Genomic DNA, 144,179 nt, shown 5'->3' on the forward strand with positions numbered 1-144,179 from the left:
GTGAAATTCTGTCATTATCTCATTTTTGTTCAGTTTCTTGGGGCAGTTTGGCAGATTTCTGTGAAACCATTGACTGTGCTCAGAGAGCAAAGCACAGGGTTCCCCAGGAGGCTGCTGGGGTGACCCCTGTAGGTTATTTTTGATCCCTGTGGAAGTATTTGGAAACACCTCCCTGTGGTGGCATTTCCTCTGCTAAATTGGTCAGTATTGTGGTGTTATCAGGATGGTGTCAGATGGATAATTTTTGTGAGAAACTGAGAGGAAAAGGCTCAAAGAGCAGAGCTGCAGGAAGGCTCTGTGCCACATTCATGCTGGGTGGTCTCTGGAGGGTGGGTGGTGCATCAATCCTGATATTTTTGAAGGTTAAGGATGTTGATCTGGAGTGTGGGGTTATTTTTAGGCATTATTGAGAGGTGTGGACATGCAAGACTCAGCTGTTGGTTGCCTTAAAAAGAACAGATACTAACAGAGGGCAGAGCAAAAAATATTCACAACCAAGTCCTATGTCCTATCCTGAATCTTTAATGTCCATTTACTTTTCCTAATGTCTTTATTTTTCCACTAGAATTTTCTAAATCTCTCAAGAATACCCTATATATTCTGTGAATCCTGAAGAGATATTTCAGGTTAGCCAAGGAGTGACTCTCTCTGTTCTTGGGAATTCCAGCAAATGGAGGAATATCCTGCCCATGGCATGTGGCACAGCAATTTGGCTTGGCCTTGGAGCACGGTGCCAGGGAGGGAGGTTCTCTGCCCTGATCAGGTTTTGCAGTAGGGCGTGAATGATTCCAAGCAGGAATTCCTGAATTGTGATAAATCACTTTTGGAATGGGAAAGACTTCATTTGTGCTGCTGCCTCTGGTGGCACTGCCGTCCCTGCTGGTGGTGGTGGCACCCAGCACCATTCCTGAGGAGGGACTCCTGTGACAATTAATCTAAGACCCAAACAACCAACCAAAAAAAAAAGCTGAAGAAAGGTTTGGGACTTTTTGTCTTACAGGGACCTTATCTGAATTTAATGACATTCCCCAAATGTTACAGTGGCATTAATATACTGCTTATGGGGGTTATATGCATTCTTTTTCTTGCTTTCCTTTGCTTTTCTAGAGACAGTAGGTGGATTACACCTTAAAGAATTACAGGAATGTATTTTTTGGTCATTTTTTCAGGCTATACTTGTTTAAGCCTAAGTCAGTCCCAACAGTAACTGTCCTAAACTGAGTTTTATAGAAAGATACATAAACCTTTGGGTTTGTACTTGGTCTCCAAATTATTTTACGTGTTTAAATATATATATAAAATGTCCATTATCTGAATAACCCTTGAACCAAAGTCCATCTTTGAACCTTGGAGGCTTTTGCTTTGCAAATCAAAGTTAATTAATGTTTTGGGTTTGTGCAGGTTTTTTTGACCTGCAATTGTTCAGTTTGATTTTATCACTGCTATGACCAGAGAGAGAGAGAGGGAAACATTGCAGTGTGAAAATTCCCATGATAGGACTTTAATTCTTGTGCTTCTTTTCCTTGGAGAGTGAGGGATCTCTGCTCCAAAGAGCATAGGAATTGGCACTCAGAGCTGAAACGTCTTCACTCTGCTGTGTCCTGGGAGTGCCAGCACGGTCTGACTCAAAGGGAGATGCCAGAAATCCCCATTTGTGAGATTTCAGGGTTGGATGGGACCAGCCAAGCTGCTCCACCTGAGAAATCCATTCCTTGGGGTCCTGCACCACTGGAGCCACCAGCCCCGTGTGTGCTGGGAGCTCTGAGAAAATTCATGTTGTGGTGCTTTGGTGAAAAATGAGCTTTACAAAAATTAGGCCTTGGTTATGGATGCTGGTCAGTTAAGCTTGTCTGTCTTTTTTAGGGAGCACATCCAGGTTTCTCTGGTGCTGTTAAACTGCCATGCAAGGGCAGGACTGATCAGTTGTCCCCAAAGCACTGCTGGAATAAATCTGTGGCTAAATGCATTCTTAATAATCAGAGAGACATTTCCTGTGGCATCACTTCTGTTATGTTTTCTTGCAGTGACCCAAAAACCTGGCTGCTTTGGAAAGTGGATAGTATTGGCAAGCAAAGAGATATGGCAAGTAAAAAGTCTTTTTTAGATCCAGTTGATGTCAGTGTTTTCTTCAAAAAAAGGGCAAGTCCCAGCCCTGAGGGGTCCTGAGGAAGAGTCAAGGCACTGATTAAGGCAGAGAGTAATTGTTCAGTCCATGCTCAATTGTCCCCTCCAGTTTTAAACCAATGAAGAATTGTGGATGGATGTAATTTATGTAGATAAATATATATATATATATATATATATATATATTCCTGTATTTATTCCTGTTAGCAGTGGGGGGCTGTGGCACTGCAGCCAGGGAGGCTGATGGAAGGAATGGCAATGGCTAAGCTGTGACATGTGGGAATTTTGCCAAGGCTGACAGTGAGAACGGCACCTGAAAGTCAAGTGCCTCTCGCTGGCTTCGAGACAGCCAATAACTACATGAAATCCTTGTTGCAAACCCTTGTTTTAGAGCAGGTAACAAATAGCTCCCAGACCCTGTTTTTCCTGCCTTTAGCCCAAGCTCTCACCAGCCTGCAGGTCGCTGGCGTTCCCAGAATTGCTTTTACGTGTCTGCATGCACAGATCCTCCTTGGGCTGAGGACACACCCTGAGCCCTCTGTTTGTGCCTGGAGTGGAGACCAAGTGAAAACACAGTTCTCTCTGTTGGGTTTTTCTGTAGAGTGGTGTTTTGCACCTCGAGACTTCCCTCTGCCCCGCCTGGAGTGCCCTCAGCTTGCTGGCAGCCTGGCCAGGTTGGCCGTGGTGGTGTCACAGGCCTTTGCCAACCAGAGCCAACCAGAGTCTGTCCAAGCCTTCAGAGCACAAAGCCCTGATAAAGAAGGATCCCCAACAGGTACGCATCAGGGAGAAGGAGGAGATGTTCCTAAAATTAGTTGCTGTCAGCTCCAAGCAGGAGCGAGTGCCTCGTGTGTCACGGAAACGCTGAGTATGTGCTGTATATACTGTGTGTAAATCTAAGTATGTACCTATAATTACACCAGAGAAGTGTAAAATTCAATCTTTGCAAACTTCTGGGAGATTCAGGAATGTGGCTTGCTTTGGACTGGAATTAAAAATATGGGCATTTTGGTTAAAAATAGCTCCTTTCCGACCTACATTCCCGATGTAGGTCAGTGGAGGCACTTCTCAGACATATTAGCATTTTGGACACTTAATCTTAGCAGCATATTGCATCTCCTAGAATAGGTTAGGAGAGGCAAGGCAGGAGGAATTGCTGCATCTCGAGTCACCCAGAGAGGTTGCCAAGTTTCTCAGGCACCAGAGAAGCAGAATAATGAGGATTATATTTAATTCGGGCTGGAGAGACAACCGTGGGGTGTTGAGCAGAGGCAGCTCAGATCATCCTGGCTCTGTGGGGGAGGGAGAATTTATAACTCTAGCTGGCTCCAAAGCAAGCTGTGTGTGCATTTGCGTGTGTATATATATTTATATATATGTATATACAAATCTGGATGTGTATATAACACCCTGTGTATATATGTATGTATGTATGTATATGCCTACGGTGTACAAAATGTGTATCTATAGAAATGTATACATTTATATGAATTTCTATTTCTCTATATAAATAGTCATGCAACTAGGGGAAATCACATTTCCACGGCGTGTCCTTTTCTGTAACACCCCCCCAAAAAAGAAGCTGCTTCCATTAATGTCACATTGGCACAAGTGACTTAAATTTTCTTTTCTGTTTTGAAAGGAGTGGTGCTTAGTGGCTGAGCACAAGCCTGGAAGGTTTTTACTCTTCCAGAGGACTTCCAGTAAATCATGAGCTGTTCCAGAGCTGTTCCACATTTGTGAAATAAAGCAGTGGCCAAAATGACCAGGGCTGGTTTTATAGGCAAAGGAAAGGGGTTGTTGAGCGTGCATTGGAAACCTCTGCTATGCTCTCAGAGTTCTGATGGTGAAATATCTGCACTGCTAATTACTCTGGTTGCTATTAATTTCCCAGCAATTGGCTTGAACAGGGGGAAAAAAATATCCTGCTCTAAAGTAAGGTATCTGAAGTCTGATTATGTTGCCTCAGTGATGTATGGATTTCCATTTAGGGTCAGGATGTTGGGCTGTAAATCAAGAATCTGAGCTCAGTGAACATCTAGTTTGGGATGTGTCTTTTCTGTTCTAATTGATTTGAAATCATTTCAATTCATCATCAGAACAAGCTATACCTTAATTCACGATAAGCTCAAAGAATTTCTCATGCATATCAGGGTGAATTTTGCACTTGACTTCGGTGGGGTTGAACGAGGTCAGAGCGTTTCATTCAGCACTGGCATAAAAACAATCTTGTACTTGTGCAACTATTAATTCAAATTGTAATTTTGTAATAAAAGCAGCCTAAAAATGACTTGCTAGTTATGTATTCTATGGCTATAGCACCTTTCTATGGATGTGTTGGTGTTGGTTTTGATTTTGTGTTGCTGATCCTTACTCTGGGTTTGGCCCCAGAGCTAGAAGCAGCTCAGCCCCTGGAATACCAGGCCATAACATGCTGCATTTGAAAGGAAGAGCTGCAAAGCACTGATCCCTCAGCATTCCTTGAGCTGTGTGCCCAGAGTGCTGCCTGATTGCTGAATTGCCACATGCATTGTGCAAATATTCCAGGAAATGTAGGTCACGGGAGTGTGGATTTGTCATGGGGATTTTGGCTCCCTGTGGCAGAGCCCTTGTCCAGTCCTGCAGAAAAACCTCCTTGTGCCTCCACCCTGACCTTTCCCAGGCTGGCCTGGTCCCTGCAGCAGGGTGGAAATGTCCTGCTGCCCTTCTGCCATCCTTTGGAAGCTGGGATGTGATTAGGAAAGAAAAAAGGGAGAATGGATTATTCCTTCCTAAGCCCTGCACTTCCTTCGGGGAGAAGACAGAGAGACAAACATGGAATCATCATGGAAATCAAAACAAACACCCAGAACATATGACATTGAGTGAAATGTTTCTCCTGAGCTTCTGGATTCTGCTTTGCCTTATTATTTCATCTGGGGAAAATCAGCACTTTATGGGAAAGTGCTTCCCAATCTCTTTTGCATAAACGTTACAGTGAAACTTCTGTGATGTATAGCTGCCTGTTCAAGAAAATGGGTCATTTCCATACAAATGTCATATTTCTATGCAGAAAATATGCTGAATTCATACCCTATCTCCTAGTTAAAGCAATTCCTTTGCTGGTTTTGTGATTTCAGCATATTTGCCTGACTGGAGACAACCACAAGATGAGAAGAAAAAATTATTATTTTTTAATTAACTCATGCAGGCCTTATGTCAGACTAAGCACTTAAGAGTGCAGCATCTCTGGGGCACACACAGGAATATCATCCTCCAATGGCTAATTTTCTTTTTTTGAGCAGGGTGAGCCACAGAGCTCAGAGAGCTGCTGCTTTGCTCAGAGTCTGGAGACTTGGGGAAAGAAGTTTTTCTGATGTCAGTGTTAAAGAAGATGCCTGGATGTCCTCAGGGGAGCAGCCGTTCACACAGGAACCCACAGGCTGAAGGCAGCAGGGGAGTGATGAGCTCTGCAAATCTCCTCCTCGCAGGATGAATTTCAGCTGAAATGAACCTGGGCTCCTGGCACTGCTGCTCAAAAGAAACAACAAACCCACCCTGCCTCTGGAAAGATGAATTTTCCATGCCTCTTTGTGCTTGGGAAAGGAACAGTGGATTTTAGGATGGGAGTTACAGAGCAAGTGCATGCTAGGGATGGACAGCCAAAGAAATGCTGTGACCCAGAGGCTGCAGTGCTGGTGTAAATCCTCAGGTTCTCACTGCTCCCAGCACAGCAGTGCTGCTGGCCTTGCTGCTCAGGGGACACCAGGTCTTTGGCACCTGCTGCTGCAGCTTTCCAAACAGCCACTAGAATTGCTTGAAATAATTCAGATGAATCTGCCCAACTCCTCAGCTGGTGTGAGCTTTAGCCAGCAAAGTTCTTGGGCTGCTCCACTCTGCTGGAGGCATTTTTCTGCCTTTCACCCACGGGAATGCAAAGAAGCCACTGCTGTGGGATGGCCTTTGGTGGCAGAAGTGTCCCCAGGCCCCTGGCCAGGCTGTTAATTCACAAGGGGTTTTCAGGCTCCTGTTCAACCTCTGCACGAGCTTCTGCACCCACCTAAAGGCTGCTCCTGTCCTTGTGCTCTGGATAAAAAAAATCTCTAAGGAAATCTCCCTTTACCAAATCCTGCTGGAACCAAATAAAGATATTTCACAGTGTCAATAAGGATAAAGCTCTGTATAACACATTTTATTAATAAATAAGCAGGTATTGACCACCAAGGTCTTGTCTGGAGCATAAGACAGAGCTGCCAATTTTTCCTCTGACAAAATATTTTCCTCCTCCTCCCTCTGGAAATCTTTTTGGTGCAGACTCATCCAACTTTGATGAGATACAATTTATTCCCAAAGTAGCAAATGGGAAAGGGGATCCTCAGAGATTGGTGTCTCAAGGAGAGCAAAACATTCCCAGGAAGAGGCCTCTCCCACCCACTTATCCCACCTGCAGCTCTGGGGGATTGTGTTGTACCTAAACACCAAGATATTTAAAATTAATTAGAGTTTAATTGGAATTAAACTTCTGTTCCCAATTTCCTGTCTCCGTGGGGATGACAGTGAAAATTTCTTTTCTCATAAAAATATTTTGAGTATAGTGTGTGTTATTTAATGTCCAGATCCTCTATTTAATGGAACTTTGCAGATATACAAAAAAGGGGAAAGTTTGTTACTGGTATTTATTTCCATAGGAAGGGTTTTAAGAATTAAGTAAAAATTAAACAAACAAGAAACTACATTATTAACATCCAAATAATAGCATAACAAAATAGTGCATTATGGTAATATATCACTGACAAATCTGGATAGAGATGTGTTAAGATTAAGTTCTAAACACTTAAGACTGTGATTAAGTTCCTAAAGATTTTTCATCTTCAAAACTTCTCCATTGAAAAATGCCTGCTTTTAATCGGAAAACAAAATCCTCAGGCTGACTTTTTTTATGAATATTTGGTAGCTGAAAAAAATGTGACTCCTTGAATGTAACTTCAAACAAAAACCTTTTCAATGTTGTTTTCATCTTAAGAAAAACCCCACATTTTTCATCTGAAGGAAACTCACTTTTGAAGCATAGAGAAGCTTTCTGAAAATAATACTAATTTAGAAGAAAGTATGTTTTTAACAAAACTTTCTACTCACAGAATGTTGTTGCTCCAACAGAAAGAGCAATTCTTTTTTTTTTCCCCACTCTTTTATTACCAAACTTCTGTTCTTTGGTTTGTGTCAGTTTTGTCTGTAGGGAAAAAATGGGACTGTGGAAAAGAAACCATCTCAGGGATACAAAGGTCTTGGTTTTGGACTCAAAAATGTTTTCTAAAAGATATTGCACATCTTAAACTTCAGTAATTGATTGTTTTAAGGGATAAATAAATGTTGTGTCCCTGGAAGAGTCCAGGGCCAGGTTGGACAGGGCTGGGAGCAGCCTGGGACAGTGGAAGGTGTCCCTGCCATGGCTGGGGTGGCACTGGGTGGGCTTTAAGCTCCCTTCCAACCCAAACCATCCTGAGATTCCCTGCTATTAAGGATAATGTAATGAAGTAGTGAAAGGGGAGAATAATTAAAGTATTGGTGGTAAAGGGCTTAAAATGAAAAAAAAACAACAAAAAAACCCCTGGGTTTCCACTGCCAGTAATGTGGGTGTAATCCACAGGGGTTTGGGAATGCCTAATCCTTTGGAATTAATATCCAATAATTTTCTCACTTCTGATATTACATTAATCCAAATGCAAACTATGACTGAGTTCATGATCTTTGTTGCTGCCACCTTGTCATTACTAAAAGTAATATTTGTAGCAGATGAATAACTGAGAACAGGAGAGCCCAGAGAAAAATTGCAATTACTTTTTCTTTTCAAGGAAAGGCAACACCTCACCCAACAGCTATTCTATATATAATCAAATTAATGAAGTAACTGTAAAATTGAATTATTAATTATGGAGAGAATGGGGAAAGAGGCCAAATGTGTGTCTTTAGTTGGCCCTGTAGCTGTGTATGGGCAGGCCCTTGACTGATTAACACCAGAAATAAGATTTTTTTTTTCTGAAGTTTGACCCTTTTACACATCCTATTTTATTTCCACAGAAAAAAAGTCACTGCAACACAAGGAGGACAGTCTCAATGGCCTAATTTATATTTATTTTCTCTTTTGTGCTACAACTCTTGTCCTGAGTAACCCAATGGTCCTTGAAGGAGGGCAAACAAACAGGTTTTCATCTGTTTATTTGTGCGTGAAACAAGAATTGTGCAGAGAGGCTGCAGCTCTGTGTGTGCCTGGGACACGGCTGGCAGGACGATGTTCATGGAGAAAGGAATTCTCTCTGGCAATGTCAGAACGCTCAAATTAGCCCCCGGGAAGACAAAGGCTGTGCTGTACACACCTGCAGCTGTGGGTAAACGAGAGAACAATGGCCATTGTTCAGTTGTTAATGCACTGCGTTTCTGTCTTACCTCCATTATTGGCTTTCAGTCCCTGTAATTAATGTGCCTGGAGTGGGTGGATCTCTTTACATTCGCCTGTTTCTTTTCACAGCTTCATCAGAGCAGGAGAAAAACTTAAAAAAATTAAGATTCTCTGTGTTTTCCAAGTTTCCCGGTGCTGTGGTGAGCTGGTTGGAGAGAGCCCAAACAGGGAGATGAACTTCTGGAGATGAATTGATATTTGATCCTGAAACTTTCCAGTTGCATGTGTTTCAGGCTGGTTTCCAGTTCATCACCTTGTAAGGCAGAAAGGAAACTCCAATATTCAGGAAGTCCCCAAACTGTGGAGCCATAGCTTGTCCATTTCCAAGGAAATTCTGCCAGGGCCTCTGAATAAAGAATTTCTTCTTAATATCAGAAACTGTAAGATCAGCCCTTGAGTTTTTATAGGGTCAGGTGAGGGTAATTTAAAGCAGAATTTGCCTACAATGATTTCCTGACATTAAAAAGCAACATTTTATGTTCTGCTTTAAGAGTGAAAATAGATCACAGTCAGCAATACCAGAAGGGAAATGACAAAAGCTGTTTCTGCAGTGGTTTCACCAGTTCAAAAACCTACAGTGGCTGGCACCCCACAGGATTCCATCCACAAAAGCACCCTAACAGAAAAAATCAGGCTGGTTTTTAGTGCTCCTGTTTGGCTTTAGGCAGACAGGGAGGATGCCCAGACCAGTCTTAGAATCTGGTGAAAAATTGCTGTGGATGGAGACATTGAGTCCATATTTAGCAATGCATGAGAAACATCCACATTCCATGGGATCAGTCTCCTTGGATCACCTGGAGCTGCCTTAAGGACTGAAGACCTGATATTCTTTTATCCAGACAGAGCTCTTAGACTTTGTTGTAACAGAAGAATTAAAACATATTTCTTGTAGTGTTTTACCTCAGTAACAAGAAGGGAGGAGTCTTCAAAGAATCTGTGGGCCCTGTCCTTGATGCAGCTCCTTGCCTTCCTTGCAAGCAATCTCAGCATCCTCAGCAGAAGCAACCTTAGCCACTGTCATGTTTGTTATGGCTCTACATATTTCACATTAAGTGTTATTTACTGTAACTCTGCCCATAAAGGACTAACAGCATTATTGGGAGCTGTCCTTTGCAAGCCTGATGTCAGCTGCAGCTGCAGATCACATTTACAACTCCAAACACATGCAATGGAGAGTCATAAATTATACAGGAAACAACACAGAGTAATGAGAGACGTGTCAGCTCGAGTTTCTCACTGCGGAGGCAGCACTGTGGCAGGCAAGATTTATTTACTATTCCAGCCACTGGCTTTTTTGCAGTCAATAGCTCGTCACTTTTAGTCTGCAAATAGGAATAAAGATGTTGTGCAAGAAGGAAAACAAAAGGCAGCAGAGCTGCTTGGCCTCTGGGGTGAGTTACTGGAATTTTGGAGCTCCAGGTCTCACTCTGCACCAGCTGGTTGGGAAAACTCTGTAGTTTTTGCATGTCTCCCTCTCCTTATCTATTAGCACCAAAAAAGCACCAAATAATGTATGGAAAGCCTAATGTGGAAGCTGGGAATTAGTTCCATTTTCCCTAAAGGGGACACACTGGTCCCCAAGAGCCAGATCCAGGAATCCCATGGTCCTGAGTGCTGCCAAAGCGCAGGAACAGCAGTGGGAGCAGAGAGGGCTGAGGTGGCTCTGCAGAAATGCAGGAAAATGTCCCCCAGTGGGTGGTGAGAAAGAGGATGTGGAGTTCTATCCAAACCAGCTGGACTGGGAAATAAACAGGGAACAATGTTCTGGATGGAATTTTTTGCCTGTCTTTAGGGGTTTGCATCGTGTTGGGGTGCCATGGTCAGACATGAAAAATTCCAGCCTAAAATTAAATCAAGCTGAAAACATTTCCTCTCACCTCAGGTGCAGGATTTATTTGGGCCAATATTTCTGCATCAGCTTTCCCACATTTTCCCACCCTATGGGATTTATCTGGGCAGCAGCTGGGTGGGTTTTAGTGGTTAAAGAGAAGGGCTGGACCAGCAGAGGCATGGGGACAAGGATGGACATGGGAATGTGCTCCAGGGTTTGGGGACAAGGATGGACACATGGATGTGCCCCATGGCCTGGGGACATGCATGGACACAGGGATGTGCCCCATGGTTTGGGGACAAGGATGGACATGGGGATGTGCCCCATGGCCTGGGGACATGCATGGACACAGGGATGTGACCCATGGTTTGGGGACAAGGATGGACACAGGGATGTGCCCCATGGTTTGGGGACATGCATGGACACGGGAATGTGCCCCAGGGTTTGGGGACAACCTTGGACATGGGGATGTGACCCATGGCTGGACACAGAGACGTGTTCCATGGTCTGGGGACAAAGCTGGGCATGAGGATGTGCCCCATGGCCCGGGGATGCTGCACAGAGGATCTGCTGTGCCCCAGCATGGTGGAAGCTGCTGCTGCTGTGGGAGGGAGCAGATCCCCTCCCTGTGAGTCAGGGCAGATCCGTGTCTGCAGGGAACACTGCTCAAACCGAGTGCAACATGCTTGTTTGGAGGCTAAACTTAGTCCTCAGTTACTGGGAATGTCAGCTTGCATCATCAGTAAACTCGGAATGGAATTAGGCCAGAAGGGATTATGGATAATGTGTTTTATTTTGAATGTTTTATCCAGGCAAATCTGAACTGAAAAATCACAAAGAATAGCCTTTAACAAGAGGAACAAAACCACAATGCATTGCCTCTTTTTGTGTTTATTTGGGAAAAAATAACCACCTAAGGTTGGAAAAGAATTCTTCTGATTGCTTTTCCAGGGCATGGTTCCTCCCATGACTTTGTGTGGGCACATCCCTGTGGACACAGAGCCCAGCAAAGTGAGCTGGCTGCTGCATAGAAATTCATGGAAACAGAAAGATCCTTTCAATGAAAGAAGTTTCTTTCCAGACACTAAAGCAGTTTGCAACACTCAGAAAAAGCACTGAAATGATTTCCTGGTGGACTCCCTCACCATTTTATCATGTTGTGTCAGATTGTGCATGCTGCTGAGGAAAAGCAGAAAAGCTCCCCAAAGTTATGTAGGCAAAAAATCCTTCAAATTCCTCGCTGTCTTTTAAAGGCTAAAAGACTGAAAAGTCAGGTTTCAGTCGGGTTTGTCTCTTTCGTAAGAGTATTTAGTATTATTCAATAGACTTTCCCATCTGCTGGGCTGGAAAATCTCAGTAGAGGAGGTGGATTTTGGTGTGATCAGAAATTCCAATGAGGGTAACTACAGTCAGAGGAAGGGCTGATGCTGCATCCATCCTGAAGGCTTTATCTTAGCAGCTAGAATAGAAAACATGCTGTGATTCGAGGCATGTATTCAACACAAAAATGTAATAAACACACACAAAATAGGGAAGAAAAATGAAATTTTAGTTCATGCAAAATCCCCATATTTGTTAATATTTTTATCTGAGTTTAAACAATAAATTGAGACAACTTGATTGACTAGAAAATCCAGAATAGTAAAGCTTCCAAGAAAATAATATCAAATGTAAAATCTATGGAGTCCTTTGGAGCATTTGGATGCTCTAACTGTGTACAAGCTGTTGGATGTCACGAGTTTGTGCATTATTAATAAAAGTTGGAGCTTTGCATCTTCCCAGTTATAATTACTTCTCTAAATATCTCCAGGAAACAGAAGCATAAACTAGTGAGCATTTAAAAACCCTTGGTAAGCATCTTTTGGAGAAAGTGCCTATAAAATGACTCATGCATCTGTTTACAGTTTGAAATTGGTTTTCAAATCATAAAATAAGTGCAAGGTTCCAAAACTGCCCAATTCAAGGCTGTGGCTGGGACGTCACAGGTCTGAGTTGAGAGGATTTTGCTGACCTAGGAATGAGAATCTCCACCAGGACTGATGAATAACTCTTGGTTATTGATGAAGCTCAACAGGAAAAAAAAACCACATAAACTCCATATCAGCAGCAGTTTTTAAACAAATAAAACGCCACCCCTTCAAAGTCACTCATTTTTACACGTGAACCATGTATAAAAGCCCCAGCGATTTCATTTCTATACACATGGCTATTATTGGATGTAAAACACACACATTGCAGTCATTTGTGAGATGTCCTCAGGACTCCCAGAGATCTTGAACTCTCCTCCAGAATGATCAAAATCTGTTAAAAATATCGTCTGGCTCACGGTAACCACAGAGACACAAATTCTGCTCCTTGGCCTCTGATGGGATTTGTCATTGCTATGTGAACTCCCTGACTGAGGATTTTGTCTCCCTAAATAAAATCCTGGCTAGGGCTGATCATGTCCTGTTTTATTGCCTTCAGAACCATGCTGTGCACTCTGTATTTTTCCTTAAAGGAAAATACTAATGGTGGTTTGACTCTTTCCTAAATATCACAATAGGAAAGTCAAACCAACTTAATTTCTGTTTTAAATAGATTTAGTTTTAATTCCTTCAACACTTCTCTCCATTGGGTTGCATCATGTACAACAGAATGGTGATACAGTCAATAAAAAGTTGATAGCAGTAATTACTTTTTAATTTATAGAGATGTTGCAGACTTTGGTGAAACACCACCCTAACGAGCTGAGTTACTTTGATGTTCATTTTCAGGAGATGTGACTTTGATGCAGAGCTCTAAACTGTCAGGAGAAAATTCCCAATGTGCAGGTCTGGGTTATAAACAAGAATTTGTTCCATCAGATGCTCACTCCATTTACAACCTTGTATTGTTGTTTAACATTTTTCCTGGGAAATAAACAGATGTTCAGCTGTGGTTGGCCAGAAATAGAAAAGAGTTAGGAGGAAATCTGATCCCCCACTTGAAAATTATACTGAGGAAACATCCCCAAAACTCCACCTTTTATGCAAGATAAGCATGCCTAGAACAAACCAGAAAAAAAAATAAATCCCAGTTTTTTAATTAAAAATTGGTTTTAACACAGACTTAAAACATGGCAGGCATTTAGCCTTGAATTTGGGCACATGGATTTCAGTGCACTTGGTGGAAATATCTTGGTTTAATTACATGTTTAAAAAGCATGTTCTGCATTTAAGTACCAACAGTCATTTGCTTGAGAACTCTCTGAATTTTGTGTAAGTGCCACACAAGCACAAAAGTGAATGTAAATGAGGTTCTAAAGCACGAGGATCAGATATTTCATACAATAAAACACCCCAGGGGTGCAGAATTTGTGCAAGCACAGATGGATTGAGACAGGGGTCTGAGTGGGGCTATTCCACCTGCAGTGATGACTTTTGGGGGACCCCAAAAACACACAAAGGCTGAGCCTAAGAGATTTCTACAGTTTCCAGTTTCAAACTGAAGATGTGGATCTGGACAGGGAGGTGTAAGATGTCAGGGCAGACACTGAAACTCTCCCAGAGCTGAATCTCCAGTGTCTCAGTCAGGGTTGGCTGTGCAGGGAGGACACAGGGAGGACATGGAATAATAACTGTATGATGCCTCCATCTTGCAGACATTCCTTCTTCTTCCTTTTTAATCAGAAGATGAAATACATAAAGTTTTTGAAGAGACACCAAGAACTTAATCCTTTTGGAGCTGACAATATTTTATTTTACTAACATAAGACCCAAATATTTGCATATTTCTCAATAATTTTATTTGTTCTGAGAGGGGCAAAAGTCCCTAATAGACACCCAGGAGTTATGGCACTTTACAGAGTAGATCTCGAGTAATATTCCAGCTAAACTGAAGATGATTTTCTGAACACCAACAGTGCACACCTGAAAAACTGAACTGGCTCCTCATTTAGAGCAGGAGCTGACCAAGCAGCCACTTATTAAATCAACAGAAATAACTCTCCCACCCCGGGCTACAGACTCTGCTGCTCTGTTTGCATCTGCTGTTTTCCCTTGTTTCCAAACTCCTCAAATGCCAGCTGAGGAGCAGCCTTGATCCTGCTCCAAGCCTCCAAGCAGGGCTCAGTTCCTCGTCCTGCTCCCGGCAGGAATTCCTGCAGGGGAAGTGAGGAATCCTCTGAACCCCTCAGGGAAATCCCCAGGGCCTTGCCATGGAAGAATAAACCAGAGTCTCCATCTAGGCTGGAGGAAAAGCCTTCCTCATGGGGCCTCTCAACACTGATCCACCCCAGGTTGTGTTCCTTATATGTTCCTAATTCTCGTGGTTTCTCCTTTCCCCATTGTTTGTGGTATCCCTGGTGGCCAGCCCCATCTTCCCTGCAGGGCAGTGCCCTTTGTGCCACCCTGTGCCCTCAGACCATTGGCCACTGACCCCACACTCAACCTTGTGCACCCCACATGGTTTGGGCTTTTTCCCCTGATCCCCTTGGGCATGCTGGAATAAACCTTGGCTGGAATTTATCACACCAAAGGCTCTGCTGCCTCTCTTGGCTGAGCTGGCCGTGCTGAGTGTGCTGTGTGCACTTGACTGCTTGGCCTGAGCATCTCCCCAGGCAGCTTTTCCACAGGAAATAAGGAGCTTTTCCACCATCTGAACCCCACTTTGCTACAGGGAGGAGCCGGGATGCTGGCGCAAACCACGCACATGAGGAAACCCTTCCGGGAACTGCTGAGGAACTGCTCCACCTGAGCTGGGCCAGGACAGGCAGCTCCTGGCTGTTGTGACAGCCACCACCCTCGGGAATCTGTCTAGGGCCTGGCATATTCCTGATTAAGGAGAAAAGACACAATTTATAGGTAAGGGATGGGCAGGTGCGGATCGGGAGGATAAAAACCCCATCCCACCCTGTGTGGATGACAGCAGCTGCTTAAGGCAGGTGATGGAAACTTCAAGAGCAAGCTGAAGGAATGATTTCAGATATCTCCAAGACTTCTCTCAGTATTATTTGAGCTTTGAACAAAGCATCTGTGGCCACAAAATCCTGCTTAAGTGTGGGGAAAAGACAAAACCCCACCAAGAGGTTACCCCTGCTCAAACTGAAACTATCAGAGAATCCCAGGATGGTTTGGGTTGGAGGGACCTTAAAGCCCATCCAGTGCCACTCCTGCCATGGCAGAGACACCTTCCACTGTCCCAGCCTGGCCCTGGGCACTGTCAGGGATCCAGGGGCAGCCACAGCTGCTCTGGGCACCTGTGCCAGGGCCTGCCCACCCTCACAGGGAACAATTCCTGCCCAAAACTGAGTTGGACCAAGGGAAATGCCAATAAAAGAAAAGCAGCTAAAGCAGGAGTAGCTGAGGAAAAGTTTTGTTGTTGTCTCCTGGATGTCACATGAGAAAAACAAGAGATTTTTTTCCCATCATCCCAATGATTCTCCACCTCAGCTCTTGGAACATGGAGCGTAAATGAAATTAATTTAAATGAATCAGGCATAGTCCCTCTCCTCTCTGACAGTGCATCTAACCAGCTTTGACTTTCACTCTTGGGGTAGGATTTATTTTGGAAAACTACAAAAAAAAATGCCTGCATTATTCTTCAGACAGGAAAAATTACATGTTAAGAACCAACAGTTCATTATCTAAAAATAATTTACAATTGCATAATGCTTTCCTCTTTCAGAGGAAGACTCATGGTAATTAGGCTTGTTAGCACTTTTTATTTTTTTAGTTTAAATTTAGCTTAGGATTGGTCAAAAAGTTGTTCTGGATCTTTGTCTGTGTGATTTGAAGAGGTGGCCAGGATCAAACTCCTTGTATCCCAGTTCCTGGAATGTCATCATCTCTTGGAGGTACCTGATGCCTTTGGGGAGGGATTGCCCACGCTGGAGGTGGAAGCCACACCTGAACTTTCCCGGCATTCCCAAACCCAAGGCAGGGATCAGGCACCTGCTCCCTCTGCTGTGCTTTCTGTCACATTCTGCTCCATTAAAGTAGTTTTGGGACAAACTACTGAATATTCAGATGTTTTAAAATGTTTGTAATTCCCCTTGGAACTGATGAGGTTGTGCAGCTCCCCCAGCAGCAAGAGTGTTCAGGGAGGATGTCAGGGCAGGCTACAAATCCCTTTAGTCCCAGGGCTAGACACAGTGTGGGGTTTGAGCTGAGCTAACCAGCAGGAAATTCCATGAGCTGATTTCCCCTCGCCCCGAGGAAGCCAATTTTTCACTTATTCTCTTCACAGTGGATGGGAGAAAGGGAAGAGAAAAGAAGCAACTGCAGCAAAAGAAGAGATCCATCAACGTCACCATGGCAGGGCCAGGTCACTGCACTCCAGAGTGTGACACCACAAACTGGGGCTGCTCCCTGGGGACTGAAAAGCAGCTCAGTGAAAGCTGCCAGACAGCTGGGAGCTCCAGCACTGAGAGATGGAAGTGTGAGCAACATCTGAGCCCTTACCTGGAGCAAATAGGAAATGTGAGCACGAGGCAGGGACAGGGACAGGCAGGAGGTCAGGGACATCTCTCATTTAGTCTGAGGCACAGCAGGAGGTTCCTGACACTGGGTTGTTCCTGCAGAGACCCAGCAGCGGCAGAAAGGCCACAGAAAGCTGAGACAGCAGCCTTTGAACAGCCAGGTGTCTGCTAAGGAAGGCAGGAGCCTCCCTTGAAATGCAAAATGCAAACCCCCTCCTTCTGAATTATTATAAATTTTAAATTATGGGGCTCTCAGGCAAAGATATGGGAGTAGGAATAACAGTTCTTTATTGGGGAAAAAAAAATTAAAATAAAAACACAGTAATACAAAAAAAAAACCACTGCCAGAGTGAGAGCAGGCCCTGTCCCCTGTGTGTCAGGGGGGTGGCCCAGCCCCATCCCATGGGGGCTCAGCCCTCCTGCAGTGCCAGCTGTGGCTCTGCTGGAGCAGGGATCCTGCACAAGGGGGGAGTTTTCCTCTGCAGCTCCAGGGCTGCTGGAGATGGGCCTGGGCTCCCTCTGGCCATGCAGGGCAGCAGAAGCTGCTCCTCTGGCAATGCAGGGCAGCAGAAACTGCTCCTGTGGGAATGCAGGGCAGCAGAAGCTGCTCCTCTGGCAGTGCAGGGCAGCAGAAGCTGCTCCTCTGGCAATGCAGGGCAGCAGAAGCTGCTCCTGTGGGAATGCAGGGCACAGGAAGCTGCTCCTGTGGGAATGCAGGGCAGCAGAAGCTGCTCCTCTGGGAATGCAGGGCACAGGAAGCTGCTCCTCTGGCAATGCAGGGCAGCAGAAGCTGCTCCTCTGGCAATGCAGGGCAGCAGAAGCTGCTCCTCTGGCAATGCAGTGGGCAGAGGCTGCTGTGCTGTCCCAAAGCTCAGATTGTACCCAGGTAGGAATGCTTGGCTCCTCCCCTGGGCGGAGCATCTCCCCAAGGGATGATGGGATTGGATCAGCCATGCAGGGACACTCACTGGCCATGGACAGGAGATAATTAATAATGAATGGCCCATGGACAGCAGAGATCTCCTGGAGGGAGGATTGGCTGTGGGAGAGATAAAGAAAACTGCCCAAAGAACAGCAGAGAACTGCCCCAGCTCTGACAGATGGGGATAGAGCACACACCCCCAAACCACAGCTTGCATTTCCAACCCAAGACACCTGAAAATCAAGAAATCATGGAGCAAGGGCACTGTGAACGAGAGGCAGCACAGGTGACAGGAAGCACTCAGCTCATCATCCTCCCAGGAAGAGGGGAGATATAAGCACAGGAGCCCAAGAAATAATCCCTGGTTGCTGCCTTGAATGGAGTACTTTTATTCCCAGTAGTTTTTTCCAACAACAACTCAGTAAGTAGCCAAACTAAATGTAAATATTTCCCTCTCCTTTCTCCTGTTTCTTGTTTAAGATCATAGAACAGTTTGGGTCAGAAGGGACCTTAAAACTCATCATTTTCTGCCCTAACACTTTCCTAGGGTGCTCCAAGCCCCATCCAACCTGGTCTTGGATACTTCCAAGGGTGCAGGAGGAGCCACAGCTTCTCTGGGCACAGACATTTCCACACTTTCTTAGCTAAAAAGAACCAATTTCTCTGTATTTAACTGTTTTATGAGGTTAAATGCCCTCAACCACAAGCTAAATGCAGTGGTAGCTGCCAGTGTGTATTGATCTGGCTGCTGAGATTCGTTTTAATTAGTTTTAATTAGTTTTAATCAGTCTGATTGCTGGTGCACAGTTCAGTGTTGATGGCTCTGGGTTGTTCTCTGAGCCAGCACAGCCCCCTTGGCTCAGCACTCCTTGCTCCACTCTGCCTCACTGAAAAAAGAGGAATTTGGGAAAACCATGAGGTTTTCAGCAGTTTAAGGCTGGAGTCCATCTCAACACGCTCTCATATTTGAGCTGGGATTTCAGCAGCCACCAGTGGAGCTCTTGTGACAGTTCCTGCTGCTCTCTCTGAGCTGCACCTCAGGGCTTGTGCACAGGATCTGTTCTGCCACTGGACAAACAGGAAATTCAGCCTGTTACCTCTGCCTTGCCTTTTCACAGGTTCTGAGCATGGTGGAGAGCTCCTTCGAGGTTGTGGTAAATTCATTTTTAACAAATCAACAACCTCAGCTGGACATTACTTCTAAAAGAGGTAAAAAAAAATTAAAAAAAAAAAAGCCCCCAGTATCTTTTCCTTTTCAGGAATTTTAGTAACCTGTAGGAAACTCCATAGTTCATCTCAGGAGAAAATTGTTCTCTGTGTGTAAAGTGCTTTTCAAGGAATAAAACCCATTTCTCAGTGCTTGCCCACTGGTGTAATAATGCTGTAATCTGTGCTGGGTGAATTGTCCTGAACTGGAGATTTATTTCACAGTCCTTAAAGAGTGTTTGATTTAAACCCTGAGATTAGGGGACGTGATTTAAAGGCTGAATTATTTATAAGTGTTGATAATTAAATAAGTTAGTGACGTATTTTATGGAACTTTCAAAGCTGTCATTGTGTTTTCTTTTTGCCAGTGGGGTTTCTCTGGGTCTGGATGGAGAAGGTGAATTTAGAGGGTGGAGTTCACCCTGATCATCCTCTGCTGCCTGGTGACAGTCACAGGATGTGGCCTCTTGGATTTTAGCATCAGCAAAACCCTGCACAAGGATCAGGAGGCTCTGGGAGCAGAAAAAACTGTGTGGAAAAAACCCCACAACCATAAAAACATTTACTGGTACCTCAGAAACCACTGCCTTGCAGGGATGTGATGCAGAGCACCTGCTTTACTTCCAGTCCCATTTTGTGCAATTCCGTTCACACACAGGGACTGGAGCAAAAAGCTTGGAGGTAGAAATGACAGAAAAATAAAAATTATTGCTTATACAAGGCAAACACCTCGGTGTTTTAGTAAAACTGCCCATCCAGACTAATATCTGCATATTTTTTTTCCTGTTTCTGCCAAGAGCAGGAGTTTCCCTGAGCAAAAAGCACAAGTGCAGCTGATGCAAAGAGGCAAATCTGGGGGTGTGTGTCCATCTCAGCCCAGGGCACAGCCCTGCACTTCACAGTTCCAGCCAGAATCAGCTCCCAAATACATAAAGTAACTGCCACTGCAAGTGACTCTGTATGTAAAATATCGCATAGATTTATCCACTGAATTCTTTCACCACATTTTAGGGTCTAAAAATTAAATAAATGAAGCCAAAGCCACCAACCCACAGGTGTCCAAGTGCCCTCAGAGCAGGGAAGTGCCAGATGAAGGTGCTCATTAAATCAGCCAGGAATGATTACCTGTCACAGGGCTGGGCCACTTGGATTAGCAAGGCTTCAAGTTTCATTAATTAAAGGTTGCTTTTTGCTCTTATTAGTATTGTTTTCTTGCTTGGAATCCTCTGTAATGATTGATTTGCAATTACAGAGGGCACAGAAGATGGGCTTGGCAGTCAGCAGTGCCTGACTGATTAAACAGGTACAGGGAGGGGGATGAGACACCTGGGGGACCACACTGAAACAATTCTCTGCAAGATTGTCTCTGGAAGATTTTCCTTAGGCCTTTGTTTAGTTTCATAAAAGTACATTGTGGTCTCTAGAGGAAAAAAAATTACAATGGTGCACCAAACTTCTTAATTATCCAGGTAATTAGAAAGCCTTCCATCAGTATTTGTCACACTTGAGCCCCCAAAAGAGAGTCAGTGTAATTCTCTGTGTTTATTTGTTTAAGGACCTCTTTAGGCATAAACATTTTAGTGGTGATGAGGTGATGCAGTGATTAGTATTTCTATAATGAACAAATAATCATCTATTATATAATTTTATATTAATAACTCTCTCAGGGTGATAAACACTCTCAAAATTAATGTCTGTTTGTGTAAAGTTGAGAAAAAGTTGTGCTGCTCTCCCTGTGTGAGTATCATGCCTGTTAAATGTCACAAATGTCACACAAAAAGAGATACAAACAATTCCTCTTCCAAATAAAGATTATGGGGGGTTTAAATATTTAAGCCAAGCTTAATTTCACTCTTGTTTTCCTTGGGGAAAGAGAAGCAGACTCTGGGCTGGCTTGGCCAGCAAAGTTTCAGGTGTGACTCCTCCTGTGGTCCCTGATGGTGCCCAAAGGCTTCCCTGGGCATCTCCTCCTGATGGATGGGGGGAAACATCCTCAGGAATCTTGTCCACAGGCAGGTGAGTGCCCACAGCACCACCAAAATGTGCCATTTTCTCTAATCTGTCCAAAATAATGGGATTTTCACTCTTTGTTTAGCAATAAAGATAAATAAGAAACCAACTGCACCAGAATGGTTGAACCACTTTGTGTTTCCTAAGCAGTCAAAGGGTCTCCCACAACCCAGGGAGCCAAAATATTATATTTCATTCCTTTTGTGGTTAATTAATAATGCTCGTTTTCCTCTTGGATTTTGAAAATTTCTACTTGGCAAAGGCATCAGACTTGGAAGTGGCTTGAGTTTCCATCAGCCATCACTTTGAAAATGAAACAATCCTAAATAGGATGCAATTGTGAGTTAAAGCAGATTTAAAGCAGGGAGCAACTGCAATGAGGCTGATCCTGAGATTTGAAGGTTATTTTCAGCTTCATTAAACCCAGAGCTTACAGGGATCTGCAGGAACCCAGCCTTGCCCTGGAAGCACAGAAAATTGCTTACTTTGAGATGCCAGAATATCTCTGTGTTTATAAACACCACCCACAGTTCCAAAGGAATATCATTTTATCCACTCACTCCATGGAGTTTTAAGTAGAAACTCTTGGGTTCTTTTGGCCATATTTTTGTGTGATATTTCTGACATTTAGCAGACATAGTTCTCACATAGGAAGAGCAGCACAACTTTTTCTCAACTTTACACAGACATTAATTTTAAGGGTGTTTATCACTTCAGATGCTATAACTGCAGATAGATATTAATATTACATATTACATATTACATATTACATGTTACATGTTACATATTATATATTATATATTATATATTATATATTATATATTATATATTATATATTATATATTATATATTATATATCATATATCATATATTATATATTATACATTATACATTATACATTATATTATATATCATATATAAAATATATTATATAGATAATATATAATGTATAAATTTTATATATTATATATTATATATCATATAAAAATATATTATAAATATAATATAATATAATATAATATAATATAATATAATATAATATAATATAATATAATATAATATAATATGGGATTATTTGTTCATTATGGAAATATCAGTCACTACCTCATCTCCATCCCTGTGGATGTTTCCCACCATCCATCAGGAGGGGATGCCCAGGGAAACATTTTTGGCACCACAGGAGGAGTCACACCTGAAGTTTTGCTGGCCAAGCCAGTCCAGACTCTGTTTCTCTGTCACAGCTTTCCCCAGTGCTTCCCATAGAAAAAAGGAGTGAAATTAAGCTTGGCTTAAATATTTGAAATCCCCATATTCTTTATTTGGAAGAGGAATTTTTTGTCTCTAATGAGCAGGAAAGGTGCAAAATAAAATTAACAGAAGGGGTGTTATTAATGGAATTGACTTTTGCTGTGTGTTTTGCTAACAGCTGGAAAGAGGAATATTGATCTGTTCATGTTGATTTACCTTGTACAGATAAATGCACTCACCTCTGAATCTGTTTTCAACTCCAGCTTCCCATTCCTTTATGGGTAAATTTAGCTGTTGCTTGGTGCAGAATTTGCCTCTGGAGATGTGGCAGCCTTCAGATGGAATCTGCACCATGGTAAGGATCCCATTCACCTAAATCTGAGCTCACCTAAGCTTGCTTTACTCCACAGCTGCCACTCAGCCATAGTTTCACTCCTGAGGTGATGCCAGCAAAGGGCTCACACCAGGTTTTGTTCCTTTTCCCCAAAAGCTGATTTGCAAAATCTGATGGAACAGATTATTTCTGGATTGTCTCAGCCTGCTCAGAGCCCTGGGTGTAAGCAATAATTTGGAATTTGTGCCAGACCCATTTTCTGGGATTTTTTTTCCTGAGGGGAGCTTTGACCACTGGGTTGATGATGGGTGAGGAGTCTCTCTGATGAAGCTCCCTAGCAAGAGCTCTGTTTATATATGGAGTGAACATCATTAGCAGCTAAATTGTTAATTAATTAAGCATGAAACATGTGGGTGGACACTTCTGCTGGTGAGCCATGGGGATTTATGGCTCTTCAACGTGTCCCTCTGTGTTCTGGTACCTCTTTGTCCCCCCAGAGCTGGCAAGGAGGGCTCGCAGAAGAAGGTCTGTGCTGGAAGAGCAGGAATAGGATGAAAATTGCTGTGCTCAGCCTCCTCCTCTGGCAAATGGATATTCCTGGCTCTGCTGGTGGACTCTCCCCAGGATCTGAGCCTCTTGGTTCTTGTCTAGATGCAGCTGGAGGCAGGAAAATCGTGGTTCTAAATTAGCCCTGTGTGTGAGTGCACTAAACACACACATCCCACACACCCCACTCCTGCTCCTGGTGTCTCCTGAGCCTTCTACCTGCGCCTTGTTTTAGTTTTTATTTTCTTTGCAAATTTGATGGCTGTGGGGGAATTCGACTTGAGACACTAATTATGCACTGTCAGGATATAATTACTAAAGAAGGCAATGCAGAGCATGATTTGGCCCAGTGAAACATCATGAAGTTAATTTGGTTTGCAGGACTAAAATCTGAATTAGCTCACATTTTTCTCACGATAAACAAGGTCTGTTATAGAAATAATCACATTTATTTCCTGGCTTTACTAATTATTCCTCCTATAAACTGCTGCATCTTAACATTGAGGTTTGAAGACTTTAAAAATGCAAAGTTGAGTGCACAGCTTTACTCTGAAGCATTTCTTTTCCCAGCTCCAAGGCCAACATCATTGTCTGTCCCTCTGAGCTGTCCCCAGCCTGATTTAGATAACACCTGATCTGCTGATAACTGAGCTGGCTCTTTCATTTACACTTCAGCCACTGAGCAAGGAGCAGATTTTCTGGACAGCTCTTGACGACCTTAAAGCCCTGGGGAATTTTGATATTCCCATAAAGAGAGGGAATATCAGGGCAGTTTGGATTTGCGAGAGGATGCTCCAGTGGCAGCGTGCCAGGGCAGCCCTGCCAGGCAAGGCAGGGGTGAAATTGCTGCCAGGACAGGAGGGGATGGCTGATCCCTGTGCTGGCAGCCCAGTCTGATGGGATTTGGGCATTTCAAGTGGGAAATAATAAACACTAGGAGGGATATTACCATCTTTGCTGCATGTGAACCGAAATGCAGCGACAAACCTCCTCCTGTTTGCAGAGGTACCCTATCAGAAATCACTGTGATAAATTACACAGCTTGTGCAGATATCCTTGCACTTAAATTTTCGAGAAAAATGGGAGTTTTAAAAACTGTCTGTACATCAGCTCCCAAGTTATTCTTTGCTGCCAGCTGAAGAAGCACTTGTGCAAACGAAGACATGTTGTAATAATAATTTATTCTGGTAGTAAACCTTCCAAGCAGGAAGACCTTTTGCATGCAAAACACATAAAACCCTGTAACTGAAAAGTGAGCATCAATATTTTATGTAACCTGGTGTCACTTCATTCCTCCATCCTTTAGGCACAGAAACTTGGGGATACTGCCTTGATGCTGTTCTTTTGTAATGAGGTTTTTGCACAGCCAGAGCTCTGAATGCAGGAACCTTTTGGAGGTAAATTCAAGCTTTTTAACATGAATAATTGCTTTCCATGGATATTTTGGGTATTCAGTGCTAGAGCAGAGAGCTGCCACCCCAACAGCAAAACTCTTGAGCTGTGCTCATCCCTGAGCAGTTCTACACGTGACATTTGCTGTCTTCACTTCTGGAATTTTAGCTGCCACTTCCAAAGCATTATTGGCACAGGGAAAGCAAACAGAGGCTGGAAATGTTGGATGGCATCAAACAAAGGAATAAAGGAATCCTAGGAAAGTTTGTCTTGGAGGAAATAATTGTGGCACATTAGTCTGGTTTAATTGCTGCGGTAATTTAAGTGACTTGTGTATCTTTGCTGTAATTATGGTGTCACTAAAGCTGCAAATCCTATAGAAAAATAAGCAAATAGTGCCTTATTGAAGCAGCAGTTTAGGCAATTATGGGGCTCTTGTTGGAGAGCAGTGGGATTTAGTCAGGGCAAGTTTCTGACGTGTTTTGTGTTTGGTTTTTGCTGTAGTGGTTCAGGGTGCAAGGGGATTGTTCCAAGGAAGTTGAGCAGAAATGCATCCACACCAGTCAGAGAAAAGAGTTTGTGTCTCTGGTTGCTGGTGGAGCAACTAAGGAGCATAAACTCCCATGAATTGAGTGATATATTTAACAATTTGGGGAAATGGAGTAAATTGTTGAATGTGCATTGTCTATGTGACCATCAGGATACCAAAGAGAGGGAAAATGTAAGGAATTCTTTTTCCTTCTTGGTGTGAGTGAGTTCAGTCTCTCTGGAATATCTTATAAGCTAATAAGTTACTACCTTCCACTGATTTACCCTGATTCTGTACATGACTTATTCCAATCAGATAATTTTTAAACTTTCAGAAAGGAGTTGATATCTGTGTCTTCTTCAAAGACTCAGAGTTTGAGCTGTGTCTTCCCTGAATGAGTTTTATATTCCAGGAATCACAACCAGAAAGGACAAGGATGTCCCAGTTATGGTTTTGTACCCACAGCGGGGCTGCTCTGGAATTTGGGCACTTGAGGGAAACCCCTTCTAACTTTGCTTTCACTGACTCTGAACTCTGCATATTTTCCCCTCTGTGCCATTTGGATTTCAATGAGCTACAGCAGGGCTAAAATGGAGATTTTATGGCAAACACACTTCAAGAAACAGAACTGACCTCAGTGCTCTCAGCCCTAATTGCCCATAATTATACAACAAATGAGAAAACGGGGCAGTGTAATAAGATGCTGGAGTGAGACTCAGGAATTTGTGTGCTCTGCCTGTTTGCCACCATCAGATATTGTATTTCTGCTGAAAGGAGAGGGAAATAATTGCCTAAATGAAGGCTAAGGAGTGGAGTGGAGAAAGCTGTAAAACAAGATAACTGGGAAAATGAAAAAAAGGGAAACAGCACTTGTGTTCCAGGGAAAGCTTCAGGTCCAGCAGAGTGGAGCTATTTAGATGGCAAATATCGAATGGATTAAAGTCTCCTTTTCAAAGCCACTGCTTTATCTCACAGCACACACCTTCCACGGGCCCTGAAAGCTTCAAAATGCAGATTCAGGGTTATCGTGGTGCTTCCAGTGCTACCCAATTTGCCAAGGTGTTGTTCCTACATTTAATAAAGACTTGAGGCTCTCCTGACACCGGTCCCTGGTGCCTCGGGCTCCTGCTGCGAGCAGAGGCTGATGGGTGACGTGCCCTGGGACGTGTCACACCTTGGGGACACTTTGCATTAAACATTTTTTCCAGGATTTCCCCTGAGTTTTTATCAGCTTTTCCCCTTTCTGGTTTCCTGATTACTGTTTTTTTAGTGTTGCTCCCTCCATGATCAAAACATAAATAGAGGGAGGTGTTTAAATAATTTGTTGAAGCGACATTTCGGTAGTCTCAGTTCTAAATCTGTGCATGGATTTCCATCCTCATGGTTTGAGCCTGACCAGGGCATCTCCATGATCAAGGACTCCTAAAGTCAGCTGAAATAAATGTATATAAGTGTGTTTATATAAATAAATGTGTGCAAATGTAAAGGAGGTGTCACTCCTATGGGGAATTTTCCAGTTAGTGCGATGAGCACCCACGGTCTCACTGGTCCCTAGGCTTTGTTCAAAGCCTGACACTGTTTGATGCTTTCATTCCCACTCCCATTTGAATTACAAGAGACTGTAAAAATATCATTAAAAACCCCCATACAAATGCATCTTCCAGCTGTTGTGTTTGGAGAGAAAAGCTTGGAACCAGTATGATCAGAATCTGTAATGATTTGTGGCATCTAATGGCATGGTTGGACATTTTTTCATGGAGGATTGGAATCCTTCATCCCATTGGTACAAAAATTACCCCTGGGTGCAAGTTTAGAGGTCACTAAGTGTTGGAACCCTGGTTACTGAGAGTTTTGGACTTTCTGTTCTGCCAGGCACTGACCCCCAAGAGAACACTGCACTGGCCTGAGCCTGTGGAGAAGCTTCCAGAATGGAATGATGGAACTGGGATTGTGGGTGTGCAGTTTGGATAGAGGTGTGTGATATCACAGGATGGGAAACTTAGAATTTGGGGTTTTAGAATATAGTAATAGATATAAAGCTAGATGGAGGCTTTAGGGTGGAGGCTGGTCCTCCTCCTTCTTTTTCTCCTTCTTCTCCTTCTTCTCCTCCTCCTCCTTGGGTTTGGGTGGTTTTGTGTAATTGGATAAAAAGTCCCCATTGTGAGCCATGGGTGGTTGGTTATTGGGTTAAAAGTAAAAATAATTTAGGTGTCATTTCTTAATTGGACAGTTTATCCCTAAAAGGCCTTGCAGAGAGAGAGAGATGGGGCTCCATTTTTACTTTGTTGGAGTGAAGTGCTGCAGAACTCAGGGTTTATGAGACTGTGACATGGGTAAGAACTTACAAACATCTGAGTCCAAATAAGAAATACCTCACACATTTATTCCTAACCTTGGCAAAAAGAAGTTAAGACTCAACAACCAGGAGCTGAAATTCCATGGAGGTGACAATGGCAACGAAGGTCAAAAGCTGTGAACTGGGAGTTTTCCCAATCTTGGATGGTGCTGGGATGAGCTGCTGGGTTCTGCCTCAGCAGCGACCCCTGCCCAGCCCAGCCCTCCTGGGCTGTGCTCCCTGAATTCCCACACAAAAACAGGTGTGAGGAAATCACTCCCTTGGCACTGATGTTGTGTGCATCTCTCGGTTGTTATTACAAATATCTGAATATTAAACATGCACCCAAAGCTCCTAAGCCTTTAATCCCTTTGTTTTCCTACAATAGCCATCTATTATTTTTCTACTGGTAAGAAATGCAAAGCCGAATAATATCCAGCAGTATCATGTCTAAATAAGCAAAAAGCTGGCGAGGAATCAAGAGATAATAACGGTGGCTTTGCTTTGTTTCCTGCTCAGGAGCAGCAAGGAACTCAGGAATTGGCTGTTGGACCATCTGCAGCAAGGACAGGGAAAGTCATGGGAGCAGCAGAAGAGCTCTGACAAAAAACAAAAAAAACTGCAAAGGGTCAGAGCCCTGATTTCATTAAGCAGCTCCTTTCAGAATTATCTTTTTCTCTCTCCAAAAGCTGGGGCATAATCTGTCATTTCAGCTTTTGTCCAGTAAAAACATGAAAAATTCAGTGGAATAGGGTAGGAATGGTGGATAATGAAGTTAGGACTTTATAAGGTGTATTTTGAGTGTTATTTACTAACTGGAGGTTTTTATTCCTTTTAGGTTGTTGTCATTATTGCAGATCTGTAATTTCACCTTAAAATGCTTTATTTTAATTATTGTTATTTTAATTATTAACCTAGATATTAACCTTCATTAAAAAAAAAAAACAACCTAAAATTTTTGGTCTTTCTGGTCATAAAAATATGCATATTTACAAGCCAAGAAATTTTGAGTCCCCAATTTATTGGGTTTTTTTCCTGAACTAGCATTACAAAATCCATCCAGGGCTATTTTGGACCTGCCTGATGTATGACTCAAGGATCTTTGGAGCTGGCAGACTCCTCAGTGCCCTGGTGCTCTGTGCATATGTGTCCCCAAACTGGCACGAAGAGGTGCTTGTGTCAATATTTATTTCATGTTAGTCAGTCTTTGGACAGCCTAAATACAGAGGGGTGATTTGGCCTCTTAAATCCAACACTCTCATTTGTCCATATTTGAATTCTTGAAGAGTATATGCTTTACTTAAGCACATCACATTTGAATTTATGCATTTCTAGAAGGCACAAAATTAATGACATGCCTTGGGAGGTTTAAGAATTTCCCGTTTTTAAGGAATCAAAGGAGAAGGAAGGACATTTTTAAAGGGATTTGAGGCATGATGCATCCTTTCTTAACCAGTTCTTCAACTTTTCACCAATTAGGTTTCAGAGGAAGCAATACCTATATTTTTATTCAAAACTTTATTGGAATTTAACTTGAATATTAACCTTGATATGTCCCTGTGCAGAAAACATCTCTGCTGTTTCCAGGTCTGCCAGCAGGAGTGAAAATTCCTTTCTGCTGGTACATTCCAGGTAGGAAGGAACATGGAAAAAAAACAAAATCCCATGAAGCTGAAGCAGTTGAGAAAAGGATGATTTGAAAGTAAAACCTGACAGTTGTTCCCAGCCAAAGGACCCCAAAACCAGCACCCACAGGTCTGAAAAATCAACAAATAATTGTGAATTCAGATATTTGAGGAGGAACGATAATTACTAATTTATTAAGCTTCTTTCTGCTTGTTTGGGATTTTTTTCAGCTTTTCTGTGGTTGATGTTGGATGAAAACAAATGAAGAATTCCTTTCTCTCCATTTTGCCCAAAGCAGAGCTGGGGGGATGCAGCTGAGAGTCACTTTCAGCTTGGTGCATTATCTGGAGCCAGCAATTAGCTGGAAACAAATATTAATTGTCCTTTTCCCCTTCATTTGCAGGCAGTGAACTCTATCCTGGAGTGAACATTGTCAGCTACAAATGCCAGGTTCAAATCTCTTGCTTGCAGGATATTTCCATTCTGGAATATCCCTGATGTTCTCTTATTACAGCTTTAAAAAAAATAATCAAAAAGCAGATGATAGATTTTGATCAAGTAATAATGCCAGGCACATTTTGATATTTCCACATATTTATGCATGAATAGCCAAAAGAAAAATATTCTCTTTTTTTGTGCAATCTTGTAATTTCTTTGTCAGTTGAGAAGGTAGATAATAAATATTGGCAATACATAAGGCTTGGCTGTACTAAGAGCTACCCTTTGCTATCTTGAGCAGCAGCAGTTATTAATTTTCAGACATAATCAAGTGATTTATATTCATGATTATGGTTCAAACCATCCTGACACTTGTTCCTTCCACATCCGACGCCTTCTCGCTTCGTGCTTTCTGTGTTCAGCAGCAATTAAAAGAAGAATGAGAGGGTTTGGGGTTTTTAGGACTATTGTTATAACATTCCTCCTCTGATTTCAGGTCTTACCCACTGAGTCATCACCTGAGCACTGTGTTCTGCACTGACTTCCAGTAATTATTTTTGTGTTTTAGAGACTCCCAGCAAGTCATTTCCTCATTTGCACTGAGAACTGCAAAATTGATTCCTTTTTCTATGTGCCACAGATCCATTGGAATTCTTACCTTTGTCATCATTATCATGATCACCGATCTCTAATCATCACTGGCCTCTAATTTGACCTAATAAAAATTCATAAATACCACTGGCATTCAATTTTAATGTTCATCACCTCTGCCATACTTTGTTGAATCAAAAGTGGTATTGGCATGAGAATAAAGATCCATTGTTTAGACATAAAGAAACATATTTATCTAGAAAAATCATTTCTAAAGAATGTCTATTTGCATTTCTTTGAGAAGAACTGCACATACTTTGAAAATGAACTTCAAATATGTTCTGCTTTCCCACAGCAATGAAATGACTCAGTTGATATTATTTCTCCGTCTGTTTGGTAAACAAAATCAAAATATTTTGGTTGTCAATTACTATAAAATGAAAACTGCTTTTGTCTGAGTCGGAGCTCACAGCATCTGATCTTGAATTGTGATGTGCTTTGGGAAAATGACACAACATGGGATGAATCCAAATTCATTCTCTCCAGAGTCTCTTTGGGGGAAAATCTGTTTCCAGTGCCTTGCTGAGGCTTCCCAGCTCCTTGCCTTGCTCAGCTGAATGTCTGGAGGAGACTCTGGGCCTCTAAAAACAGCTCAGCCTTTTTCCTTGCTTGGACATGGCCAGAGCCAGCCTGGAGAGCTCCCAGCTTGGAGAAGTGGGAGTGCAGGGTGGGTTCAGCCACGCAAAGGAGGAATGTGGAATTACAGGAGTGTGTTCCTGCTGGATCTGTGCCCCACATCCTTCCAGGGTGACAACTGTGCTCCTGGCTGGGCTGGAGATGTGCCAACAGATTCTTACAGAAATGAAGGGCTACAACTCTAATTTATATTTAATATTTGACACCAAAACAGTGAAAAAACAGATCTTACTAAACTGTAGACAGAGCATGAGCCATTTCCATTTCCCTTATTAAACTGTAGACAAAGCATGAGCCATTTCTATTTCCTAGCATGGTCCTGTAGCTGGAACCCCAGTTTTTAGCCCTGCTGACTGAAGGAATGTCAGGGAGCTCACTCTGCCCAGCTAATGAGCTTTGCAAGTTCTGTGTGATTTAATTAAAAATGGACCTGTTCAAAGCAAAGAGATAAATGTCTCTTTTTAAATTACTGCATTTTTAACAGTACCTCATTTCCTAGATTGCTTTCCTGGGCCATTTTCTCCAGCCCAGCCTGTAGCCCTGGCTTTCCAACAATTCTTCTTCCCAGCTTTTTGTCAGAGAGGAATCAGCTCTGAATACCTGGAAACCAAAGCAGGAGCCAGCAGAGCCCATGCTGCTCCAGCTCTTCACTTTTTGGAGTTCTTATTGTCTTTATGGCCCCTCAGTGTCCCTTCCCCATTCCTCCCCCTTGGAGCTTTATCTCACACCTTGCCCTGATCTCTTTTGTGGAGTAACAAAGCTCACTCAGCTGGGAAAGCGTCACTGTGGTATTTTATGAAAAATCCCTTCGCTAGGATTTCTTCTGCTGGAAAGCTGGGAAGCTTCAGTTTCTCCCTGTTTTGCTGCTCTGGAATGTGATTTGGAGGATTGTTTACCCAGCATGTGAAATTGTTTTAATTTAATGACCAATTCCAGTCCAGTTGTGTTGGGACTCTGGTCAGTCATGGGTTTTTTATTATCATTCTTTTCTAGCCTTGGGATGGATCCTTTCTCTTTCTTTAGTATATAATATAATATAATATATGATATGACATGACGTGATATAATATAATATGAAATTATAATATAATGTAATATAATATAATATATATAATATAATATAATATAATATAATATATGACATGACATGACATGACATGACATAATATAATATAATTAATATAATAATATGATATAATATGATATAACATAACAATATAATATAATATAATAATATAATATATCAGCTTTCTGAGAACATGGAGTTAAATTCTGATCTCTCACCTCGTCCTGGGGACCTCACAGCAGCACAGGAAAGCTTGTGGGACCCCCTCCCTGGAGAGCTGGGTGTTCCTGGGTGTGTGCCCTGGAGCAGAGGGAAGCGTTCCCTGGGTGATGGATAACTGAGCTTCGTGGCACTGCCAGCTCAGGGAGGCACTTAAGCAAATGGTTTTATTGATGGCAGGGAGATTGTTAAATGGAACCCCTGGAATATGCTGTGCTGGGCTTTCCTGGAACAGTCAAATGAAATAAATAAACTTTGGAGAACAAATATCCATCCAACAAACCCCTCAGGCTTCCCCAGCCGTTGTCATCCTCATAATCCACTCGAAACCTTTTTGGTGTTTTCATGGACACTCACAAAGCAGCATATCTGGCAGTTTTTAGCAATGTTTCCAGCTTTTTCCTGGGGGTTGTTCCCATGGAAAAGAGGAGTTAGGTTGGTTTGGAAACTCTGCCTGTTGTTCACCTGAGTCCCTGGGAGTGGTGGCATTGATCTGAGGGGAGATGGATGGATGGATGGATGGATGATGGATGGATGGATGGATGGATGGATGGATGGATGGATGGATTGATGGATGGATGGATGATGGATGGATTGATGGATTGATGGATGGATGCAGGGATGGATGTTTGGATGGATGAGGGATGGATGGATGGATGGATGGATGGATGGACAGATGGATGGATGGATGGATGAGGGATGGATGGATGGATGATGGATGGATGGATGGACGGATGGATGGATGGACAGATGGATGGATGGATGGATGATGGATGGATGGATGGATGGATGATGGATGAGGGATGGATGGATGGATGGATGGATGGATGGATGGATGGATGATGGATGAGGGATGGATGATGGATGGATGCAGGAATGGATGGATGGATGGATGGATGGATGGATGGATGGATGGATGGATGGACAGATGGATGGATGGATGGATGATGGATGGATGGATGGATGGATGGATGGATGGATGGATGAGGGATGGATGATGGATGGATGCAGGGATGGATGGATGGATGGACATACATGGATGGATGGATGGATGAGGGATGGATGGGTGGATGATGGATGGATGATGGATGGATGCAGGGATGGATGCAGGGATGGATGGATGGATGAGGGATGGATGGATGGATGGATGGATGGATGGATGGATGGATGGATGGGGGATGGATGGATGGATGGATGGATGGATGGATGGGGGATGGATGGATGGATTGGTGGATGGATGGATGAGGGATGGATGCAGGGATGGATGGACAGATGGATTGATGGACATACATGGATGGACGGAGGGACAGGGAGGGATAGAGGAAGGAAGGAAGGAAGGAAGGAAGGAAGGAAGGAAGGAAGGAAGGAAGGAAGGAAGGAAGGAAGGAAGGAAGGAAGGAAGGAAGGAAGGAAGGAAGGAAGGAAGGAAGGAAGGAAGGAAGGAAGGAAGGAAGGAAGGAAGGAAGGAAGGAAGGAAGGAAGGAAGGAAGGACTTCTCAGCCATTTCTTTATTATTGAAAGTTCACCTGTAATATTCATAATAATATGAATTGAAAGCTTTCCTTTGGAAAATGCAGATTTAATGTTAGAATCCCACCTATCATTTGCAAAAAAAAGACAGAAACCAGTTAGGTGTGAAGCATTCATATTAAGGTTATGATTGAAGCCTCTGGGCTATAAAATTTTAATATTTCTGTGTTAATCTTTCATCTTTTTCATCTGCTTTTGACATTTATTAGTAATATCCCCTGAAATCTGTTTATATTGATTTAAGATTAATCTTTTATAGTTAATTCCAATAAAAATTTTAATGGTCATAGATTAGATTCTCCCCTGCAACATGTTCAACAGCTCTTTCCCTCATTTGAGAATGTTTAATGACTTCTCGTGGTGATTAAGAAACATTACAAGAGGAACACGACAGTTCTGTGAAGGTTAAAGTAACAGAGATATGGGAGAAGAACAGATTAAAAAAAAACCCAGTCATGCAGCTGGATGAGCTGTCTGGCACTTGATGGCTGCTTTTCACTCCTTTGCAGAGCCTGATGCTTCACACTGAGGTCCAAAGAGTGTTTAGTCCAAGGAGTGTCCGTAATCTGCCTGCAGTTCTGGCTGTGCCTGCCATTGGCCCAGGGCTCTGCAAACACAGCTGAGAACTGATAACAGCAGCTCATAAAGCCCCAGGTTTGATGCTGAGCTTCACAGCCAGGAGCAGCAAATGAAGGAACCACAGAAGCGTTAAGGTAAGGCTTTCATTTTGTTATTTCAATATATATTATACTACATATCATTTATTCCAAGGTTCTGGAGAGCTTTGCCTCACTGATGAACACTCATCACACAACATAACTTAGATTTATAAATTATAAGGATTTATTTCCAATGTTTTAGGGTTTGGAGGGAGACCAGGAGAAGAAAGAACTGGAATTCAATGAGATAGGAGGCTTTAATGACAAGAACTTGAATAAAATCCTGATTTTCAGAAAAATGAGCGTGAGGGTTTTTAAGTTTTAGGATGATATCAGCTGGGGCAACAGAGCAAAAGGGGATTTTAGTTTGTGATGGAGGGAGGGTGATGGGTTAAAAATGGCAACAGGTGCACACAATGATTTAAACTGTTATTTCACACAAAAAATAGTTCATTCTGAAGTATTTTTCCCTTCTGTGAGTTATCACTAAAACACGTGAAAGTGTTCTGATGCAATGCCCACCTGCTCCCACACTTTCTTAGCTAAAAAGAACCAATTTCTCTGAATTTAACTCTGTTTTATGAGGTTAAATGCCCTTAACCACAAGCTAAATGCAGTGGTAGCTGCCAGTGTGTATTGATCTGGCTGCTGAGATTCGTTTTAATTAGTTTTAATTAGTTTTAATCAGTCTGATTGCTGGTGCACAGTTCAGTGTTGATGGCTCTGGGTTGTTCTCTGAGCCAGCACAGCCCCCTTGGCTCAGCACTCCTTTCTCACCAAAAATATTTAAAAAAAAAGCTGTGGAAAACATGAGGTTTTCCCAAATTCCCGAGGCACTGACTCCATTGAGTTATTTGCCATATTCCAGTTGTGATTCCAGCAGCAACCACTGTGCCATGAGCTTGTACACACTCTGTTCTGCCACTGCACAAAAAAAGCAAATTATCTCTGTCTTGCCTTCCCCACGTGTCCTGGACACGCCCTCAGGGTTTATTCCAGCTTTTCTCAGGTATATTTCTAACAAATCAAGTTCCTCCTTTTTAAATGAACAGCCTTGTGTTTGCTCTATAGGAGAAAAGAAAGTTTAGAAAAGGAAACAAAGGGAAGAAGATTTAATTTATTGTCTGTTTCAGGAATTTTAGTAACATGTGGGCAACTTCATGGTTAATTTCAGGATTAAATTGTTCTCTGTTCAGTGATTTGCAGGGACCAGAATACATTTCTGAGTGTAATAATTTCATAATCTGCACTGGGTGAATTATCCTTAAGTGGAGACTTATTGCACATAGTATTTAAGTAGAGCTTTATTTAAACCTTGGGATTAGGTGATGTGGCCTACAACCAGAATTAAAATTATAATTTCAAATTAAATTTTTCATTAGAAATTATAACTTTAATTAAAAATTATTCAATTATTGTCGCAGACATCTTTTTATGAAAATCCTTTCTAAGGATTTTTTTCTTCCTGAGAAGCTGAGAGGCCTCAGGAACAAAACATGTAAGCAATGGTTATCTGCTGCTGTGGAATGCATCAGGTGGATCTGGGATTGGTCTCGTGTGGATGTTTGGATTTAGTGACCAGTCACAGCCAGCTGCCTTTGTTATCATTATTTTCTATTCTATTCTTAGCTTAGCTGCCCTTCTGAGATGAAGCTTTTCCTTCTATTTCTTTTAGTACAGTTCTAATATAATATATATATATACCATAAAATAATAAACCAAGCCTTGTGAAACATAGAGTCAACATTCTCGTCTCTTCCCTCCTCCAAGAACCCCTGTGAGCGCTGTCACAAATTATAACTGTTACTAGCAACGTTTATGAGCTGGAGATGTAATTCAGAGCCGTTCCTGGTGTTTCTCTTGGTCTGATGGGGTTTCTCTGGGTTTCCAGATGGGCAGGAAGTTCAGTGGGCTGGAGCTCACCCTGATTGCCCTCTTCACGGTGGTGACTGTCATTGCTTGTGTCCTCATTGGGCTGCTGGCCACAGGAGAGCCCGGAGTCAAATCTCCAGGTGAGAGCTTCCCCTGGCTGCTGGAGGAGCACAAACACCCCTGGCGTCTGCCCCAGGGCTCCTGCTCTTATCAGTGCCCAAATGCTCTTATCATTACCCAAAGGTGAATCGTGGCCAGTCCTTGCTGTGGGTGATCCAGTCAAAGTTATCAGTTGTGGGTGCAATAAATGGTGTGAGTCAGGGTTTATTGTCATGAAAAAATCTCTTATCTCTCCCTCCGCTGTTTGGACTTTCTTTAGGAGCATAGAGCTCAGGTAATTTCGATTTTTGGAGTATTAAAAAAAAATAACTCCCAAAAAAATCTCCCTAAAATCCCCCAGTGTTTCTTGCTGAGGCACTGATAAATCAGGAAACCTTTGTGTTCCAGGGATGTGATGCAGAGCACCTGCTTTACTTCCAGTCCCATTTTGTGTAATTCCATTCACACACAGGGACTGGAGTAAAAAGCTTGGAGGTGAAAATGGCAGAAAAATAAAAATTATTGTTTATACAAGGCAAACAACTCTGTGTTTTAGTAAAACTGCCCATCCAGACTAATATCTGCATATTTTTTTTTACTTGTTTCTGTCATGAGTAGGAGTTTTTTGGGCAAAAAGCACAAGTGCAGCTGATGCAAAGAGGCAAATCTGGGGGTGTGTGTCCATCTCAGCCCAGGGCACTTCACAGTCCTCCTTCCAGACACAAACAGTTCCCAAATACATAAAGGAACCTTCAGTGCTCCCTTTAATCAGCTAAAGCTGCCCACCTTAAATTCAGTCCCACAAACCTGAAATCTAAAGGAGCATTTTAATGGAGGTGCTTTTCCCTGATGCTCCAATTCCAGTTAAAAACTCTGGCTCAGAGGAAGGAGCACCAGGACAGCCCAGCTGAAGAAGAGAAAAGTTCTTCCCATTTTTAGTTTTGCACATATTTTCATCGAAGCAGAGCACATTGACAGGAGTCACTGAAAAGTGGACTAATGAAATAAAATTATCAAAATTACCTGTGTGCTCAAAAAATTCACAGTGAAGTTTTCATATCTGAAATAACTCTGTGCCATTTTCCAAAGGTAAAAATGAATCACAGAAGCCATGGTTGATAGAGATTTGGATCTCTGCTGCTGCTAGGGAAGCAGGCAGCAAAAGCAGAGGTGCTGATTTCAGAGGGATTCAAGTTATTCCTGTGGTTTAGAGATGCTGCTATTAACCCATTCCTTTATTTCCTGCTATTATTAACCCATTCCTTTATTTCCTGCTATCATTAACCCATTCCTTTATTTCCCTGACAGAATTTTACCCACAATGTCAGGACACACCAGTAGCAGAGAGAATTGACTGCATCCCAGACCAATTTGCAACACTGGTAACGTTCTGGAAAATACTAGAAAAGAGATTTTTATCCTATAAAACCTCCTACTTCTTTATAGAAGTGTCATTTGTCTCTACGAGCTCAGGTGTTTCCTTAACCTGTTTAAATGTGTGATTTTCCCAGTGTTTGCAGGATTTCAGCCCACTGACAGCAGGTCTGATTTCTCTGGTGTGGGCAAAGGTGGCAAAAATATTGGTCAGACACCAAGCACTTAAAAGAGTCACCCTTGGTTTTTAACAACTTTTTCTGAACGGTTTCATTAGGTGTGATGGTCAAAAAGTGGCATTTACAATAATTCAGAAATGATGGCCTTTGCTGAGAATGTGCCATTTTACAAGGTGTGCTCAGAGTTTCCTTTCAGACCCACTTTGGATCTCTGTTTGATTGGGGTGTCTGAGAGAGCAGAGTATGGAAAAGACCTTTTGGCTTAAGAATCTCGGAGTTAAAATTCCCATGGAAATCATCATCTCAGGCTGGATGAGCCTTGGAGCAGCCTGGGATGGTGGAAAGTTCCCTACCCATGGAAGGGATTGGAATGAGAGGAGCTTTGAGGTCCCTTCCAACCCAAACCCTTCCATGATTTTATGATGCCCTTTATTTTTCAGTGCTTCCACATTGAGAAGGCTTTTGTAATAGTTACTCCTGAAAGACTATCGTTATTATAATTTTTATAATAAAAAATATTATTTAATATTTTTATATTATTTATATAATAATATATTTGATATATAATATAAATATATAAAATATATTATAGATATATGATATAAATATGTAGATATAAATATTATATATAAATATATAATATAAATATACAAATATAAACATATAATTTAAAGATAATAAATAGTTATAAATATAAGTATTAATTATGATTAATATTTATAATTTAAATTATACATATATTTATATAATATATAAATATATTTATATATTATAATTATCATTTTCATATTTATTATGAATTTTCTTGTTTTCTGGCGAATGCTTGGTATCTATCTTTGATCTGGGGAGGGGAAGCTTAGGAGAGAAAAAACCCCAGTGTGATGTGGGTTACTTCTGTCATTCATAGAGGTATAGAAATTGTTACCCAGCTGTTTGAACCTGGAGGAAACTCCCACCTAATTCCAGAGCTGGCTGTTGCTAAAGCCTCCCCTGGCATGGGTTTTGTTGTGATTTGCAGTTCAATAAAGTCCTGCAGGGGATGGGTTAGGAAAGGTTCAAATCACAGCCTGTTCCTCGCCTCTTCAGGTTCCTTCCCTGCCCCAGGAAGAGGCAGAGCCCTGCAGGAGAAGCCATGCAGATCATTTGAATCTGCAATTACTGCCCCTGAAGGGGTCACCCCACGTGCAGGGCTGCACTCCTCAGTGCTCTGCTTGCAGCTGCAAGGCTGGGGCTGGGGGAGAATGAAAAACAATCAAATCACAGCTCCCAGGAGAAAGGTAGATGCAGGTTGCAATGCTGAGGGTGCCTGATCTGGAATAGGAGGTAAAAGAAATGATTTCTGAATATTAGTAAAGAGCAGGCAGCAGATTTGACAGGGTTAGAGATCAAGATCACCTTTGCTCCATGGGGAAAGCCAGAATCCCATCCCACTGATTCCATTCACTCAGTGCTCACGTTGCCCTGGAAGTGATTGGGTTGTGCCAGGCTGCAATAATGCAGGAATCTGTGAAACTGCAGGTCCTGCACCACTCTTTGCAGTGCTTTGTGTTTGTGGTTTTCACAGTGAACAGAGCTGGGAAAATGGTTTGGCTAAGCTGATCTGCAAGGGTTAGAGCCTGCCTTGAGTGCCCTGGTCACTGAAGATGGCCAGGGTGGAGCCAGAAAATGAGTGGGATTGCAGAAATGAGAAGTAAATAGGAGAAAGAAAATGAAAAAGGAAGAAAGAAGAGGAAGGCAGGAAGAAATGAGGGAAAAGAGAAGAGGAAGGCAGGAAGAACGGAAGAAAAGACAAATGAGGGAAGAACGGAAGAAAAGACAAATGAGAGAAGGAAGAAAAAGGAAGGGGAAGGAAGGAAGAAGTGCATAAAAGAGAAAGAAAGGAAGACAGTAACAAAAGAAAATAAATAGCTATTTTTTATTTGATCATATGGTTGGTGAAGATAGAGATGCTGGAAGAAGGAAGATTTTCAGGATCTGTTCACTGCTGTGGAAAATTGCCTGGAGGTCTGCTCAGACAAGCAGAACACAGCAGTAAAACAAGAATTCCACTGAGCAGAGCTGGTGTAGGCCAGGCTGGCACCTCTGAAGGCTCAGGGAAGGGGGAATTGTTGCTTTGGGCTTGGTTTCTGTTCTTTTCCTCCCAAAATGCCCTGCTGGTGGAGGCCTGTGTGGATGCACATTTAAGTTCAGCACGTGGCCAGGCCCTTCTTGGAGCCCTTGTGCTCAGCTCATGCTGTTCCCCAGTGCACACAGCTTCCTTGTATCCAGGGTAATTCCTAATTAAGCTTTGGGTGCTGGTATCTATTGTGCTGCTTTTACAGCCCCCAGCCTGGGATCACATCTTTATTTATAGCAGATGATTGCTTTTACAACAGGCTCCCCAGTGTCTCTGGTGAACTCTGCTCCTTCCCCTGTGCCAGGCACAGCCAGCCCTCAGCTCCTGTGTTTACTTCCTTGTGCAGAAAGCTCAATATATGCCACAAAAATAGGAATGTGCCAGGATAAGATCCAGCTGGAAAAATATCACTGGACTGTGAAGGAACTGCTGAAAATAGTTGAGGAGTAATCAGGAGGAATAGCTGGGGAAAAGAAAAAGGTGCTTGGGAAGCTGGGAATGTGGATGCTTGAAGTGCCAGGTTTTAGGAAAATCAGTTTATTCTGCTTTTTATGGGAAGGGAGAAGAGGATGGAAGTAGTGAATCTGTTCTTATATTTAGGATATTCCCCCATATATGAAGGAAATGAAGTGAGGGGATAAAGCTGAGATCTCTGCAGTCTTGGGGGGCTGTGTTCTTCCTCTCCTTTAGCCTGCAATGGTTTATACATGGGAAATGGGGAGTTCCCAGGTGGCATCTGGGGAGGTGGGAAGTGAGCCTGGGTTTTTCACAGCCTTGCAAAGGGCTTTGGGTGTCAAAAGGGGAAATTAGTCCCTACAGCTCTCCTCCAGCCCTTAATTTTGGCTTGGAACCTGATGGAAATGACAGCAAATGTTTTCTGATGGGATGATTCTGTGACAGAGAGGAAAAGCATTCACCTGTTTGGCGAATCTGGGGTTTGTTTTTGGGTGGTTTTGAGTGATTTCTGTGCTCTGTAAAACCGCTATCAAATAAATGCCCCAAGATTGCCCAAGGCAGTGGCTTTATGAGCTCCCTCAGTGCTTCCTTCAGCACCTGCCTGATTGCTGGGCTGGAGCTGCCTTATCTTTTATCTGCCCAGAGCCTCTGAAAATAATTTGACCTGCACTGACTAGTCTGGGCTCTCCAAAACCCCAAAGAAAGGACAGCAGCAATGCGGGTTTGGGGTCATGTCCACCTATGTCAAGCTGCAGAATATTTTAAATATTTATTACAAACAGCAAAAGCATTTTTGCAGGATCAGATGGAGGCAGAAAGAGTTTCTGGGAGTGGAGAGGTGAAAGTGAAGTTTGGAAGGTGTCCCTTTTGGAGCTGGGTGCCTGAGATCACTGATGGAATCACCCTTTGCCCTCAGTGAGAGTTGTTTTGCCACCGTCCTTTGCCCTAAGTAATGAATGGGGGTTTAAGGGGAGAAAATGGGTGGAAACTTCGTGATTCATTGCCCCAATCTTATCTCCAAACATAAACCTCACACACAGAGCACATGGACAAGTTCATTTCTAACAGCAAAGCAAAGGAATTTCAGCTTTCTGGTGAATGTGTGTGTAAAGCATGGTGCCACTACACTGAGACAGAGGCTTGAAAAAATGTATTTATCTCAATTTGAGGTTATGCAGGAGCAGTCTGACTATTTCTGATACTGGGAAATTACATTAAAATGTAGATATTATACACAATGTTCAATTATGCATATATAGATACTTATTAGATGTTAATCCCATGATAAATTTCACCCTCTCTCCAGTGTGTGACTTTTGGTCAGACTCTGCTGTATCTGTCCCAGTGGAGAGATGTAGATTATTGAACATAATCAATAATTCAATATTATATTGAATAATATAATAATTCAATACTTATTTAATATTAATAATTAATAATTATTGAATGTTATTCATTATTCAGTAATAACTCAATAAAAAATAATTATTGAATCATTATTCGATAATAATTCAATAATTCAATTAAAATAATAATTATTGAATTATTATTTTAAAACATTTAAAATATTTAAATAATTCAATAAAAACTTAAAATATTTAAATAATTAAATAATTCTTTTAAAATATTTATTTTACCTGTGGATCTTGTGGTGTTAAGACTGCATCTCAATAAGCAAGTTTATTCTGAATCCATAAAAAACCCTCTTTAGTGCTGTCTGTGCTACCACTGAGTTCACTCTATGGAGTTTTTCAAAGGAGGGCTTGACCTGAGTGCAGAAATCATTAAGGTTCCTGGTGTTTGGGGTGAAATGTGCCCTGAACTGGTTTGGTATGGGTATATTTGTGTGCCCCCACTGATCTGTGTCCCTGCTGTCCTTGCTCAGAGCACCTGCTCCCTCCGTGGCTGCTGCTGGAGCCCCCAGAGCGACGCCAACGTGCCCTGGTGCTTCTTCTCCCCCAACCACGGCTACCAAGTGCGGGGCTCAGAGAGATCCACCGAGGCAGGTGAGCTCTGGCCTGGGCCCCAGCTCCCACCCTCTCGGAACCTCTGCTGCTCACGGTGACTCTGAGGTCCGTGCCAGCCTCTTTTCCCAGCCCAGCGGTCGAAGAAGGAGTCAGAATTGTTCTGTTCTTGTTCTCGAGGTTGTTTATTATTTTGTATTTGTAACGTTCATTCTCCGGCCCGACGAGGTCTGTCTGGCAAGTGGGGTTGAGGCACACTGGTGTTATCTTTTTATACTAAAAAACTACATTTACAATATTTACAATAACTTCCCAGTACCTGTCACCTATGTTAGACAGTGAGCTTCTACTCTAAACCAGTCTAAAAGTGCCAACATCACCCAGAAGATGGAGGCCAAGAAGAAGGGAAAAGGACAAAGCACGCCCAAATTCCCCCATCTTGGCACCCCGAGCCCCCATTCTAAAACCTCAAAAATCCTTGTGACAAACTGACTATTGTACTACTTAAACGTTCTTGACTTGTAATTCTTCATATAAGGTTGGTAGTTGTTTTTTCCAAGGGCTAAATCAAAGGCACAGGGGTCTGGGGCTCTGTGCCAAGGTCTCTGAGCCCCCTGGGCAGGGCCCTGAGTCCTCCAGGGCAGCCAGAGGAATTTCCTGGGTTCCAACAGAGCCCCGTGTTTGTCTCCCAAGGGTTTGAGGCCACGTTGGACAGGCTGCCATCCCCTTCCCTCTTCGGGAATGACATCCAGACCGTGCTGCTCACAGCGGAGTACCAGACCAACAACCGCTTCCGATTCAAGGTCAGCTGTGTCCTCTGCTGCTCCAAGGCCTGTTTGCTCTGCAAGATGGGGCTGCCTGTGCAGGGAGTGTAGGATTGATGCCTTTGGAGCGCTCTCATGATTCCCTGTGATGTTCTTTCATTGTTCTCCCTGATGTTGCAATGCCTCAGGCTAACGGGGACTTGGCGTGGTGGGAATTCTGCATGAAAAATCACCCAGACCTCTGGAAAGCTCAGCTTTCCTATTATCCACCACTTGTCCTCATCACAGGAAGATTTGGGGGGGATAAATGTATTTACTTACTTTTTGTTGATGGCCCAATCACATCTCTCAATCCCTTTGACAGACAATATTAGCTTTTACAATGTTTTGTGTTTTCCATGGAGAGCTCAAGAGTCTGTGCCATGGATGCGGGGTACCAGTGGCTTGTGGGGTTGAGAACCCTCTGTGGGAGACTTTGTCCTGTGGTGGGTTCCTGGTGAGCCAGGGAAACACAGAGTCAAATATTCCAAAGAAAATGGCTGAAAATGAGTAATTAAACTTGGAAGTGGACAACAATGAAAGCAGAGGAGGAGACTGGGATAAGGGTGGAAATACCCTGAGTCAAAACTGTGGATAATGCTGGAAAATATCTGTATTGGGGATTGATTTTGTCAAGGCCCAACTCTTGTGTTGTGTCAATGTGTGCAGATCACTGACCCCAATGCTAAAAGGTTCGAGGTCCCTCACGAGCACGTGAAGCCCTTCCAGGGATCCAAGGCCTCCAACCCCAGCTACAACGTGGAGGTGAAGCACAACCCCTTCGGCCTCGTGGTGACCAGAGCCAGCAATGGCAAAGTGCTGTAAGTCCTGGTGGGCCTTCCTTGGTGGCACAGCTGTCACTGGGGCTCCCTGAGAGCCACACCAGGTGCCACCTGTGAGGTGTCCTCGTGGACACAGGCTCAACTTCTTCCCTCTTCTTGACTGCTGGATGTCCCTCAAGGACTCTTGGGATGACTTTGGGAGTAAAGTCTGAGGTGGGAAGCTCTGTCTGAAGGGTTTTAGGTGTGGCTCTCTGATTATGTTTCCCCAGTGCTTGGGAAATCTCAATATGGGGAATTTTTATTGCCTGAGGGACTCTTTGCCAGTTCTTCAAACCATGTGGGAAAACTCCTGATTGCCTTTTATCTGCTTTACCTTTTCACCTTTTTTTTCCCCTTCCTTTACCTTTTATCTTCTTTACTACACTCATGCTGAGGCCCTGAATCACCAAAATCAGGCTGCCCTTTGTGTCACCTCCAAAATCAGGCTGCCCTTTGTGTCACCACCAAAATCAGGCTGCCCTTTACACCTGTGATATCCAAGGACAGCTGGTTGAGCAAGGCTGTGTGTAAAATATTGAATGAACTTGAACATTGGATTGTCTCATCCCATTCATGTTCTAAAAATAAATGAATGAAGCCAAAGCCACCAACCCACAGATGTCCAAGTGCCCTCAGAGCAGGGAAGTGCCAGATGAAGGTGCTCATTAAATCAGCCAGGAATGATTACCTGTCACAGGGCTGGGCCACTTGGATTAGCAAGGCTTCAAGTTTCATTAATTAAAGGTTGCTTTTTGCTCTTATTAGTATTGTTTTCTTGCTTGGAATCCTCTGTAATGATTGATTTGCAATTACAGAGGGCACAGAAGATGGGCTTGGCAGTCAGCAGTGCCTGACTGATTAAACAGGTCCAGGTACAGGGAGGGGGATGAGACACCTGGGGGACCACAATTCTCTGGAATATTGTGTAAATTTCCCTAGGCCTTTGTTTAATTTCATCAAAGTATTTGCATTTGGGTGTCTGAAGAAAAAATGACAGTGATGTTGGACTCTGACTTTGAGGCTCTCAAAGGAAGCTGTTGCTACCATGGGATAAGGGCAGAGACTAATCCTTGATAAATTTCTTTGCACAAGGTTTGCACTGATTTTCCCCAGCTCTTAAACAGAGAGGCCTTTTTATAGAAGGAGACTATGTCATGACAATTCATTACCAAAATCTTGATTATTCTGATAAAGTCTGTGACCTTCCACCATCTTTTGTGGCCCCAAAAGAGACTTCTGATTCCAAAAACAGCTGGAAGAAAACTTGAAAAATCTGAGTGGAGACCTGACTGTGCCACCCAGCTCCAGCTGAAATGACCAGAAACAATCCTTGCAACAGCCCTTGGTAAAACTCCTCCTTTTTCCCTCATTTCTTTTTGCACTTTTCCACCAGGTTTGACACCACCATTGGGCCCCTGCAGTATGCTGACCAGTTCCTGCAGCTCTCCATCAGGCTGCCCAGCAGAAACATCTACGGCGTTGGGGAGCACGTGCACAAGCAGTACAGGCACGACGTCAACTGGAGAACCTGGCCCCTCTTCAGCAGGGACACTCCCCCAGCTGCAGTGAGTCTGGGCCCCTTTCCCCTCTGTCCTGGCAGTTCTGTCACCCAAACCTGGCTGTGAGCACATTCGTGCATCCACCAGGCTGAAATTAATTGTTGTGGATCAAGAGTTGATTCCGTGTTTGGGTGAGAATAAATTATTGTGGATTTGTGACGGTGTTCACAGGGGTTCTTGGATGAGGGAAGAGATGAGGATCTGACTCCATGTTTCAGAAGGCTGATTTATTATTTTATGATATATATTACATTAAAACTATACTAAAAGAAGAGAAGAAAAGGTTTCATCAGAAGGCTGGCTAAGAATAGAATAGGAAAGAATGATAACAAAGGTTTGTGGCTCGGACTCTCTGACCGAGCCGGCTGGGCTGTGATTGGCCATTAATTACAAACATCCAAGATGGGCCAATCACAGATGCACCTGTTGCATTCCACAGCAGCAGATAATCCATGTTTACATTTTGTTCCTGAGGCCTCTCAGCTTCTCAGGAGGAAAAATCCTAAGGAAAGGATTTTTCATAAAAGATGTCTGTGACAATGGATTATTATGATTTAAAAGAAAACAGCTGAAGGACAAAAAGAAGGATTCAGTTAGTCTTGGGTTTGACAGAAGTTACTGAAACAATAAAATTGGCACAAGAAACAAAACTTCCTTGCTACTTTATCAGTATCTTTCTTTAGTGAAAATTCCTGCATTTCTTGTGGATTTACTAGAGGCTGTTGCTGTAAAAGAGAGGGATTGCATGGCAGTGCTGTCTTGAAGAATTGAATTTGAGACAAGGTCAAATTTCATCCATTTAATTCAGCTCAAGATATTATTTTTGAGGGGGACATCTTATCTGCCTAAACATTTGGCACAAACATTTCATTTTATTTATTTAGTGTTATTTGAAAACAGGAAGGAGTTCAGGTCAAAAGAGGAGACATTTACACTTTTACAGACCTGGGTCACAAGCTCGTTCTCCTTCTGTTTCTTGTCCTAACATAATTTACATTTGAGTATAACTCAATAGCACTAAATTCAGCCCACTGAAGCCCTTCTGCCTGTGGAGTTTTCCATGAAGATTTTCCAGGCACTATGTGTTGTTGCTAACAGCTCCATGGTAGTGATGGGTGTTCCCTGGTTTTTATGTTGGTGTGCAGTGGAAAACCAGTGGATAAACCTTAATAGATGAGTCCTCAACTTCTACAGATAACCAGAATAAATAACATACTAGTAAATAACAACAGGCTTTGCTGAGGGCAGGGTTCAGTTCAGATGGAGAGGCTGAACATCTTTGGAGCTCAAATTATGGAAAAATTCTCCCTAACAGCTGCTTCTTTCCAAGATAGAATATGTCTGTCAGCTGTTATTTGTTGCTATAGTTTTCTGGCTGTCCCTTTATGAAGCAATTTCTGTGACACCCATTTTGTGGTAATTGTGAGATTATTTTCACCATTACCTCAGCTTCATAAAGCAACTCCCTGCTTTGAGAGAGAACTTTTGTTGTCCTGCCACAGGAGATAAATGGACTGAAACCCGAGGGTGAGATGGCTGCATGTAGTTAATTAATAATCTGGAATTTGTACCCGTTGCCTTGAGATTCCTCCTCACTCTTTGCTCTGGGTTGAAGATAGTTCTTAACTGAATGGCTTCACTCAGTGTAGACTCATTAAGCTAAAATGACACTGGACAGCACCAAGTGAGGCTGATTTCCAATTGCTCAGGCTCTGTTTCTTGTTCATTTGAACTGAATTTGCTTTTTCAGGAGAAAAAACACAACTATTGCAACAATTGTTAGCATCTCTCAGGGGTTATGTTGCTAATAATAACAGCAGAAATAAAAAAAGAATTAGAAAGGAAATGAAAAAGCAGCGAGGCACTCTCCTGTTTCCATAGATTAGGCATCAAAATTATTGCCTTGTAGGATGAATAGAAATATAGATTAGATGTAAAACCTAATCTGTGGTGAAAGGGAAGCACCTCTCAAGTTCTTGATGAGCACACTTATTCCCCAGAAATAGAGCTGCAATATCTGCCAGCTTTCCTGGAGATCCATCAGATCTGTTACCTATTTATTAGGTAAATTCTTGTTTTAATGGAAAATAAAGGAGAATAACACCAGGAAAACCAGAACATATAAAACAGGGAAGTTTCAGGATTTAAATTTCTGCTGTTTGCTCCATTTTGAGACGTTTTGAGTTCTACCTGTGATATATTTTGGAATATTACCGAGCAGATCCTGTTATTAGATGTTAATCAGCTTGCCTGTTCCCTTTATTTTAGACAGTGGATAACTTGTATGGAACCCATACTTTCTTCCTGTGTTTGGAAGACAACACTGGAGCCTCCTTTGGTGTTTTCCTGATGAACAGCAATGCCATGGGTGAGAAACCTTTCTCTGGGGCTCTGAGAAGTGCAGCTGAGTTTCTTTTCTTTTTTGAAATTATTGCAATAAAACTCCTTACATCAGGGAGCTGATGTAAGTGTCCCTTCTTAAAAACACCCCCAATATCTGAGGGCAGTCGTACCCTGTGTCTAATAATATTTCAAATACAAGCAGTGAGTAGCTCCCTGCAGTTAACTTGAGGATTTTGATGGAAATCTGAGGGTCAGGAATTTATCCAAAAGCTGTACAGGTCTGCACTGGAATAAGAGAGTAAATTTGGAGTGAACAACACTTGGAAGTGAATGTCCTTTAATCCCTTCAGATAAGTGTATTTATATTTATGTTTACTGAGCTCTGCACATCTTTGGGCTGGAAGAAAGTTGTACTAAAAATTCAGAGATAAAAGGCTGAACTATGGATTTCTTCTGATGCTCTTCTCTGTAGGATGAAAAGGAATGGAAATAGGGACACATAAAGAGTTGTCTGATTCCCCTTCTTTGCAAGTTCCATTAATGGTTTAGGGTTCTTTAGGCATTTTGTGGTTTTTACTTCAGTAAATTCTCTAATCATCTATTAGAAAAGTTAGTTTAGAATTTCCTGTCCTTCAGAACTGTTTTTTGCCCTCTTGCCTGGCAGAGTTTGTGGTGCAGCCTGCTCCAGCAGTGACCTACAGAACCATTGGAGGCATCCTGGATTTCTACATCTTTGTGGGGAACACTCCAGAGCAAGTAGTCCAGGAGTACCTGCAGGTACCTTTACCTACAGGGATTATGCATTGGGCAGATGTTTTCAAAGGTGCTTGGGATTTATCATATTCTTTTTCTCTGGGCACTGGAGAGGAGACCATGCTCGAGGCCCAAGAGCTCCAAAATTCATAAATCTGTAATTTACACCGTGGCCTTTAGGGCTGGAGATGGTCTTTAGAATAATTTTTGTTTCCTTGCTCTTGTCATGAGGAAAAATTCCCATTCATATGGCATTACTATGGGATAGAGAGTGTGTTTACAGGATGTCTGGATCTTGTGATCACAAGATATCACTGAGTGTCTTTTGCACTTCTCGAGGTCTTCCGTGGTTCCAGTGACACCTGAAAAAATGGGCGTGGTCCCAAAATACCAGTATTTATTAAAATAAATAAATAATAGGGGGAAAATATTGTATTTAGGAGTGGGCTGTTGGAGTAGATTTGAGAAATGTGGTGATGCCTTTTGGGGCTCCCTAAAACCAGAGGGCAGACAGAGTTAAAGGAATAAAAAGCAGTTCTATTTATTGAAGCCCTTCAGGTACATCCAGGGCAGACCAACCCAAAATGCCCCATGGCTCACGGTTTCACACTTTTATAACTTTGGGCCATTTGCACTTTGGGGGTTCATCCTCCAATTCCAGCTTCAGGTCATGAAGTCATTGAGCCCAGTTTGCTGCCCCAACTCACTTTGGTTTCCATCTCTGGGCCCTGAGGCACTGAGGTGTCCTTGATTGCCAGGCCTGGAGAGGAATTGTTGTGTCTGCCCAAAATGGGAAAGCAGCAGCTGGCACTGGGTGTGGAGCTCAGAGTTACACACTAAAGAACTGCAGGGTCACAGAGAGATGGAAATAGAAAAGATAAAATCCTAAAGCATCACTGGGAGCAGGGAAAGGGAATGGGGTGACACAGGGTGTCCAGCAGCACGTGGGGTTTGTGTTTTCCCCCCCCAGCTTGTGGGACTGCCAGCACTGCCTGCCTACTGGAACCTGGGATTCCAGCTCTGCCGCTATGGGTACCTGTCCCTGGACGAGGTGAAGGAAGTGGTGGAGAGGAACAGGGCTGTTGGACTGCCCTACGTGAGTATGGGGCTGGGGAGCACTCTGAGATCCCACAGCTGGCTCGTTTTCCATGAGCTTGGGTTGGGAAACCTGTGGTGCCAAAGGTTTTTGGGCATTTTGATGTTAGACCCATCATCAGAACGTTGGATGAGGGGTGGAGCATTGAATTTTCTCATCCCATCTAGGGGTGTCCCATCTAACTGCAGTTAGATTTATTCAAACACTTTCTTGTAATAATTTTTCTTTTATTCTTTCCAACTCCATCCATTTTTCTTCTCTTGAAACATTTTTTATTTTCCTATGGACAGTTATGGAACCATATATTATTCTTAATTGATAGTCAAAGGCAAAGTACAATTAACTTTTAAAATTAGACTTTAGGGGACATGAACCTCATGTCTTCAATAGAATAAAAATAGCCTTATATTCAGCTAATACTTGGGAAGAAAAATAATAAAAATCCTTACCTATCACTTTTCATGGAAAATCTGAACTCCCTTCTCTTTCAGGATATCCAAGTCATTGATATTGATTACATGGAGAAGAGGAAAGATTTTACTTATGACAAAGAGAAATTCAAAGACCTCCCTCAATTTGCATCTTATTTGCATGACCGTGGACAAAAATACATCATCATATTGGTAAGCACTTCATTACTCCTTTTTTCCCTTGTGAACCCTTTCATTACAGTTATTTTTTATTACTATTCTTTACTTACTCTATGCAATTACTTCATTTACAGCCTGTAATAATGGATGGAATATCCTGATTTCTTCTTCTCTTTGTGGTTTTCTAATTTCTTTAGGATCCTGCTATTAGCACCCAAAAAATGGCTGATGGAAGTCCCTATGGAAGCTACGTCAGGGGATCGGAGAGGAACGTCTGGGTCAATGAGTCAGATGGAACAGCGCTGGTTGGGGAGGTAACTGTGGTTGTACACGCTTGAATTTCATCTGTTGTCACTGTTGTGATTTGCTTTAGCCCAGGGGACTTGGCTCTCAGGGAGAGCAAAGTTTGTAAGGTCTCTTGTAGACTGTGATAATTCTCAACCTTTCTTAGCTTTTTTTTTTTTTTTTCCCAATTGTTTACATTTAAAAGGCATTTTTCATTGATTCTACATCAAAATTATATTTTTTTAATTTTAATTTTTTAAAGAAAAATAGAACTAAAATAGCAATTAAAGTTACACTTGCTCACATTAACCCTATTTTTTTTTTACATTAACACTAACTTTTTTTTACGTCAAAGGGTAGTTTGAAGGCTCAAGGGACATTTCATCAACCAGCTCCTATTTATTTCCAATAGCAATTGAAGAGCCAGATCCCACATTATCCTTTTAATTTATAAGCTTAACTTCTATTGAGAATTTTCTCAGCTGTGTATTGTTGACTCACAAGAAAAGCAATTGAAAAATTCAAAGTTAAGAAATTCATACTCTTTGTGTTCTTCAACCTCCCATCCAACCTGAGCAGTTCTCTGATCCTTTGACAGTTTTTTTAATCTCATTCAAAGTTTCATTAATTATTTTCCTTTGAATATTCCAGGTGTGGCCAGGGGAAACTGTGTTCCCAGACTACACCAGCGCTGAGGGCACAGACTGGTGGGTGAACGAGTGCAAATTGTTCTATGACATGGTGCCCTATGATGGAATATGGATTGTGAGTAATTCGAGATTTTTATTTTTATTTTTTTTAAATATGGGTGTTAGCAGGTGTTTATCACACTGAATTTTTATTGGATTGAAAGGTATTTTTGCAGTCAGAAAGGAGACATTGAAGAATAGCTACTAGTGGTTCCTTAAAGGATGACAGAATAGAGTGGAAGACTTTTTTAGGGAAATGTACTTAAGGCAACTTTATTACATCCTGCATCTTTCCTTTCCAGGACATGAATGAAGTGTGCAGCTTTGTTCAAGGCTCAAAAAAAGGTTGTGCAGACAATGAGTTAAACTACCCTCCTTACACTCCCAGTAAGTACACTTACTTTAATCAGAATAATAAAATATCAAATAAAATGTTAATTTCCTTCAAGGATACAACATGGTTTTAGTGTAGTTCCTATGGGTGCAGTTTGGACATTCCTATTGACAGAAGACAATATTTATGTGCTTGTATTTGTATACTTCAGGTGTGGCTTATAGAACTGCCTCTTTTATCTCATCAAATAAATACTGGATATTGTCATTGCCTAAATTATGTCTGATAATGCTACGATCCTCTTGCACTGTCAATAGTTTTTCAGATATTTGCAGAACTAAAGTGGAGTTCATAGTTAGCATTAATAGTAGATTTAAGTAACCTTTGCCAGTGTGCTGTCCGATGGTGATTCAGGAATTTAGAGCACAGCTCCCAGTGCCCTGGATGCGTGCAAAGCTCAGGAGTGGAAATATCACAGAACAAACCAACAGCCAAGAGCAGCATTTTGGTTTTGGAGTAATTAAACTGCCTGGGTGAAAGAATAAAGAGAAAAAAGGGGCTTGGATATCATAAATGTGCATTAAAGATTGGAAATATTAATAATAAAAATGTACCTTACCAGTGCTGTTTGTATTCCTTCCTTCAAGGGATCCTCGACAGACTCATGTACTCCAAGACACTTTGCCTGGATGCAGTGCAGAGATGGGGCAAGCAATATGATGTCCACAATCTTTATGGATATTCCATGACCCTATCCACTAGGAAGTAAGGAATGCAAGCTAAAATCCTGCAGAAAGGTTTCAGAACAGTCCATGACCTGTGTTTTCCAAAGCACCATGAAATGTGGCTGCTAAAGGAATGAGATTCCTGGAAAATGCTGTGTTGCCTTTGAGCTAATTTAGCCAAGGCAAAATCCACAGCCTGGAGCTGGTAGGAAAAACCACAAATTGGCTGCCAGAGCTGTGTAAAGAGATTTATTTCAAATTAATCTCTTGAACCTTGCTAAAACACACCTGCAAAGGGGCTCCCATCCTTGGGATGAATAATCAGTGCAAATCGGTGTGAATCTGCTTAGTTCAGAATTTTCAACATTTGAGCTGTGTTTTCCTCTGTGTGACCCCAGCCTCATTCCTTTCCAGAGCCATCGAGACATTGTTCCCAGGAAAGAGAAGCTTCCTCATCTCGAGGTCCACTTTTGCAGGATCAGGAAAGTTCGGGGGACACTGGCTGGGGGACAATGCAGCCACGTGGGACCAGCTGAGATGGGCAATCCCTGGAATGCTGGAGTTCAACCTCTTTGGAATTCCTTATGTAGGACATCAGTTCCTGCCATCCTTTCAAATCAGAGAACAGATTACCTAACCAAGCACTCTCGAAATAACCACTTACACTGGCACCTCAAAATCAACCCTTTTTAGGAATCTCTTTTGGACATTTCTTTTTCAATCATCGATTTTTGATTTAGGCTGTTTGATTTTTGTGGCTGTAGTGACATAAAACTGGGTAACAAACTTATTATCTTATATATACCAATCTACCTCTTATTTTAGCAGTTTTTAACACCGGTGGGGGATGTGAAACAATTCCTGGTTTTCTTATAATTTCAAATTAGAGACATCAAATTAGAGACATTAGAGACTTAGAAGGGAAATAACCAAAATCCTTTTTGTGATTTAAATTTGGCTTTGAAGCTTTTTTCCCCGTGCATATGATCACCAAACAGGAAGGTAAAATTTGGAAGAAGCAGAATGATGGGCAGTGTTAGTGAGGGGTCAGTTTAATTTTTTGGACAGCACAGCTGGATTTGGGAGAGGAAAGTTACAAATATGTTGCACCTTTTGAGGTGCACTGTACATCCAACACATTTTGATTTTTAAATTTTTTTTTTAAGGTTGGAGCAGATATTTGTGGTTTCTTTGAAGACACCACAGAAGAGCTTTGCAGACGATGGATGCAAGTGGGAGCATTTTACCCATTTTCCAGGAACCACAATAGTGAATACGTCAGAGTAAGTTGTGCTTTCTGTTCAAAACTGCTTTGTGTTGCATAACAACATTTCCTTTAATGCCACTTCTAATCCTCACTCTCACTGAGTAGCTTGAAAACAAAACCTGAAGCTGTCTTTATGAAATTACAGATGGGAGAGGCTGGGTTCCATAAGGGTTAATTGAGAATGCAGTTGTTTGGTAACAGTTTTATGAATATTGGCTGCTCAAACCACCAAGGAACACTGAGGCCTGTGTGAGCCACCAGGCTGAGCCCTGGGAGCTCCTTGGCATGAACATGAGTGCCAGGATGAGTCCTGGAATAACCCTGATGGATAAGGAGGGACAGCACACCAGGTCACAGCACCACAAAGGAGAACCCAGTGCAGGGCTGCCCCACAAAACCCCAGCTGAAACAGCTTTTCACACGTTTGGCAAAGTGTTTCTGAAAACCTGGCGATAAAAACAGTGGATATTTGTTTGCAGCATCAAGATCCAGCTGTGTTTGGATCCAACTCCTTGCTGGTGAACAGCTCCAAGCACTACCTGAACATTCGCTACACTTTGCTGCCCTACCTGTACACGCTGCTCTACAAAGCTCACACCCGGGGGGACACGGTCACCAGGCCCCTGCTCCACGAGTGAGTCTGGGAGTGTGTAAGCAAGAGGGAAATCTGACTCATTTCATACTGCTGGGGGACTTACTAAACCTCTATCCTGTGAAAATGCACAATGGGGTATCTGTAGGTGGCTTCCCAATCGGTGAAACACCATTTTGGCCTAATCAGGAGGTGATTTTTGTATAGCATCCTTTAGTCATGACTGTGAACAATCAGTACCCTGAAACCTTGAGGTTGCTGCTGATATAAATCACAAAAAAAAAATCTCAATTTCTGCTTTATCTTTCACATTTATTCAGGTTCTACTCTGATGAAATAACCTGGGACATCGACAGGCAGTTCCTGTGGGGCCCTGGGCTGCTGATTTCCCCTGTTCTTGAGCCGGTAGGTTTGGCTGGTTTGGGATCTGTCTGGTGGTCACAGGCCATGTGGAGACACCAGCTCCCTCTCCTTCATTTATTGCTTCCAGTGAGAGAGCCCACAGCACATTTTTACCCCTGCTGAAACAGAAAAATCTCTCCGTTAAATCCTGCTCCTGTTTTCCAGTCTTCTATGGAGTCAGGGATATCCGGTCTGATATTCTGCTTTACCTCATCTTCACATCACCTCTGGGATTCCTTCAGAATTCCTCTCTGAATTTCCTTTGGAGCCAGCTCCTCTTGCTGCATTTCAGCTTCCCTGTGGTACAAGAAGAAAACAAAAAGGTCGTGGCTTATTCTGTGGCAGAATCTTGTAAATAATGATTTCTCCTGCCAGCAACACATTTGCCATGGAGAAACATAAAACATTTGTTAAAGACAAAGGGAAAGCAAGAATCTGGAAGGTGCCAGCCCCAAAATAAATGGAAATAAAGATGATAGAGATATCTGTGGATAGGATCTGGTTCACTGGGTTTGAAGCATTGTGGCTTTGGGTGGCTTTCAATGAGCTGCAGAGCAGCAGTTCAGTTACACCCCAGCAGTTTTGCAGAAATCTGCTTGGGTTGTCCTTCCCCCTGTCTGGACCATCCTCAACATCAGGAAACAGCAAAGTGTAGGAATGTCGTGATTTTCTTCTCACACTGGACTTCAGCTTTATTGGAAAATTGAGTTTATCTGATTAAGTTGAAATTTGCATGTTGTTTCTTTGTTCACTTCTAGGGTGTGAATTTCACTCGTGTGTACTTTCCTGAGGCAGAGTGGTACGAGTATGACACGGTAAGGAAATGCAGGGATATTATGGGATATTACATCATTTTCCAAATGGGATTGTGATGACATAGAATTGGTAGCCCTGCTTTGGGGACAGAGACCTGAAGGAAAGACTTTGGGGTTACTTGGGAGGCAAGGGATGAAGGGTGGTGGGATCAGCACAAGAACTGACACCTCAAGAAAGGGCTCAGATTATGACATTAAATCAATTATATGCAATTAATTTACATATATGCAATTATATTATATTTTATAATATATATAATATATATTATAATATATAGTATATTCTATGTGCCCATTAGCCCATAGATATTTACATAACTTAAGCTTTTTTTATAAGGAACAGTTTGATGAAACTCAGGACTTAAGAAAACACTCCCAGCAGTAGATAATACAAAATCCTGCTCTCTTTTCAATCTCTGTCCATCAGGGTGAACCAGTGCAACTGAAGAAAGTGTGGTACAATATACCAACCCCAGGAGACAAAATGGGGCTGCACCTGAGAGGAGGATACATTTTCCCTACTCAGAAACCAAACACCACCACAGTGGCAAGGTAGGATCCCAAACAGAACACTTTTAACATTTATTTTTCTTCCCCATAACGGGACTGAGGACTTCTAGGCTACAAATTTAGGATTTTCACCTTGAAATGTGGGAATATCTGTGATCCAAACCTCACTTCCACACCTTCAGTGAGGAATTATTTGCATAGGAATTTTAAAATTCACCGAGTATTTTAATCCATTTGCATGAAAATGAAAGGAAACCAAGGATTAAACTTAATCAAGGCAATTCTCCAAGGATTTGTGACCCTGTTGGATGTTTCACTCTTGCATGAACATGGAGGAAGCACCAAGAATGTTCAGATGTTTATTACACACATAAATCTCTCTTTCCACAGCCGCAAGAATCCAATGGGACTCATAATTGCCCTGGATATCAACAATGAAGCTTCTGGGGATTTGTTCTGGGATGATGGAGAATCCACAGGTGAGCAGCCACCAACAGTGAAATAAATACGGTTAACAAAGATCTAATGTGCTCAAATTTCAATGTTCCTGCTGGAAAAGAAGATATTGCAACACACTGCTGCTACTTGCTCATAAATCAAATGGTTTTCATCACTTTGAAGCAGAAAACTGTGACTGTTATTAATGTAAGATTGAAGTCACGACTTAATTCTGCAGAAGTTAAGAAAAAAGACATGAGGCTCTATCTAAGAATAAACCTCTGGTTTTCAGGAGAAATCTTGAGATTGTCAGGAGGTGACAGGATGGGATTTTCCCATGGGATTTAGGCAAACCACTGCCCATCCAGGGAGGTATCTGAACATCAGTACTGGAAAACTTCATACACTCCACTTGGACATCTTTTCCTTGTGGCCTGTACCAATCGTATCTCCCAGGAAAACTCCCAAGCCTCTGCTTTTGGGAATTTAGTGAAGGCTGGGGCTGCTTTTAAGAAATAGAGCAGTGCTTCAGCTGATTATTGCTGCCATAAATCCAGCAGGCCTTGGGTGGCTGCTGTGCACGGGGGTGACAGCTCCACGTGCTCCTCTGGCCTAAAATAACAAAGCCATTACTGCCCTCCCCGCTGCTGCCAAACAGAGCAATAAAACATTTCATCATTTTATGGCCTGCCCAAAACTTACAGTTTTTGCAGTTTTACAGGGGGAACCATTTGCAATTTGCTCGTGATGGCAGGATTTGTCTTTTTGTATGTGGGGGGAAAAAGAAAAGTGACTTTGACCACACTTTTGTATTTCTTTTTCCTGGTCATGTGTTATTTCCTCTCTAATGGTTCCATGGCATTTATCATTATCATCATCATCACCATGATCTTTATATGAAGAACCTTTATTTAGGTTACATTAAAGGATTAGTTTTGATCAAAACTTTTATATTTAAGACAAACTAAGAAGAAATAACGGTTCAATAAAAAACCCACTACATTTTAGAAGAGCTTCTTTCACTGAATTTTCGTGGAAAAAATTAGGCCTCCTGGGAGGCTGGCCAAAGGAAAAAGGGACATTTCAGTTCCTCAAAGAAACATTAGTAAATATTTGAGTTGCTTAGTGCAGCTTTGAATGCAGTCCTGATAATTAACAGTTTTTTGGTCTCCAGCAGTGGCACAGCCCTACTTTAATTTTATTCTTTTCTGCACTCCAACTGTAACCTCTTTCTTTACCTTTTAGGTACAATTGACAAGAAAGCCTACATTTACTATGAGTTTAAAGTTTCCAACGTAAGTATTTGATTTTAATTTCTGATTTTTATCCAGAATCTTTTAAGAGCATTCTTTTCTCTCTTTATTCTCCTGTAAGATTCGCTGGAAAACAAAACATTTGCCAAAGCCAGGAGGAATCATATTCAAAATACTCCCATTTAATTGGGATGAAATCTGTGGTGTTTTTTTCTCCTATTTAATAGAAATATCTAAATGACTCCTATTTCCTTCCACGTAATAAACTCAGCAGCAATATTCACTGAACAAGAGAACTATAAAGCACAAGAGACATTGAAAGCAGAGTCAAAAAGGACGAGCATGATGTGTTTGTGATTCTCAAAATAGTGGCACTGTAAAAAAAAATACATTTTTATACTGTGAAAATACAGCTGAATGTCTCCAAAGAGTGAGAGAGACCCACACCCTGTCTGAACCCTCAGAAACTACACTGGGATTAAGTTTTATTGTATTATTATTACGTTTTATTGTGTTATTTTAAGCTGAAAGTGCCTTTGCAGGGTTCATGGACATCAGGGTGGAGTCCTGGTAGTGTTTCTATCTAACATTGACAGTAACTATCACAAAACAAGGATTGCCAACAACATGTTATGTAATAATGTCATAATTACATAACATATTATCTGTACACTGATAACAATAACATTAATCTTGGGTAAAGGTATTCATTCCTTTGCCATGATGAAAGAGCATAAACTGAGTGAGAGAATGCAGAGGAACATGAGTGAAGCACATGAACTAGTAATTTTTAAAATCATAACTAATCAGATAATTGTTTGTAGATAAGACACCTCAGTTGCTGTTGGAGTTTGAAACTCCAGCAGCCAAATCATGGCTTGACTGTGATGACATTGAATTAGCAATTAACAATTAACCTCAACGTTCCCAGGGAGGGCAATTGGAAAGTTCCACACACGTGTCACAGCCATGGTGCACTTCCTCTGCTTGGACTCTCCATGTAAAAATAATTACTGGCATGGAATAGGAACTGGTATTTTTATATATGGGTGGTATTTTTATATCAAGAGAAGTGAGAACCTTTGGATGTTGGAACCCAATGAGTCTGGAGTTTATCTGCCCTGTCACAGACCCACCCCAGCATTTCTTTATTTCCCAAGCAAGGAAGAAAAGCTGAAGCACAACTCTGAATATTGTTTTATACATGGTAGAAAAGCCTTATTGTGATACCAACAAGCAGAGCAATAATTAATATATGTGGAAAAATATATTGGTTTTTTTATGCTACAATGTGAAAATATTCATAGAAAAAAAAAAGTTCAATCAGGAGGACTTTTGGCAGATTTTTTAAAAGAAAAATATGACCACTGTATTATTTTTCAGAATGTTCTACAAATGACTGCTACACACAGCAATTATGCTGATCCAAACAACCTGAAATTCGAGGAAATCAAGATATTGGGATTGTCCCAGGAAATAGCATCAGTTTCTGTGTCTCAGAACAATGCTGTGCAGGATTATACCCCTGATATCACCTATGATCCTGCCACAAAGGTAAAGCAATAACAGGGAAATGGAAAGTAAACATATTTAAAATTGCACCAACTTTATTTTATATATTGCAAAGGACAGTACCCAGTGCCAATGTTGTTTCAATGAAATACAATGTGAATTTTATTACAGAATAAAAGTACAATTGCATTCAACTCTGCTGCATAAAAGTGCATCTAAGTCATGCTTGCAGTGCAGCAGACAGCTTGTTTCATTTATTTATTTCTGTTTGCTTCCAAGGAAGCTGTGGCATGAACTCCATATTTTTAGAGGTTTAATTCTTCAGATTTAATCTGTAAAAATATCAGTTGTGTGTCTTTGTAAAAGTGAGACTGTATCAAATCTTACAGGATGGGATTTTGTGAATTTTCGGTTTTTAACTATATTATACTTAAGGACCAGCACCTCTTCTGACTGAAGGAAAGCTGGATGGGATGTAACATTTAATAACTGTTTATTGTTTCATATTTCTAAGGTTGCTGTTATAAGAGGGCTTCAGCTTGAACTGGGAAAATCTTACACAATCAAATGGACTCAAAATATGAATGTCAATGAAAGATTTGATTGTCATCCCAGCCCTAACGCAACAAAAGAAAAATGTCAACAACGTGGCTGTTCCTGGGAAGTAAGTCATTATTTCTCTAAACTAATTGGATAAAAAAGAAAAAATCCAGAATAAAAGGATTTCCTTTGTGGTTGTTACAGAATAAAAGTGGTCTGGGAGATTTGTCAGGTTTAAATAAAATGGGCCTCAGCTGGACTGTACTGATGGATTTTATTTACCTCAGTAGCTGACAACCATTTCAATTCTACCACATTGTATCAGGAGTTGAGGAAAAATTATTTTCTGAGAGATGAACAGAAATAATATTAGAGTTAATTAAAAATCAGAAGAGCATCTTCAGCTGTTCCTTCTGCCTCAGTGGCACCATGGCCTGCAAGGCTCAGCCTCTTCGTGTCACTAAGGGACATTTTAAGTCAAATTAATTCCTCTGGATCTCAGATTGACAGGGAATGCCTGAATCCCACAAAAATCTTGATTCGTTTGTGAACTTGTTTATATCTGCATCAAGGAGCTACTTTAACATGAAGTTCTTTTACACATGGTTTTATGTATTAATATTATCAGTTATCAATAAACATGTGGGAGCAACATGGCCTGGCAGGGCTGAACTTCAGAGGGTGCCTCCAACTTAGTTACTGCCTGTTCTTCTAAATCTCAAATTCCCATTTTGGGCCTTTCCTATAGGAATGAAATCCAAAATTCAGTGCTGGCTGCTCCTGCACCAGCACCTGCTGAAGCAGTTGATGAGCTGCTCTGGTTTTGTTGCACTACTAAAAGGATTTTTTGTGATTTTGGACATTTCCAAATGTCAGGAGATCTCAGATGAGTAGGATGTAATTTTCACTGGATATATTAAGGATAATTTGTGTGAATAAAGCCAGTGAAAGATCTGCTCTGATGCTGCCTGAGTATGAAGTGGGTTTTGGGCACATCTCCTTCGAGGCAGCCAGAGAGAAATGGGATTAAAAGGGACGAAGTTTAGGAATTCCCACAAGCCAAGATTAAACCACGTTGAGGGATTGATCTGAAGATCACAGAGATGGGGAAATTAAATCCTTCTTAATTGCACATGGATTCAGTTTCCTGACTGAACTATTTCCACAGCCTTCACTGGATGGCTTCATTACACCTGAGTCAGCATAGAGATTATTCTGTATTATTTCTTTATTCAGGATTCCATTAATTTTCCCCCCAATTCCACATTTGACACAGATCTGATTAAAAACAGGATTCCATGCTAACAGCTAATAAAAAATCCAGCTGATTTGCTAACCTGAAACTCCTTTCTGTTTGCACCAGGAGACATCAAATCCGAATATTCCTTCCTGCTACTACAGCTCCAGCAATCCTTACTTCATAGAGAATGTTCAGTATTCCCCCACTGGAATTGTGGCCACCCTCAGCCTGGATGACTCCAAGGTCAGGGCTAACGAGGCTTACACTGCCCCAATCAGCACCCTGCGCCTGGAGGTGAAATATCATCTCAACAACATGCTGCAGTTTAAGGTAAAGCCAGCCCAGAATTCCTCAAATGTTTTATTTATGGAAAGTCAAAGGGCTTTTTATGGCCAAATTTATATTTCACAGACAGAAGCAGCCTTGTGTGAATATGTCTCTCCTTCTAAGAAATTATTATTGCTCTTAGCTTGCATTTTTTTTGTCCTGAAATCCTAGCACTCAGTTTTACAAAGAAATTACATGAATCAAAGGTATAATGCCAGTGTATGTGTGTAATGTCAAACAGGAACTTTGAAACTGAAAGTATTTTGTTAATATGCAGGTAATTTATCTGTAAGTGCTCTCATGACTCTATAGCTTATTTTTACATCCACCATTGCACTTCTATTCTAAAATTGTCCATGCATTGTTGTTTGACTGTAATTTATTGCCATATGTTTAACAATATTGAACTAAGTGGTCAGACATCAAAAACTACCTTCTATCAGCTTTCAAAATACAGAAAACCTGAAAAAGAATCCTAAAAGTTGAGTGAAAGAAGAACTAGAAAATTATTTATTACCCTTGCAAAGTATATACACCTATGTACAAACTATATACAATGAAGTAGATATGCCTATATTCTAAATATAAGTATGTACTTTAAATTCATGTGGATCATTAGACGAGCCATTCATGATCCAAAACAAATCTTTGGTTGGTTGGTTGGGATACTTTTGCCCCCAACAAATTCCTGTGAAAGAAACGGCTCAAGACCATGCATTTGAAAGGAAATGCTCACCAGAGGAGGTGTTCGAAACCTGAATCTGATACAGATTTTGAAACAGCTGGCTTGTTTAAATAAACTGATTTTTCTTCACAGATCTATGATTATCAAAACCCACGGTACGAGGTCCCTGTGCCCCTGAACCTGCCCAGCTCCCCCACGAGCTCGAGCCAGGAGCGGCTCTACGACGTCTCGCTCCAGATCAAACCCTTCGGGATCCAAGTGCGCCGCAAGAGCACGGGGACGGTCATGTAAGCCACTGCCACCCTTTGGGATTTTGTGCCACACGGTTTTGGTGGCCTTTTTCATGCCAAACCCTCTCTCTGCGCACGTGCTGGAGCGAAGAACACATTGAAGTGTGGCTCTGAAGGCTGCTCCCTGTGCGCTCCCTGAGTTTCTGGGAGGAAAAGGATTTTCTGCAGTTCCTAAAATATTCCTTAGGTGACCACAGCACTCATTAAGGATTGGCCATTTGGGTCAGTTTTGGGGAATGGTTAGTGTGGAGGTTCCAGTTGTCAGTTTCTCTGGGTCTGGAGTGAAGGCACTTGAGACGATAGTTCATGTTTGGACTCAAGTGTTTATTATTTCTTATCAGTAAAACAGTCTCACTGCTGTGAGCTTAGCAGCTTTTTGTTAGAAGGCACAAGATGGCAAACAATCTCTTGGTACAAGGTCTTTTAAGACTAAACTATCCAATTAAGAACTGACACCTGGATTATTTTCCCTTTTAACCCAATAACTGATCCCAAAGATCCCCCAATGCAGACTTTTCTGCCCAATTACAAAATACCACCATGAAGAAGAAGGAAGAGGCATGAAGAAGAAAACTCAGGACAACACCCTGTGCCCTCCATCTTGCTTCCATCCACTACATACTAGAAATCCCAAATCCTAAATTTCACCAAGTGACACACCTACATTACTCTCTATAATCTGTTCCACACTTTAGTGGTTTCCACTCCATCCTGAAGCCTGGGAATCTCTCTCCATGAATGAGGGTCAAAGTCAGTGCTCCCCTGGGGGTCAGGGCACCCCAGAGCAGACACAGAAATATTCCCAGTGCCCTGGGTTAGGGGATATATAGAAGGAAGTGGTGTCCCAGCTAACTCGAGATTTGTTTTGGTAACACAACAGATGAGTCTGGCAGGAGCTTCATTTTTCCTTGATTAAGTCAGAGTTAGAAAACAGAGAACAGTTGAGTGTGTTTTTTTTATTCAAAAAAACAATTTTATTTAATTTTTTTAAAGTACTCAAAACTTAATTGTGAATTGAGTTTCCTTTGCCAACTAGAATAATAATTCAACCTGCAATTGAAGCTCCTGGAACGATGAAATTCTCTGGCAGAGCCCACTGGGCTGCAGTTTGATTTCTAATTGGAAAGATGCTGATTTATAATAAATGTGACCTGTGAATGCAATTCCAGTGTAATCTGCACAGAAAGCCCAGTGAACTGTAAAAAGCATTTTGTTTACTATATTCCATGTGGCTCCAGTGCTCGGTCTGGGAGGAAAATAGGATTGCAGTGTACTGAAATGCATTTTCTCTCTATATTTCCAAAATATGACCCAAGTTGCCGTGCACGATGCCTGTGTGCTATTCCTCTCTGAGAGACACAGAGGATTTGGTGTCCCTGAACTCTTCAGCAATTCTTGCACACCCCCATTCCATGTCCTTTAGGTTTTTTTGATAACCACAAGAGTTTTAGCCCACTTTCACTGAAGAGTGAGATCTCCAGAGAAAAAGGGTGGCTCAAAAGGAATTGTCTGCCAGAAACACAGCCCTGAGGATGCTCTATTCTCATTTTCCCTTTCCTCTTCCCTCTTCAGCTGGAATTCAGCCCTGCCCACCTTCACCTTCAGTGACATGTTCATCCAGATTTCCACCCGCTTGGCATCCCAGTACATCTATGGGCTTGGAGAGGTGGAGCACCCCACCTTCCGACACAACATGAGCTGGAACACCTGGGGAATGTTCACCAGGGACCAGCCTCCAACTGTAAGTGGGCAAAGAAGAGGAAAATGTGATTTCTGAACCAACGAGTGCAGAACTGTTCGGCACGACTTTAAAATCCAGTGGATGTCTGCTGGTGTTGGGCACTGGCTCTGAGCATATTTATCAGTTTACAATTTTAGATGGTGTCTCCATGGCAAATGTCTTCTGTAAATCCCTTATTTGTGACCTGCAAGAACAATGTGAGGAGCTCAGACCCTCAGTCAGATGTTGGAAGGTGACAGATGGCTTAGGAGTAGCAGCACGTTCCTCCTTTTTTTATTCTCCTCTCCTCATTGTTTTGAAAATTAGACATGAGTCAGAACAATTCCTGTTGCTTGGGGATTAATTTAGTACTTGCACAGGTAAAGCAGAAATCTTATCTCTGTTTATTTGTCTTATTTCCTACAAGATAGCAAATTTCCAATTATCAGGGAATGGCCAATGAAATATCAGCAGCTAATTATATCTCTAACTTCCAGTTCAGGCTGAACACATTTTGAGAAAATTAAATATAATGTCACCAGCACCTCCTGAGCACGCAGACACCTGGTTCTGTTTGCAAAGAAGAGAAAGGTTTGTCCTGAGGAAGCACCTTCTCATTAGTGAAATTTAAGTGCAGCGATGCCTGTGCTTTCCTTCCTGCCTGAGCAGCCCAGACAAGCCTGACAAATTATGAAGCTCCAAGTGACCTTCTGCAGGTCTGTTTTGTGGTTAGGGAGGGTTCAGGTGCCTACATTTAAAGTTTATTTGCTATGTTTGGCAATTGTCTCATCTTTTATTAAATTTATTACTAAATGTTAATAAGCAAATGTTTGCAATGTTTTTCCAGTAAAATATATTTTATTTTATTTGCAGTACCTGTTGAATTCCTATGGTGTTCATCCATTTTATATGGGTCTTGAAGAAGATGGCAATGCCCACGGGGTTCTCTTGCTTAACAGCAATGCAATGGGTAAGAAAACCTTCATTTTATCTCATAAAATTGTGGAATAGTCTGGGTTGGAAGGGACATTAAAGCTCATCCTGTTCCACCCCCCTGCACAGACACCTCCTACTGTCCCAGGCTACTCCAAGCCCTGTCCAAGCTGGCCCTGGGCACTTCCAGGGATCCAGGGGCAGCCACAGCTTCTCTGGGCAACCTCAGGGCCTCATCCCCTCACACAGAACAACTTCTTCCCAATATCCCACCTAAGCCTCCTCTCTGCCAGTTGGAAGCCATCCCCCCTTCTCTGGTCCCTCCAGACCTTTGTGAATTGTCTCTCTCCATCCTCCTCCACGTGCTCCATTTTTACAGTCAGTGTTTTCCACCGGTGGCAAACCCAGGCCTCCTTTTCTCCCTTCCTTCCCTCCACTTCCAGATGTGACCTTCCAGCCCACCCCTGCCCTGACCTACCGCACCATCGGAGGAATCCTCGACTTCTACATGGTGCTGGGCCCGACTCCCGAGCTCGTGGTCCAGGAATACACCCAGGTAGGAGCCTGGCTGCTGCTGGGCTCTGGTGGGTTGGGTTGGTTTCTCTTCCCCCTCCTCACCAGGAGCCTCCTTTCCTCTTTCCAGCTGATTGGGCGCCCAGTCATGCCACCCTACTGGTCCCTGGGATTCCAGCTGTGCCGCTACGGATACGCCAATGACACGGAGGTTTCCCAGCTTGTGGAGCAAATGAAGGCGGCTCAGATTCCCCACGTACGTTGGCAGCAAATAACTTTGGGAGCAAATAACAAATAATTTGAGCTTTTGGCTTCGTAGCATCGACTAAATCCATTTAAACACTAAAGCAGTAACCCACCAAAAGCACCCCCGATGCGGTAGAGAAGAGCAGGTTTTGTGCCACGGACTCTGGGCTGTGTTAAAAGCTGTTTAATTTTCTTAATTATTCGCACCAAAGAATGACAGGAAGGAGCAGTGATTAATAAAAACCAGCAGGGAGAAAAAGGAAGAGCATAATTTCATTGCCATAATGCTCTGTGTCAAGTCAGCTGTGATTTGGCCCAGGTTGTTGTTGGGGTAGTAGGAATAGCACCTAGTCCTAACAAAATTATGCTATAAATTGAATGTGGATTCATTTTAAATATAATAATATCAATGTTTCAATAGAGAACAGGTATTCCCATTGTTTCCTTATAGCTATGGAAATATAGGTGCAGTTTCTGTGTACATATGTACAGACAAATAAATTTTTTTCTCTATTCTGTATCAATTTCTCCCCCCAATTTAGATGCAGCAGTGAAAGGTTTATTTTGCATGTAAAGATTGTGTAATATTCATTTAACAACTGCAGCCTGAAGTTACCACTGCTTCCAATTTTACACATCGAAAGTTCCACGCTTTACTTATTTTGGCCAATTTTCAATATTTGGCAAAAAGAGGAGAAAATAATTTAAAATTAATTCTTTTTTTTTTTCTTTTTTTAACTTCAGGATGTCCAATATGTAGATATTGACTACATGGAAAGGAACCTGGACTTCACCCTTTCCCCACGTTTTGCTGGATTACCGGTTCTGATCAACAAAATCAAAGCAGAAGGAATGAGATTTATCATTATCCTGGTCAGTTTGGAATATTGTTTTTAAATTCCAATACAGCATCAAAAAATGGAGAATATATTCAATGTGAGTTTTGAGCCTAAGGGTAAAAGTGTTTGTATTTGTAGGATCCAGCCATTTCTGGGAATGAAACCAATTATCCCGCCTTCACCAGAGGTGTGGCCAATAACATCTTCGTGCAGTGGCCTGATACCAAAGAAATTTTATATTCCAAGGTACTGTCCAGGGATGAGTATTTAACTGTGTGTTGTTGATGCTCAGTTTGTATTTAGTGTGGCTTGATTATTTAAAATATTCTTTGTCCCATTAGGTCTGGTCGTTTCTTCCCAATGTCCAAATCAATGAGTCACTGCCTCATGAAGACCAAGTAGAGGTAAATACTGACATGGTTTGGTTCTGGACTCAAATATAGATATTAATCAATTAAAATAGCAGCAAAATCATTGATAAATCTCATGGCAGGAATAAGTTGAAGAAACTGGTTAAGCCTTCCAAAAAAATTAGTGAACAAGCAATTATTTTTTGTTGTCTTTTTTTTTTTTTTTTAATTCCAGAGTTGTAACTATGGAATCCCTTCGGTCCTCTCATCTGTCTTGTTTTCCTTCTGTTTTTACAGAAATACGTATCCCATTGTGCTTTCCCAGACTTCTTCCGCAATTCCACGGGGGAGTGGTACAAGAGGGAAATCCTGGAGGTCTACAACAATCCCGACCCCTTAAAAAGCCTCAAGTTTGATGGGCTGTGGACTGTAAGTGTGGAAACATATCTGATTTCTGGATTGCTTTTCTCTGCCTGACACTGGTGGAGGGGGCCCAAATTTCTGATTCCCAGTATCTGCTCTGCTCTGGCAGAAGTATCCCGTGTTAAATTCCTATTAAGGAAATGTTGGACTTGACGATCTTGGAGGTTGTTCCCTCAAAACAAAGAATTGCTGAATCACAGAATTGATTCTGGAGGAGATCTTATAAATCTTCTATTCCCATTCCCTGCCATGGGCAGGGACACCTCCCACTGTCCCAGGTTGCTCCCAGCCCCAGTGTCCAACCTGGCCTTGGGCACAGCCAGGGATCCAGGGGCAGCCACAGCTGCTCTGGGCACCCTGTGCCAGGGCCTGCCCACCCTCACAGGGAACAATTCCTTCCCAAAACCCCATCTAATCTTGCCCTCCTTCAGCTCAGAACCATCCCCCTTTTTCTATCACTCCATGCCCTCACGGAAAGTCCTTTTTCTGCCTTTTTTTGCAAGCCTCTTTATGGAACATGGGATGCCCAGCTGAGGCTCCTGAGGAACCCAGCAACGCTGCTTGTGTATAATTCAGAATTTATGGTGTTCTGTAGCAAACTAAGGGGTTTTACTCTGTTTTTAGGACATGAATGAACCAGCAGCTTTTATGAATGGCGCCATGGGTGGCTGTAAGAACGAGCTCCTGAATTATCCCCCCTACATGCCTCGTAAGTCTGATTCCTCCTTACAAGAGTTTTAGGTTTTTCTGGTTCCCAAATAAATTCTTATCTGGTATATGGGGAATAAAAGCTGAAATAAAGATGGATTTATAAGCCCACAGATCCTCACTGATGTGGCCCTTTATTCCTGAGATTATGGGCACACTGCAAGCCCAGGTATTTCAGCAGGAGCTGTGCAGCACTTTGTAAAAAAAAAGTTCTTTCCAGCTCCTCGCTGCATATGGATTTTGGTCCCTATTTTGTGTTTAAGTGCTTTGCTTGAGGCATGCCAGAGAATTGAGCTCTCTGTTTTTGCACTTTTCTCAGATGAATAATGCAATTAATTAAATATTTAGAAAATATCCATGTGTCTCCTCTCATTACCATTTATGCAAGCAGTCAAATGCTTGAAATGCTTCACTTTCTTAGCTCGGCTTTCCTGAAGTACTGGTGTAAAGTAGTACTAATTAGGATTATTTATTAATGGTTTATTAGCATACTCTTGCTGCTTGCTGTTGTATTCAGGTTTCATGAGTGGTTTCTTGTGAATTTCCAGGAAATTAATATTCACATAGACAGATCATACCCCCACCACATCCATTTTTCTGTTTATGTGATTAGTGTGACAGCGTTCAAAAAGATTTGAAATATTTTCTGATATACTCTGTTTATTCTTTGAGCCTCTGTAGTAAGAGCATCTGTAACTGAACTATTAAAACATGCACAGGCTCAGATACCTGCATAGGAATACTGGAAATGTTCCATTTTGAAAATGCTATTTTTATAATTATAAATAAATAAGTGACAGGCTCAGACACCTGCATAGGAATATTGGAAATATTCCATTTTGGAAATGCTATTTTTATAATTATTAATAAATGACAGTACAAAGAGACTGAATGCCTAACAGATTATGAAAATTAAGAAAAAGTAACTCAAATGATTAATACGTGATTATTTATAATAACAAATATATTTCTTCCCTTTTCACGAGATCTGGGATATAGGTCAACAGGATTAATCCACAAAACTCCATGCATGGAAGGTCTACACTACCTCCCAGACGGGACCCCAGCCAGACACTATGATGTCCACAGCCTGTACGGATGGTCCCAGGCCAGACCCAGCCTGGAGTAAGTGCTTTGCATGTTCCATGCTGCCTCCAGGATATGCTCTGATGCCTCAAGGAGCTGCAACAGAGGCCAGAAGGAGTTAGGAGGAATAAAAGTGGATATTTATTGAAGTGCCTTCAAAGGCCACAGCCATGGCTCTGCCCCAATAGCTCCAAGATATGGAAGCAAAAGAGGGTTTGGTGATGAGATCTCACATTTTTAGTCCATTTGCATATAGGAGTTGACTATCCAATTAACAGCTGCAAGTTATGAAGTTTCATCCTCCTTGCCTGCTTGCCCGCCCTCCTCTTCTCACATTGCTCGTGCTTGGGGCCTGCAGTTTGAACAGCTCCAGTTGCTGTTGGGAGTTACATTTTCCCTTTCTTATTCCTGTTATCCCAAAGTCACTCAGTGATGGGCTCAGCCTGGGGCAGGTCCCTCTTGGCTCTGTCACAAATGAGGAAGCTCCAGAAGTTTCTCACCAGAGCCACCCCCTGCCAAGACCTTGTTGTGCCCACACAGTGGAGCAGACAAGAATTTGATGGGAAAAGGAATATCACCATCGTTTCTGTGTTTTAAATGTGAACTGTTTTCCTCTGCTTTGTGAGGCACTGCAACAGAAATCACTACAATAAATCTCACAGCTCGCACAGATACTCTCACACTGGAAATTTATAGCGAATGTTATCTACAAAATATATACATATACATATATTTCAGTCCCAGATTTATTTTTTGGCAGTAACTGAAGGGGTACTTGTGAAACTGAAGAAATGCAATAATTTATTTTGATACTAAACCACCCAAACAGAAAGATTATTTGCACACAAAACTCACAAAAGACTCTACCTGAGAAGTGAACATCAGTATTTTATGTAACCTGGTGTCATTTCAGTCCTCCATCCATTAGACACAGGAACTTTGGGATATGGCCTCGATGCTGTTCTTTTGTAATGAGGTTTTTGCATAGCCAGAGTCCCTATTAGTGAATACAGGAACCTTTTGGAGGTAAATGCAGCCTTTGTGACCTGAATAATTGTTTTTCATGCATAGAACTACAGAGCTGAGGCTCCAGGCACTGAACACTCAGGTCCTGCTCATCCCTGAGCAGTTCTGCACGTGACATTTGCTGTCTTCACTTTTGCAATTTTGGCTGCCACCTCCAAAGCATTATTGACACAGGGAAAGGAAGCAGAGAATTAAAGTGTTGGACAATATGTTATAAAGGAATGAAGGATCCTAGGAAAGTTACTGTTTATCTTGGAGGAAATAATTGTGGTAAATTAGTCTGGTTTAATTGCTGCAGTAATTTAAGTGACTTGTGTATCTTTACTGTAATTACAGTGTCACTAAAGCTGCAAATCCTATAGAAAAATAAGCAAATAGTGCCTTATTGAAGCAGCAGTTTAGGCAATTATGGGGCTCTCACACTGGAGAGCAGTGGGACTTAATCAGGGTGATTTTCTGACTAATATTCATATTGATATACTGTCACCTTGGTCTTTCAGGAGGGACTAAAAGCCCCTGACACTTTTTCTTTTTTTAATTTCAGCACCTTTTAATCAACTAAACTTATCCTGAGACGTACAATATTCCTGCTACCTCTGTTTGCACTCTTGTGAGCCTTTTGGTTTGATTTTTGCTAAATTATTTCCAACTGTTGCTTCAACTTTTTGGGTACTTTAAGAAAGGAATGACGTGCCCTCACACACATTGTGGAGCACCTAGAAAATGGGCTCAGAAAACTTTTCCCACAGAGGAGTTAGCCTGAGCTGGAAAACTCCTTTTTAATCCCTCACGTTTGCCAGTTCTCTTTGCAGCTGCAGGTTGGCCGCTTTGCTGGGATTGTGTCTGGATCATGCAGAGCTGCCCCAAAAACCCCGAAGGGACTGGATGTTTATGATTCAGCCCTTCACTAGGATAACACAAACCCAAAAGTTTCTTTTGAGAGGCTCTCCTGCAGTAGCTTCTGGTGCAGTGTTTCTCCCTTAAGCTGTTTCTGTGGCTGTTCCCAACGCAGGGCTCTGCAAGCTGCCACCAAGGAGCGTGGGATCGTCATCAGCCGCTCCACGTACCCCAGCAGCGGGAGATGGGTGGGACACTGGCTGGGGGACAACACGGCAGCCTGGGACCAGCTGCACAAATCCATTATTGGTACGTGCCAGGGAAAGGGGCTGCGTGCCTGGGAACACCCACTCGCAGAATGGTTTGGGTTGGGAGGGACCTTGAAGCCCTAAATCCAGTTCTGCCCTGGACACTGTACACAGGCCAGGCTCCTCCAAGCATTGTCCAACCTGGCTTTGCTTCTCCTTCACCTCCTTGCTTGTTGTATTCCTGGGGTTTTTAGCTGAAAAATATTGTTCAGCAACCAGAATTTGTGGTCAATTCCTTTTTCACTTTTTCTTCTTATTTCCTTCTGCACCAGGTGCTGGGAACTCCTTGAATTCCCTTGGGTTCAGGCCCCTCCATGCCCTGTGTCCTGCCATTCATTTTTTTTTTCTTTGCTTCTGTCCACCCACATCCCATCTCCTTCTGTAGCAGGAAAACACAACACATTAGAGAAATTGTGGGGCTTGGATTTGGTTTTTTCTCTTCTGAATCAGTAGTGTAATAAACACTGTCTATGTAACCATAAAGTAAAAAAAACCCAGCGAGTAACTCCAATTTATTTCTCTTTTCAGGCATGATGGAGTTCAGTCTCTTTGGAATATCTTATGTAAGCTAATGAGTTATTAACTTCTATTTAATTACCATGATGCTGTACATGATAATACAGTTTTCCATTTGGGTTATTCTGAAAATTTCAGACAGGAGCTGATATCTGTGGCTTCTTCAAAGACTCCCAGTATGAGTTGTGTGCCCGCTGGATGCAGCTGGGTGCCTTTTACCCATTTTCCAGGAATCACAACGAGAAAGGAACACGGGTGAGTTGCAATTTTTTAATAGTTCAGAGCAGCTGGGCCTTTGCAACACACAGGCAAAACCAGACAGAACAATGCACAACTGCCCTGGCTCAAAAAAAAAGAAAAAAAATACATTCCATGTTAAATGGAGGAAACCAAAACACTTTTGGCTCTTTATCAAATGAAAATTGTCATCATTTTCATGCTGGCTCTGCTGTGAGCCTCCCCATCACCTGGGAGGTTTTGTACCCACAGAGGGGCTGCTCTGGGATTTGGGCACTTGAGGGAAGCCCCTTCTAACTTTGCTTTCACTGACTCTGAACTCTGCGTATTTTCCCCTCTGTGCCATTTGGATTTCAATGAGCTACAGCAGGGCTAAAATGGAGATTTTATGGCAGCTGACCTCAGTGCTCTCAGCCCTAATTGCCCATAATTATACAACAAATGAGAAAACGGGGCAGTGTAATAAGATGCTGGAGTGAGACTCAGGAATTTGTGTGCTCTGCCTGTTTGCCACCATCAGATATTGTATTTCTGCTGAAAGGAAAGGGAAATAATTGCCTAAATGAAGGCTAAGGAGTGGAGTGGAGAAAGCTGTAAAACAAGATAACTGGGAAAATGAAAAAGAGGGAAACAGCACTTGTGTTCCAGGGAAAGCTTCAGGTCCAGCAGAGTGGAGCTATTTAGATGGCAAATATCGAATGGATTAAAGTCTCCTTTTCAAAGCCACTGCTTTATCTCACAGCACACACCTTCCACGGGCCCTGAAAGCTTCAAAATGCAGATTCAGGGTTATCGTGGTGCTTCCAGTGCTACCCAATTTGCCAAGGTGTTGCTCCTACATTTAATAAAGACTTGAGGCTCTCCTGACACCGGTCCCTGGTGCCTCGGGCTCCTGCTGCGAGCAGAGGCTGATGGGTGACGTGCCCTGGGACGTGTCACACCTTGGGGACACTTTGCATTAAACAGTTTTACTGTTTCCCCTGGGTTTTTATCAGCCTTCCTCTTCCTAGTTCCCCTCCTGGGGCTGACAGTGACAGCCACAGTTTTCACTTGCTCCTGAGGTGAAGATGCTTTGCTTCAGAGAGGGAATTTCCTCGGTTTGTTTTGCTGTGTTGATTTGCCCTTTTTTAACTTTCTCACACAGTCCAACCCAGCTTCTCTAACAACACTCTCTTTCAGAGGCAAGATCCTGCTTCCTGGGACAAAAAATTTGAAGACATGTCCAGGGATGTGCTGAACATAAGATACACCCTGTTGCCTTACCTCTACACCTTGCTGCACGATGCCCACGCCCACGGCAGCACCGTGGTCCGCCCCGTTCTCCACGAGTATGTGCAATTCCCCTGCTCTCCCCACCAAGAATCCCCATTAAAACTCCTCTAGTTGTGACCCCCTAACAACAGAGTTGTCTCTTTGTTACAGCATTCCCCCCTACAATTAAAAAATACCAAGTTTTGGCTGGGAAAAAAATGAGCTTTTTGCATGTAGCAATTTGCTTTTTACAAAGAAGCTCTGAAAACAGTGGCTCAAATTAAAAATCTGTCCCAGTCTGTCCAAGACTTTATTAGTGTAAATAATAAGTGCAAGACTTTTAGAGTTTTGTCATCCCAATGTACTAAAAAGCAAAGGCAAAGAAATGGACCAAACCCCCTAAAGTTAAGCACTAAATTTCATTTCCCTGAGCGTCACATCAGGATCTTTGTGCAGCCGTTAATTGATCTCTGATAATTAACAGCAATAATGAGGAAACAGGTACTAGAAAGGGTAGGTGCAATTACTGACAGAAGGGTGTTCAAGGAGGAACTTTTTGGGAAAGCTCAGCTCTGGCTGTCTCCTCCTGGCAGGTTTGTGGGAGACAGGACCACGTGGGACATCGACGAGCAGTTCCTCTGGGGTCCTGCCCTGCTCATCAGCCCCGTGATGAAACAGGTGGGCTCTCAAGCTTTATTGATTACTGAAAGGCAGTTTAACTGAGCTTCACTTTTTGATCTGAGGTGCCTAAAATTTGTGTGTTTAACCGCAGAATGATCGGAGTGTGATCGCCTACTTCCCCGATGCCCGCTGGTATGATTACCACACAGTAAGTCATCCTAAAGAAATTGTATTTTAAAACCCTTTAAAACCCTAAAACCCTTTTTATTGCTGTGGGAATGGTTGGGCTCTGCCAAGTGAGGCTCCAGCCCTGGGGATATTCAAAGCCCAAATTTAAGCAGACAACACCAAACCCAAGGATGTGAACTGGGGAGAGAGGGAACAAACTCTGGGGTGTCCAAGGAGGAGCAGAGGGAAGGGGTGGACTTGGCCTTGGATTTTCTGTCTTTTCACAGTGCTGAGCATGGCAGGGAGGTGGGAACATTCTCCTGCCTAATTTGCATTTAATATAAGTTCTTATAAACAAAAAAAGAAATAAAAAAAAATCCTCAATTCCTTTATAATAATGTATAATAACATGACTAGAGTTATGATAAATGAAAAGGCGAAGTTAATACCTTTAATTTAGAATTCTTTTCACTTTTTGTAACCCTCAAATGATACACAAAAGGTTTTTGTAGTGGAATGCTCTAATGAAGAAAGAAAAAACCAGATTTAGCTGCATAATTTTTCCTGGAAAATAATAAAAGATTTGGAAATAGGAAGAGCAGGATCAAAACTCCCTTCATTAATCACAGGTTTGTGTTTCACCTGCTTGGCCCCCTTGGTTCAGCTGCCATCACCCACGGTCAGGCCAGCCTTTTACAGACCCAAAATTTCAGGGTTTCTCTTATTAACAGTTACTCCTGTGGTAACAACTCCTAATTAACCTGTCTAGAGAGATATTACATTTTGTTCTGAAGGAAAACCCTGTAAAAATTCATTTTTTTTTGTACACAGAACTCAGACACTGGCTTTAGGAAACAGTTCCAAAATCTGTCAGCTCCTTTGGAGCACATCAACCTGCACATCCGAGGTGGATACATCCTGCCTTGGCAAACACCTGCTAGAACAACTGCTTCCAGGTAGGAAGAAGTGAAAATTTTCAATTTAATTTGTCTTTTTGGTGGTTTCTTGGGGTTTTTTTTCCTAATGGTTTTTAGGAGTATGGGATGGGAAGATGGCTGTGGGAGGTCGGTTGGGTGGTTCATGACTTTTCTGGAAAGGAATTACCATTTGGGGAACATGGAATGTGAGCAGCTGAGGGAATTGAGAGAAAATTGTGTTTTGCACAGCCGGAAGAACCCGATGGGACTGACGGTGGCCCTGGATGATGCTCAGCTTGCAGCAGGACACCTCTACTGGGATGATGGGGTTCGCATCGGTACGGCCAGCCCTTCTTCCCTCCCTCAAACCCTTTTTATTGCTGTGGGAATGGTTGGGCTCTGCCAAGGGAGGCTCCAGCCCTGGGGATATTCAAAGCCCAAATTTAAGCAGACAACACCAAACCCAAGGATGTGAACTGGGGAGAGAGGGAACAAACTCTGGGGTGTCCGGGGAGGAGCAGAGGGAAGGGGTGGACTTGGCCAAGGCCATTTCTGGGGGACAGATCTGAACTCACCTTCAGAGGCAAAACTGAAATGAAACCTGCAGACCAACATTACAGAAACATGACTGAAGGCACACCACGCTGTGATTTACAGAATTAAAGTGTTGTATAAATGAACTTGTGCCCTGGGCCTGAGGAAAGGCAGGCAGCAAAGACTCCTCCTCAAACCTGTGGGAACCACAACCACAGATCATGTGAGAGCTCTCACTGATTTCCTCAACATGGCTAAATTTAAATTATCTGCAGGTGAAGGACACTGAGCTGCCATTTCTCCTCCCCACCTAGAGAGCACTACCCTTGAAATAACAATGAATTCCCACCAGGAATGCAGGAAATGTGCCTTGCATGGGGACCTGGGGGGAGCCTGCAGGAGGCTGGAGGTGGATCTGGAGGTGCTTCACACCCTCTGCCAGCATTGGAATCCAGAACAGATGGCCAGATTTAGGGAAAGCTGATGACACATGGAATTTGGGTGGGGCATCTCCCAGGATAACACTGCCAGGAGTGTGGAAAGGAAGGACAGACAGGAGCCCCAGGGGCCAGGGACCAGCGCTGCTCTGAGGGCAGTGACAGCTGAATCACAGCTGGGGAAACACCAGCAGGGGCCTCAGAGAGGCAGCACCCGTCAGGTGTCACCTGGAATTGTCACCTGGCAATGGAGGGGGATGTGGAAATGACTTTTCATTTCTTCAGTGTTTCAAACAAATGTTTTTCTCCTCATCTAAACTCCCCTGATCTCCCTAGTGCTGTTTCTTTGCCTGCTTTTATATCTCACCCCTAAAATGTTCTCCTTTTATCCTCATTTCAGCTTTATATACGCTGAAAGTATTTTATGTCTAATAGCATTCATCTCCTGGAAATGCACAACTTCTCTTTATTTACATAGAAATGCACTCCTTGTATTTGTAAGCTGACTGTGGACAGAAATTTTTGATAATGCATTAAACAAGGTGGCCAGCAAAAGACATTTCATTCCATTTCTTTAATTTCTTTCATTCTTTCTTTTTAACAGATGCATATGAAGATGGTGTTTACCTGCTGACATCATTTACTGCTAAGCAGGTAAGCACATTAGCTCATATTTATTTAATAGTCACTTCAGGTGATTTTGTTTTTGTTTTTAACTGTGGGTATTTCAATTTGGGTATTCCTAATGTCTGTGCATTCCAACCTTACACTAAATTGTGCTCACAGATTATTAGGCTACAAGAAATGTGATTAAATTGTGTTAAGAATGAATTTAGGAGTGAATCTGAAGAGTATTGTTGAGCACAATTGTCAGATTTCATTTCCATAACCAGTGGAATATCTGGAAATAAATTAGGCTCTAATTACAGGGACGTTTGGCTTAAAAGAAAAGCTCTTTCTATTGTAGGAGAAAACACACTTTCTTATTTCATTATTTTCCAGTGTGCCACAATGTCTTCTAATTTTATCCACTCTGTTCTTTCTTCTCATCTAATTCTGTCTTTGTCAAATAAAAGGGTGTTAATTGCTAAGGAAAGGAGTTTGTTTTGCTAACACTCAATATTTGCAGTTGTAAGGAGATCATAAAATAAAAGCACCTTTCCCTGCTCTTACAAAAACCTCCTAAGGAAAAGCCTAATTAAAGAGGTCTTGAATTAACCAACAATGAGAAACACTCACCCTCTGAGCACCAAATACATGGAATTATGTCACAGCACCTTTGGGCACGTCCTAAAGAAATCCAAAATCGAGTTAAATGAATGGGAGGTGGGGGCTGTGAGTGCTGAGGGAGGGGATGGGGAGGCAGGAGCTGTTCTGGGAGGGCAAAAAGCAGGAGAAGAGGCTGGAGCAGCTCTCAGAGCCCTGGAAGGTGACACAGGGCAGGGAAGGAGGAGAAGAGGCTGGAGCAGCTCTCAGAGCCCTGGAAGGTGACACAGGGCAGGGAAGGAGGAGAAGAGGCTGGAGCAGCTCTCAGAGCCCTGGAAGGTGACACAGGGCAGGGAAGGAGGGCTTTGTCCTGCAGCTCTTGCTGCCCAGCCAGGGGTTGAGAATTTCATGTTCCTCACTCCTCAAATCAATCAGCTGAGTGGCAATTAAAGCACAGCAGAGCCCAGGATTTGGCCAGGCTAACAAAGCGGAGAAAAGCTTTCAGCATCTGAAGAATAAATAACAACACACAGGTATTAGGAAATAAAAATTAAAAAAAAAACAGGAGTGAGGACAGAAAAAGTGGAAGTGGACTTCCACTGAAAAGCTGAAATGGACTTCACAGAATGACAGAATGGTTTGGGTTGGGAGGGACACAAAAGTCATCTCATTCCATGGCAGGGACACCTTCCACTGTCCCAGCTGCTCCAGGGACCCGGGGACAGCTGCTCTGGACTTGCACCAGCCTAATGCCAACCTCTGATGTTTGCCTTTCCCTCTTCCTTCCAGAACGTTCTGGAGATCACAGTTACTCACCAGAATTACACAGACCCAAACAACCTCGCGTTCACTGAGGTCAGGGTCCTGGGGGTGCCCAGGAACGTCACTCAGGTGTCAGTGGCACAGAACGGGGCAGCAATCCCATCAAGCCACCAGTATGAATACAGCAAGAACAAGGTGAGATGCTGCTTGAAGGGTCAAAAACCTGCATTTGTGCTCTTAAACCGCTGGAGATTTAAAATATTTAAAGTATTTTTACTTGCCATATTTAAAAATATATCTATATTTAGCATATTAAATTTTTATTAGCCTTTTAAAAATATTTATAAATTTATCCAATTTAAAATATTTCTACTTACCATATTTAAAAATATATATTTATCATATTAAAATGTTTATATTAGCCTATTTAAAATATATATTTATCACATTTAAAATATTTTACTTACCATATTTAAAAAAAATATATATATCATATTAAAATTTTTATATTAGGCTATTTAAAATATATATTTATCATGTTTAAAATATTTTACTTACCATATTTTGAACATGTATATTTAGCATATTAAATTTTTTATATTAGCCTATTTAAAATATTTATATATTTACCATATTTAAAATATTTTACTTACCATATTTAAAATATTTATACATTTACCGTATTTAAAATATTTATATAATTACCATATTTAAAATATTTATATATTTACCAAATTAAAAATATTTTTACTTACCATATTTTAAACATATATATTTAGCATATTTAAAAATTTTATGATGGCCTATTTAAAATATTTATATATTTAGCATATTTAAAATATTTTACTTACCATATTTTAAATAGTTGTATATTTAGCATATGTAAAATATTTGTATATTTAGCATATTTAAAATATTTACTACATTTAAATATTTGTATGTTTAGCATATTTAAAATACCTATCTACTTAGCATATTTAGAATTTTTATATTAGCATATTTAAAATATTTACTGTATTTTAAAATGCACGTATTTACCATGTTTAAAATACACATATATTTACCATATTTAAAATAAACCATATTTCAGAAAGAGGCACAAGATGCCATCAGGTAATGATTCTTTAATACAATTCAATGCCACTTCTGGCAGTGGATTTTGTTCCCTAACTGCTTCCTTGCAACCTGGGAGATGTGACAGGAGAAAAACCTTCTCTGAGATTCTGCTGTTGACTTTTTGATGGAAAAAAAATTCATATCCACTGTTGAATTGCCATGTATTCAAAAAATTATTTAAAAAATAATGTATTCAATGTATTTAAAAAAATTATTTTTAAAACAAAAGAAACCTCAGCTCTAAAAGAGCCCGTGGGTGAAGGGAGGGATCAGAGAGCCATGGTCAGACTCCCAAATCTGTGCTGGTTAAACTGTGTGTGTAGTGATATATAAACAAATGTAAATAAAAAAAGGGAAATAAATTCTTGCAGTATAAAATGAGAATCCAGTTTCTCCCTGGAGCACAGAAAACACTGTGGATCTTCAGGGCTCAGTTACTAAATGTGGATTTTGTGTCTTTTATTCCCAGCTCCTGACAATCACCAAACTCCAGCTGAAACTGGGCCAGAACTACACCCTGCAGTGGACCTTGGAAGGACAATAAAATCGGCCACACCTCTGCATTTTCCCATATTTTTCAAACCACTTTTCAATTTCCAAAGTGCTTTTTTGTCACCCTGGAATGCTTTTGCCCTTCCCAACGCAGCAGAACAGTTCACAGCCAGGTGTTCTGTGTTCAAAGCAGTCACGAGCCAGCAGAGCCACCTGAGGATAAAGTTCATCTTTCAGAGTGAGGACTGAAGGGAAAAACTCTGTTTTTTAGAGTAGAATTCCTGTCAGACTTCATATCTGATTAATTTTGTAAAAAAAGATGCAGCTGATGTTACCAAATTGGATTTGAAGCTGTAATTTTACCTATATTTAACCTCCATCCTAATTTTAATTACACCCAGGCAGGCCATTATTATGGAGAATTTTAGGCCAGATAAAGTAGAATAAAACGTTTTGAGATGACTGATTTAGCATGAAATAATGTTTCAAGATGTTGGTCCATAAAGTATTCAGATACTTGGAAAAATAATTTGAAGTTGGGGGGCTCGTATGACTTCAGCCAGATTTGTGTTCCCTGTGTTTAACTTGAAGTTGTAAAATAAAACCCGAAATTTGAAGGTTAATTAATGAATGTTGGTCTCTGTTTATTTCACTGAAGGAAATTGTTGTTATTGTGTGTTTACCATAATAATAATTCACATTAAAGCCTCTTTTTAGCCCAAGAGTGCAGCATATGAACTAAAGAGACTGGAAAAACATATTTACAATTAAATTTGATGGGAATAAATGCTGCAGGAGGTAGGGGCAATCTCCAGTGACTGTGCTTGACATGCATTTAAAGTTCTGGGGTACAAAACTCAATAACCAACATCTCATAGGTGGATTAATGCAATTATAGGGGGCGAATTTATTGAAATTTCACTGTGAAATGATAATGATGTTGGCCAAGAAAATGCTCATTTAGGAGTAGTTTTATCCTTTATATTTGGACACATGAAACTTCCCTGTTTCTCACAGAGCTGATGCAGATGTGTCCCTTTGCTGCAGCGAGGGGTGAGGGGTACAGACCCTTCAGCCCCTCCCTCTCTCTTTGTCCCACCACTTTGCACCCTCTCATGTGACACTGGAGACATCAGGAACAGCCAAAGGCTTCCAAAACCACAGTTTTTCCTTATTTATTTGGGGAACCTTGTTATTAGCTTTTTCTTTTTTTTTTTTTTCAGCTTTGAGACTCTTCCAAAAACCCAATTTTCCCTTATTTCTTGGGGAAACCTTGTTACTGGATTTTCTTTTAGCTTTGAGACCCTTCCAAATAAAAAAATTTTTTTTTCCTTTTTTGTCCTATTTATTTGGAGAACCTCATTCTTGTCAGTTTTCCAGCACTGAGAGTCCCAGCAAATCAAATGAATCCTTTTGTTTCAGCCCCAGGGAAGGTTTCATTGAGTCCCCAGGGTAGGAATTCCTCAGGAACTCACCCAGGCTGAGAAATCCCAGCTTCAAACTCTCTTGGCCACCCCTGGGGTTGCCCCTTTGGAGTCTGTCCCCACCCCCCAGAGACCCTGGATCCAGCCCCAACTGGAAAAAGGAAATCCCATGGAAATCCATCATCCTGAGCAAGGGGGAGTTTCCAACAGAATTCCACATCCTGCTTGTGCTGGGGTGGGATTTTTTTCCACTCTCCCTCTCCTCATACTTTGACTTTCCAGCTCTTGTAAAATAACAACACCCAGAGTGACACAATCCTGCTGTACATCCCACCGGAAAATCCAAAAAGTCTTCCCTGAGACGAAGTTCTGCACTCCAAATCTTTTTTTCTGAGCTTCATTTTCCGGAACTCTTGGAATTTTGTTGGAATTCTTGAGGTTTGAGAGCAGCTGAAGAGAAATTCCCACTTTTGGCAGCTTAGAGGGAAGCCACCACTAATTGGTGCGGGCAGGAAATGATGGAAAATCAGCTCTCGTTCCAAAGGGTTCCCAAATGACCCCTGCACTGAAAAGGCTCCTCCTGGACCCAAATTTTGGGAGAGACTGGATGGGGTAGAAGAGGAGCAGATATTGCTGCACTGAAGAGCCATGGACAGCCCTGGAATTACAATTCCAGTCATGGAAAAGATAAAACCACGTCAGACCTGGCTGTGCCTGTTCTAATGAAGCTGCCAGAAATGCACAGGTAATTGGATTTTTCCTTGGAGCTGGAAGGAGCAGCTGGATGGCAACATCTGGCAGCACAGCTGGAGCATGGTGGGCTAGGAAAAGAGAAGGTTCAGCACCTTTGGGGATTTTCCTTTCCTTTTTCCTTCCCCATTTCCCATTTCCTTTCCTCTTTCCCCCTTCCCACAAAAAATTCACTTTTTGTCCTCTCAGCTGAAGAACTTCTGGAGTTTTTTTTTTTCACTAAACCAGGAAATCTTTGCTAAATGATGCAGAGTTAGAAGTTCCTCTTTACATTTCCTGGCAACACCAATCTCCTGTGATTGCAAGGATTCAGTCAAGCTTGGTCGGGTTTTCAATAACCAATACAAATATATTGCAATACGAGTTTTTGAGTTATGATTATTTGCAAGTAAAATGTTAAAAATTAATCCAATGCAGTGAACTTCAAATTAGCCCATGTGGAAAGTTTAAGTGTTTAAATACACATTTGGTATGGGCTGTATTTACATATATAATTCATAACTGCATGGTTAAGTGTGCACACTGAAACATACCCTATGTATATTAGATACATTATTAGTATTTTAAACTCTATTATGTAAAATAAGGGTTTTTTCCCATTATTATATGGTTGCTCTCACATTCAGAGCCATTTCAGTTGAATGTTTAATGCATATGAGGCATTATGCACATTATAATAATTATGGAATAAGAGATTCAGAAATGCTCCCTGACCAGTGGGTGCCTTTTAATCATTGCAGGAGACCTTTCAGGTGGATGTAGAGCCCCATTTCCTCCCCTTGATACAAACCCCACACTCAGGGTCAGCCCAGAAAGCAGCTGATACTGAAATATCCCAGCCCTTTTTAAAAATGGATAAAATTTGCATCGAGTATCCAGTACAGGAAAGGCAAATAAAAAGATATTTAAGCAAAATATCCAAAACTACCTCTTAAAAACATTATTAACTGAGCCTTGAAAGTACCACAGGCTTGGAGGAGAGCAAAGAATCTGATCAAGAGGATCCCTCCAGATCTGTGGGTTCCTTTGCCTGCACGGGAACAACTGGAAGAATCTTCTGTGTAAAAGAGAAAATACTCAAAAATGCAAACCACCTCATCAGGACACAGCCCCAGCAGCTGGCATGAAATCAGGTGAGCCCAGGAGCTGATATAACAGCTTCCAATGCCCTGTATGCATGGATAAAAATATCCCCACAGCTGGTTTTCAAGCAACCATGGAATGGTTTGGGCTGGGAGGGAACTTAGAGTTCATTTTGTTTCACTTCCACCATCCCAGGGTGCTCCAAGCCCCATCCAACCTGGCCTTGGAATTTTGATTTGATAACTGGATAAAAGTCTAGGACTGAGGGGTTTTGGATTTGGGTGGAATGCAAAAGAGCTGCTGCCTAAAAATGACAGAACCTGGCAGATTTGTGTTATTTTCTGCTGAATTTGAATGTACTGGTGAGTTACAAACTGGGATGTGTTTGAATCAAGTTAGCAAAGGGAAACCTGCAAAGAATTGGGCTCTGCTTCAAGTCCAACCTCTTGTTACTGCTTTCACTAATAGATTTAATTATATTGCTTATTATTTTTAACAGATTAATGAGAAATTAAAAGCAATTTTTATCAGTGTTTACACTGTCAGATAAATATTTCATAAGTGTTCTCTGTATTGACACTCCTCCTCAGAACAGCACAACTCTGGGCATCCCTTGAAGACAACAGCCACAAAATCTCCTTTCCTCTCTGTTTTGATCCACACAAATCCTCCCACATTTCTCTCATGTTCAATAATGAAAGAAAACAGAATATCCTGCTCTGCATACACAACCTCTCCAATTACTCTGTGCTCCCCAATATTCCCAGCCATGCTCCAGTGCAGGGATGCTGGGAAGGGCATTTTGTTGTTTTCTATGCAGGCAGATCCTGCTTCCTCCACAATATTCCAACTCCTTCCATGAAATCTCTCTCCCACTGCACTCCTCTTCCCCTCAGCACTCCCTTTCTCATTTTTTCCTGCCACCTTTTGGCTCTGTTCAGTGCTCTGAGCTGTGACCAGGCTGGAGAAAATGCTTTTCCAGGCTCTGTTATTCCATCTCTACATTATAGCTCAGGTTTAGCTGGGTGTGTGCTCTATCCCCACCTGTCAGAGCTGGGGCAGTTCTCTGCTGTTCTTTGGGCAGTTTTCTTTATCTCTCCCGCAGCCAATCCTCCCTCCAGGAGATCTCTGCTGTTCATGGGCCATTCATTATTAATTATCTCCTGTCCATGGCCAGTGAGTGTCCCTGCAGGGCTGATCCAATCCCATCATCCCATGGGGAGATGCTCCGCCCAGGGGAGGAGCCAAGCATTCCTACCTGGGTACAATCTGAGCTTTGGGACAGCACAGCAGCCTCTGCCCCCTGCATTCCCAGAGGAGCAGCTTCTGCTGCCCTGCATTCCCAGAGGAGCAGCTTCTGCTGCCCTGCATTGCCAGAGGAGCAGCTTCTGCTGCCCTGCATTCCCAGAGGAGCAGCTTCTGCTGCCCTGCATTGCCAGAGGAGCAGCTTCTGCTGCCCTGCATTGCCAGAGGAGCAGCTTCTGCTGCCCTGCATTCCCAGAGGAGCAGCTTCTGCTGCCCTGCATTGCCAGAGGGAGCCCAGGCCCATCTCCAGCAGCCCTGGAGCTGCAGAGTGTCTCTGGCAGTGGTTTGGTTTTTTTTGTACTATTGCATTTGTATTTTTCATTTTCCTAGTAAAGAACTGTTATTCCTATTCCCATAGCTTTTCCTCAGAGCCCCTTAATTTCAAATTTATAATAATTCAGAGGGAGGGGGTTTACATTTTCCATTTCAAAAGAGGCTCCTGCCTTCCTTAGCAGACACCTGGCTTTTCAAACCAAAACACATTAGCACAGGAAATATTTCCTTGCCACCTCTGCATGCTGCAATCCTGGATGGATTCCATCAGTTCTGCCCTTTATAACCAGAACCATTTTGGAGGGAAAATGGAGATGTCCCATCCTTTGGAGAGCCTAATCCCTTCCCACACATCTTTCCAAGCAAGAAAAACAAAGTTTGCCTGACTTTGAGAACTTCCCCTCAGCACAAAAGCCTTTTCCAAGGGTTTTAATTGAAGCCAAGCACCTATTTGGGTTACGATGTCCTATATTTAACTTGAATGGAATAATTTCTTTTCTTGTATTTAACCTTTGATCAGTTGCCTACCTTTGAACTCTGGATATCGATCCCCCTCCTTGTTATCCTTGTCCCACTTCTTCTGGAGCTCTTGCATAACCTCAGAAATCAAAATAAAATTCTCTCTTTGCTGAAATAACTTTTTTTTCCTTTTTTTTTTGTTGTTCACAGGCATGGCTTCACTTTGTTCTTTTGTTTTTTAATGTAAGCACCATGGAGATCTGGAATACAATAATGAAGATGTTTGTAGAGTTTTAAATCAAATTCAGCACTGGGAGAATGTGTGGTTGCACAAACAATAAAAATTAAAGAAAAACTCAAAATCGGGGTAAATTTAAAAACTAACATTAAAAATCTTGTCATGGTCTGAATTTTCCTTTTTTAGTATGACTTAGGATGCTCTAAATCATGTAATTACCTTGTTTCAAGTGCTTGCATTAAATGATTTGTGGCTTCAGAGTGATGCAGGTAAAAATCTTCCTCAGTGATATTTGTTCCTAAATGAATTCCAAAGAGAGAAGCGAATTTCTGCACTCAGGGTGCTCAGATAAACAAAATCTCACCAATCCCTTTGTCCCCAAATCATTCCAAAATACCCAGACCTAAGTGGTTTAGAAATCCTGTGCCACTCTCAGGCTTGAGGCACATCCCAAAGTGTTTTTTCCCTTTTTTTCCCTTTTCTTTGGAAATATCCTTTCATCCCACATCCCACCCCACTTCTTTCACTGTCATATCCCAGATGGAAAGTGAACATTCTTCTTACCTAGGGACGCAGAGAAATAAAACTGGTTTTAGCAAAACCAGCAAAAAGCAAATCCTACACTGAGCAGGAGCAGCACCTCTGCATTTCCTCAGCATTCCTTGGAGCTGGATTTTCCCAAAATTCATGTCAGGCAGGTCATCCCTGAAACCTCTGGAATTACACAGATAAACCTACCAGGAGAGAATTTCCATTTCTTTTCCAAGCAAGAGATTATCCTGACTGTTTCTCCTGTGTCTCCTCTGTACCCCAAAAACCTAATTCAGTCCAACATTCCCATTCCTGGACATCACTCCAGCCCTTCTTGTGCTGACTTTCCCCAAACTGGAATTTTGGCGATTTCCTCACCTTTTTTTCTGCTTTCCTGCCATTCTAGAAGTGAGTGTTGCCATCAGTGTCCCATGCACCAAAGCCTTTCTGAGTCCCTTCCAAGTTCAGAAATTCCATGATTTAAATACCCAGGACCTAGAAAACAGAACCACTCATTAATATCTTATGAGAATAATTTTGGGTCAGGCTTTTTGCCTCTTACAATGCATTTTAATGCACTTCTGATTGAGTCTTCCATTAACGCTCTGCAGAGGTAATTCAGATTTCCCTTTTATTCACTATTTCCTCACAAGGGAATAACAAAAGCTGGAATTCTCCACATCCTGTGAGATAACTCCTGTGAGATTTTTGTATTTATTGCTTCTGGATGTCAGACAGGGAATTCACTTCCCACTGTGCCATAAAGCAGATTTATAGAATACAAATGCATATATGGGTCAAAATGAAATATATTTTTTTCCTTAAATAAAGGGGGAGCAAAACTAAAAGAAGCTTTTAAAATAATGACAATGCAGTGAAAATGTCCAATTTCAGGTTATATATTTCCAACATTCAAATTCCATACTGAGGAATAAATCAGAACTTTTTTGTTGTTGTTGTTGTTCTGGTCTAGAAAGAGCCCCTGAGAGAGGAAATATTTTCAGCTGCTGGAAATATTTTCAGCTGAGTGTGAGTGGCCTTCACACTCATCTACAGCATCAACCTATAGAGGATGTGTTTGTTATGATAAATATTTACATGTGCAGACATAAATTTCCATATCCTGCAGAACTGATTATGTCAAAGGAAAATATTTGGGTACTAGACAAAAAAAATCTCACTTTTGATTTTTCTTTCCTCTTTCTTTTCTCTTATTTCTTTGCAAATGAAAGAAAAAAATATCATGCATATTATATAAAATGTAATACATTTTAATATTCATGCATCTTTCAAGGATAGAATCTTCATGCTATGGAGACACTGTAAAAAGTCACCACTTTCAGAGATTGTTTTTATTCAGACTTGTTTTTTATTCTGACTTTGGGGTTTTTTTTTAATTTATATTTATTTATATTTATGTTTAATCTCCATGCCCTGTAGTCACAGATGTTCACTTGTGTAGGATGGATATAAGCAGTCTGCTTCCTTAATTTTTTTGAGAAAACTTTAAATAATAATGGCAATCCCTAAATCAAGTAGCATGTAAGACCACATCTAAAAATAAAATAAAATATAAAATAAAATAAAATAAAATAAAATAAAATAAAATAAAATAAAATAAAATAAAATAAAATAAAGTATGTAGCACACATGCAGTAGCAAGGTTAGAAATGCTACATTCTGAATATCTGGGTAATTATCTTCAAGAATGAGGACAAAACAAATGTTTATTTTCCTGCAGCCTGATTTTTTATAATTTTTTAACACATTTTTCATTTTTTTGTAATATTAAAAAAAAAACCCTGAAAGCCCTCAGTTGTATTCAGTACCCTGGAAAAGTAAAAAGAGCAGCTGTGGACTTATTACAAAGCAAGAATGAGAACATCTTACAGATGTTCTTATTACAAAATGAGTATGGGAGCATCTTGAGGCGCTCACTGAGGTAGCACTGAGGATCTGCTGCAACTGCAAACCTGATTGTGCTGCAGCAAATCCACAGAATTTTCCAACCAAACAGCAGCAAGAAATGTTTTACAGGGAGAGAAAAAGCAACGTGAGTCCCTCAGTGCCTCTCCTGCAAGGATCACTCTTCTGTTCTTATTTACTTTAGTTTTATAATATTTGTATCTAATAAATATTTCATTTGAGCAGGGCCCATGGAACAAAACGAGCTCAGAGCACAAGGTGCCCCAGGGGTTTCACCTGCAGGGACAATTACAGGTTTATTGCCACCCTACTGGAAGAGCAGGGGCAAGAAATTTGGAATTCTAGACTTGGTAATGTTGGAAAAGACTTTTAAAATCATCAGGCCCAACCACAACCCAGCACCACCACCACTGCTCCCACTGAACCCTGACCCTGAGTGCCACATCCACAGATCTTCTGAACAATTTCAGGGATGGGGACTGGACAGCTCCAGGGATGGGGACTGAACAATTCCAGGGATTGGGACTGGACAGCTCCAGGGATTGGGATTGAACAATTCCAGGGATGGCATCTCCACCACTGCCCTCCCAATGCTTTACAACCCTTCCCATGAAGGAATTTTCCTCAATATCCAATCTAAACCTGCCCTGGCCCAGCCTGAGGCCATTCCCTCTCCTCCTGTCCCTGTTCCCTGGGATAAGATCCCAAATCCCCCCGGCTGTCCCCTCCTGGCAGGAGCTGTGCAGAGCCACAAGGCCCTCCCTGATCCCCCTTTCCTCCAGGCTGAGCCCCTTCCCAGCTCCCTCAGCCCCTCCTGGTGCCCCAAACCCTTCCCAGCTCCCTCAGCCCCTCCTGGTGCTCCAAACCCTTCCCAGCTCCACATCCTACCCTGGATATGCTCCAGCATAAGCAGAGAAATAAGGAAGGACAGCCCAGGTCCTCCCAAAATCCCAACTCTACATCCCTGAATGCCAAGGGCTCCCCACATCCCTGAATCCCTGCAGCTCCTCAGCAGGATGGGAAGGATGAGGCCACAAGCAGGGGAGCAGCACCAAGAGCTGCAAACGAAGGAGGAAAAAGTTTGCTTGTAGTATGTGAAAAACATAAAAACTGGGAAAACTTCTCCTGTCTTTTCTTTTCTTCTTTTTTAAATGCTAAGTCACAGATTTTAACAACAAGGGGGGGGGGAAAGAACATTGTTGTTGAAACCAAAGAATTTCAAGTTCCCAGCCTTCTTTATTGTTGTCAACTTCAGAAATTTCCAAAGCCTAACAACATCACTTCAAAAGCACTTGGTCTAAACGAACACCAGATAATGAAAGAACATCTTTTAAGGATATTTCCAGAGACATAAAAAACCCCCAGCAAGCTTCCACCAGCGACACTTTGACAAACGACGCTCCCAAAAAAAAAAAATCCCAAAAAAAAACCAACAAACCCAAAAAATCTGGGCACGGAACTGAAGGTGCTGGTGAGAGTGACACTTTCCCTCCTGCTAATTGACAACTTGGGGAAACAAAGCCACAAAAAGAGAGACGTTCTGCTGCTGCTCTGGTGCCTGGAGCCTGTCAGGAGCTGGAATCAGCTCGGGTTTGATCTCGGAGCCGAGAGGGGGAGCAGAAGGATCTGGCTGCCAGAGCACAAAGAGATGCAAGAGGCAACCCAGGTGTGTTTGAAGGCCCATAAGGAGCAGCCAGGGAGGCTGAAAAAGCAGAATTTTCAATATTTTTAGTGCTCTGTGGTTTCTTATTTAACAGCTTAGCGATGCTGCATGATTACAGCCGAGAGGCGAGAGGGGAATAGCCACAAGGTGGGAAGCTGGGAGGGTGAGATGCTGGAGGCAGCACTCAGCCACTCTGGATTCAGGACACTGAAACACACCCAGCAGCTCTGTATGGGGAAAAATCCAGAGATTTTGGCTAAAAAAGTGTGAAGGCCAGGCTGGCTGGAGCTCTGAGCAACCTGGGCTATGGAGAGTGCCCCTGGCCATGGCAGGGCTGGAACCAGGGGAGCTTCAAGGTCCCTTTGCAGCCCAAACCATCCCATGGTTCTGTGATTCTGCTGACTCATTGGTGTTAAATAAATCCCAAACTGTTTTTAGTAATAAATGCTACATTTAATCCTAAAATTGGGGATTTTCTTTTTATGCAGTATTCTGAGATCAGTAATTATTAGAGAGCTCTCTATGTATTATATAGATTTATAGATATAAATCCCACTATTGTAGCAGCCAATAGTTTTTGTCTTGTGCAAAAAATCTGAAAAATATTGAGCATTTTATTAACCCTTTTTTTAAATTCATTCTCTATGCAACCATGAACCAGCCTCGGGTTTTACACTGGAAATTTCAGCTGAAATGATTACAAATCACATGAAAATAAATTCAGGATTTAACAGTCTCTTATCAGATATTTTTATTATAATCAGAGATCCTGTAGCATCCAGATTAGATGCTCTGCTGCTTTTTTTCCCTTTAACTTAGCAATAATCCTGTGTCTATCTGTACCAAGAGGGCTCTTAAAATTCTACCTTTACATGCAAGAACACTGCTCCAGTGGCTTTTTCCCCCCCAATTTTTATTTCTGTCTCACATAAAAACCAATCCTCCATGAACTTACCACCAGTGAGGCCAATAATAGAAAACAAAATGCACTGATGGAGATTTTAGAGCCCAGTTTCATGCTACAAGCCACTCTCACGGCCTGGTTAGAGGGGCAATAAAATCTGCCTTGTTTAGGGGAAAGCTGACACTTTCTTTTTATCTCTGAATCTCCAAAGGCTGGGCTGAGGAGTTTTGATGATTTTGCCATGGGAATCATGAAAAATCTTATGAAAAAAAGGCCAGCAGACGTCATATTTTGCATCAAAAAATAATGTATGGAGCATTCAGGTTTGTTATTTGGAATAGTGATCATGCAATTTAGCAAATTATTAAAAATAATGACAATTGCACACCAAATTCCGGGCACTTCCTCTGCAGGCTCAGCTGTGCTGTATTTTATTCCACTTTGCAGAGAATTGTGTTTGGTCTCCTGCAGAAAGATTAGCATCAAATATTAATAGTTTTTCCCTATGCAGAGTCAGAAGATGGGAAGTGTTTGACTGTTTTCCATCATTCTAATAAACTGTTCTGAAAAGAAAGAATTATGGAGTGTCTGAGGTGGTGAAAACATTGCACTGGCAGGTAAAAAAATGAGTCCCAATTCCGAAAATCACAACAGAGAGCAAGTCCAGAGGAATGATGGGAGAATGTTGGGGCTCTCCAGGTACAAATGCACCTTGTCTATCTTTGTATTTCCCTCAACACAAGAGCACTTCAGACATTTTTTTCACCCATTTCTGAAGTTCTGTGGGAGGCAATGAACAGGAATGAAAGCCACCTTGAGGTTTGAGCACATTGTTTTGAAATGCCACCCACAGAAGTTCCCGTAGATCTCCAATAAATGAGGTGAATAAAATCCTGTTTTCCAAAAGGAGACAGGCAGAGCCTATCATTCACCAGGAACTTGTTTGCCTTGGCTGCAAATTCAGAATTTTGCTCTTTTAGCAGAAATTATTGACTCTGAGAAGGTAAACACATCAGTACAGACTCAATTCTCATGCATAATATGGGCAGGAAGGAACTCAGCCTCCAGTTCCACCCAGAACTCTGTGTCACCTCTGGATCTCATCACCTCTTTCCTTGCCTGGATGCATCTAGAGGCAACCAGAACAAAGCTCAAACAGCTCCAACTCCTCAGAAATGTGCATTTCCTTCCTGAGAGGCTTTTAAACAAGAGCTGACTGCAGGAGAAAACAGACGACGGCTCCGTTAAAAACGAAGCCGTTCCTCCCATAACATTTTAGATCAAATTAATGATTTAGTGAGTACAAGTATTGCTGCTATCAGGCTTCCATGGCACTTCCAAAAAAACAAGTAGATGGCTGGAAAAATCCTGTGGAGAATTATTGCTCACACAGACGTGGCAGAACAGAGTTACAGCTCTCGCCAGCGACGAGAGCAATAAAGTCTGACGAAGATAATGCAACAAACATAATGGTTTGCTTTGCATCTTAAATAGATAATGAAGCAACCAGAGGCAATAGATCCAGTAGTTTCTGTGCTCAGGGCTCCATAAATAACAGCTCAGAGCAGCAGGATTTACTGTGCCAATAAAGTTAACAGACGGCCGGATGCCGGCGCTTCTACTCACCCCGCTGGTGATGCTCTCCCAGGGAATGGGGGCGTCGCTCCCAGGAGGAAGGCAGCAGCAAAGTTTGGAACACTGGGGCCAAATATGAGTTAAAGTTATGTTTTGTGGACTGGAAGAGGTCATCTTCAGGGATTGTGAATCAAAAGTTCCCAGAGCAGGTCCCTTGGCAGCGTTCCTTCTCCCTCCTTGGCTCCAACCCCCAGGAGAAGGCTCCAGACTCCTTCTCCCAGTCCTGTTCCACACCAGCCTCAGGGATTCAGTGATTCCATTCTGTGTTCCTGTTGAAGGAACCCATTCTGGGGTTCTCCTCACCTCCTTTCAGCTGCTCACACAGCTTCAAGCTGAACAAAGCTCCCCAGCTTCTCCAGCCGCAAGGAATCAGCCAGAATTAGGGCATTTAGAGCATTAGAGCAAAAATAATTCCTCCTGATTTAGCAAAGTGTCTCAGGAGGAGAAGGGAAGCAGAAGGGTTGCCCAGAAGTTGCAGATCCATTATTCCAAGTGTCCCAGGCCAGGCTGGATGGGGCTTGGAGCAACCTGGGCTTGTGGAAGGTGTCCCTGCCCATGGCACATGAGGATCCTTGAGATCCCTTCCAGCCCAAACCATTCTGGATTCAGTCTGGAGAGGGATGAGCTCTGCCAGCAGCGAGGTGGAGATAAACAATCTCCCAACAGCACCTGAAGCTCTGGCTGAAATGAAGCAATCTTGTACCTAAATGTTCCTTTCTATTCCCACCAAGAAAATCCTCTTGACATAATTTAATTACACCTAAGAGGACATTACACCTCAGCAGAGGCAGGGAATTCTGAGAATGCTGTGTCAGAGCTGAAGACATTATCTGAGCCACTTTTGATGGGATTAATGTTGTTTAAGAGGAGCTGAGGAGAATTTTGCTGCACGAGATAGAAAAGCAACAGAACAACAGGTCCAGAGGGTGAACACGGCTCTTCCAGGCAGCGGTGGATAATTATGAAATGTAATTATCCTTGGAGTTTCTCAGGGAAAAGAGCAAGGCTTGATAAACATTTTAGCACATTCTTGCTGTTAGCAGGGAAAGAAAGGGGAAAAAAAAAGGACATTTCAAGGAAATTAAAAACCTAAGGCAGCAGGTTTGAAATACTGAATGCTGGGATTTGACAGGTCATTTAAATACGTGAAAATGTTATTTAATTCATGTAACCTAAAACTGTAGAAATAAAAGTAAATAAGAGGGAAGAGGGTTATCTTACAGATGTGTGGGTGTGCATGTAGGATGGGAGTTTTAAAATCTAGAACTAATCAGTGCCTAAACCCAACACAGAGTCCCCCTCTTCTTGCTGGTGGCTTCTCCCCATCCCTCACTTCCATCCCATTCCAGCAGCTCTAGTATAGAGTAGATCCAACCCAGGTGCAATTTTCTAAACTTTTCATAATATTCTGAACAAAATTATATAAAAATCCCCACACGGGAAAGGAATAAGATAAAGAATCCTATTTGTTCTCTTCCCCTTTACTTCTGCACTGTATTGTGAGTAGCTCACGTTGATATTGCCCAAATGGATTTAAAATTCCTTTTCTATTATTAATTGGGAAAAAAAATAAAATACTAGAAGACATTTTGCTGCTTTATCCACTTTGTTTGGTGATTTTGGCTATGACTGCCAAAACCACCAAACAAAGTGGATAAAGCAGCAAAATATTTGTCCACTCCTTACAATTTACATTTAAATAAATTTTTTGCACATAGCAAAGAATAAATATTATGAACAATGTGCTCCCTCTCTGTCCTCCCCATTTCTACATCCAGAAAATATGGGACAGGTTTTGCTGAGGACCCTGAAAACACAAACAAAGCTGTAAAGGAAAATATTTTAGGGAAATATTTTTTGAACAACTCTATTTTAAAATATTTTTCAGTATTATTTCAAAATAACTACCATTTGGATACAGCTCAGTTCCAGAAAAGGTGACTCCTCAGAATTGCAAGGTCTCAAATCCTAAAACTCTGCTCCTTGGCATCATCCCAGCCCTGGCACTCCACCTTATCCTGCTCCAGCTCAGGACAGGTGTGATGCTGCACAAACAGATGTGCTACAAAATGTGCAAATCTGGAGCTGCCTGAGCTGCCATCCCTTGCCTTTTGTCACTTCAAATCTACATTTCCACGTGTGCTTCTGCACGGCTGGGGCCGTCCTGATGAATCTGCTCCTGACAGGATTTTGCATATGTGCAAAGGAATTTACGGAATTTTGATTCCAGCAGATCAAAACCGCAACGCAGTCGAGGACAGATTAAAAATCCTCTCTGTGAGGTTGACCAGGAGTGACTGGGGGATACATCCAAGCGGGCATTTCTGCCATTTGGGGTCCCCCTGAACAATAAACCCTGCCAGCTGTCAGCGTGTCAAGGTGTGTTGGCTTCACAAGGAGCAAGGGAAGGCAAAACCTTCTGGAGGAGCACGAGAATAGAAATGCTGCGAGAGGAAACTTTGGCTCAGCAGACATTTTTCAACATTTACTCAGATCAGGTCTCTAAAAATAAAGATGTCTGCCTTTCCCACTAAATTAGCCTCAGCCAGGGATTCTTGTCAGATACATACGTTACATAAAGCCAAAAAGAGCCTTAAAAATAGGAGAAAAATAAATAAACCAAAAAAGAGAAAGCCAGCAAATCTCTTGCTTTGAGAGGAGAGGTTTGCTTTCATATACATAAATACAAATGAGTCTTTTATCCTGGCATGTGTAGCCTTAATTAGAGCTGGAGGTACAGGAATTTCCAAGCACTACAGAGGAGGTGTCAATACAGATCACAAAGCACATCTGAATGGGTGCACAAAACCCCTGGGTGCAGCAATTCCTGCTGCAGAACAAATATCTGTCCCTTATTTATACTTGTTCTTCTTCAAAACAAATTGAAAAAATGAAAAATCAACCACTCCTGCACTGAGTATTTAATGGAGAGATCAAAATATCTTCTCTATGTGGTGATTTTTTTTTCCTACAAATTTATTTATTCTACTAAATAAACAATTCTGCATTTTGTTCTTCCTATAAATTTAATTATTCTACTAAAAAAAATTCTGCATTTTGTTTTTCTTGTAAATTTATTTATTCTACTAAAAACAATTCTGCATTTTGTTCTTCCTAGAAATTTATTTATTCTACTAAAAACAATTCTGCATTTTGTTTTTCTTGTAAATTTATTTATTCTACTAAAAACAATTCTGCATTTTGTTCTTCCTATAAATTTAATTATTCTACTAAAAACAATTCTGCATTTTGTTTTTCTTGTAAATCTATTTATTCTACTAAAAACAATTCTGCATTTTGTTTTTCTTGTAAATTTATTCATTCTACTAAAAAAAATTCTGCATTTTGTTTTTCTTATAAATTTAATTATTCTACTAAAAACAATTCTGTTTCACTTTAGTGCAGCATCAAAGGGGAATAATTTTTACCATCCTGGAAGATTTCTAACCCCTGGTACATCCCTATCCTCGTTATCCATGGAGCTGGTTGGTTCTTTTGTCCTGGGAAAACTCAGGCACAAATTGAATATCCTGGACTGATCTCCAGAGGAATGGCAGAAGGGAAAGGGAGAAAAAGGAAGGACAGACAGACAGACAGAGGAACTGACACAGGAATTGAGTTCAGAACTGAAACCTTTCAGGAAGGAAATCCCCAGCAAAGGAAAAATTTGGGTGCAATATATCCTGGAAAATTATTAGAAATTTTTGGAATCCCAGCAGGGTTTTTTCATTAGTAAAAAGTGTTGTGAAAACAAAATTACCTCCCACACTGGTGATGGGAATAAAGAGCATTTTTTTGAATGTCCAAGAATTTTCAGAGATCTCACCCAAAAAAACTTCAAATTTAAAGCTTAAACAAATTTAAACCCAGTAGGAAACCCAATTCATGAGCAGTGAGCAGCAAGATTCAGTGTTTTAGATATATTTAGATAATACAAACAAGGATTTAAAGACCTGGTTCATTAACAGAAATATTTGTAATCTCATGAACTCCTGTGCCTTTCCCTCTGGGTGGGAAGGGATTTTTAACCCTGCTGAGCACAGACAAAATGCAGGTGTAGGAACACATTTGTACAAAAATGCAGATCCAGGTCACCAGAACTATTTATATCTAATTCACAAGATTGCCTCATCCGAGGGGAAAGAAGTTTTCAGCAAACATCAAAAGGCTCTTTTTTTTCCTTGTTTCAACATTTCAAAGCAAAATTGTTGCTATTTTTTACTTCCCTTGTTTCATTTCAAAGTACTCTTTTCTTAAAGAGTAAAACATGAAGACATTCTGAAGATTTTTGTTTTGTTACAGGAGCTAATGAAAATAGTTTAGACTGACAGAGAACAAGGCAGGAGCTGTCTCAGGCATTTTGGGCTCACCTGGCAAAGCAAGCAGCATTTTGGGATTGATTTCAGAACTTCCCAAGTCAACTGAAATTATTAAATTTGAGAACATACTGCACATCACTTGATAATAATGTAAAATAAGTAAAATACACTCAAATGGTCATAAATTGTAATGTGTGCGACCTCTGTCCTCAAATTACATTTTAACGAAGTTTTGGTTTAATTTTCTTAGTTTTTATGGAGTTAATAGCAAATAACAGGAATCTACGCAAACACCTGCTGGTCTATGCTGATACTTCAGATTCTGGTCTTAGGCATGAATATTAAAATTTATATATATATATAAGTTAAATATCTATTATGCACCTTTTAGGTTATATACTCATGTCAAACATTGTAATACAAATTTTCTATGCATGTTTATTTGTGTATAACTACAGAGACACTTCATTAGGCATGGATATTAAAATTATATATATATATATATAAGTTAAATATTTATTATGCACCTTTTAGTTTATATACTCATGTTAAACATTGTAATACAAATTTGCTATGCATGTTTATTTGTGTATAACTACAGACAATTCACACCAACATCCTTACAGGACACCACTGAAGTGTGGAGAATAAATCTGCATTTTTGAAGTTCCTACTCACTTCTCTGCCTGGGCCACAGGGGTGGACATGGCACAGTTTGGAAGCTGAATGTGTTTTTTCTTTGTTCCCTTTCCTTTCCAAATCTTTTTCCTTTTCAGCTTCCACGACCCATTTGCTCAGGGGTTTGCTGTTTGTTGGGCAGGAGCTGCCTGCCTGGCTGGCTCCAGCAAAGGCAGCTTGATCACAGCCAGAAAAACTCACCAAAATATCATTCCTCAGCAGCTTCCTTGGAGGCACAAACCCCAGCAATCCTGATTTTACCCACACACCACAAAACCGGGAATATTTGGGAATTCTGCCCCTGGGGTCTAGCATGGGAAGGACCTGGAGCAAATCCAGAGGAGGCACGAAGCTGATCAGAGGGATGGAGCAAACCCCAGGGTGGATTGCTTGGAAAAGCTAAAATGAAATAAAAACACAGCTTACAGACTGCACCCCAGCAGAAAAGGGAAGGAACAGACTCCAAGTCTGTGGGAGTCAGCCTAATATGGGAATTGTTCCTGAAATAAGGAGCTGGGTTTTTACAGCAGGACAAAGATTCAAACTACACTTCAGGTATGGAGAGCTCCTTAAAGCTCACTGGGAGAAGCAGCTCCAAACCCAGGAGAAAGGAAATAAAACTGAATTTCTCAACTGTATTTCCATTGAGAAGATAAAAGAGGCCAGCAGGAGGCTTCTCCTTTAGGATGAGTTTCCAGAGAGCCACCAACCAGCACAAATCCTTCAAGAATTCCCAATCCCCATTCCAAACCAGCATCTCTGCATTTTGATGCTGTTCTGACTCAGCATCTCAACTCCCTGGGACAGATTTCCTTGAGGATCTCACAAAGATAATTCTGTAAATTGCTGTGGGACTGTTTTATGCAGATGACAGAGCTGAAAGCCACAAAATAAAGAATTAAAGAGGCTGGATTGTCCAGAGTGCAGTGTGCACACACGTGTGTACACAAAAATATCACACTTCAGCTCTCTCCCAAATGCTCTGAGAACCAAAATAATTACAGTTCACAACTTTAATTTAAAAATCTGGGTTTGCTACTTTTCAACCTTTTTTAAATGTTGAGGGAAAAGTGGAGCAACTGATGTAGTGAACTCTTCCAACTTAGGCAGTTCTGGAAATCTCAAGAATTAATTTGAATTTGTGCTTTTCATGTTTTCTGTAGCTTTCTTCAAGGCTGGTATTGAAAATCTGGCCCATGGATTGCACAGAAATCATTTTCCAAGGCAGTAAATCTCACTCCTGCAGAAATACAAGGAATTTTCCCTTCTTCAATACCCACCAGCAAAGCCAGTTGAATTTCTTTTACACCAAAAACTCAGCCCTTCAAATTTTAAACTTCTCTCAGAGATGCAGGGTGATACCACAACTCGTCCAGAAGCCTATTTGGATTTAGGAAATGAATTTTCTTGGGCTGCCCTCAAATCCAGACCATCCACATTAGGCTTCTGGAGAAAGCACAGAATTGTATTTAGCACACAGGTTATTCCTCTTGTGGGAAATGGATTTGTAAAGAATTTTTAAAATTTAATAGAAAGTTTATATAGCTTTGTATATTTGTATATAAATATTGAGATAAGGTGTGTTGATTTAAGAAAGTTATAAAATAGAGATGATATTGTTGAGAGAGATTGAATTAGAAATAAGTTTTAGTAAGTTTTAAAATATGGTTTATAAAAAGATCAGGTGTTTTAGAGAATTAGAATTGTGAAAGATGTATTGTAGTAAGATTTGGAGAGAATAGAAGTGATTAGTGTTAGAAGTAATAGTAATATTGTGAAATAAAAATCAGTAAGTTGAAAAATAAAGTATTGTAATTAAGAAATTATTTTTGATAGAATGGTGTTGAGTTTTGTATTTTTTGTGTTTTATTATTTATTAAGATTAATAATAAAATAAAATCTTTTAAAATATGTTAAAATGTTAAAATATGTTAAAAAAATTATTTTATTACTCCTCAGTTATCTCCTCTCTATAGAAGCTACGAAAACCAACACCCCTTAAAAAGCAAAAGGAGAAAGAAAGACAGAAATTGTCTGAAGGAAATGTCTTTATAGGCACAGTCACACACAACATATTCCCACAATTGAAAGAAAAAAAAAGGGATTGGGAAATTTCTCATCAGGATCCATTTCATGCCAGGGACTGTCACCAGTGTCCCATGGAATTATGCCATGTGCAAAGAAACGGAGGGAAAGAGCGTTTGGGAGACACTCCTGATCATGTTAAAAACAATAAAAGCTGAATTTCAAAGGCCTGGAGCACCCTGAGGAGATTTTTAAAGCACTGGAATTTCTGGGATTCCACACGTGCCCCCAGTTTGTTCATATTCATATTCCCTGGGCTGAGGGATTCCCACACCTGCAGGATTCCTGCCATGTCATTCCTTTATTATCCATGGGGAAATTCCTTTATTGTCCTCCAGCTGTGCCAGGAGAGGCTCAGGGTGGGTATCAGGGGAGATTTCTTCCCTCAAAGAAGAAATGTGTGTGTGTGAGTGCCCAAGCACTGGGAAAGGCTGCCCAGGGCAGGGGTGGAGCCGCCACCCTGGGGCTGCCCAAAAAACACCCAAGGGGGCACTTTGGGGTTTGCTTCAGTGGTGATGCCCTGTGCAGGCTGCCCTGGAGCAGAGCTCCAGAATAGAGCAGGGATTCATTCCAAGCATCTCCTCCATGGATCCACCTTGGGCAGCACCAGAGCCCAGCCAGGGCTGCACCCAAGATGAACCAAAATGGCCCCAAAATGCACCAGCGCTCCCGGGGTCTCTGCCTTGGGTCAGTTCTGCTCCATTTGCACCTTGCAGTTCATTGTCCCATCCCAGCTTTAGCCCCTGCAGTCCCACCCTGCTTGTTTTTCTCTCTCCAGCCCACGGGGTTTGTGCTCTGGGGCTGAGATTTGGATCATTTGTCCTTGGTGCCCAGCTGGAGCAGGAATTGTTTTGTCTCCCTGCTCTGTGCACAGAGCTCAGCATCCCATAATATGGAGCTCAGACCCACACACTAAAGCAGCACAGAATGTGAAACACAGAAAAGCCAAACCTGAGGCATCAGTGAGCAGGGTGGGGTTCAGCTGGAAGTTGGATTGGATAATCCTGGAGGTCTTTTCCTCCACAATTCTTTTCATTTAAAGTAACAGCAGTGAAACAACCTCAGTGACACATTTAGGATTGTGACACAACCAACCCCACATTCCATACAGACTGAGCATCCTCATGGAATGTCAGCACAGCCCCGGAGTGCTGTGCAATACCAGCCAATAAAATAATAGACAGGAATAAAAAATCCTGGATTTTATTTACTTTGAAACAAACCAAGCCTTGCAACATCACAAATATTATCAGAGAAGTGTGGGGACTGGAACTTGGGACCAAACCAGGGAGTTTTTGACAGCACAGATTTATTTGCAAATTCAAACAACTCTATTGTGGTTTTTTTTTCCCTTTTAAATTTGTTGTTTCCTCTTGGTTCCAACCAGCAGCATCTCCTCTTAAAGAAAAAGGGAAAATATGCATAAATATCACATTTGAAAAATGTAATAAAGATCTATTTGCCACTTTTTCCCCCCAAAAGCAGCAAAGCATTTGCATAGCAATGCCCAGGCCGTGCTTCTTCTCCCCGCAGGCTCTGAGTCTACAGAAACACAAAGAACAGAATAAAAATCAGTCCTTACTTCCATGGCATCCCCTGATTTCAGCTGAGGGCCATTTCCCTGAGATGGATTTCTTCAGCTGGGAATGCTCAGCACCAGTTCTCCTCCTCATCCTGGACATTCCACCCACTAAACCACCCCTCTCCTCTGAGGACAGGAGGAAACACAATTTGTTCTCACAGGGCACTGCCTGCTCCTGAAATGTGAAGAAGCTCATGGCAAATGGGCAGAACGTTAAGAATAAATAAGCAAAAATGGGGCAGCAGGAATAAATCTCCCACGATGACTTTTCTCATTCATTTCAAATGGGAAACAGCCTTTGCTGGGCTCCCAGGAATCCAGACACAGCAAATTTGCAAGTTGCAGGGGGAAAAAAATGGGTTATCTGCTGTTTGAAGTATCAGCTGGGAAGCAAAATGTAAAGACAGAGGCTCCCACAAACAGCCAGCAATTTGAGGAAATTACATCAGCCAGGGGACAAGTGATGTTTGCTGCAGCCATTTAAACAATAAATTGCTTTAAATTTGTAAGTGAGCCAATGAAACACTAAATTTCACCCTGTTTTTCAGGAAGCTGCTGCTGCACCCCAGCAGGGATTAAATAACACACATTGTGCCTGATTTTACAAACAAGTTTAATCTCAGTGCCACTGTGTGAGTGCCTGAAACTCCACGTGCCCAGAGATTCACCTTTCCCAGGTGTCATTTCGTGCTCTCCCCTTGCCTGCAGCAGAGTTTTCTCTCTGCAGCTCCATCTGAGGCTCCTCAGGTGCTCAGGAGAGTTAAATGGAAGTGGCAATTCCTGACCTGGGGCCGAGCCTCTCTTGCTGCTCCTCGAGCCACCAGGAAGGCTCAGTGCAAGGGCAGGTGACGAAGCTGCCCCAGCCCAGACTTCAGTGGGAATTTCCTGAGCAAAAGCAGAACAGATCTCACCTGCCTGAGTTATTTGTGGGTTTTTAGATCACACAGTGATCTAAACAGCTCTTCCCAGAAGAATTTCATCCTTGCTGGGACACCACAGAGAAGTTTCCATCACCACTGCAACAACCAGAGAGAAGAAGGTGAATTAAACAAACAGAACTTGCATTGGAAGCACTTTCTGAGGTACTTCCACATTTTCACTTTTAGGAGGTGGCGACATAAATCTCTGACCTGAGTGAATGTCTTATCCAGAAAAGTCTTTTAATTCTGTTTTTTCTCATTTTTTCAGGCCAGAGAGGAATTCCAAGAAACTTTCACAACCAAAGAAGGTCCCTCAGAACTGTTTGATTTCGGTAACAAAAGTCCAGGAGTTTGTTGAATAATTTCTTATTTGTTCTCCTCAACATTTCACCTCCTAATCAGCATTTTCATTCCCAGCCTGACAAGCTGATTGATTATTTTTGTTATCTGTCTCAGAGCTTCATCACTGAATTTTGAAGAGAAGTTATAGGGCAAATAAATGCAAAAGATGAAGTGGTTTAAATTAGAAATGTTCAGATTCAAGACCAAATAACAAAACTTCAGCTGTTTCTGTAACTTTAAACCATTATACAGGAGCTGAAGTGCCAGGACTTGTATTTTGTAGAGCACAGCAAGGCCCAAGTGACATTAAAAAGAACCTATTTGAATTTCCAAAGCATTAAATGCCTGAGCATTAAATGCCTGAGCAACTCTGCCCCTCCCTTTTATCCCCAAGAAGAGTTAAATTGAGATTTTTTGGCCCAACAGGGCAAACAGGTGACTGGGAGTGTGGTTCTGCGTTGGTGAGGGTGAGTCCCCACCTCTCTGGGGAGGGAAGGTGACATGGCAGGAGTTAGGAACTGCCTCTGCCTGGGTCCCCCTGAGCACAGACACATTCAGGAATTCACTCCATGGACATCACCCATTATCCAGTTAATTTCTCTGGTCAAGTCTGTGCCTGGCACCAGCTCCAGTAAATCTTTGTCATGGGAGGAGAAATGTCCCATTTTCACTGCTCTGGAGTGGAGCCTTGTCACTAACAGAGCTGTGCAAACCCCCAACACGGCAACACCCAAGGTTTTCCCGTCTCTGCATATGAAAAATTTGCTTTTCTAGAATTTTACAGCCAGTAAAATGTCGGGACCAGCAGTGGTGCCCATGCACAGGAGGTCTCTGCACTCAGCAATTACCAGGTTATTGACCCACAGTCAGGACCCTGGACAGCAGCACCTCAAGGAACCCCCGGGAGACATCTGGGAGGAGATGGAGCAGGAGTGATGGAGAACAGCGGTTCCCTAAACGTGAATAAATTCACTTTGCAAGTACTGCAGGCAGAGCACGACAGGATCCAATCAGCCTAAAATAAAACTTCATCTACCTCTGTGCCAAGGCTTTAAACTGGTAAGAAGAGCAAGAGGAGCTCTGTGAAGGGATCCTGGCAGATGTGGGGTACGAGGCTGGAAGAGGTTGAAGCTTGGATGAACAATTTCCACCAAAAATCCCAGTGAGGTGGAGTTTGATGGTGCTCCAGACTGGGTGAGTTAATGAAGCCACCCAGAGATGGCTTCAAACATTTAATTTTACCAATCCACTACCCCAAAACTTCCCAAAAAACTGCCAGGAAAGGCTGGTCTCACACTCAGCCTTGGGGCTGGGCTGGGCTCTCTCCTTCCTCCAGAGAGAGGTGCTCCTGTTCTGGTAACATTAATTTCTGCTATTCCCATACAGATGTTAGCACCAAAATGTTACCAAAATCATTATTTTATAAAGCTAAGATATAAAAATAAAAATATAAAATAAAAAAATTAAATATATATATATATAAAATAAAAATAAAATTAATATATATAAATACATATATAATACAATTTAAAAATAAAATATATATTGAATGTAAAAAAATATAAAATACAAAAATAAAGCTAAAACTTCATCAACCTAAATGAAACAGCTAAAATGCCTTTGGCCAGAAAAAGAGGAAATCAGGTTGTTCAAACAAGGCAGAACCCCTTTAATATGAGAGCGTTTTCCTACCAAACAAAAAGCACTGAACAGAGGATGCATCAGACAAATGCAAGATGAACTGAGCTTCACAACAGATTTTTCCCCGCATGAATAAAATCTCTGTCCACACGGTGTTTGCAGTGTTTCACATTAACTCAGAGCACTCAGATCCAAGCTCAAAAATAGGTGCCTGTAAACTTTAATCTCCTCTCTGGAGTTATGTTTTTATTAGCAGTGGTTTCCAAAGCTGTGTAGCCAAACAGGAATGGATTTTAGCCAGGGCTGTTCCTCAGGAATGCATGCTGCAAATGGTTTAATTTAAATGTCAGGGAGGGAGTGGATTTCACCTGAGCAATATTCAAAGGTTAGGACAATATGTCAGTGGAGATATTTCCTTAATGCCACCACAATGCCTGTGGAACCACCCACAGCTGAGAATCACCGAAAGCAGCTTTAATCAATTGAAAACTCTGTTAGAAGATCTTCATAAAATGCATTAAATTTCTCTGTGAGTTACTCAGCAGAGTGAGGGAATCTGCTCTTGGTGTTGTTGGAAACGGCTCTTTTGAAATCCCAGCCAACACTCGGGCTCCATGCAAAGCCTCTGCTACAGAAAATTCCTGTCTCCAGCATTAATTTTCATGCCTGAATAGTAGTCTTGCATATTTTCTCCTCATTTAGCACACCTGAGAACAATGAACAGCCCAAAAAGGAAGGGAAGCTTTGTAAGTTCAGCCGAGGTGATGAATGCCCCAACTTCAGCACAACAATAGGACACGTCTGACCTGCCCCACTGAAAGGGATGATGAGCACACATGCAAATCTCCCTTAATTACCTCTCTTGGTAAAAAAATGGGCAAAAAATGGGTGGCAACTTGAGGGAGAAGCAATCAGTCAGTCAAACCACAGAGCAGTGGAAAGGTCAGGTTCTTACAGCCCAAACGTCGCGGATTACAAGAAATATTCAGCATTAGAATTCCAAATGGCTGCTTTTTGACAGAGGCTTTAATGAGAATGCAAAACGAGACAGCAATCTGTCCTCACGACAAAAATTGTAATGAGAATGTTGTCCTCTAAGTCTCTTCAGCAGGGAAAAGCTGTTTCTGTGCCAGGACCATGAAGGACTCAGCTCCTGTTTGCACATTACACAGCTCAGGAAACTCACGTGATCCATTGATTTGTCCTTCCCCCATTCCAAAAAAAAAAAAAAAAAAAATGCTGAGAGGTCTGGCCTGGCTTCCAGCCACCCTCAGCCACGACTCCTGACTCCCACTGGGTTTGCAGAACATCCCAGCTCTCCAGTGGGCAAGGAGCAATCAGGAAAGATGCAGGAAAAATGACAATTAGAAGCTGAACAAGCCTGGTTCAGTGATGGTTTAACCCCTGTTAAACCACGCCTGTTGCAAGGCCAGAAGATGGACATGGCGTTATTATTTTTCCTCTGGAACACTCCAAGACCCCTTGGAGAAGCTCCCAGAGCTCAGCCCCATCATCCCCAGGCAGCACAGATGGGCTGTGCAGGGCTCTGCTGGCCCTGTCCTGCTCCACTGCCACTCCCTGCCCACTGCCCACCCAAAAGGGACTCCTGCAGCTCCCTGCTCCTTCCCTGAGCTCCTGCCAGAGTCCCAGCTGATATTTCTGGACTTGTTTGGGACGTGCCTGATGGTTTTCCCTCCATGGGGAAAGCAGCATTTTTACCCTTCCCAGCTGATGCGCCTCCAACACGCTCAGGGGAGCAGCAGCTCCCGAGTGTGGAAGGGTCTGACTCTGCTCCTGGCTCCTCTCCTGTGCCTTTCATCAAGGATTTCAGAGCCAGTCTGGCTTTTTCTAGGAAAAGAAAATAGATTTTTTCAGGAGGGGTTTGGTTTGGATTTTTTTTTTTTTTTTGTGGTTTTGTTTAGGTTTTTTTGGGATTTTTTTGTCTGTTTTCCTTTAAATTTCTTTGTATTTTCAAAATCTATCACAATTACCACTTTTTGGCAAGAGGCAAATAAATAACACACCTTGCTCCAAGGTGATTACACCTTTAATGACCCCATCATCACCACCACAAGCAGATATAACAAGTCCTCCTTTCCATCTTTAAAAATAATCAGGATTTCATGGTGTTTTACCATCACATTCCCTCTTTTTTCCCCCCTCTCTCACCACCTCCAGCCCCACAGGAAGCAATCATTTCTATGCAAATGCTGGCTAATAGAAATATAACTTCTCCATACCCAGCCTTTCCTTGGGGAAACCAATCTGCTGGCTCTGTTTGGAGAGGCACAGAGAGCACTGAGCTGCAGAATTTATCTGATATTAACAATTTCTGCATCATTTACATATTCATGGCACTCCTCATTCTGCAGGAGCGGGACCCACCTCGTTTCCCCTGGCCAGAGGAATAATGGGAGGTGAGTGGTGCAAGCCCAGCTCAGGTCAGAAACCACTCAGGAAACCTCTTGGAAAGCTCCTGGCAGCTGGGAGGGAGGAACATTTAATGGGAAATTGCTCCAAATTCCCTGCTCTCCATGGGCTGAAGCACTCGGTGACCATTTTGGGCTAAAACACCAGGACCTGGCCAGCTCACAGGCAGGCAGGAAGGAGGTCACTTGGCTGGTCCCCTGCTGCTCAGGAGTGCACACGTGGCAGATCTGGGTGATTATGAACAGGAATTATCAGCAGAGAGGGTTTCTGTCATCTTCATCACTCAGAAAGGCACCTGCTGATCCCTTGAGAAGGGCAAATCCTGCTGCTGCAGCAAATATCTCACATTCTGGACAGCGGGACAGGCTGCCAGCTTTAGGCTCCAAACTCCCATTTTTTTTCCCTATTTTGTCCCCTTTTTTCTGTGATCCCAAATGTCCCTCTGGGGTTCTTGCTGTGGAAGGAAGAAGAGGCTCTGCCCAGCATCCCACAAAGCCTTCAATGCTCCTCCTGGATGCACGAGCCAGGCTGGGTTCATTTCAGCCCAGATGGCAAAAACCTGCCTTTCTAGGACAGATTTTGAGTCTAAAAGAATTCTAAGATAATTCTAAAATATTTCTAAAAGAATTCTAAGATAATTCTAAAATTGACAATTCTAAAAGAATTCAACTTTCTGGGGAAACGATAAACAGGGGGGAAGTTTATTTGTGAGAACCTTTGGATTAACACACAGGCTGCTAACCTCAGCTCACCCTCCAGAGTGTCAGACATTAAAACTTGAGCTGTACTTTGCAGTTTTTTTCGTATTTCTGCTCAAATACTGAAAGCAAAGAAAATAAATAACCAACCTGAACCCTCTGTGGAAGAACAAATGTCTCAATCACTGTTTCCAGGGAGTCTCACTGGTGATTTTCACATCCCACAGTAACACAGGTGCCTCCATCTCCTCTCATTTTCAAAGCTCAGCAAGAAGCAGCTCCAGGAGTTTTGTCTCTCTAAAAACCACTGGTATTGCAAATCCTCTTGGTGAAAAATTCTCTATTGGGAGGGTGGTGAGGCCCTGGAATAGAATTCCCAGAGCAGCTGTGGTGGCCCCTGGGTCCCTGGCAGTGCCCAAGGCCAGGTTGGACATTGGGGTTGGAGCAGCCTGGGACAGTGGGAGGTGTCCCTGCCATGGCAGGTGAAATGTTAAGTCAGAAATTAAAGAGTAAAATCCTTCACCTCTTACAATAATGAATAAAGGTAGAAAAACAAAATCTCTGTCTGAAAAATTAAATTTTTTCAAGCAGGAACTGCCCACAGCTATTTACACAGGAATTCCTACTTCCTATTGTTTCTACATGAAAACTGCTAACTGCAAGCAAGTTAATAAGTTAGCAGATGTCTCCTAAAATAACTCCTAAAAATCTAAAAAAACCTTTGCATTAAATTTAGCTGATTTTTTTTTCCTTTCTTTTCATCAAAGCCCTTGGTTGTACTTCACCTGAACTTGCTCATCTCTCTCATCTTCTCTGTGGGGAGTGAAATGAAATCCAACTCATTGTTTGGGGCTGATGAAGCACCTCAGCCTCCCTCACATTCCCATTAATAACTCAGCCCTACCTCTAACAAAAGATCACATTTTCAAAAGAGAAAACAAAGAAGGGGGGAAAAAAATCAATGCAGAGGTGTCATTATCTGAGGAAATAAATAGGAAAAAAAAATCCCTTTTTTGCAAATCAAGAAGAAATAAAGAGAAGCAATGCCTGAGTCAGCAGTTTGGAGCCAACCTCCCTCCTCCCCCTCTGCCTCCACAGGTGTCCCTTGGTTTTCATTCTTCCTCTCTTCATTGCTTTGGGTTCATTTTGGTATCAGATGTGCTAAGTCAGCAAAATTTTCCACCAGCCTGGAAATTCCACTTTTCCTGCAGCTGGAGAACCACAGCCCCTTTTATTTTTGGGACGAGCTGTGATCCCCGCCTGGTGCTGGGGTCCAACCCCTCATTCCAGCTGGGAATGTTGGGAATGGCTGCCAGTGCTCCTTGCTACCCTTGTGGGGATTCAGGAGCATCAGCCTAATTAAAATTGTTGTTGTGTTTGTTTTGCCAGGCTCTCCCTTTTATCTGCACCCGTAATGATTTTGCCTCATCACTTCAAGAAGCGTCTGTGGGTGGGAACAGTGAGGGATAGATTCAAATAATGAGGCTCTAAACGACTACAAAAGACTTTACACTGCTGTGAATCATCCATCTCCAGTGCTGCATTATTCAGAAATTAATGCAACCCTATAAATGAATAATGATTTAAATGTACTTTTTAAAATTGTTAATGCTCCAGCACTTTTTCCTTCTCTACATAATCAGAAAATTGATTATGACTACGACTAGACCTATGTTCTTAATTTAACTTATGTAATGGGGATGTAGAAAAGGCTTTGCAACAACAGTGGGAATGGAAAGATTTCCAGGAGACTGGAAATGGGTTTCTAACCTTGAGAATTCCCTAGCCAAACTCAGAGGGAATTAACACCAAAAAAAACCCTGCTGGAAGGCTGTAGGGTTTAGAGAAAACTGAATTATTGCCAAAGCTAAGGAAAAAGATCCAAAATAGACCAGAATAGTAAGGATAAAGGATCATAAGGATAATATGAGTACAGAGGATTTTTTGCTCATTTTCCCACATTTTCCTCTTTTTTTTTTTTAAAAACAAAGATGTTAGGAGAATCCCAAGGCCAGGAGCTGTATGAACAGCAGAAACAGCACAACCTGATTGCCAAGTGTTTGTCTGAGGACGATTCCCATCGGGATTATCTGATGAACTACAGAGGGAGAACACAGCACAGTGGGATTGATAAAAGGATCTGTTCTCCAGAGCAGCTGTGGCTGCCCCTGGATCCCTGCAAGTGTCCAAGGCCAGGCTGGATGAAGCTTGGAGCACCCTGGGATAATGGAAGGTGTCCCTGACCATGGAAGAGGAGGGTATCACTTCAAGATCTTAAGGTCTTTCCCAACCCAAACCTTCCTGGGATTTTAAGATTTCACTCCTCTCTCTCTCTGGGATTTCATTTTCAGCAACAATGATCCCTTCATCTCTCTTTGAAACCACCTTGATAAAGAGATTCCAAACTGGTGAGGGCAGGGAGCTCACAAAAACCACAGAGAATGGTCCAGGAATCAAGGGTGATGTGACAGCTTTGGGCTTACCCAGTTCATCTTATTAAAATCAGAATTATTCTGGTTTGAGGAGGGTGGAGGATGGGAGGGAAACTGGAACTGGGTCTGTGCATTTTTACAGAACACTATCTGAGCAATGCATCACCTCTTCTTTAGGCACACGTTTTAAAATAGATATTATGTAAATTATTAAATGCTTTTCTGTTCAATTCACACTGGGAATTTTTCAGGAGCAGGCCAGAGATGAGAAATCGTTGTCTTCACACAAAAGCAAAGTGAAATGTGACAACTCCCTCCACCAAAAGACTGTTGAACAAGGTTTTCTTCTGTGCAGCAATAAAAGTATAATGGAGATGTTATTTAGAGTTCCATTCTAAGCAGACACTTCAAAGCCTCTTCAGCCTCAGAAGATGCTTTCAATAAAGGCATCGTCCACCAGGGCTGGTTTATACCTGCAGGTCCCTGTTAAATAATCATAAATTATTGATGCCATAAAGGACATGAACTCTGCTGAGGCTACAGCCACAGATGTCCCCTCATTACAGCCTTGTAAAAATAAAAATCACTGCCACTGGAGCTGCAGGGCTGTCCCAAAGCCTCAGTGAACACTGCCACCGACCCAGCAAAGCCCTGCTCCTTCCAATCACTTGGAGCTGGGTAAACTCCCCATTTGCACTGCTTTTAATGAAGGGATTTTCATTTTTCAAGCTATTTTTCAAGCTAAGAATGAGCTCAGATAAACACCAGTCTCAGAGGCCCTGAGATTTCAGAGGAGCAGTCAGTTGGCCATAGCTCATGAGTAGCAAGTTCTTTGCAAAAAGACAATATAGAACTTTTTAATCCAATAGACAGCTGCCACAGGGTTTATTTTGCTTTTCTAACCCATCCCCTTTACTCACTTCTACCACACTGCAGATACTTTTATCTAATGGGCTTCTACACACATTGCCTTCTCCTGCTCCTGCTTTAATACTGCACAAGTGAGGATTTGACAATATTCAGGCAAACAAATAATGGCCAAAGCTGTTCCTTTCTCTGTTAAATGCCAAGAAATATTTCCAAGTCTTAAACCTGACTGCTTGTATTGAGTCAGACACCTCTTAAGTTTAATTTAATTACGCCCAGATTAGATTTTTCAAAGGTGGTGAAGAAGAGAGGGTAAATTTTTTATTTTTTTTATAGCAAGAAAGGCAGAAAAATTTGTGACTCTTAAGAGTTTACCCCCTTCCAAAGTTGAAAAATCTTGATCTTAAGATTCTTCCCACTTACAAGAAGAAAAATCTTGATCTCAATGATAAATATTGGCCAGATAATGGAAAACAAGTGTCTCATCTCAATGTTGGAGAGGTGTCTCCTCTCACAGCTGAGACAGATAAACAACATCACCAAATCCATGGTGCCTGCAATTTTCTACTTAATTCAAATTCAAATTTCCTGTGCCTTTTTTCCACCCCACAATGTTTCTTTGTCTCTTTTTTTTAATGATCTGCAGTAATTTCTGATTCTCCTGAACAAGCTCATTGATTAGGAAAACATCAAATTCCTACCAATGCACGGGAATTGTCTGGGCCTTACTCCAAAATCAAAATGGAAACTGATTCCTGTGGCATTCAGTGAGAAGGAATTCAGGAAAAAAATCCTGAAGAACCTCTTATCTCCCAAATCCATGTGCATTATAATATATTATATATATATTATATATATCCTAAATAAAGCCAGTCCACGAAGGAAACCAGGGGATGTTCCATTTTACACAATTAAAGATTCATTTCTCAAACGTACAAAATCTTGTCCTCCTGTGTTTCCAGGATTAATGGGAATGTGGTTATAATTTTACAAACTCACACAGGAAGAACTGAGCAATAAACAACAAATCCAACTCATTGATGCCTCCTGGACAGCCACACCAATGGAATGGACTGTCCTGATCTTCCTCCCTGGAAAGTGCCAACCTTAAAATAACTTTGTGCTCCTGGTTTTTATCAGTTCCAGGTCTTAGTTCTGAAGATCTGATCTCAAAATGTGCAGGGAATGCTTTAGCTGAGCCTTGTACCATTAAACAGGGATTTCCAGAGTCATAAATTATTCTCTTTTCCATGCTCAGGACTGACAAAGGTGCCAACTTTTCAATTTAATTAGGCAACTTCTCTGTAAGAAATGTGTTTTAGTCAGGTTCTGTTCTCCCAGGTTTCATCCTTTCCATCAGCCAAACAAATGCTCTCAAGGTGCTCGCTCAGAAATCATCTCATGTAGATAAAACAAATTATTCCATTTTGCATACTTACATTTATCTTGAGAGATGCCTTCAAATCCTTCTCTGCCTGGCTGGGACACCCACTGGTTTCCTGAATTTCCTAAAGGCAAAGTTTCCCAAAGCAGAGGAATTAAAGAACATCAACCCCATCCCCAACCACTTCATCTTCCACCCCAATTCCCCAAATTCTGCCACTACAGAAGGAAAAGCTGCTCAAAACAGGAGCAGACAATTCCATCAGGGAGAAGCCAACAAATTCAAGACATTGAGGGCTTAAAGTAAAAAAAATCCATAGATAATTTCTGTATTAATCACAGGTTTTGACAAGAAACAGAAATTGTCTTCTCATTGGAAGGATTCAGACATTGAACTTTGATTATTCCTTCTCTGCATTTTTCTCCACCACTGGAGAAGTCACTGAAACCTTATGCAAGTTACACTCTTAACTATGGATTTGCTGCCATTGATTTGTAGGAGTGTAACTGAGGAGAAATACATCAACTTGATTAAAATGACCCATTTTTATTGACTTTGTAATGAATTTTCCTGCAGCTGAACAAAAAGCACATTTGTACAACCTGAACTCCTCCCATAGTGCAGAATCTGAAGCAGCAAAATGCACAAATACTTTGAATTTAACAAGCTCTGTTCTAATCTCAGCCACAGCTGCAAAAATGATGTTTTTCCTAAATTATTTTTCCCTACTTTGAATGTAGGTATTGCTGTTACAGCAAAATCTATGCCGTGCACAATAAAGTAAATTAGAATATTATTTAAAATTATGAACCTTGCAGTTGTGGCTACACCTGGAGAATGATTTTAGTGAGTTATGAAACAGGCAGGGCCTGGGATTCTTAGATTTGAAAAGTGGTGCTGAGGATTAGTTCAAGGATTGGAAAAAATCAGGACCTCCAGAAGTTATTAACACAGGAAAAGCATCATAATAGAATTCATAATATAGAATTCATAATACAGAACTCATAACACAGAATTCTATGAAAGGCTGTAAAGAATTTAAGAACAAACACACACAAATGCTATTGCTTTTCTTTTCTGTGGGAAATTAGACATATTCATTTCATTCTCAGGAACTGGACTATCCCAGAATTCCCCATTTCTTGTTTTTCATAATTTTTTTTTTTAACCATTTGAGCAGTTTGAGTTTTCTAAAGCATAATGAGTGGATGTTACATTTAAATTTTGATTTATTGTACTCCTGAATGACACACACATTACTTTCCCAAAGACTGAATGAAGCTTTTGCCATGGGTTTGAGTTTAGCCAGGTGATCAGTGCCTTTTCTGGGACCTTTTTGGTGAAATTCTTTTGTGACAAGTACAGAATTCTGCACACTTCAAACACAATTAGCTGACTGACTATGCACATATGAGAAATCAATCAAAACCAGAGTTTCTAAAAATCCTTCTGTTGAAGAAATGAATGAAATTACTCAAAAATTACTCAAAGAAAACATCCCCAGCACTGAGGCAGACCTGGAGGCACAAAATGATGGGGTGGTTTGGGTTGGAAGAGCTCCATAACATCCAGGAACTCTTCCCATAAAATCCAGGAACTCTCCATAAAATCCAGGAACTCTTCCAATAAAATCCAGGAACTCTTCCCATAAAATCCAGGAACTCTCCATAAAATCCAGGAACTCTTCTGCCCCCTGTGAATGTTGGGCAGCTCAGAGAAAACAGAGGGCACCTAAACTCATCCCCCATTCCTGAGCCAGGTGTCCTCAAATCCTACTCTGCCACTTAAGCATAACTATTTCCCAGGAGTTTATAAAATAACAGGTTGTGCAAAAATAAAAGTGTGGTTCTCTGGCCCAAATCCTTGATCTGACTCCCACCAATTTTATCTTGATCTGACTCCCACCAATTTTATCTCAGTCATAAACATTTTCCTCCTAATGCTGTTATCCCTCCAGCAGTTTGAGAGATTGCTCTGTGATTGTTTCTTTTTTATTCTCACAAGCCTGTGAATTATCCTGAAGAGCCTCCTCTTTATTTCATTCTTTTTTTTGATCTCATTTTACAGTACCAGGGTTTATCAAGCTCATAACAACGTCCTTGTGCTATTCCCCATCGAAAGGCAGCAGCAAAAGATGCAAAGAGGAACCTGAACTGTTTCAGTTTTCCAAAGCCAGGGGCTGAGGTAGAAGAGAAAGCAGCTTTTGCACAATTTTGTCCTGATAACTATTGATCCTGCTGGGGGATTTCTGCAGCCAGCAGCACGGAACTGCCAGAATATGCAGCAGGAAGGGATTACAGGTATCTAAAGAGATAACATAATCTCCACATCAATCAGTTTAACAGTCAATCAAGCACAAGACACAAATCCAGAGGAATCCTGGCTTCAGCAGTTCACACAACACCCTGGATTGTTTTAATGGTGCTTTAATCCTGTTAAGATTTCAGAGGCTGAGCTTGAATCTCTCCCTGCCTCTGCATCATTAAGCAAGTCCAGAGTGAATTAATTACACTGAGCACCCACCCAAGGCAGTGAGGCCACACAAGGTGTGCCAGCATTGATTATTGGTGACAGGGCACCAGAAGCACAGCTCTGAATTCCACATCCAGGTGTCAGCCACAGATCTGAGGCTGAGCTGGCAGAGAGCTGCCTTTACTGAAATATCTCCTTTCAGCCCCTCAGCTGCTGCAGGTGAGGTGGGAAAATGGAACACTGAGTGCTGTGACATTATTTTCATTTTTTCAGTCGTTCTTGAGCGTGATGCTGCAATTTCACTGTGCTGCTTCAGGCCCCAGCTCAACTCCTGTCCTCAGGGTGCTAAAGAGAATCCAGGGCAGCATCCCAGGAGCCCAAATCCTCCTGGAGACCGATCCACAAAGTTCCTTCTGGATAGGAGAGGCCTCAGTGACATTTGCTGCCACTGCACCCCACCCTCAGAACCCAAACCTCAGGGGTAACTGCTGCTCTTCCATCTCTGCACACATTCCTGGTGGAATTCACATTTTTTTAGCAGAAATAGACAATATTTAAATGAAATTTAACAACTGTCCTGGGCTGTAATTTGCATTAATACTGTCACTGCACACCTGCACAAAGACTACATGAGGTGGGCCTCACACAGTGACATCTCTATTTTACAACCCCTCAGATGCAGCCACCTGATTCTCTTTTCTGTCAAGACTGGAACGTGAGCAAGAAAAATGATAATACAGCAATTCTGTGAGGGTGTCCCAACCTCTGCTACAGGGAGATATTTCAGGGTGGCTGGTGCTGGCAGAGCTCACACACAGCAATTTCTCCCCCCAGCTGTCCTCACCTGGACCCAGCCCCTGCTGCCCACGAGGATCTCCACAATCTGGGGAGAAATTGTTCTTTTCACAGACACAGCCACTCTTCAACACAAGAATATTCTGTGAAAAACAAAATATGCAGGCTTTAGCAAGTTCCTGTGTTAACATCTGTGACCCACTAAAAGATTGAACACTCACCACTCCTTCCACCCAAACCAACTCAATTTATACAGAAAACCTACTTCACTTTTCAATAATTCTCTTGTATTCTGCCAAACCTTTTATAAAACACTGATATTCGCAATGTTTTTCTCAGCAATTAAGAAAATCTCTAAGAAAAAAAGCTCATTTTTTTAGCAATGTCGTAGAATTAACAGATCCTTTTCCTTTCTTCCTCCCCATCTTGTCATAAATGAATTTTAACAAGCAGAGCTTGTTAAACATATTTAGCACAAGTACCTGAAGTAGATTTTAATAGTTCCAGTATTCCTAAAATATCTCTTCTGGAAACCACACAGCTAGAGGAACACATTGCTGTGTGCTGCAGGGATTTTTGGGTTGGTTTTCCAAGGAGCCATCACTCCAGATCATCTCTGTTGAGAGACATCATGGAAACCTTTGGAATTCTGTTCCAGAGGACACCTCACACCACATCCCTCTGTGCAAAACCCTCCAGGCCTCCCAAACCTCCCATTCCCCTTGTACAACTGATAGTTTGTTAGTTATATAGGAGTTATTTGGGGGAAGGATTATGATTATTCCACTGTTCAATGCCCTAATTTAGATGGAATCAGCCAGGTTTGGGTTTTCCAAAATCCTGTGCACGCCCACATGGCCATCCTGGGTTTACAGCTCTGAATAGTGGAGGGGAATCTGTGAATTTTGGAATTTTGGAATTTTCCCAGTGCTCTCACACATTCCCTGGTGTGAGAGCACTGGGAAAGATCCCCAAATGCACCTTCCAGGAGTCCCTGTCAGTGGCCACCTGAGCTTGGCTTTGGAATGTTCCTCCCTTTTAAAAATATCCTCCAAACCCTCTGTAAATAAAGCCCTTTCCCTTCTCCCTAGGCATGGTTTCCCGAGGTTTCCCAGCTCTAATTATTATGAGCAGTATCTCCATGGTCTCCTGCTACACTGCCTGAAAATATAACCCAGACAGCCCTGAGTGCTGCAGACTGGGAAAACCTCGGTCTCCTCCAGAAATTCCCTGGGATCATGGTGGGATTTTAGGGAAAATAAGGGATTTTAGGGAAAATAAGGGGTAAGTCAAGCCAGACTCATGGATTGAAGTCAAAAAAGAGACAAATAAGAGACACACCCCTTAATCTAAGGCCTGCAGATCTGCTCTGCTCAATGCAGCAGAGGAATTCTTCAGCTCCTTTCCCCCAGGAATTCTTCAGCTCCTTTCCCCAGAATTCTTCAGCTCCTCTTCCCAGGAATTCTTCACCTCTTTTCCCCAGGAATTTTCTTCACCTTCTTTCCCGAGGAATAATTCTCCTTTCCAGGAATCCTTCACCTCCTTCCCCAGGAATTCTTCACTTCCTTTCCCCCAGGAATTCTTCAGCTCCTTTCCCCAGGAATCCTTCAGCTCCTTCCCCAGGAATTCTTCACTTCCTTTCCCCCAGGAATTCTTCACCTCCTTCCCCTGGAATTCTTCAGCTCCTTCCCAGGAATTCTTCAGCTCCTTCCCCAGGAATTCTTCAGCTCCTTCCCCAGGAATTCTTCAGCTCCTTTGCCCAGGAATTCTTCACCTCTTTTCCCCAGGAATTTTCTTCACCTTCTTTCCCCTGGAATTCTTCAGCTTCTTTCCTCAGGAATTCTTCTCCTTTCCAGGAATTCTTCACCTCCTTCTCCAGGAATTCTTCAGCTCCTTTCCCCAGAATTCTTCAGCTCCTCTTCCCAGGATTCTTCACCTCTTTTCCCCAGGAGTTTTCTTCACCTTCTTTCCCCAGGAATTCTTCTCCTTTCCAGGAATCCTTCACCTCCTTTCCCCAGGAATCCTTCACCTCCTTTCCCCTGGAATTCTTCTCCTTTCCAGGAATTCTTCACCTCTTTTCCCTAGGAATCCTTCACCTTCTTTCCCCAGGAATCCTTCACCTCCTTTCCCCTGGAATTCTTCACTTCCTTTCCCCTGGAATTCTTCACCTCCTTTCCCCCAGGAATCCTTCATCTCCTTCTCCAGGAATCCTTCCCCTCCTTTCCCCAGGAATCCTTCACTTCCTTTCCCCCAGGAATCCTTCACCTCCTTTCCCAGGAATTCTTCAGCTCCTTCCCCAGGAATCCTTCACCTCCTTTCCCCAGGAATCCTTCGGCTCTTTCCCCAGGAATTCCTCCATCTGTTGCACTCCCAGTCCCAGGAGGACAGAATTAGTCACAGGTAGCCCAGTGCCATCTGTTCCCAGGCTGGGAGTGAGCAGCCAGCACAAAACTCCCTTCCCTGAGTGCATTTTCCTTCTGGAGGAGGCTGCACAGAGGGGAAAGCTGAGCCACAGGAACTGGGGAAGGTTCTGGCACTCCCAATGGGAAACTCTGCTTATTCTGCATTTTCCAGAAGCCCTCATTCATGGGTTTTTGTTGTTTGATTCTGTTTTGCCTGAAAAAAAAAATAAATTGGAAACTCAAAGCCAAAAGGGAAGAATTGTTTGATATCTCCTTTCCTTCTGAGGCCGGTCCCAACAGCTCAGGTTTATCTCAGGTCTGAAAAATTTGGCTTCTACACAAAAAAAACTCATCCTGACCATGGTGAATTTGAATATGGGAAAAAAAAAAAAAAAGTTGTTTTACTGTCTGGTATCTTCCAGCTGCCCTCAAACACCACGAATTATCCACCAGGAACAATGTGAGCACTCATCTGACACTTCTTAATTCTAGTCCTTGCTTCCACTATTGTCCTTTTGCAATTTAAGTGGCAGAACCTCACCTTCAGGTAAACTTATTAATACATAATTCAAGAAATAATCCTACAACACCCATAAAAGCAATTTTTTTTTTTTTTTCATTTCTAGGCAAAGTTATGCAACAGCAGCAGAACAATAAGGCCAAATTCTAATATTATTGCGAGCAGATAACTGAAAGTAAACAAATAAATCCATAAACATTAACATTTTCATTACTTACATCCTAAACGCTATGATAACAACCAGATAAAAAGCACAGCAGAGATTTCTACAGCCTTGGCATTATGAGCTGCAAAAATTGCCCCAGTAAGTCAACAGGCAAAGTTTTTATGGCTTGAATATGTAATTAAAAAAGAAAACATCCTTTCCACCCAGGAAAACCTGAGCTGATTCGAAACTGAACATCCTGGTTTGAATCAGCACTCTGGAACCCAAGAGGAAGCTCACATCACTGAAAACTCAAAATTTAAATTTGTCTATTTTTTATTATTCCATAGTCCTTCCAGAGTGGAAAATTGGATTCATTTGAGCCAAAAGAGAGCAAAATTATTTGTGTGATAGTAGCTTTAAAAAAATCCCCAACACCTTAGGACTATCAGGTGTGGGATGAAACAGAAACTTGAAGTAACATAATTTTTTTGGCAGTTTTACAACATTTTGTGACTAAAATACTGCCCTACTTTCCAACATTTTTGCAAAGCTGGTGTAACTCCATCCAGTAATCCCTAGACCAGAATTTCCAAAAACTCACGGCTTAAATGAACAATTCTTTTTAGAGGATTCTCAAATACCAAGGAAGCCTTTGTGACACTTTATGTTTTACCCAACTGAGACATCACTGGAACTTAATCCAGTTCTATAATCACAGTGAGGGACACTCATTACTAAGAAGATACTTTAAGTCCGTTTTTTTCTCATTTCATGGCATCTTTTACACTCTCTTTTAGTAGATACCTCAAAATTAAAGCCATCAAATCTCCTTTAAGGTACTGAAGGGAGTGCTTTACTGGGAAAAAAACAAGGTAGGACAAGAAAATTAAAGAGGAAAAATAAATTTTGATGAAGTTTCCCTAATTAGCTGATCTTTATGAATGGTTTCTACCATTGCAGCTGATTTTATCATGTCCTGAAAGTACCAATTTAGACATAACTGCATTATGCTACAATGACAGAATTGCATTGATCACACATCAGGGACGGAATTCAGGCCCACATCAGGGGGTGAGATCAAGAGATAAATTGCTTTACTTATTGGAGGTTTAGGGCAATAATTAATATGGAAAAGATCCCATGGAAAGCTGTGTCAGCAAGCCTCTATCACCTCTCCAGAACCAGGCCTGAATTTGGGGTGATTTGGAGTTTAACCTGCACCTGCACCACTGCAGACATTCATCTTCTCCCTGGAAAGCAGCAGCTGAGTGCCCAGCTCGAAAATGTTGCTTTCCTTACATTAAAAATATCACTGCTAACATTATTTTTGTATCAGCTCCTTGCCAGCCTGGGCTGAGATCCTTCCCCACCATCCCTGCTGGATAATTGTTTGCTGGATCTCTCCCTGCTGTGAAATTTGGTGGTTATTTGCTCACTTTGTATCGGATTCCGCTCCTTCCCTTCTCGTTTTGAGCTGCTTCTGGCTCTGCTCCCTCTCTGCTCTGCCCTGCTGAGGCACACCTGGAATATCCCTTTTAATTCCAGACTTCAGGAAAGACAAGGAGCTGCTGGAGAGGCTCCAGGGGAGGCCACAGAGATGATGTGGGGTCTGGAGCATCTCTGATGAGGACAGGCTGCAGGAGCTGAGCCTGGTGATCCTGGAGAAGGGAGGGCTGGAGGGAATCCCAGCAATCCATGGAAACATCTCTGAGGAATGGCAAGAGCATGGGGCCAAGCTCTCTTCAGTGGTGTCCAGAAACAGGACAAGGAGCAACAGCACTAAATTAAAGCACAAGTCCCACCTCATGATGGGGAAGAACCTTCCAGGGAATGTGGCAGAGCACGGAACAGCTGCCCAGGGAGGGCCTGGGGTCTCCCTCTCTGCAGATATCCCCAGCCCATCGGGACTCATTTCAGTGTCACCTGCTCAGGTGATGCCTTCTGGGGCTCCCTAAAACCAGTAAAACCAGAGGGCAGACAGAGTTAAAGGAATAAAAGCAGTTCTGTTTATTGAAAGCCCTTCAGGTACATCCAGGGCAGACCAACCCAAAATGCCCCACGGCTCACGGGTTTCACACTTTTATAACTTTGGGCCATTTGCATTTTGGGGTTCATCCTCCAATTCCAGCTGCAGGTCATGAAGTCATTGAGCCCCAGTTTGCTGCCCCAACTCACTTTGGTTTCCATCTCTGGGCCCTGAGGCACTGAGGTGTCCTTGATTGCCAGGCCTGGAGAGGAATTGTTGTGTCTGCCCAAAATGGGAAAGCAGCAGCTGGCACTGGGTGTGGAGCTCAGAGTCACACACTAAAGAACTGCAGGGTCACAGAGAGATGGAAATAGAAAAGATAAAACCCTCAAGCATCACAGGTGACCCTGCCTTTACAGTGGGGTTGGACTGGGTGGTCTCCAGAGGTCCCTCCTAACCCAAATTATCCCAAGATTGTGCCCAGTGCCCATCCATGAGGATGCTGCATGCCCAGCCCCTCTCTCAGGGCCCTTCCCTGCCCATGGAAAGCCCAGAGCCATGCTCAGGAAAGGGCTGCTGGAAAGGAATGGGCTGCAAAGGCAGGAACCCGGCTGGAAGAGGATGTAAGAATAACATCCATGCACAAAGACTCATGAAAATACATGCAGGATTTCCCCTGGTATCCATTCAGCCCCAGATTGTGTTTACCTCGCTGAGATATGGAGCTGATTATTCATCAGCAGGATCTCATCAGGAGCAGAAGTCTCGGTTTCCACCCATAAAAATAATCCTGAGATCACATCAGCATATTTAATTATTGTGGTGACATCAACCCACCCTCCCCAGGTACATGTAAACACCTTTTTGTTTGTTCCACTGAGACAGCTCACTGGGTGGCCTCCCCACAAAGTAATGAGGAATAAAGGTGTTCAGAGAGATTTGTGTCAAAAACTACTCATCCATCCAAGAACAGAACAGAACAGCCTCTCTGCACACCTGTAATAAAAGCTGCATGGCTGTTTTGATAGCACCGAGTCCCTAATCAAATAAAAGGGAGCTTGCATCATTAAACAGCAGCATCCTGAGAGGCACTGATAGAACATCTTCACCCCCCGTTCAACCCTGGCAGATACAAACACGGCTTCACACAATATCAAACAACACTTCAGCCTGTCCAACACTCAGCTTGAAAAGAGCCTGAGAAGCACCTTCAAAGCTGTGACAAAAATCAATAATTTGTGGGGTTTAACACAGTGAAGGAATCCTTTCCATGCTAATGACACAACCAACACTTGCAGCTCTTAGGTCGAGCCTAAACCATTCCTTTACAGTGATCCAAGACCCAGATGAGCCTGGAGGAGCAGAGCTGTGACAGGGCTACGAACAAAGGAGGGGTTTAGGAGATTCTGAGGCTTAAAAAGGAGTCAGAGCAGCTCATTAAGGAACTGAAACCCACAAATCTGGAGTGCCCTGGAGCAGAAATTCAGACAGGTCCCACTGCCCCACAGAGCAAAACTGACTGCTCTGATAACCCTCAAAGCCCACGTTCCAAGCACTGCCTGTCCTGAACTGTCTCCCCAATTAACATAACTGAGATTAAATCCCAGGACACCGCTCTGGAAGAAGCCAGCTCTGCTGCTGCTGCTGCCTGGGGGATGCTTGCCTGGCTCTGACATCTCCAGTGCAGCAGCATCTTCACCCCTGTCAGTAAAACCATTCCCCATCGCTCACGCTCTGCTTTCGACGCCTCGCATCCTTCATATTCACCAAAAACTCTTTTTTTTTCCTGGAGAACTCCCTGCTCTCACTGCATTGTTGCCTGGTTTTATCCATCTGACAGCTGCTCTGCAACCTCCCCGGGACATGGCAGCCCTTGGAATGTGCATCCAAGGCAGGAAACTCCTTCTGCCCGTGGCCCTGTCAGTGTTCAGGAACACAAAATCATGGTGTGGTTACATGCAGATGCTTTTATTAAGAGCTCTGGGTGTCAGGGGTGACACAGACCCAAATCTGACCTGACAGTTTTTATATTCTATCATTGTATCACTTACATATTAATTATTAAGCTTACATTGTTCTATTGTAGACATTGATTTCATCCAAGCATGGGTTCCTCGTGATCCCCCTCAAACCCCTCACTTAGTTTCTCATGATTCTTCTCATGACTAAACAATAATTACATCTAATAACTAAATAATCATCACATCTAACAATCACATCATTTATCATGTACTGACTACACAGGTGCAGTTTCACATGATCTAGCAAACACAAGGCCTAACATTTCCCAGGGCCTACCCTTAATATTTCCCAGAGTTTACCAAGCCTGAATTTCTTTCTAACTCCCTGAATTTTCTATGACTTTAAGATCTTTTACTATCACTTTCCATGCACTCCCCTGTGCATGTGCACACACGCTTGGATGCACAGCCTGCAGAGGGAAAGGGGAGCAAACCCTGGATGGGGAGCATCTCCTTGTGCTCAGACCAAGAAAAGATTTCATTGTTGCCCTTCCAGATCGTTTGAAGAGCTCCAAAATGACCAAGCTCCCAAATTCTCCCATATCTGACAGAACCAAGCTCATTAAATGCTCAATGCTGTCACTTTCAAGCTCCACAACACAGAATTTTCTGTTTGCACAAGAACATCAACTCCACGATCTGCCATAAATATTATTTTTTCCCTCGTAAAATCTGTGATTTTTTTAATTATATGTCTGTATCCAAATGTAAATTCGTTGTTACACCAGCTGTCATTCTAATACCAAAATCAAATAAATAAAGGTGGATTTTTTTACTCTGGAGCACCGTAAGCTGCAGACTTGAAAATATTCTCCATCAATCAGGTAATAAAAACTTTCCTCTTCTACAGCAATTTAGATTTTCTGGGAATGACAGTTATTGGTAATTGAGTAAAGATGCTAAAAAACAAAATGAGGAGTTGCTTTTGATTGATAGCAAGGACCTTTCACTGCCCAGTTATCTGAATCCTGAGTGCAAAATAACAATACATCACCCAAGCCATAAACTTCCATCAGACATTAAACTAGAATTAAGTCTTCAGCCCAATTTCTAACCTGCTAATCCCATTTATTCCATTCTTTGTTTCCTTCCTTCAGCAGCTTCCAGGCCATGAAAGTTCATTATGACCTGCCCTGTAATTACTCCAAGTTTTCTTAACAGGCACTTGAGCTTTTTAAAACCCCAAATAAATTATTTGTATCACTTCTCAGTTATCTGTTATTTTGCTGACATCCCAGAGGAAAGAAAAATTTCCTTTTGGGACTGCTGCAATCCATCCTTAGAATATCATGCTCATTATTATCATTATCTCTATAGTTAATTTTCAGTTAATTTACTAAATACTGAGGTAAGAGCCATTGGCTCCTTAACTCCTGAGCTCCACCAGAATGCTCTAAAAATACAGAAAACATAATTTTCCCCTCTAGTTGTCCAGCTTTTAACATTAAGATTTTAACAAAATATTTTGGAGTTATTTTTAAAATAAAAAATGTTATTTAAAAAAATATTTTTAACAAAATATTTTAACTTCAGAAAATTCCTTCTTTAGTTTTGGAGATCCTTTGAATTGCCTCCATTTCAGAGAATCCACTTCAATAATCCCCCCAATTGTCTTCTGTGATTTTAATCTACAGAATCCCTTGGTGTGCCCCCAGCTCAGAGCTCAGATTCCTGGGAAGGAATGTGATTCTGACACAATGATGGAAAATAGATTATCTGCATCTTTAATCAATAGTTTAAATGCATATGGAGTGTTGAAACATGGTGTTTACTGCACTATCCCTTGTGGAGTATAATTATGTTTTCTATACATGAAAGCAATTTAATTTGTTTGCATCGAGAGAGACACTCGTGTAATATTCAAAATAATAATGATGTGCACAATGATCCAGACAGGATTTAATTTTTTTGAACAATTCTGTACTAAACAACACAACCCTTTATTACTTCAGCAGACTATCTGCAGTCAGCATTAAAAAAGAGCATCAGAAGTGAGCCCAAGCAGAAATGAGAGATGGTTTGATTAAACCCTGGGTTGTTCCACTCTTCCTCTGGACTCAATCTGCTCATTTCACTGGGATAGAATAAATCAAAATAACTGACAAATTAACTTCGTGTCTCTCCCATGCTCTAAGAACAGCGTTTGAACTCCTCCTGAGTTAAAAGAAGGAACTGATTGTGTCTGCACCAAAACCTGACCCATTCTGCTGCTTTTGTGGTTATTTTATAGCAGTGGCACCTTTGGTTTGGGTGCAAGGGACAAGGAAATCAAGCACCAGAGATCCAACTTCAGCCCTTGAACTCACAGGCTCTGAGGTTCTGAGCCTCAGATCTGCAGCAAAAATCTGACAGAATCCAAGAATCCTGGAATATCCTGAGTTGCAAGGGACCCCCAAGGATCATCCAGCCCAAATCCTGGCCCTGCACAGACACCCCAACAATCCCACCCTGTCCCAGCATTCCTGTAGCTGTGGCAGCCTCAGGGCTGTGCCCATTCCCTGGGGAGCCTGGGCAGTGCCAGCACCCTCTGGGCAAGAACTTTTTCCTGATCTCCACCCAAACCTTCCATACTGGATGGCTGTAATGGGGTTAAGCCCACGGTTGGGGTTGTTTTTTTAATGATCTTCTGATGCCTTGAGAACAGAGCTCCAGAATAGAGCAGGGATTCATTCCAAGCATCTCCTCCATGGATCCACCTTGGGCAGCACCAGAGCCCAGCCAGGGCTGCACCCAAGATGAACCAAAATGGCCCCAAAATGCACCAGCGCTCCCGGGCTCTCTGCCTTGGATCAGTTCTGCTCCATTTGCACCTTGCAGTTCATTGTCCCATCCCAGCTTTAGCCCCTGCAGTCCCACCCTGCTTGTTTTTCTCTCTCCAGCCCACGGGGTTTGTGCTCTTGGGCTGAGATTTGGATCATTTGTCCTTGGTGCCCAGCTGGAGCAGGAATTGTTTTGTCTCCCTGCTCTGTGCACAGAGCTCAGCATCCCCTCATGTGAAGCTCAGACCCACACACTAAAGCAGCACAGAATGGGAAAAATAGAAAAGCTCAAACCTGAGGCATCATTTCCCCCCTTTAGAGGCTTGACTGTTAAATTCTGCCAATTTTGTGGATCAATTATAAATAGAAAATTAAATATCTTATGTTCATGTAATTGCCAAGAAAAGCACAATTCAGTGCTGAACTGCTCTCCTCTGTCCTTCTCCTCAGTGTCCCTGCTGCAGGACAGGCACTGCTTCCATCCCCCATTCCCATCCCTGGAGTCAGGTATGGAAAACCAGAGACTGGAAGCAGCCACTGTGTTTGTGGAATTTTGGTAACAGAGCTCTAACAGGAGTAAGTGATCAGTTTTGACGTGAGATGCAAATCTGAAGTTAAAAATATCGTTTTCCCTCAAAGTTAATCATGAATCATTAGGAAGACTGAAATAAAATCTTCTACCACGTTCCTTGCAGCTTTTCTGAGCAAATTTGGAAAACACAGATCACTTTGGAGGGCTGCTCCAAGGTAGCAGACACTTGGTAACTTTGGGGTTTATTTAAAACAGCTTCACATCTAAATCGTGTGGTTTTGTTGTTGCGTCTGGAAGTGCTGTAATTAACAGATAAAGTCACCTCAGAGATAAAACTGGAGTGCATTAAAGTGAACAGGTACCTGGACAGACATTCATGAGTGCTGAAATGTGATCCTCACACTGCAGAAGCACTGCTCAGTTACCACAAACCAAAAGAGAAACAGGAACACTATTTCTGCCCAGAAAGCAGCCCTTGGTAAATTCAAATTCAACAGCTTTCTAAGCTCCATTCTCTCCTTGGGCCAGAGAGGGAATTACCAATTTTGCTGAAGCTGCAGAAATTCCATCATTTCATTGTCACATCTAGATTACTGTTCTCTTCTCCTCCCTTTTAGGTCACTCCAGACAGAAAGGTGTCTCAACAAAACCAGAGGTTGTTTTGGTGGTGATTTTTTGAAGGCAGAGCAGAAGAAGGCAGAAACAGCAATTCTTCCCTCTTTTCCTGGCACTACCTTGACCTCTGAGGAACCTTTCTGCCTTCAACCCCACCCTTAAAGCTTGAACATTTCAGTGGAATCTCACTGTGGGTGGGGAGGAGGGAGTGAGAGAACAAGGGGAAGAGAAATCAGAGGGGTCTGAACTGCCAGAAGAACTGATCTGTGTCTCTGCACACACCTGGGACAGCCTGAGCACAACCACCAGAGCCAGAGGAGCTCCAGGGACCAGAGGCAGGTCAGTAATTCAGGGGATGGGAGGGGGTGGCAGTGACAAATCCTGCCCCAAAGCCCAGCTGAGCCCAAGCCCCTCCCTCGTGAGTTCATTGGACCATACATTTAAAAATAAATTATAATAATAACAATTACTGTATTATTTATTAATTTTTTTGATTGTAAAAATAAAAAAAAATAATATATTTATGCTTCTAGTGCAGGCCTGCAGACTGCACCAACCAAGCATTTCAAGTGAATGCAATGGAGGTGCAATTTGAGCAGTTCCAGAGAGCTGGGAGCTCTCACGTGCTGAGACACACTAAAAAGCTGATTTTCACAGAATCATGGAATTCTGGAGTGGTTTGGGATGAAGGAACCTTGGATATCACCACCACCACCACCATGGGACACCTTCCACCATCCCAGGCTGCTCCAGCCTGGCCTTGGTTGGGTGAGGCAGCCACAGCTGGTCCATTCCCAATCAAACAAACTCCTGTTTTCCAGCATTTTCCTTCTTTCCTCACAGGATCAGAACTGTAATTGTCTGGTTTTTTGCTACTTTTCTTTCCCACTGTCATTGCAAGTTTACTATTTTCTAAGAAATAGTTTTTCTTTATTTAAATGGAAATCACCTGCCTCAAAAAGCAGCTTCAGGGTGAGTTAAAAATCTGCTGTAGCTCCAGCAAAATCAAGATAATTTCGTCTGCATTGTTGTTCCTGTGTATTTTCCCTTGATACTGTGGTCAAGTGCAGTTCTATTTAAAATAAGAAACCCCAAGCCCTGGGAATACAGGAGTGGCCTGAAAGCGGAAACTGGATTTTACAGAAATTTCACTTTATCATGTCCTAACACCACCTTTTTCTCTGGAGTAAATTACCTGCAAAGATTGTAGTAAAGAATTTCTGGGCACTGTATTGAAGAATAATAATGGCAATTTCATCGTGATTTCACAGGATTAACCACGCACCACACAAGAAAACCATCCCAGCAAAATCCAATTTGTAACTTTTCCAACACTGAATTTTCCTTCTCTTTGGCTGGCAATTAGTTATTACAAAAGTTTAATCAAAGACTCAGTTTCTTTAAATGTAGCACAGTCAGAGTAAGATTTAACCAATAATTAAGTAAATTGGACTTGGCTTAGTATACAGGAAACTGAGGATAATTCATAAACATTATCCATTAGCAACCTGTAAATTCACACAGTGCTTGAGATATTTTCTAGAACTGATGATATTTAAACATGCCATAAGGAAATAAAAGTATTTAGCAAGTCCATTAGAATGACAAATTGTTCTACCTGCCTGCAGAGAGGGAAGTTTCTGCTCAAATAAGGGGAGAGTGACCTGAAAGAGAGAAATGTAAATGGGGAAAACATTCCAAAATCCCAGCAGGAAAGGATGAGGCAGAGCCTTTCCAAAAGAAGAAAACACATCATGGATACAGGGAGAAGGGAAAAGAGAAATCCCTAAAAAAAACCAAGGAAATTAAAGACAGATTTGGGCCTTGCAGATGGTAGAGAGAGAATAATAAGACTGAAAAGAATATTTTAAATAAAAACGATGTAGAGAATGCTCAGCAATGCCTGGCTGGTTGCAGTTCCAACCTTTGCAAAGAGGGTCAGCAGCCACAAATTGATGCTCTCAAGTGCTCTTCAGTCAATTCCAACCCTTCTCTGCATTAAACTGAGATGGAACTTTGAAATCTGTGAGATTTTTACCAACAGGAATGAGAGGTGGAGACACAGAGCGGCTGCCTGGGGGGTTCAGCCAGGAAAGGCGACAGAGTCTGAGCTGCTGCTCCCTTCTCAGGAACCTGGAATTCAGAAGGGAAACGTGGGACCTGCAAAGCTCTCCTGAGGATGGACACTGGCACAGGTCCTACAAGCTCAGCAGGCCCAACACTGACAATGGAAAGCAGAGAAGCAGAGCTGGGAGATTGCCCAGAGCAGCTGTGGCTGCTCCTGGGTCCCTGAAGTGTCCAAGGTTGTGGAAGAAGTTAACAGTGGGCTCGTTAGTTAAAGGAGCAAGAAGAAGATGAAAAGTAAGAGGAAATTGATAAGGAGCTCTTTCTTCTAAAGCTGTAACTAAGGAGGCTGAGAGAAGAAAGATAAAAGAACTTTGCAGCTGGACGAAGCATTTTTAGAAAGTTAGTTAAGTCACTATTAACTTTTTACTAATAGTATTATGTTGATTTATTATAGTTGATAGTAAAGATGGAAGAAGCATAAACAATTAGAAAATGTATAAAAGTCAACTCTGTTCAATAATAAAGTGTTGCCAACTAAGAGTGCTTGTAGGCTCTGCTTTATGTCGTGAGCGCCTCGACAGCGGCACAAGGCCAGGCTGGACGGGGCTGGGAGCAGCCTGGGATGGTGGAAGGTGTCCCTGCCCATGGAAAGGAATGATCTTTCAGACCCCCTCCAACCCAAACCATTCTGTGACTCCCAGAGCTGCAACTTCTCCCGCTTCTCATCTTTTATTTAACAGCGCAAACCAGTGGTTGGAGCAGGACTGAGGAAATACAGGGCTCAGCTCCAAGACTTCCTCAACCACAGGAAGTGTGAAGGATTGTGCCACAAAACCTCAAAGTCTCCACAAACCACTGAATCCCATCCACAGGTCCCAAACCACGAGGTATTTGGAGTATAAATGGGGACAGATCCCTTCTGGGGCCAGCAATTTTAGACTTGAACACTCCAATTCCACCTTAGCTTTAGGTGTCAGGTTTTTCTGTTGACTGGAAATACACTGAACTGTGCTTCACAGAATGTTCAATCCATCACCACTGAGGAGTGGGGCCCTCTGTGGACAAACCCCAGAAATATTTCATTACCCTCTCCATGAAGAGTGTTTGGAATGCTCTGTCTTTGCTGCTCCTGCACTTAGAGCTGCTAAGTCTGTTTGCTCAATAAATATGAAAGCAGGCTGATCATTATGGAGTTCTGCTCTTTCAGTGCAGTTCATCCCCATTTTCTCTTTGATTTCTCCTCTTCCTTCAGTAGATTGGTTTTTAGCTGAACGAGTCTGAGCTGTCACTTGGAGTTTGGCTGCCACACCTTTGATTCCTGTGATAAAACAGCAAATGCAGCCAGCAGCATCAAGAACTGTCTGTGGAAATGCTGATTTACTATTGCATTGCTTTGTTCTGAGAAAGATACTGAAATAATGAATCTGTGGCATAGAAAAAAATATCCCCGGACTGGATTTTCAAAATATCAAAGCTTGGTTTACAAGAGACTTAATGAAATTTCATCTTTAAGTACATGGGCACACAGGATGTCTTTAAAAAGAGTTAAATTCCAAGCTACTGCTGGCCAAAGTCTAATAAATGATGTTGTGGTTGTACTTCCCTGGATACTTTGCAAAAAACTGAGCACTGCAAACTAAATTCCTGCATCTGCCACTAAAACTATGAACTGGATTTTGAGCATTTGGTAAAGTTATAAAAATAACAAATTTCATCACTATGCCCATTATGTGTTATGATCATCTGTTTTAACATAAAAAATAGAATTTACTATTCATCCTCAATGCATGAGAGTTCCAGGACTATATTTAAGCCTCCACACATCAAACTTTAACAGCAGTGAGACAAAAATGAATTGTGCTGTGGCACAAAGTCACGGTCCCTTCACTGCATTAGCCATTTAGTCTAAGGGTAAAATTAATTAAGATGGCATTAGATACACAGCAAATACATGAAAAAATAAGTGGCCTGAGCAGATTTCATTAAGTCCTAATGTGGTTTAAAATTGCTTTAATAGGTAAGTTCATGACACAGCACTTTTAGTGCTGCTGAAAGGTCAAGGAGAGAAACCCAGCCAGGAGCCCACAATTTGAGTTTTGTAGCTTGTTGCAGTTTGGATGTTGATTTTTTTCAGATTTTTATGACACTGGCTATTCTTTCATTTCATGTGGAGAACACAGGTAGGATTTCATCATCAGGATTACCCAGGAAAGGGAATATTCACTAAAATAAGGAAATTGTTCTGGTTTGCTTGGTCAGCCAAGGAAAGGAGGATTCCAGGTCAATGCAATGGCAAACACTGAAGGGAGAGGGAAAGTCTCCAGTGTGAGTCCATGTCCTGCACAGCAGCTAAAGGGACATTAAAATGTGACACTGGATCACCTCAAAACTGCTCTCAACACAACACCAAGGGTGTTTTTTCCCAGGAATTTCCTCTTTGCCTTGGAATCACAAATAGGCATTTTGACTTTTCCAGGCTAAAACCAACTTACTGAAATATCAGAGCTCCTCAAATGCCACTCTGATGGTTTGAGGGCTATTCTGCACAAAAATTGAACCGCTGGGTGTAAGAACCCAAACTGGTGGTGACAGTGACATCAGTACATGCACATCTCATCTCTTGCCACTGGAATCCATAAAAAAACAGGGAAATAAATGCTTTATCAGCTAACAGAGACTCTCTGGTTTTAATGTCTTCTTACACTGCTATAAAAAAACCTCCACAAATATCTGCTAACAGCACCCACGGGATCCTGTGTTGACACAATGTAATGGGTGATCACTGGGGCACACGGTGTGGATTTTTATTTTGTGGGGGTTTTTTATTGCTCTACAGCAACACAACACTGAGTGTCCCTCAGTACGTGCATTTTCCAAGGAAATCTTTCCTGTTCACTGCCAAACAGCCCCCTCCATTTTACTGAGAATTGCTGCTGTCTCCTCCACTGTGGGGCACCAGCAGGAGGGGGAAAAAAAGAACAAAGTATCCCAATAAATAAGATTGCCAAGGGACGCCAAAAAAGCCATTTTCTCCTAAATGTGGATCATCACTCAAGTGACTCCGGCACTCCAGAATTTAGGTAGACCAAATCTGGCTCTACACAAGCATTAAAAACCAAGTTACAGCCACTTGGAAAAGCTGTAAAGTTTGGGGTTTTTTTGAAGTTTCCAAACTTGAGCAGCAGTGAGTCAGAGCTGCAGAGGGGGACAGGGACACAGAGAGTGGCAGGAGCAGCACAAGGGGGAGGCAAGCACAAAGTGCCCTGGCACACGTGGGAGCTCAGCCTTTGAGACCAAACAAACTCATCCTGAGGCTCCTCTCTCCCTGCCAGCCCCTTGGATGCCTGGCTCTCAGGGAGGCTGAAAGCCTGACTGAAGCCAAGCTGACAGGACATTTTGGGAGGAGGCTGGGATTGTTCCCACCACCCCCAGGAATGGCAGCGCTCCCACTGCTGAGCCTTTGATCAACTCGTTGCCTGATCTTGGAGTGATTTGTCATTGATTTGTCATTCCTTTCCTGCCTGGAGATGCAGGGATCTCGGAGAGTGAGTTAGCAGCTTGTCAAAACTGTGACTGGGGAACAAAGGACTCTGAGAAGTGCCTGGATGAGTGAGGATCTTTTTCCTTGGCAGCTCTGCTGCAGCTGGGTGACTCTGGAGGTGTCCTGGTCCCTTCATTTCCTTCCCTACCTGTGCAAAAAAGGTCCAGGGGCAGACCTGGATGGAGCAAGGCAGCCCAGGGACATACTCAGGTGTTGGGAAGGATGAAAGTTTGACAAGAAAGTCTCACAGATATGTGTGCTTGGCAGAAAGATTTTTAAATGTGGAGTCTGATGAAAGAATAGAGATGGAAGCAGGTTTTGATACGGAAGAAAAGAATTGCTGAGCCAGTCTCACTGGATAACCAAGGAGGCAAAGGGTGTGTGAGTTAGAAGGGGGTTTTATGGCTTAGAGCAAAGGATAAACCCACCCCAAACAAGAAGATGTTTTTACCAAGCAGAAAGAGAGCACAGGCAAACAAGGCAGCAAATGTGGCAAGGAGAAAAAAGGTCTCAGAATTTTCCACTGCAAGAAAACTGAAAAACAACTTCCAGCTTAAACTGTAATGTACTGACTGTTAGTGACTGGAGAACAGTAACATGAATATGGTAATTACAGTAGTTATGACAGGCTATAGATAATAGTTCAGGTATAGATTGGTTCTGCTGTATGGAGATGCTCAGCAAAGCAAAGTCTATAATGCATTGTGACCAAACCAAAGGGTCTGCAGGGCTGCCTGCAGCTGGAGCTGACAGCTGTGGGCACAGCTCTGTCACCCACCACCCTGGGCTGCTGTGGCACCTTGGATACAATAAACTGCATTTTGGATACAATAAACTGCATTTTGGATACAATAAACTACATTTTGGATACAATGAACTGCATTTTGGAGAGCCCCTGGAGTCCCACATCTCTCATTTAGGCTCTTACACTCAGGGTTCTGCCTCTGCTTCAGGGATGAAACCTTAACCTAAGCTGTACCTGTGATTCACTTTCTGAAGTTCTGTGTCCCCAACAATAAAGAAAATCGACCACAACAGAATAATACACCTAAACCTACAAAAATGACATGGAAAAAAATTTGGGAAGCAAAACCAGCTGGACAGCATCTGTGGCTGTGAGAAGAAACTGGTAACCAATGTCATGAAGCTGGAGCAGAAGCTGGAAATGGTGGAAGACTGGTAAGGAATGGTCAGAGAATGAAGCTTTTCACCACCTGCTTTAAAAAAACCTTTGAGGTAGAGCTACAGCATCTTTCCTGAAGTTCAGAAAGCTCAGTAATGCCCAGCAGTTAACCCTGGAATCTTCAAATCAAAACTGGAATAGAGCTGCCAAAAAACCCTTCCTCATCCAAACTCTGAACCGTTTCTCTCTTGTCTCTGCTTTGTATGTTACGTCCCAGGATGGATCCTAACAATGGGAAAAATTAACCCAAATAAATTCACAATGCACTTACCTGATGTTTTGTCAAGGAACAAGTGGTTCAGTCTGTTCATGAGATGATGAGTCAAGTTTCTTTTCAAAAAGCAATTGAAGATGCCAAGCACAGCTATTAAATCATAAATGAGGGAGGTCAAAGCAGGCTCCTTCTGTAGGCTTCCAGCAAGTTTTTTATGGCCCTTGACTTTTCATGCCTCTTCAAGAGCCAGGAATTTTCTGGAATAGTAAAGAAATGGAATGTTTTGTCAACACAGAAAAGAGATAAACAGCAGACAAAGTAATTCTGTAATTATCAGGCTGACAATGATCCCAGGCCAAGGAACGGAACGACCGAGGCAGAGCTCATTAAGCACAGAACTTTAAAAAAGTGTAATTAATGCCAATCAAACTCAGGTTTATAAAGATTAGATCATTGCCCAGCTAATGAGGTTTCTCTTTGTAAGATTAAGGATTGATTAATGAAAGGTGAAAAAATAAGAAACATTTAGTTTTGGGTCCTGGATGGTTCATTTTAAAAAGTTGGGGATGAACGTGGTAAAGGATGGGGTGAGCTGGGCTATGCCCCAAACTAAAAACCAAACTAAACCAAATCAAAACTAAAAACAGATGAAACAAGACCTTGGTGCAATTATCAACTTAAAATTACCAGATTTTAGACTTTTATTTCTTTGCAAATTATGGAATAAGAAAGCACCAAGCTTTCATATTAGAAGTGGAGAGAGACAGAGTAGACAGGACCTTCTCTACACTCTTTTAGACAGGATAATCGATAACACCCTGAGGGTTTTTGGGGATGGGATTGTCCAGGGTTTGTTCCTAAGAGGGTTTTTGTAGGCCATCACCTCACACAAGGCACTTTGAACCAGCCCTGTGTGCAACCAAGCAGAGCAAGAAGGAAATCCATGGGCACATTCCTAACCTGCTGAAAGGCAATTCCTTAAACCCAATAAACTGATCTATTCCCATCTCCCCTTCTTTAAGATCCCTCCCAGTTTATCTCCAACCCTGTCCCAGTTTGTGGGATGTATCCACATGTTTACCCAGCGTGATTACCTGATAAAATCTTTCCATGTGCTTATTTTTAAATCCTTCATCCTTCAGTGCGTTCGCTGCACTCCATCCTCGCAGGTGTTAAACACTTGTGTGCTTTTCATTCCTCACATGTCACTCCAGAGCTTCTCTGTGCCATTGCCACCCTTCTCTTTTCCCCACAGATCCCATTTTTCCAACCACTTCCATCAGCATCCTCTCATTTTTCTCCCGAGGGCCAGAGAAAACATCAAATAAGAGCAGTTCTGAGATTGATTCTTCAGAAATTCCAGATTTGAGTTGCAGAGTTCCTTGCAGTGCAAATCAAAACAAACTTAAAAGCCTCCCAGAAACCACAGGGTGAACAGGACTGAAAATGCATTATTCAGGCCAGCTGAAAGAAATAACATCCAGTTTTTGGACAATGGGATGAAAAAATATACTTCAAACTGAAGGTATTTTTTTAAAACAGTGACTAGAATTGATCACAATGTCTCAGTGATTATTTAAAGCAGAAAATATTCTAATCCAGGCCGTTTTTTCCTAAATGATTAAAAGAATTTTAAACATAAAACCAAAGCCGTGGCTGCTGGATTACATGGTAACAACAGGGGGTTTTTCACATCCTTCTGGCAGATATTTGTGGCTGAAAGTGCCACCCGTAGCTCTTGTCTTGATTTCACAACTGTTCAGATCATTCAGATGGAAATATTTTTTTTGTAAAACTCTTTTTGCAGGAAAAACATGCATTGAAGCCTTATTTTCTTTTTTCATCACAGTAACTTTATCCTGTAAATCACATTTTTTTTCCCACATCAGAACCCTTGTTTGGAATAATAAAAATTATGGAATCATAAAATTATGGAATCATAAAATTATGGGATCATAAAATTATAGCATCATTAAGCCCAACCTTTAGGACATATTTGTATATATTCATTTACATTTGCATATAAACACAAGGCTTTAACAGGGAAGACACAAATATTTACCATAAACTATAGAAAACTGCTACAAAATCCTACACAAATCATCGTATGAACTTCAGAAATGCTGGATCTGGGATTATTTTTTGAAATTAAAATTATTGAGCTATTTTTTTTCCTTTTACTCAAATTACAGAATCTAAAGAGAAGAACACATTTCCTGTTTTGTTTTACTTACAATAAATAACCTACTAAATGAGGAAGGAAAACAACCTTTTCCCTCAGCTTAAAATATGAGGTCACTAATATTTAAAAATAGGAGCTTTCCCACAGGTTTTTACCCATGGTGGCTTAACCCTGAATTTGGGTGGAATTTGCCATCTGTTTCCTCTTGCATCACACCCTGAGTCAAACTTCCGGGGCTTTCTTTTGGCAGATGATGCACAAAAATCAGATAAAAATAAAAAAAAACCCTCTGAATGGAGGCTGCCAACAATGCCTTTGACTTGTGCTCTCTCCCAGGGATAAATCCTATTTATAAAACATGTGTTATGCAAGGTGCCATCAGTTTTTAGTCCCATTTTGCTGACTCAGAGAGCTTCTGGCAGAGCCACCAGCTCAAGCCCAGCTGAAGACAACGTTTCACCACAGCCATGGCAACTGGAGAGCGGGAATAATTTGGGGAAAAAATGAACTTTCTATGCCTTTTGAATCTCTGGAGGAGCTTCTGATGGAGCAGCTGAGTGTGAGCCCTGCTCCAGAGATGCCTCAGCAGGGCTGGGGCATGGCAGAGCCGCCACCACGTCCCAGCAGGGCGGTCCAGAGCCGCCTCTGCCTGCCTTGAGCATCCCAAAAAACCCTCCCAAAAAAAAAATCTCAGAGCTCCAATTCCTGCATGGATGGATTGGATCTCAGAGACCCAATTCCTGGGTCACCTCCATGGGGCTGTGGGTTGATTTCAGCTAAGAAATCGTGACCACAGCTTCTTTCTGAATTTTAGGCGCACACATCGCTCCCTTCCTGAGGGCTGCATGGAGCACCAATCCCACCCTGCAGCCTTCACCAGCCAAAGCTTAGATCTGGGAGCCTAATTTAATAATTCTGTTAATTACAAATGCCCTACCATTGGTTTTGTATCCACAAAATAGCCTTTTATGGATACCTCAACACCAGCCCACGCACACTGCCGAAGGTTCCTTCTCCTTTTAGAGAGGCACTCATTAGTATTTAGAAACAAATCCTTTCTACCTTCACTGCTGGCCTTAAAATTAATCAAGGGAGGACACAAAAAATCTGAATTTTATTTTGAAGTAAAAAGGTCTTAGAAGCTCGTATACAAAAGCTATAAAAATCCCTAATTAAAACCCCAGAGAGTCCAGAGATCTCTAAAAAGCACTTATCTTCTCAGAAGGCACAGCTTTGTTCCCAGTCTATCTCATAAACTGAAAATAGGTGAACACACTTCTGGCTGGATAAATTATTGTCTAATATCCCATGCAACATGTACAGATTCATCTCATTACAAAGGGTTTTTGGGTTTTTTTTTCATTTTTAAGAATCATTTCCTGGCTCTCCAAAGAGAAATTTTTTTATGTTATTTTCTTTAAGAACATAAATATTTCCAGGATGCAAGAGATGCTTCATGGTGGCAAAAGCTATCAATATTTTTTCCATCTGTTTGCCACACTTGCTTTGAAACCAAATTAGTTGAAAATTCAATAAATTTGCAGGTGAGAAAATCAAAGCAAAACCAGAACTCCTTTAAACAAAGGGAAAAAACCACAGGCTCCTGTTTTCTGTGGAGATGCAAATCTCCTCCTACATCACAGGGACTTTTTGAACTCCATTTTCCAAGGATGCTGGTGGGAAGTCAGCTCATTTCTCCCGTGTATTAAAGAGAATAATTTATTTTCCACAAGGAAAAAAAAAATTAGGAGTGCATATGCAAATATAATTTCCAAATAAACCCATTCTATTCAAATTCTCATTTGTGAATGAGGGAAATGTTGTGTAGCAGGCAGTCAACAGCTTTTGTATCAGCAAAATGCAGAATGACAGGTTCCAAATGATCACTGCTTCATTCCATTCTGCCTTTTCTAGGATGGCAGCACAACAAAATCACGTATTTTTCTCAAATATGTCTATTTTGCCATTGTTTTATTGACTCTCAGGTCAGACTACACCGATTTCCTCATCTCTTTTGTTTCTTCAGAATTTTAGAACCAGATTAATGAATTTATTTCTGCCAAGCCCTGCCAGCTTCCTTTTCACTCCATTTCTCCAAAGGCCACCATGAAATAAATATGAACCATGAGCTAACAGTTTAGCTATGAACTAAATCAGAAAGTGAAAATATGATTTAACTGAGACGTTTGTGTGGAACTTTTTTTGTTGGGATTTGGGGGATTTTTGGGTTTGTTTTTTGCTGGTTAGTGTGGAAATGCTGCTTGGCAACTCATCCCCATTCCTGGAGGCTTCCAAGATTCAACCAGCCAAGGACCTGAGCTTGGGATGGTCCAAGAAGTGTTCAGGGAGCAGGATGGGGTCATGGACTCAGCATTCCCATAATCTCTTTTAATTTAGACAACTGCAACATGATTACTACATGTTGCAGTTGTCAAAATTAAAACAGATTACATTGCTACCTAAAAAATCTGAATTTCCAGACTTTGTACAGCAAAGGCAAGAACAGGAGTTTAGCTGAACAATTCAAATGGAAATTCAGTCCTTCCTGACTGAATTCTGAGAGAGATTTTCAAGTTAAATTTCATCACCAGCACTTTTATTTCCAAGCCCACGTTCCCCAGCAGCTCTGGGGTCACTGCTGATTTTCTCAGTGCCTCAGGCACAGGCTGTCCCATTCCCAGCCTCATCCCCAAACTGGGAAACTGCTCCTTGCAGATGGCAATGGGAGGCCTGGATTACAGGGAATTATTTACAATAAAAAATTATTATTAAAAAATCTGCACACCAACCCAGGTTTCTAATGCTTTGCCTAATTTACTTTCCAAACTGCAGCGTGGCTACATTTATATTTCAGGTCTTGGGGGAAAAAAAAGAAAAAAAGAAGAAAAAAAGGTCAATTCAAGATCTGTGTTGACTGCAATATTATTTCAGCATTTCCCTTGATAATATCTGCTGGAATTGTTTGTTCAGAGAGGAGCCAGCATGAACGTGCAGGATGAATAACCAGCATAAATATCCAGAAGGAATATCCAAGTAGGAATATTCACTGTGAATATCCAGAAAGAATATCCAGAATGAATATCCAGAAAGAATATCCAGAAGGAATATCCAGGGTAAATATTCAGAAGGAATATCCAGGGTAAATATTCAGAAGGAATATTGAGCATGGATATCCAGAAGGAATATCCAGTAGGAATATCCAGGGTAAATATTCAGAAGGAATACTGAGCGTGAATATCCAGAAGGAATATCCAGTAGGAATATTTACTGTGAATATCCAGCATTAATATCCAGAACAAATATCCAGTATCAATATCCACCATGAATATCCAGTGTTATTCCACCTCAAATATCCAGCAGGAGCTCTGAGGTGATTTTTCAATCGCTGCCGCTCCTGAGGCAGAATTTTAAGTGTTGCCCCAGGTGTGTTCTCCTTGCAGGAGCTGCAGCTCCATCCAGGAATGTTCCAGAAGTGCCTGATGGCAATGGCTGGAAGGACCAAGAATGTTTATATTTGGGGGTTTGTGTCATGTAATTCAACCCTAATTAGGCAGCAGCTCTTATGGAGAGTTCTGGAGGGTGCAAACAGCTGAAGCTCTCGATAAAGCAGTGAAAATGAACTCAGAAGTTAACAGATAGAAAAAAATGTTGAACCCAAAAGGCAAGAGAAAAAAATGTTGAACCCAAAAGGCAAACTTGATTAAATGCTGCAAATCCACCCAGTCCTTCAGAAAAGTAACGTTGAAACCAAAAGGCAAACTTGATTAATTGCTGCAAATCCACCCAACCACTGCTGTGTAATCATCCAGGTAAGAAACTGTCAGATTTACAGAAATTAATTAACTAATTACATACACTAATACACGAATTAACTTTTAAACTCTAAATTATAGATGTGGACCAACCCTCCCTCTGGGAATTATTTTTTCACGTAACACCAACATTTTAAACAATTTCTTTTCTCACACAACCCTACAAGTAAAAAGTTTTACACAATCAAAGCATGCAAGTTCATTTTTAGCTCCTGCTGCCAGCTGGGTAAAAGTTCCCTTTCCAAAGCCTTCGGTAAATCCTCGCCTTTGCCACCACAGGAGGCTGCACCATTTGCATCCCTCAAGAAGTGAGACAGCCACCAGGATTATTAATGGCTTTCCCCTCAGCCAAATTTACAAATTGTCACAGAACTTCCACTTATTTTGCATGAAATTCCAAGCAAGCGAGCCGTGCGCTTTTTAAGACGCTCAAAATCCAATTTTACACTTGTCTTAATCACTGCAGATCAGCTCCTCACACGTTGGGAGCTGCCATCTGCTCAGGCATTTCTCAAATTCCCACCCAGAGCCTCCTCCTGCTGCTGCTGCTGCACACAAGGAATTCCCACCTGAGCCCTCCAGGACGGGACCTTCATCCCAAAATCCCAGCCCTGCAAGGGGGACATGCCCAGAGCGGCTTCACAAAGGATGGGGACAAACAGCAGTGGCAGCGATGTTGTATCAGACCCTCTAAAGGCAAAGCCAAATTCCCGTTAATCCCATTTTTCCTAATCAACCCTTGTAAAATTCCTATTAAAATCCTGCTTTTTTCACCTCCCACAAATCATCGGGCCAGGGATTGACACGACTGGCATTAAAATCCAGATGAATCTGCCTCCTCTCCAAGTGATGGAAACTCACACTGGGATGAAAGAAGAGATGGGAGTGAACATCTGGCCAGATGTTCAGTGGCAGAAGAAACCACACCAGGCAAACATTTCTGCCAAATCATCCAAAATATGTGCATTTAGAAATGCCTGATTTCTGAGAATGGGGAAGTTCCTATCAGAACTGAAATGGCAGGAGATCACAATTCTATTCATCAGGTAAAAACTGATGGAAAAAAAAATTATTCTTAAATAATTTCTTAAAAATTATAAATAAGGCATTACTGCTAACATGAACTTCTTTACACACTTTAAGTATTTCTAAAGGAGAGAAAAAGGAAAAAAAAAACCAAAAAGAGCAAAGCAAGAGCCTATTTTATCTTCTGGATCTGCTCTGGTACCAGATATTGAGACAGAAGATTCATTAATCTTTGCAGAAAGTCAAGCATCGCCTTTGAGGATAAATCCACTCCCTTTTTTTGCCTGGTTTAGGATTAGGAAATAGATTTAGTTCCATTGCACGAGTTTGGAACAATTAAACAGAAAAATGATTGTTCATTTTAAACATATTCAGGCCCCAATTAGGCACTGAGCAGTAAAATGAAGATGGAAAACTCAGATTTTTTTAAACTGTCTGTAGAAAGTAACAGGTTTGTGTACATTTGGTCAGTATTTTAAATTGAGAAATGATTTTACCATGGAAGTTGCCCTTGTGGGGACACACATCTCCACATCCAGGCTGATTTTGTTTCCTAAAATAATATTAGGATTAAGCTTTCATTTTCTTTTTCCACCCAAAGTCTTTGGGTTCTAGATACCAAATTAAAATGCTTGACTGAAATGGGATGCCAGCTAGAAATGCCCAATTTATGCCTGTGTTAATATTTATAGCAGGGTTACACTCACCTCACCCCTGTTACTGTAGGATTGATCAATTTTACAGCACATTCCCCATTTTCCTGCTCCCTCCTGACTCCTGAGCTTTTTCCTGAGCTATTTTCAGAGGTTTAAAACTGGGAAGTGCAAGGACAAAAATACAGGAATTATCAGAGATGCTCATATCATTAACTGGACATTGGCAGAGCAATTCAGATAATTCTACCTTAAAGAAGGCCAAAGCTAAAAATACAAATGCCCAGCTCTGAAGGGCACTGCTGGCTTCAATTCTCCCCCAAAAAATTAGAAAATAGCCAATAGGATCAGAAATCCACAATGAATTTAATGGAGCTCCATGACCAAACCTTTATTATTTGCTTGTTGACTGAAGTGCTAAAGGATCTGTCTGAAAAACTACAAAATATATTGAAATGAGGAAATTTGACAAAATAAAAATATGCAGAAAGTGAGAAAATGTCCCTAGGTCAGTCAGGGAACCCAAAACCACAATTTGTACCTGAGCTTTTGGGGCTGGGCAAGACCAGCAGGGAATAATCCTGCTTGGATTATTCCACTGAAATATTTCACACCGGTAGAAAACATTATGGACACCCCTAAGTGGGTTTTCTCCATGCAAACTCATAACTAAAGGGTTGAAAATACTTTCTAAAGAAGCAACAAGCTCAGAATGTTGTGGCACATCTTCGTGCTGGGCTTTCTTTGAATGGTGAATTGGTGTTTTTGATCCCAAATTCTGGTGTGAACACGTTTAAGATCTTTACAGGGAAGGGAGAAAGTGGAACTGATCTTTACAGAATGGATTTTCCAGAAGGGAAAATCAGCAGAGCTGCCTGTAATTATTAATTTAATAATTAGATGTGAACCATAAGGGCGTAAGTGGAGGCAAGGGAAATCCCCCTTAGTTCTCACAAAAGGCTTAAAAAAAGATAATGGGACATCTAATATGGAAACAAGCTATTGGACATAATAAATTGAATTAGCAAAAATTCCAGTTGTAACACACTGTCACAGCTCAGAAACCCCTGCACAGAGGATTTTCCAGCCAGTACCAAACTCAAAGCCAGAGAGTCTCTCTCTGAGGAACCCCATTAATGCCCTGCTGAAACAAATCTGAATTTAATTCCACCTCTGTGGGGAACAACGCTGGTTGCTTCCCTCTTTTACTGCCACGCCATAAAACCCCAGGAATTAGATTTAGGAGCAGCCACCTGCTTTCTCAACAGACTGCCAACACCTGAGACTTTTTTATTATCCTTCTTGAGGCTTGTTATGGTTGCAGACAGAATTTCCTGAAACTTTGGGGCTTGGCTGAAAGGCAGTGAATAACAACAGGTAAAACTCAACTTCTGTTCTTCTCCAGCTGTGATTTGCTCCCCCAAAACCACTTTTCTTTTTATCAATCCAAACTATTTAGTCAGTGAAGACCAAAGGTGCTACAAATAAATGATGCCCCAAATTTTGAGTGGGATTAAAATGTGAGGGAGCAACACCAGACCAGACCAGACCCAGGAGAAATCAAAGAGGGATTTACTTTCCTTTTCCTTATCCCATGGTCATCAATCCCTCCCTCCCCCTGCTGCTGTTCCACCCACACTGCCCCCAAGACAGAGCTGAAGAAGCAGGTGGAAGCCATTCCAGATGTCATTTTGTTTTTTAAAAAACAGATAAACAATGCTGGAATTAGCCCCAAAAGGAGAATTTTAGCAGGAAAGCAAGCTGCTAAATGAAAATTCAAAGTCAGCACCCAAAATCATGATGCTTTAGTACTCCACCTTTACTCAGTGGTAAGTAAAAAGTGCTAAAATTAAATTTTCTTTGGGCACTTCCATGAATCTGAAACACTTCTGCTATGCCAAACTCTTAATTAGTAACAAAAAACAATACCAACTATGTGTGCGAGCAGGAAAGTTGATTATATTAAGATTAGAGACATATTCAGATGGAGTAACAAAGCATCAAAATGTTTGTTCTGATTATCTGAGAGTCTCTGCCCACACTGCAGCTCAGGGCTTTAAAGCAGAATTTCCAAGACTTTTGGTGACTTTCTCCCTCCAATGTTGTAAAAGAAAATGCTTTTCAGCATTCCTGAAAAGGACTTTCAGGATAAATCAGAGCTGAATTAACAGTAAACAGAGGTCCATCAGAAATATGTCATCTTACAGTGTGAAAGAAATTTTCAAGCACCGAAATGGCACCATCACAGGAACATGAAATGCAGAAGATTTAAAAAAAATAATTATGCTTCATTTTGCAGCCAGGACTGAGGAAACCATGCCTTAACCCAATCCCATTCAACCATAACTTTGTTTTAGGTTGTATTTCTACTTACTTAAAACTAAAAGTTACGCTTTTATTTCACATCTGCGTGGCTTAATATATGTCAGCCTCTCCAGAGGTTCCAATTCAAACCCAGCGTTCTTTTCTCTCTCTGAGGGACTCAGAGAGGTTTTTATTTCATGCATTCCAACAATTCCATTCCAACAATTGCTTCTATTCCATTTAGCACCGAGTTGGCTCCACCTCAGAGGTGAGGAACTGACCAAATCCAGCTGTGATCCCACATTCCAGCAGCTGAACTACAGATTTTTTCCCCTCAGGGTCAACAGGGCTGGGGAATGAATTCATAAATCAATGAGCCCCTTTCTGGTGAATCCCCACAGCATTCAGAGCCAGTGCAGCTCAGTGGATTCTCATTTCAGGAAACATTTCATTCCCTTATTATTTTGGGAAGATACAACTGGAGGAAGAGCAACGTCCACACCAACCTCCCAGTCTGACAGCACAGATTGCTCCACTCCTTCGCCTCAAATTTCAATTATTTGCTGATTTTGTCACCCTACCTGAAGGTTTCTACACCACCTCTTTTTTTCATGGAAATAAAGCTACTTTCCTATTCATGGGAAGCAGATAACCTCTGGCATTCACTCCATGACCAGTTTTTGCCTTCTTTTAAATGAATAGCCCGTACTAAAAAGAGGCTGTAAAATGTTGACTACAAAACAGCAAACAAATGGTTTGACTTGGCTGTGAAACTCTTGCAACACTTTCTACTGAAATAAAAAGCTGTGATTCTACCATGGCTACCTCCACTGTGATTTCTATTGAATCAAAATCTGGCTCAGGACTGCAAATCCTATTTTGCAGGCAGACAGAATTCATGCAAACAAAACTGAAATGATAATTGAGAGAGAGTTCTTGAATAAATGCTGGATTTGTCCTAGACAACATCCCTCTGCCTTTGATTGCCATTCTGTTTGTCCAAAGGGAGGAGGATTATTTCCTGAACATGGAGATTGTGCTGAATGTGAATGCTTACGTGGGCACATGAACAGAGAAATTGTTTCTCTTCATTAAGAGACTATTTCACCATAATTCGTTCTAAAATTCACTAAATTTCACTAAAATTCATTCCACAATTCGTTCACTAAAATTTCATTCTAAAAACATTCCTCACTAAAGCCCAGGTTGTTTGCACAAGCCACACAGATTTATTGGTAGAGAGCAGGGGGTGCTGCTTTCCTCAATCCACGCTCTCCCTGCACGGCTGAAATGGGAAGAAATTCAAAGAAATCTCCTTTTACACCCAGAATTGTGGCTGTCATTGCCCCAAATGTCCTGAGAAGTGATATTAATACAGCCAGGCTGCAGCTGGAGATGCACCCACACTGTCAGTGCTGCTGGAGCAGCTGAATCCTTCACTCTCAAAGAGCATTTAGATATTGGTATCAAATTAGCCCAATTAATTTCAGTGGAATCTGTGACAAATCCAGTTCAGCTTCCTTAAATCACACCAACCAAGCTTTGCCTAAGTTCTGTCATTTTAAAGAATCAGGATCCAGCCTCCCATCACCCACCAGGTGTAACTATGCTGCTTTTATCAGTCCAGAGGAATGGGATGAAGCAAAATAAACGGCCAGAACACAATCCCTGCCTTCTTCACACTGCCCAAGCTATTGCAGAGACGGAGAATTTAAATCAGTGTGGTCACAAAGTGCCAGCAACACCAGGAAAAATGGAAAAGGAAATCAAACTAAAATGTAGCTGCTGAAATGGAGTCACTCTCTGAATGTGAGCTTGTGCTGCTTTCAATGTGTTCCTCTTTATGCTCACAATGATTCACACTGCTGCTATTTTTTATCTTATTTAAACAAAAAGCCACACATATCTCCTTCCTAAGGTGAATTTAGCTAGGATAGCATGAAGGGCATTAGTTTGAAAATGTTCTTGATAGTTAGAAGTGGAAGAAAAGGACTTTCCACATCCAGAGCTGTGGTGATGCCTCAGGTTTGAGCTTTTCTGTGTTTC

General features: G+C 41.9%; 1 protein-coding gene across 1 annotated transcript; it reads left to right on the forward strand.

Moving 5' to 3' along the window:
- The first annotated feature begins 36,068 nt into the window (after window positions 1–36,068).
- SI (sucrase-isomaltase) lies at window positions 36,069–79,769 on the forward strand. Its single transcript, XM_054639511.2, has 47 exons — window positions 36,069–36,189; window positions 37,457–37,530; window positions 42,159–42,279; window positions 42,931–43,040; window positions 43,710–43,861; window positions 45,255–45,426; window positions 47,689–47,788; window positions 48,428–48,540; window positions 49,487–49,612; window positions 50,104–50,235; window positions 50,400–50,516; window positions 51,139–51,252; window positions 51,479–51,563; window positions 52,158–52,275; window positions 52,650–52,821; window positions 53,402–53,518; window positions 53,982–54,136; window positions 54,415–54,499; window positions 55,255–55,311; window positions 55,739–55,863; window positions 56,212–56,300; window positions 57,505–57,554; window positions 58,896–59,066; window positions 59,539–59,688; window positions 60,928–61,134; window positions 61,949–62,103; window positions 63,679–63,847; window positions 64,700–64,796; window positions 65,203–65,315; window positions 65,403–65,528; window positions 66,263–66,391; window positions 66,496–66,603; window positions 66,699–66,761; window positions 67,005–67,136; window positions 67,755–67,839; window positions 68,825–68,963; window positions 70,963–71,096; window positions 71,624–71,658; window positions 71,750–71,866; window positions 73,028–73,176; window positions 73,693–73,777; window positions 73,872–73,928; window positions 74,720–74,844; window positions 75,055–75,143; window positions 76,381–76,430; window positions 77,772–77,939; window positions 79,330–79,769. Exons 1-47 carry the CDS (start codon window positions 36,069–36,071, stop codon window positions 79,402–79,404), a joined length of 5,433 nt encoding a protein of 1,810 aa, XP_054495486.2. The 3' UTR covers window positions 79,405–79,769.
- Window positions 79,770–144,179: the final 64,410 nt, after the last annotated feature.

The sequence above is a fragment of the Agelaius phoeniceus genome, chromosome 10, assembly GCF_051311805.1.
Source record: "Agelaius phoeniceus isolate bAgePho1 chromosome 10, bAgePho1.hap1, whole genome shotgun sequence".
In the NCBI taxonomy this organism is placed as follows: Eukaryota; Metazoa; Chordata; class Aves; order Passeriformes; family Icteridae; genus Agelaius; species Agelaius phoeniceus.

Coding starts and splice junctions, on each gene's coding strand:
- SI (XM_054639511.2), top strand. CDS start 36,069: ATGGGCAGGAAGTTCAGTGGGCTGGAGCTCACCCTGATTGCCCTCTTC. Junction 54,137..54,414: donor ACCAGGCCCCTGCTCCACGA/GTGAGTCTGGGA, acceptor ACATTTATTCAG/GTTCTACTCTGATGAAATAA. Junction 59,067..59,538: donor CCTATGATCCTGCCACAAAG/GTAAAGCAATAA, acceptor CATATTTCTAAG/GTTGCTGTTATAAGAGGGCT.